The sequence below is a fragment of the Hyperoodon ampullatus genome, assembly GCF_949752795.1.
Source record: "Hyperoodon ampullatus genome assembly, chromosome: 2".
Classification (NCBI taxonomy): domain Eukaryota; kingdom Metazoa; phylum Chordata; class Mammalia; order Artiodactyla; family Ziphiidae; genus Hyperoodon; species Hyperoodon ampullatus.
Window position 1 is genome coordinate 12,100,304 of NC_136915.1, and position 144,179 is coordinate 12,244,482.

The window sequence follows — 144,179 nt, forward strand, 5'->3', positions numbered from 1 at the left end:
CTCAGCAGCTCAAGAGTAGGAGGCAAGGCTGTGGGCGGGTGGCAAGGGCTGCCCCTGTTCATTCACTCATTCGTTCATTCAGGCACTGCTCTAGGTACTGGTGATACAGCAGTGAACAAAAGAGAAAAAAAATCCCTGCCCTCATGGAGCTTAAGTTGGGGGGCAGGGGGGAGTTGGGAGTGGGGAGACTGACAACAAATAAGAGAAGGAAACTAAATAAATAGCATGTTAGAGGAGTGGTAAGATGGAGGGAAGAGCAATAGAGTGAGGTGTTTGTTTTGTTATTCATGTTTTTGGGGGGGTGTTTTTTGTTTTGGTTTGGTTTTTTTGGTGGCATCATGGGGCTTTCAGGATCGACCAGGGATCGAGCCGGGCAGTGAAAGCACCGAGTCCTAAACACTGGACCGCCAGGGAATTCCTAGACCATTTTAAATAGGGTGATATTTGAGTAAAAATCTGAAGGAGCTGAAGGAGATCCCTGGGGGAAGTGCCTGGTAGGGAGAAGAAACAGTAACTGCAAAGGCCCTGAGGCAGAAATGTGCCTGGAGAGTTGAGCCTGACCCTCTCTGTTCCTCTGAAGTTACCACTCAGGGCCCCGGCCTCTGTGGTCACTCCTCATACATTCCTAAGGTCTTTCTGGTCGAATGGAATTAACCCAGGCAGAACCTTCCAGGCTGACTGAGGGCCTGGAAGAGATTTCTAGGGACAAGTGCTGGGAGGGCTCTGCGATTCAACTGCAGGGTTGAATAAGTCCTGAGGTTTTGCCAAGCTTTTAACAAATGCACAAGGAATTTGCAAGAATGCAACAAATTCATTCCTGGACCATGCTCCAGAGCTGCTTAATCAGAATCTCTGAGGTCTGTGCCAGGGAATGTGCATTTCTAAGAGCCTCTAGGCATGTGGGAGCATCTTTACCATATATTCCATCCCATATCGATTTCCATGATTTTTCTCTCTTATATCTTCTTCTAATTGACTAGAGTGGAGTCTGCCATCTTTCATCTTTCTCAGATGAATATTTTGAGTTTGTCTTGGGGCACCTTGTCAGTCATTTCCTGCCAGGGAAATGAGGCATTCTGTAGGTAGTCAGCGGGGCTGTTCTGCTCCCAGACACAAGGGGCTGATCTGAAAAAGGTGACACGGGGTGAGGGGAGATAGTTGGCATTTGCATGTCTTCTCCACACGCTCCATCCCCCCAGCCCCGTGCCCATGGGGAGTGCGGGGGGGTTTCTTAAGGATCTGATCCAGGTCAACACTGGGGCCACCGTCTGACCTTATAGGGACTCAGGTGATGTTTGTAGAAGTAAAGAACACATGAATGAATAAACGCGAGTTTTGACAGGGAAGGACAGCAACAGTAAGGCTCTGGGCTTGTAAATACCCCTTCCCTAGCACGTGGGAGAATCTTCCAGTCTTTCAGAAGTGTTCCTTCCACCGCACCCATCTCCCATCTCCACTCCCACCCCCAGAAGTGATGGTCACTCCAGCTTACTCTGTTTTCTCCTCCACAACAGAGAGAACTAGAGATTCCGTTGGGACGGGGGGTACTAACCTCCAAGCTTCTCGTGGTTCAGCTCCATTACCCTCCCACGCCTGACCACGCCCTCCTCAACGCACCGAGCCTAGAGCTAAGGTCAGTAGGAAGGACTCTTGAGTCTGCTCCTTCCCAGCTGTAAGACTTGGAGCTACTTCTGTGAACACTGAGCCTGTTTCTCCATCCTGGAAACGGGGCTGGGGACCTCTAGGGGGCAGGTCGGGGAGGGGTCGCAGCGCTGCAGCGGGCTGTAATTGGCCGGGTGCTGCCAGCGCACCTCCCCCTCATCCTCGGGCGCCGCGCACGCCACGCCCCTCCCCAGCTCGGCCGTCAGAATGGCGTTGCCGTGGCGACGTTTGTACACAGGCCGGGCGGGCACGCGGGCTGCGAGCCGCCGGCTGGAGACTCCGCGGGAGGGCGGCAGAGCGGAGGTCAGGCGGAGGACGAGGCGTGGGCTTCTTCCTCTGGCCAGGTGAGAGCGGCGCGCGAGGAGGCGGCGGGCGGAAACCTGGGCCGGAGGAGGCCAGTCCTGCGAGGTCAAGGGCGTTGGGGTAGGCAGGGGACCCAGCGCCACCCGAGTCCGAACTCTCTGATCCAGGCTCGGGTCGCCAGGAGCACCCCAAAAAAGATGCCCCAACACCAGCAGTTCCTTCCTAAGTGCAGCCCCTACCTCGCCCCCCAAGGTAGCCGGCACGGGAGCTATAGGCCTCTCCTGGGCGCCAGCTCTTGGATGTCCTGTGGGTATAGCTGGGATTAAGAGAGGATCCCCTGTTTCCCCTGATTTAAGGACAACACCCACCCAATGGTCAGAGACACACACACACACACACACACCCGCCCCTTGTCTGAACTCTCCTTCTTTAAGGAACTTTGAGGCCACTGTAAACCTCAAAAGAAAGTTTGCTCCTATAGCCCAATTCTGAGCCATCCAAAGTGGTCGGGGGAACGCAGATGACTGAAGCCCTTTTGCTCTTTCCTGTGGCTGGTGCTCCATGGCACTGAGTAAGAACGAATTCACAGAGCTCCACACATTCAAATTACTTTGACAGTGTTTTCACGCAAGGAAGTGATGCACAGGGCAAAATGAAGGTGGAGAAATATTGTCCAATCCAAAAGCTAAAGAGATAGAATTTAGGTTTTCCAAGGAGTCATCTAAGCTAGATACTGACAGGAAAAATGAAAGGTCGTTACTATCAAAGCTCCCTAGCCAGCTGGCTGTACTGACTTGCTTTGAGGCGCCCTTTGTATTTTCATTCACTCAGCCAGTGTTTCCCAAGCACCTACTGTGTGTCAGGTTCTGTCCCCCCGCCGCCCCCTACCCTGGAGAAGGGGTAACGCACAGAACTGGCAGGAACTGCAAAGGGTCTGACATTTGACCCTGTTTGAAAGTTAGTAAGTTAGCCTGCCCAGCTTATAGTTCCTGGCAGAAGACAAGAGACTCCTGGGCCAGAAACAAAGAACTTGATTACTCACAGCACAGCCGAGGACATAACAGGCAGCCAGAGCTGCATATGCACATTGGTTCCTGTTGCCCTGAAAGTCCCTCGGGGTGGTACATAGCAGCCAGTGTGGATGCTGTGCGCACAGTGGGTCTGTGTCCCAGGTAAGGAACTCCAGACTTAGGAAACTGCAATCTTTGAAAGGGGCTGCTAGCAAACCTGCCCAACTTTTGCCCCAGAAGCAGCCGTTATCTTTATTAGAAACATTACCTCTATCCTCCCAGGCTGTTTGCCATACAAGCATCCTCGGAAAGTGAGTGCAGGACAAAATCTTTCAATGCCTTTGCTCTGAAGATGGGTACAAACACAACATACCCATGAAGAATCGCTTCTGAACAAAATGAACACAGTTCTGGTTTTCCAGGAACATATATGTTAGTGAAAGAGAAACCAACAGCAAGCATAACTAAAGAAAGGAACAAGAACATGTCAGAGAATGATAAGTACAAGGAAGGAAACACAGCAGGGGAAAACTAGCAGGGGAATAACATGACTGAGGGTGCCTTTAGCCAGAGTGGTCAGGTGGTTGCCCCGAGGGGGGACGTCTGAGCAGAGAGAAGACCCCAGCCTTGGGGACGTCTGGGGTGAGAGCTAAAAAACAAATATGCGCATGATCCAAGTTTAAGTTTTCGATTAGTGGCGTTTCCTGTGGTTTTCCTGCAGAAGAGACATTTCTTGGAAGTTTACATTTGAGATTAATTAGACTTGAATGTGTTGCGTGCTATCATGGGGACACGGGTTCGTGCCCCGGTCTGGGAGGATCCCACATGCCGCGGAGTGGCTGGGGCCGTGAGCCATGGCCTCTGAGCCTGTGCATCCGGAGCCTGTGCTCCGCAACGGGAGAGGCCACAACAGTGAGAGGCCCGCGTACTGCAAAAATAAATAAATAAATAAATAAATAAAAATAAAAGAAATAAAAAACATATATAGGGCTTCCCTGGTGGCGCAGTGGTTGAGAATCTGCCTGCTAATACAGGGGACATGGCTTCGAGCCCTGGTCTGGGAAGATCCCACGTGCCGCGGAGCAACTAGGCCCGCGAGCCACAACTACTGAGCCTGCACATCTGGAGCCTGTGCTCCACAACAAGAGAGGCCGCGATAGTGAGAGGCCCGCGCACTGCGATGAAGAGTGGCCCCCGCTTGCCACAACTAGAGAAAGCCCTCGCACAGAAACGAAGACCCAACACAGCCAAAAATAAATGAATAAATTTTAAAAACATGTATAGGATTTGCTTTGAAATGCATTAAAATATAAAATGTATAGATGGGTAGATATGTGATAAAGCAAATATTGCAAAATGTTGATTGTAGAATCTGGGTGGTGGTTCTATAGAAGTTCACCATCCACTTCTTTCAACTTTTCTGTGTGTTTGACATTTTCATAATAAAATGCCAGCAAAAGATACGTACAGAGTCTTGACCGTACAGCCAAGCTATGATCTTGATATTTTGTCTTTGGAAATCATTTTTTTTTCAACCTAAATATATGAAGGAATGCGGTGACTTAAAAAGAAAGTATCTTCTATTGCCCATTTCCTTGATGACTGCTCTTCCACACTTTAAGAAGCTCTGTAGAAGTTGGGGTTTCTTGAGTCAAAGTTCAGAAGCCCAAGATTAATAACAGTCACAATCACAGTAGGACAAATGGGTGTTTAGTGTAGCAATCACCATTCTAGATGCTTCACATTTAATCCTCACAAAACTCTTTGGGATACAGAGTATTATTAGCCCCATTTTACAGATGAGGAAACAGAGGCCTAGAGAGAGAATAAGTAACTCACCCGGAGTCACAGAGCTAATAATTGGTGGGTTAGTAACACTGATTACTTGATTCTGTCAGATAACTAACCCCAAACTAAGCTTAATGGGAAGTGGAGAGCAGTTATCTGTGGAATTCAGATTTGTTTGGGGTTTTTTTTTTTTTTTTGCTATTGCTTGTTTGTGCTCTGAGTTACATAAAGGATGTCCTCTTGTGATCAGAAGCAAGCTCATCTATGCCGGATATCACTGTTAAAAGGACAGTCTTAAAAATGTGCGGGGGCCTCCCTGGTGGCGCAGTGGTTGGGGGTCCGCCTGCCGGTGCAGGGGATGCGGGTTCGTGCCCCGGTCTGGGAGGATCCCATATGCCGCGGAGCGGCTGGGCCCGTGAGCCGTGGCTGCTGAGCCTGCGCGTCCGGAGCCTGTGCTCCGCGGCGGGAGAGGCCACAACAGTGAGAGGCCCGCGTACCACAAAAAAAAAAAAAAAAAAAAAATGTGCGGAATTATCATTGTGATCATTGTTAAATCCAGCTATCCACTCCTACCTCTGCTGACTTCTCCTGTGGACATTATGGTGTATTCCATTCATTCTAAATATGACATTGAATAATTAGAAGACTGTATTTTTCTAACAAAATTGTTTTCTGAAAACCTTTTATAGGGAAAGCAGAGAATATGAAAGCCTATCTAAAGAGTGCAGAAGGCTATTTTGTCCTGAATAAAAGCACTACGATTGGAAGGCATGAAAATTCAGACCTTGTTTTAGAGGTAAGACCTCTTCCTAGCCAGTCCCCGACCCTCCCTACCCCTCACACCACCAAAAGTCCTTACTGTTCTGTGGACTCCAGTCTCTTGTAAAGCACAGCCTCTGGCTAACAGTCCCAGCCTTCCTCAGTGTGCCACCAATAACAATTCCCCGCATGTGCTGGGTCTCCCTGGCACATGTGGTAAGAATGAGCACAGTGCAAAGTGCGATGGGCCCTGTGTCCTTTGCTGACTGTGTGTGCAGTGTCCCACCCTGATGGCGCGGTTTGGAAGGTGGGCGTAGAGCTGATGCTTGACCTTCACCTGCTCCGCGTCTGGCAGCCACGGCCACCTGAAGTGCCCAGTTTGAGCAATGGCCTCTCGCCCTTTCCAGAGCTTCTGGAGACTCTGGGCCCCTCAGAGCCCTCCCCAGCACCCGTACCTCCAAGTAGTAAATCAGGGTAAGCCCTGGGCGAGGCCTCAGCGCTCTCTCACTTCATTTCATTCCATTCTCTGAATTAGCTGTGGCTTGGTCCACAGTCCCAGCTCATTGACAGCCAAGGAAGTTGGAAGAAATTGTAAGTAAGGAATTACAAAAACAGTGGCTTTGAGCCTTTTAAAATTTTGAAAGGGATTAAAATATTGAAGCAGAAAGAGAAATGCAATGGAATCCCTTTAGGACTGTGAAAGGCAGACCACTCTCAGACTTCACTCAACAGATTTTTTTAAACTTTATTTTGAAATAATTATAGATGCACAAATAGTAGAGAGAATGGCACGAAGCATGTGTGGAGTCCTGTGCCATTTTACCACGTGTGGATTTGGGTGTGGCCATCAGGATATAGGAGTATTCCATCATCAGAGATGTCCCTTGTGATGCTCCTTTTATAGTCACAATTCCTCCTCCCACCATCGTCCCCACGCTCCGAAAACCACTAATCTGTTCTCCGTCTCTATAAATTTCATCATTTATGTATGACCTTTGTGATTGATTTTTTTGTTTTTCTGTCAGTGTAGTGCCCTTGACATCCATTTAGGTTATTAGCTTGTTCTTTTATTGCTGAGTAATAGTCCACGGTATGGACGTATCACCTATGTTTAAACATTCACTTTTTGAAGGACATTTTGTTTCCATTTGGGGCTATTACAAATAAATCTACTATAAACATTTGTGTACAGGTTTTTGTGTGAACATAAGTTTTTATTTCTCTGTGATAAATGCTCAGGAGTATGATTGCATGGATTAACATATGTGTTTATATATATTCGGTTTGTAAAGAAACTGCCAGACTTATCCAGCGTGGCTGTACCATCTTTCATTTCCACCAGCAATGTATGAGACACATCCTCACCAGCAATTAGCATAAACACTGTTTTTCATTGTAGCTGTTTTAGTAAGTGTGTAGTGGTATCTCATCATAGTCTTAACTTGCATTTCCCAAATCGATAGTGATGTTAAATGTCTTTTCATGTACGTGTTTGCCTTCTGCATATCCTCTTCAGTGAAATATCTCTTCATATCTTTTAAGTGTCTCTAATCGAATTGTTTAGTTTTTTACCATTGAGTTTTGAGAATTCTTTATGTATTTTAGATATGAGTCCCTTGTCAGATAGATGGTTTGCAAATATTTTCTCCCATCCGTAGCTTGTCTTTTCATTCTCTTAGCAGAGTATTTCACAGAGCAAAAGCTTTAACTTTTGATGAAGTCCAGGTAGTTATTTTTTCTTTTATAGATCATGCCTTTAGTGTCATGTCTAAGAACATGCCACAAGGTCCCTGACCCTGAGGATTTTCTCTTATGTTTTCTTCTAAGTGTTTTATAGTTTTATGTTTAAATCTATGAACCATTTTGGGTTCACTGTCGTTTATGATGTGAGATTTAGGTCAAAGTTCATTTTTCTTGCATGTGGATATTTAATTGTTCCAGAACCATTTGTTGAAAAGACTATCCTTTCTCCATTGAATGGCTTTTGCAAGTTTGTCAAAAATAATCTGGCCATACTTTCTATGGGGGCTACTTCTTAGTTCCCTATTATGTTTCATGGATCTATTTGTCATAATGGATCTACCATTATGACATAGCCTTGATTACTGTCGCTATGTAAGTCTTAAATCAGGTAGAGTGATTCCTCCCACTTTTCTTTAAAAATTTTTTTAACCTATTCTAGTTCCTTTGCCTTTCCATTTACATTTTAGTGTAAGCCTGTCTGTATATACAAAATATCATGCTGTAATTTTGATTGGAATTGTGTTTTATCCTATATATCAATGTGAGAATAATTGATATACTCCTACATTGTCTTCCAATTCATGAACACGGTATATTTCTCCATTTATTCAGTGTCTCTCATGAGTGTTTTGTAGTTTTCAGCATACGAAACTTCAGCATCCTGTACATGTTTTGTTAGATTTACACTTAAGTATGTCTCTCTTTTCTTTTTTGAGTGATTGTAAATGGTATTATATTTTTAATTTTGGTGTCCACATGTTCATTGACAGTATATAGAAATACAGTTGATTTTTGTATGCTTCTTGGTATCTTGCAACCTTAACTGCACTTTCTTATATAAGGGCTTTTGTAGATTTCTTGGGATTTTATACATAAACAATCATGTCATCTGCAAATAAGAATAATTTTATTTCTCCTTTCAGAAAAGGAGATGTGAATGCCTTTAATCTTCTTCTCCTTGCTTTATTTCCCTGGTTAAGACTTCCAGGACTCTGCTGAACAAGAGCAGTGTATAAATCCTTATATTTGCTTGTTCCTGACCTTAGGGGAAAGCAGTCAGTCTTTCACCGTTAAGTAGGAGGTTAGCTGTAGGGTATTTATACATGTTCTTACGAAGTGAGAAGTTTCCCCCTTTATTCCTAGTTTTCTGAGAATGTTTATTGTAAACGCAACAGATTTAAAGATAACTCCATGAACCTCCCCGTGAGATTCTCCTCCATGATATGGTCTCCCTTCAAGGACACAGAACATCTGTTCAGTGTGCAAAGTGGGAGGAAAAAGAAGAAGAAGAAGAACTGTAGTTTCTTCTTTATCCTAACAAGGCATAGATTTGGGGTAGTTTTATTTCCTGTCTGGCTAAAGTAGAGACAGAGATCTCTGTTTTGAACCTGACTATGATATTAGAAAACTGTAGTAATTTTTAAAAGCACAGGCTTTGGAGATAGACAGACCTGGGTTTGAATCTCATTAGGCTACTTTGTGGCTGAGTGACTTCAAACAAATTACTTAATCACTCTGAGCTCCTTTTCCCTGTCTGTAAACCTCTTACCTCACGGTTATTCTGAGGATTAAGTGAGAAATGCATATAAAGAGCCTGGCATGTGGTGCTCAGTGAATGACACAATGATCATTATTATGGTCTCATAAAACAGTGACTGAGAAGAATCCTCAGAGGTGCACAGGGTTGAGATGAGGATCCACTGACATTAATAAGCCATTTGGAAAAGGGAACTAATGAGGACAGTTAGTAACTAGACAGAAATTGAGTTGCATTCATTGTATAGAAATAATTGACTGCTGACTGCTCCTCGGACGTAGCTTAAGAAATACGTCACTGGGCTTCCCTGGTGGCGAAGTGGTTGAGAGTCCGCCTGCCGATGCAAGGGACACGGGTTCGTGCCCCGGTCCGGGAATATCCCACGTGCCGCGGAGCGGCTGGGCCCATGAGCCATGGCCGCTGAGCCAGCGTGTCCGGAGCCTGAGCTCCGCAACGGGAGAGGCCACAACAGTGAGAGGCCCGTGTACCGCAAAAAAAAAAAAAAATTTCAGGGATTTATATTACTAAAAATCATCCTTGCAATTACCCGGAGGTTACATCTAGCAAATAAAAAAGATTGTTTGTTTTATTGGCCTGGATCAAACCTAAAGAATAGGCAGTCATGCTTCTAAAGATTTCTACTCATCAGCAAGGCTGACATGTTGTTTTGACTATTGGTATCATAGTATTTTGACATCATTTACTCTTTCCGATAATGGAAGGTAGTTACATGCTTCTTGTTTTTAAAAATTGGGAGAAAGGAAAATATAAGGAAGAAAATAAAAGTCACTTGTAATCATTTGGCTCAGGGAAAAATCAATATTGATATTTGCAGGGTTTTACCCTCCAGACTTTTTTCTATATCCTGTAAGGAGTTTGGTTCCCTAAGGCAATAGGAAGCCTGTTTATAGCCAGGCTAGTGAGAACTGTTTATAGTCAACAGTGATAACTGTTGCTATCACTCATTCATTGCACAGTATTTACCCAGAGCCTCAGCACCGAGCCAAGTCTAGGGGTACGGCGATGTCAGAACTGGACATGGTCCCTGCCATCAGGAAGCTGCCAGGAGAGAGAGAAATAAGTCAAATGATCCCACAAAGGTGTGACTAATTCCATTCCAATATTGGGGCTGTAAAGGAAAGGAATATGGAAGACAAGGAGGACTTAACTAGACAAAAGGAGAAGGGAATGGCATGTGCAAAGGCCCTGGGGTGGAAGAGCATATTGTGAGCCCAAGGGACTGAGAGAAAACCAGGGCATCCAGAAGTCAGAGTGGGAAGGAGGAGGGCTAAGGGACAAGTCGGCCTCCTTCATGTCACCCTAAGGGTTTTGGTCTTTATCTGAAAAGCAGTGGGAAGAAGGCTTGAAGCATTGTCAACAAGGGGGAGACCTGCCAGTGCACCTCCCGGCTGCTGTGTGCAGACGAGCCGTCAGGAGCTCTATTCACAATCTCCCCTCTCCCATTTCACACGGCTCAAAAGCCTCAGCCTTGCTCGTTTCACAGCTAAACCTTGCGAGTTATAATTTATATGATTTGATGTGCCTTGTAAACTGTAATTTTTAGAGTTGGATGTGGCTGTTATTTAAACTCTGCTGAGAAAGGGACTCAGTTCTTCCAGAATGAAGAAACACCAAAGCCAGTGGTTGTTGGATTTTCCGTATGTTTAAGAGTGGTTGTTCAACATGAACTCCTAGGCATTCTGACCCCGTGGGTTTGGGGTAAGGCCCAGGAATCTTCACATTTATATGCTCCCCAGGTTCAGGTGGGGGGAATGGAGTCCCCTGGAGTTGGCTCCAGGACCACACTTTGAGAACCCCACCATCAGTGCTCCCTCCCTCTCCCTTCTTGATCAGCAGAGCTCCTGCTTGTGTGTGTGTGTGTGTGTGTGTGTGTGTATTCTTTCAATAAACTTTGTTTTGAGGAAAAGAGAAGCGAAGGTTAAACAATGAAGGGCTGACTGACCCTACCCCCTCCCCAGGGACTCCCCCAGTCCCACCCTGGGGAAGTCCCAGGATCCCTAGAAGACTGAGCTCTAGGACAGCCCAAGTCAGTGCAGGGCTGCAGCTAGAAGGGTGGAGATGGAAGAGAAAAACAAAGAACAGACATGACAGGGGGATGAAATGCTGGTGTCCACCCCTCACCCTCGGTGGTCAGTGTCCTGCCAGGCATCTCCTTTCTCATGGGTTTAGCCATCTCTCCAGGCTCTGTCAGCCCTTCTCGCGTGGGATCTGAGGGTCGTGAAGCCAGACTGATCTCATACACACACCCCAGATCCCATCCAGCCGGATGACTCTCGTCCCTTTTCCTGGCCCCTGCCAGTTCTGGGCTGCCTCTCAGAAAAGAACCAGAGCCTACACCATAATCTTGTTTATTATTATTAAACAAGGCTGCTGGGATTCTCCTATTATTTGCATCATTTCACGGACGTGCAGGTATGTCTGCTCTGTCAAAGGACACACACAGCTGTAACTCGGATGGGCATGGCCAAATTGCCCACCAGAGGTTTCCGGATGTGGTGTCCTGCCAGCAGTGGACGCCCGTCTGCCACTCACTCCCGAGCCTACGGTGCTGACCCCCCATTGGATCTTCACTGATCTACGGGGTGAAGTATGGTACCTGTGTCATTTTAATTCACGTTTCTCTTATTCTAAGCAAACACTTACATTTTGAGACATTAGGTGACAGGTGGGCTCTCTGTGGGGAAATCCACGGAATGACACAGGCCTGGGAGGGTGCACTTGCTGGCTCCCCATCTGCATCGCGCTTGTCCTCCCGCCTGGGTCGTGCTCCCGTCCCCCCCTCCCCCCCACCTCACCCCTGGCTTCTCCCCAGGTGCTCCTCGCTCTGGGGGTTCACCTGTTTGGTCCCGCCAGTCCTCAGGTAATGTTTTGTCCCCTGTTTGGGAACTGGCGGCTGACTTTATTGGTCAGTTCCCACCACAGCAATTGATGGGCCTAGGTTCTCACCAGCAGATGGAGGGCTTCCAAGAGGAAAAAGTTCAGAAGAAAGGGCTAGATCGTGATCTCATTTTTCTCATTTTTTTTATTGTGGTAAAATATGCATAACATAAAATTTACCATCTTAACCACTTTTATTAAGTGTGCATTTCAGTGGCATTAAATATATTCACACTGTTGTACAGCCGTCACCCCCATCCATCTCCAGAACTCTTTGAATCTTGCAGAACTGAAACTGCACCCATGAAACAACAACTCCCCATGCCCCCCCATCCCAGCCCCCAGCAACCACCGTTCTGCTTTCTGTCTCTATGACCTTGGCTACTCAGGGTATCTCATATAAGTAGAATCATAACAGTATTTGTCTTTTCATGACTGGCTTCTTTCACTGAGTATAATGTCCTTTCACTGAGTATAATGTCCATGTTCATCCATGCTGTAGCATGTGTCCAAATTTCCTTCCTTTTTTAAGGCTGAATAATATTCCATTCTGTGGATTCACCACATTTTGTTTATTCATTCATCTACCGATGGACACTTGGGTTGTTTCCACCTTTTGGCTGTTGCAAACAACCCTATGAACATGGGTGTATAAATATCTCTTCAAGCCCCTGCTTTCAGTTCTTTGGGATATATACCCAAAAGTAGACTTGCTGGATCATATGATAATTTTATTTTTAATTGTTTGAGGAACTGCCATGCTGTTTTCCATAGTGGCTGCACCAAGTTACATTCTCACAACAGGGCACAAGGGTTCCACTTTCCCTGCGTCCTCACCAACACTTGTTATTTCCCTTTTTTTTTATAGTAGCCATTCTGATGGATGTGAGATGAAAGAAAGATCATAATCTTTTGAATAGCATACATAATACAAACAGCTACAGCATACATTTATGGACTACTTACTGTATCTCACATGGCTTTCTACATCATCTATGTATGTTCTGTATATATATTTATAGAATTATATCCACAAAACAAATCCTGTGCGGGTGAGAACTACTATTATCATTATTATCCTCATTTGATGACATGGACATGGGACTCAGAAAGGTTAAGGAACTGGCCCAAATCACACAGCTAGACGGGGGAGGTGGGGCTGAGTTTCAGACTGAGCTGACTCAAGCTTCTAAAACCAGAAGCTTCACTCTTTGAGTGTAAATTTAGCTTTGGGAACATCTAATATCTAAATTGGAAATTCTCAGTTAACTGAGATAACAAGATAATTGAGTAAGCTAGGGAAATTCCTCCCTGTGGAATCCAGAATGGGGGTTGTCAGTGAAATGTGAGATCAATGTTCTTGTGATCCTCTTTCATGCAACAGACTGAGGTGGTGCCATCTAGGGGGGGATTTGGGTAAAGAGGAAACGTTGACCTGGTGCTTTCCCAGCAAGAGGAGCATTGGGGCTGTTAAGTGGGGGCCCAGCAAGAAACAGCACTTATCTCTCCAATCCAGCCAGAGTAAGTTCTCTGCTTATAAGGACTGGTGGAGTTCAATTAGTTCCACCTGGATAACCCAGGATAGTCTCCCACTTTTTAAAAAATTTTTTATAAGTTTTTGGCTGGGTGTGGTCTTCGTTGCTGAGCACAGGCTTTCTCTAGTTGCAGCGAGCGAGGGTTACTCTTTGTTGCAGTGCACGGGCTTCTCATTGCAGTGGCTTCTCTTGTTGTGGAGCACGGGCTCTAGGCACTCAGATTGAGTAGTTGTGGCACGTGGGCTCAGTAGTTGTGGCTCGTGGGCTCTGGAGCGCAGGCTCGGTAGTTGTGGCACACGGGCTTCGTTGCTCCATGGCATGTGGGATCTTCCCGGACCAGGGCTTGAACCCGTGTCCCCTGCATTGGCAGGCGGATTCTTAACCACTGCAACACCAGGGAAGTCCTTAGTCTCCCTCTTTTAAGAGCACTGATTAGTAACCTTGACATCGGCACAGTCCCTTTGGCCACCTCATGGAGCATATTCCCAGGTTCTGGGGATCAGGGCATGGGCATCTTTGGGAGACCATTCTGCCCACCACATTAATACTACCACCTGACTGGACCGTTGCTTTGGGACTGGTCTGAGAGCTTTCTGGAAGAATCAGTAGGATCAATGCCACAGGCCACGGAGAAAGATGGCTGGATGAGCTGGAAGGTGATAATACCGTTACCAAGAGGGCAGGAAGCAGGAGTGGTTGAGTGAGCACCTCAACATCCCGGAAGCAGCCAGGCAGTTTGGGGCCTGGAGATGAACCAGGGGTTGGAAATACACACCTGCGAATCGAGGGGGTGGCACAGTGGCCCCAGCACATGGACAGAGTGCAGAGGAAACGGACATCTGAGGGGAGAGGAGCCCGGCGTGGAGACCTGGAAGCAGTGAGAGAGGTGAGGGAGCCAGAGAGCTGCTGCCAGGCTGAGGGTATTCATCACAGAGATAGCTTGCTTTGTGCCAGGTACTGTTCTTTTCACTCTCGAGTGTATTAACTCATTTCATCCTTAGGAGGTTAGTGTTGTTTGCCCCACTTTACAGATGAGGGCATTGAGGCACAGATAGGCTGAGTATCCTGCCTGAGGTCACAGAGGGAGGCTGGGGCACTGGGCACCAGGCTCGGGCAGTCTGATTTCAGGACCAGCCTCTCCTGAGGCCTTGCCGGTCCACAGGGCTCTCCTGGGGAGACCGGGGAGGAAGGATCCAGCTGATGGGGAAGCAGAGAAGCTTCTTCTTTCCTTCCACTCCCAGACTCGTCTCACCAGCGCCTGGCCGTTTCCTCATATCCATATTCTTGAAAACCCCATTTTTTTTTTTACTATTTCTGCACTACATCCCTTTCCTGAGGCAGTGGGGAGATGGGGCTGGGGGATGGGATAGCCTAGAACCAAAAGGTTAAAAGAAATAGATAAAACACACACACACACACACACACACACACACACACACACAAGTTAATTTCAAAAATGTTATCCCACTCCTTTGAACATGTCACCAAGCAGTACCTTTTGTCAATCCTACAAAGCCCAGCTTATCAAACTCATTTTTGCTGCTCAGGGAGCAACCAAAGAGAAGCAAAGAACCATGCCCCAGGCTGCACAGCTGGAAGGTAGCAGAGGTGGGACTTGAACTCAAGGCTTTCTAACTCCAGAGCCCATCCTCTTGCTCATAATAGAGAACATTTCCCATTTGCCCTATGTTCTCTTCTAAGTGCTTTTGTATGTATTATATCATTTATACGTCACCAGTAACTTACAAGACGGTCCTTTTGTTACCTTACAGATGAGGAAGCTGAGGTGTCACTTGCCCAAGGTCACCCTGCTAGGAAGTAGGAGAGCTGGGCTCGAGCCCAGTCTAATAACCACCACGTGGCCCTGCTTCCCCAACCCCTGAACCACCAGGCCACGTGCCTCTCTCTGACAACTGTGTCACATGTCACAGGGAGGCCGAGAGCCCGAGGAGGCCCCCGAGGGCACTGGCAGTGGGTTGAGGACCCAGCGGGAGAGGAACCTCTTGAAGCCATTTGACCATAAAGGAAAGGAAGGGGGAAGGGGCGGCGTTTCCAGGCCGAGGGGGTGGTGAGCACGTTCACAGCTTAGACGGAAGTTACACTGTCAAGGTGAGGATGCAGAAGAGGAGATGGTTGAGGAGAGGGACCAGACCAGGGCGGGATGAAGGCAGGACCACCCGGAGGCCCTTGGCAGCTAAGAGAAGCCTTGAAGTTCCCATCTAAGAGCTTCTCCATGCCTGGGAAGCCCAGGTCCTGGCAGGGAGCTGAAGGCACATTCACAGGGGTGTGGAGTGATGGAGGGGAGTTTCCTGAAGGGACTCCATAGGGAGTGGGCAGGGCTCAGAGAAACCACAAAGGATAGTGCAGGGCCCAGAGCTCGTATGAGTGAGGACTGTTCCCACCCCCAGGGCTGAGGGGTGAGGGGCAGGGGCATTTCCTGGGACCCGGAGACCCCGAGGGCTGGGCAGAGTCCTCTGAGGGAAGCTGTGTGGCCCCACAGAAAGGAAGCCAGGGGAGTAAGTACCCCAAGCTCTCTCCTCCCTGCTCTGATCTCTAACCCCCCCATTGGCCAAACCCAACCAGAAACCAGAGGCAAGGAGCCCATCAGCCCATGGATGTAGCTGCACAGGTGGGCCTGCTGGGCAGAGGGCGCCGTGGAAAGGGATGGAGGAGGGTCGGGAGAAGCAGACGGAGAATACCGGCAGCTGCAGGAGGTGAAGACCTAGGAGGCTGTTGTCAAAGTAGAATGAAAAGCCTGAGAGCAGGGACCTGCTGTCTGGGGGGCCCAAAGGGCACTGGGCCAGCCTCAGGACAGAAGTGTGAGGGTGGCAGGAGGGTTTGGGGGCCGCTTGGACTTGAAGGAGCTGGTGAGCTTGAGCAGGGCCCAGGCTGGGTGAGCGTAGGGCATTACCCATAGGGAGGGAACAGGGAGCAAAGGCTACGTGACTCAAGGAGAGGACGAGACAGAGGATAAGGAAGGCTGGGAGTGGGAGGTTATGGTCTAAGATGGGGCTTCCCAGTTCCAGGTGATGCAAGGTTGAAACCTAGCTCCAAAGGACGGTTCCAGGTACACGTCGAACCTCAGCGACAACGTCAGCGAACCTCAGGGCAACGTCATAACTAAGTCAGCTTCCCGAGGAGGGTTCCTCAAAGCACAGGAGTCATCAGAGCAGATGGGCATTGTTAATAGATGTTTAAACGTCTCAATATTTTATGGACTCACTATATACTTTTTAAAGACTTTTAAAATGCAGGAGCCTTTAAAAAATGCATTTTTTTTCTATATTAGGTCCTGCCTGTCTCCTCTCTCATTATTAAATCCTTCTCTACTCTGAAAATCACAGGGTACAAATCAAAGGTACAGGTTTTGGAATTAGACTTGGGTTCAAACCCTGACATTGCCCTGTGCCAGCATCCTGATGTTGAGTGAGTCCCTTCATCTTAGCCATGTTTTAAATCGTGGTAAAATACATATAAATTTTACTGTCTTCACCACTTTTAAGTGTACAGATCAGTAGTTGTAAGTTATTCACATTGTTGTGCAACCAGCCTCAGAATTTTTCATCTTGCAAAACTGAAACTGTACCCATTAAACAACAACTCCCCGTTTCCCCCTTCCCCGGCCCCTGGCAACCCCCATTCTATTTTGTTTCTATGAGCTTGACTACTCTATGTACCTCACATAAGTGGAATCATACAAAATTTGCCTTTTTGTGACACTTATTTCACATAATGTCCTCACGGTTCATCCATGTTGTAGCATGTGTCAGAATTTCCTTCCTCCTACACTGAATCATATTCCACTGTATGGATGGACCGCATTTTGCTTATCCAATCATCGGTCAGTGGGCACTTGGGTGGCTTCCACCTTTTGGCAATTGTGAATAATGCTACTATAAACATGAGTGTACAAATATCTCTTTAAGTTCCTGCTTTCAATTCTTTGTGGTATATACCCAGAAGTGGACTTGCAGGATCATATAATAATTTTATTCTAAATAAATAATACTGTTTTTCATATCAGCTGCACCATTTTACATTCTCAGCGGTGCATTAGTGTTCCCCTACTCTACATCCTTGCCAACACTTGTTATTTTCTGTTGCTATTTGTGTTTGATAGTAGCCATGCTAATGGGTATGAGGTGGTATCTCACTGTGGTTTTGATATGCATTTCCCTAATGACTAGTAATGATGAGCATCTTTTTATATGCTTGTTGGACATTTGTATATCTTCTTTGGAGAAATGTCTATTCCAGTTCTTTGCCCATATTCGATCAGGTTATTTGGGGTTTTTTGTTGTTGTTGTTGTTGAGTTATAGTTCTCTATATATTCTTCATACTAACCCTTTTTCAGATTTGTGATTTGCAACTATTTTCTCCCATTCTCTAGATGGCCTTTCACCCTGTTTATTGTGTCCTTTGATTCACAGAAGTTTTAAATTTTGATATAGTTGAATTTATCTATTTTTACTTTTGCTGCCTATGCTTTTGGTATCATATCCAAAAAAGCATTGCCCAATCCAATGTCATAAAGCTTTCCTCCTGTGTTTTCCTCTAAAAGTTTTATAGTTTTAGACTACGTTTAAGTTTTTGATCCACTTTGAGTTAATTTTTATACATGGTGTAAGGTAAGAGTTCAACTTAATTCTTTTGCAGTCTTTCCCAGCATCATTTGTTGAAAATACTGTTCTTTCCCCATTGAATAATCTTGGCACCCTTGTCAAAAGTCATTGGACCATATATGCAAAGTTTTATTTCTGTGCTCTCTATTCTATTCTATTGGCCTATGTGCCTGACCTTATGTCAGTATCACACTGTTTTGATTACTGTACCTTTGTATGCAGTAAGTTTTGAAATCAGGAAGTGTGAGACCTCCAGCTTTGCTTTTCTTTTTCAAGATTATTTTGGCTATTTGGGGTCCACTGAAATTCCATATGAATTTTAGGATGGATTTTTCTATTTCTGCCAAAACTGCTGTTGGGATTTTGAATCTGTAGATCCTGCTGTGTAGTAATGACATCTTCACAATATTAAGTCTTCCAACCCATGAATACAGGGTGTCTTTCCATTTATTTGTGTCTTTAATTCCTTTCAGCAGCACTTTGTAGTTTTCAGTGTACACATCTTTTACCACCTTGGTTAAATTTATCCCACAATATGTTATTCTTTTTTATGCTATCATACATGAAATTATTTTCTTAACCTCCTTTTCAGATTGTTCATTGTGAGCATATAGAAACACAACTGATCTTTGTTTTTGATTTTGTATCCTACGATTTTGCTACTGAATGTTGTTTATTAGTTCTAAGAGGGTTGTGGTTTTTCGTGGACTCTTTACGATTTTGTACATGTAAGATCATGTTGCCTGTGAACAGAGATAATTTTACTTCTTCCTTTCAAATTTGGATGCCTTTATTTCTTTTTCTTGCCTAATTGCTCTGGCTAGGACTTCCAGTACTTTGTTGAATAGAAGTGGCAAAAGCAGTTATCCTTATCTTATTCTTGATATTAGACGAAAAGCTTTCAGTCTTTCACCTTTGAGTATGATGCTACCTGTGGGCTTTTCATATTTGACCTTTATTATGTTGAGGTAATTTCCCTCTATCCCCTGTTTGTTGAGTGCTTTTATCATGAAAGAGTGTTGCATTTTGTCAAATGCTTTTTGTACATCAATCGAGATGATCATTTTTTTCCTTCTTTCTGTTAATGTGATGTATTACGTGGATTAATTTTCATATGTTGAACCATCAAGTCTGCATTCCAAGAATAAATCCCACTTGGTCACAGTGTATGATCCTTTTAATGTGCTGTTGAATTCAGTTTCCTCATATTTTGTTGAGGATTGTGGTATCAGTGTTCATAAGAGATATTGGTCTGTAGTTTTCTTGTAGTGTCTTTGTCTGGGTTTGGTATCAAGGTAATGCTGTCCTCTCACTTCAACTTTTGAGTCCAAGCTTCTTCATCTCTAAGATGGAGATAACAATAGAGTCCCTGTTTAGGGCTGTCATGCAGATTAAATGATAAAAATGCACACAAAATGCTTCAGCAGGGCCCAGTTCACAGGAAGCCCTCAAAGTATGTTAAATGATGATAAGGATAATAATAATAATAATAATAATAATAATAATAATAATAATAATAATAAACAACAGTTCATCTCATAGTTGGACAGCTCAGTAGGATGGAGCTTATAGAGTCAGTCTGTATTAGCAGCAGGGCATCTGTCCAATAGCAGCATTTAGCAATTTTCCAAGTAAAGGGAGCGAGTGATATTATAGGGCCGAACTAGGAAGCTGTCTCCTGGCCTAACATGTGGTAGAGGCTCACCCAATTTTGTGGAGTCATTTAAAACTTCCTGCTTGCTTTGATTTCTTAATAATGGCTTGACAGTTTTTGAGGAACTGAAAGTAGTGAAGCCTGGGAAGAGACAAACAAAATGTAACACACAGAATTTCTCTCATTCATGGGTTATCAAAGGTTCAAAGGACACAAAATCAATGGCAATGGTGATGAAGATGATGTGGGTGACATTTTCCAAAGAACTAATGTGTTTTAATTTCTTTTAATACTTTATTTTTTTGAACAGTTTTAGGTTTACAGGAATTTTAGCAGAGAATACAGAGAGTTCCCATATATCTACCCCTCCAATACACACAGTTTCCCCTATTATTAACATCTTGCATTAGTGCGGTACATTTGTTACAACTGATGAACCATTATTGATATGATATTATTAACTAAGTCCATAGTTTACATTAGGGTTCACTCTTTGCGTTGTACGTTCTTTCGTTTTGACAAATGTATAGTGACAAGTATTCACCATTACAGTATCATAAAAAATATTTTCACTGCCCTAAAATGCCCTGTGCCCCTCCTCTTCATCCTGAGCCCCAGAGCCCCTGTGCCCCTGGCAAGCACTGATCTTTTACTCTCCTTATAGTTTTACCTTTTCCAGAATTTCATACAGTTGGAATCATACAGTATGTAACCTTTTCAGACTAGGTTCTTTCACTAAGCAATATGCATTTAAGATTCCTCCATGTCTTTTTTGTTATTTGATAACTCATTTATTTTTATCACTAGTATTTCATTGTATGGATGTACCACAATTTGTTTATCCATTTACCTTTTAAAGGACATCTTGGTTGCTTCCAGTTTTTGGCAGTTATGAATAAAGATGCTGTAAGCATGTATCCAAAATACATGAGTCTTCATGGATATAGAGAACAGACTGTGGTTGCCAAGGAGGAGGGCGTTGAGGGAGAGATGGAGTGGGGGGTTGAGGTTAGCAGATGTGAGCTGTTACATCCAGGATGGATAAACAACAAGGTCCTACTGTATAGCACAGGGAACTATATTCAATATCATGTGATAAACCATAATGGAATAGAATATTTTAAAAAGAATGTATATATATGTATAACTGAATCACTTTGCTGTACAGCAGAAATTAATACAACATTGTAAATCAACTACACGTCACTAAAATAAATAAATAAACAAAATAAATGAGTCTTAAAAGTCAACAAAAAGAAACCAACCAACCCAACTTAAAAACGGGCAAAAGAGCTGAACAGACACCTCACCAAAGAAAATCTACAGATGTCAAATAAGCATATGAAAAGATGTTAAACATCATACATCATTAAGGAATTTCAAATAAACATGAAATATCTCTTCATTTATTTAGACTACTTTGATTTCTTTCATCAACATTTTGTAGTTTTCTTCATATACCTCTTCATATAGCTAAGTATTTTGTTAGATTTATTCCTAAGTACTTCATTTTTTTTTTTTTGGTGCTAACGTAAATGGTGTTGTGTTTTTAATTTCAAATTCCACTTGTTCATTGTTGGTATATAGGAAAGCAATTGACTTTTGTATATTAATCATGTATCCTGCAACCTGGCTATAATTGCTCATTAGTTCCAGGAGGGCTTTTTGTTGGTTCTTTGGGATTTTCTGCATAGACAATCATGCCATCTGCAAAATGGGCAAAAGATCTGAACAAACACCTCACCAAAGATTTTTTTTTTCCTTCCCAATCTGTCTTTTATTCTCTTTCCTTGCCTTGTTGCATTAGCTAGGACATACAGTACAATGTTGAAAATGAGTGGTGAAAGGGGACATCTTCACCTTATTCCTGATCTTAATTGGAAAGTTTCTAGTTTCTCACCATTAAATATGACGTTAGCTTTAGGGTTTTTATAGATGTACTTTATCAGGTTGAGGAAGTTCCCCTCCATCCCTAATTTGCCAAGAGTTGTTTTGGTGGTTTGGTGGTTTGTTAGTTTATCATGCATGGGTGTGTAATTTTGTCAAATGCTCCTTTTGCATCTACTGTTATGATAATGCGATTTCTCTTCTCTACGCTGTTGATGTAATGGATTACATTAATTGATTTCCAAATGTTGAACCGCCTTGCATACCTGGAATAAATCCCACTTGACTGTGGTGTAGAACTCTTTTTATACATCATTGGATTCAATTTGCTAATATTTTGTTGAGGATTTTGCATCTATGTTCATGAGAGGTATTGGTCTGAAATTTTCCTGTTTTGTAATATCTTTATCTGGTTTTGCTATTAGAATAAGTTTGGTCTCACAGAATGAGCTGGGAAGTGTTCTCTCTTCTTCTATTTTCTGGAAGAGATTATTGAGAACTGGTATCATTCTTTCCTTAATATTTGATAGAATTTACCAGTGAACCCATCCAGGCCTGGTGCTTTCCATTTTGGAAGGTTATTCATTATTGATTCAAATTCTTTACTAGATATGAGTCTATTCAGAGTATTTATTTCTCCTTTTCTGAGTTTCAGTAGATTGTGTCTTTCAAGGAAATGGTCCACTTCATTAAGTTATAAAATCTGTGGGCATAGAATTATTCATAATATTCCTTTATTATCCCTTCAGTGTCCATGAGATCAGTAGTGATGCCATCGCTTTCATTTCTGATTTGAGTAATTTGTATCTTCTCTCTTTTTCTTGGTTATCCTGCTAGAGGTTTGTCAATTTTATTGATCTTTACAAAAAAAAAAAAAAAAACAGCTCTTTATTTTGCTGACTTTTCTCTCTTGTTTTCCTGCTTTTTATTTCATTCATTGCTTCTTTTCTTCTGCTTGTGGTAGGCTTATATTGCTCTTCTTTCTCTAGTTTCATAAGGTGGAAGCTTAGATCTTTTCAAATGTATGCCTTCAATGCCATAAACTTCCCTCCATGCACTGCTTTCACTGCATGTTGCAAATTTTCATAGGTTGTATTTTCATTTTCATTTAGCTCAAGATAAATTTTTATTTCCCATGAGACTTCCTCCTTGACCCATCTGTTATTTAGAAGTGTGTTGTTTAAGCTCCAAATATTTGGGGATTTTCCAGCTGTCTTTCTGGTATTGGTTTCTAGCCTAATTCCATTGTGTTCTGAAAACGTACTTTGTATAATTTCTGTTCTTTTACATTTGTTGAGGTATATTTCGTGGCCTGGAATGTGGTCTGCTTGGTGAATGTTCCATGGGAGCTTGAGAAGGATGTGTGTTTTGTTGCTGTGGGATGAAGCTATGTGGTTGCCAGTTAGATCCAGATGATGGTAGTGCTGTTCAGTTCAACTTCATTCTTACTAATTTTCTGCCTGGTGGGTCTGCGCGTCACTGACAGAGGGCTGTTGAGGTCTCCAGCTACCATGATGGATTCATCTGCTTCTCCTTGCAGTTCTATCAGTTTTTGCCTTCCATACTTTGATGCTCTATTCTTGGGTACATACAATGAAGGACTGTTATGTCTGCTTGGAGAATCGACCCCTTTATCACTATGTATCGCCTCTCTTTATCCCTGATAACTCTCCTTCCTCTGAAGTTGGCTCTGCCTGAAATTAATAGAGCTACTCCTGCTTTCTTCTTGTGTTTCAGTATTTTAAGTGCCAAAGTGTTTGGTAGGAATTTGAAAAGTGGGTAAAGGCACAGTCATTTGAATCAGGCAAACCTGGGAACAAGCCAAGCGAGTCAAAGTGGCTGACTGTGGGCACACTTAATCGTTCTATGCCTCAGTTTCCTCATCTAAAAAATGAGTAATTTTCGGACCTACTGTACAGCACAGGGAAGTATATTCAATATCTTGCAGTAACCTGTGATGGAAAAGAATCTGAAAAAGAATAGATATTATATATATGTATAACTGAATCACTTTGCTGTACACCTGAAACTAACACAACATTGTAAATCAACTAGACTTCAATAAAAAATTAATTTTTTTTAAATGAGGAAGTATCCCTTTGAATTATTGTGAAGATGAGATGGGATAATGCAGTAAAGCACTTAGCAAATTTCCTGGCATTTGTTTAATTACACATAATGTGTCATTAATATATTCTACTAATATATGCAGTTATATTATTATCTATTCATATATTATAAGCTATTATTAATATAAGCTATTGGTTATAATTATATTGTGGGACGTTAGGATAGATTTCTAAGTCCAAGTACTCTCTATGAAAGTTGGATGAGGCACTCTGAGAAGAGTGACTTAGAAAATAATTGCAAAGTCTCAGGCTGGAGTGGATGGCTCATAGGCAGTATCCTGAGAAGACAGAGGACTTCGCACATGCCCTGCAGCCCATAGTGCAGGGCGCCGGGGCCAGGGGAGATGTGATATTTCCTCCTTGGTGCCGAATTTTGCTCATTCTTCTTATTAAAGTGGTTACACAGGAGGTTTCTTACCCCACTGACAATTCACTGTCTGGCGTCTCTCTCTTTTGGGGGAAATGTGGTCACACCAGGGCCCCTATTGAAATATAGATCATCTTTGGTTAGATAAATTCTGATTAGCTTTAAGAAGCAACAGTAATAATTAATCACATGGGGAAAACCTTCATTGTACACCAAGGCTTTTAAATGTTAGTTATAAAACTATGTTTTGTGGTGTGAGCTCAATTGTGTTTAAACTTTTTAAAAAGATTGTAAGCATAGAGAAAAGACTGGAAGGATGTGAACCATCGTGTTCTCAGTGCCTGCCTCTGGGGGACGGGAGTCTAAGTGATTTTAATGTCTTCTCTGTGTTTTTCTCTAGTTCTCATTTTCTGCATTACTAGAAAAAACATGTTATTTTTAAAATGAATAGAACAAACAAATGAAAACAACAATTATTACAAAACCTCTCCTTAACTTTAACACTTGCAGTAAATGGACAGTTGTCACTTGCCAACTGACCTTTCTGGTTTGTGTTGGGCCATTTCTGCTGTCTTGCCACTCGGGACAACCAAAAGGATACTTGCATGGGATCAGAGAACTATCAAGTGGCCAATTCCTGGCCAATTCCCCCCGAGTTCCCTCTTGCCTCTGTGTTGCCTGACGCCCTACCCCAAAACTGGGCATCTAGTCTGGGTCTGCTGTCAGGGTCTGGTGACCCTCCACGTACTAGCTGTGTGGCCTTAGGCAAGTCACTTAACCTCTCTGACCCTCAGCATCCTCCTCTTAAAATGAGGATTAGAGTGACCATCTAGCCATATGAAGTGGTTAGCACATTGGGGCCCCCAGTGTCAGTGGCACTAGTTATTCCTTGTTATTCCTGGCTCTGACTGTCCCCCTTCTGCATTTCAGTCTGCAGACGTCGACAACCATCACGCACTCATTGAATATAATGAGGCCGAAAGCAGCTTTGTTCTCCACGACTTCAATTCCTGCAACGGCACGTTCGTCAATGAGTGCCACATTCAGAACGTGGCTGTGAAGCTCCTACCCGGAGACATCCTGAGGTTTGGGTCCGGAGGGCTGACCTATGAACTGGTCATCGAAAACCCAGCCTCGGTGAGTCCACGCCCCTGCGGGGGTGGGGGGGAGGGCGGGGTGCAGAGGTGCCGTGTTGTGTCACCTTCCGTGCAGCCTAGGGCTCGGGTACGGCCACAGGTGGAGGTCGTCTGGAGCGCATCACTCTTGCTTTCGAGATTCTGTGAAGTTCAGACCCATCGCGTGGGTGCCCGGGGAGAGCGAGTCCTCGCGCCCTCTTCTGGGCATTTCATGGAATTACATGCAAGGGTTGCCTAGCGACCAGCCCGGAACAAGAGCGTTTTCCTGTGAAGTGAAGCTTGGCGAGGGGAGGTGGAAAGCAGGTGTGTGCTTTTGAAGATGCAGAGATGGATGCTTCCTTTTTAGGCAGATCAGTGCTCTGCAACTTCCTAGCTTTGCGACCTCGGCCAGGCTTCTCTGCGTGCCTGGGTCTGGGTCTTCTCATCGGTGCAGGGCGTTGAGAGAGTATCTATGTATAAAAAGTCAAAGTCTCTGGCCGGAGTAGACGTTCAAGGCCTGCCAGCTGTTATCACACCGGATCAGAAATGTTCCCGGGATCAGGACCTAAAGTATGGCCCCAGGTTAAGCGGAACGTAAGCCAAAATTCGCCCAGCAAAGCTCAGTCACAAGAAGTATCTGGTTCAGTAGGGAGGCAGGATGGGGACTGGTTAGCAACACAGTCCTGGGTCAGAACCCCAGCTCTGCCACTGGCCTACTCGGTGAGCTCTTGCACAAGCCATTGGACCCCTCGGAACCTCGGTTTCCTCATCTACAAAATGGGGCCAACGACAGCAATGACCTTGCAGGCTTATCTCGAGAGCTAAATGAGATGGTTCTAATTGTAAAACTCCCAGAATAATGCCCATTCGTGGTGAGCACACAATGAATACCTGTCGTGTGTGTCCCAGAGAGACGGCGTGTTAACCTCACTCCCCAGCACCAAGAACGCTGCATGGACTGAGACCTCCGAGGCTTAAAGTCCTTTCTGGGATGAGGCTAGTTATAAATAAATAAAGTTTAGAGAATTTAGACAGAATCCTGGGGTGTGGGTCCCCTAGGCAGCCTTAAATACTCACTCAGAGAAGATCAGCACCGTCCCTCAGGCTGCAGGGCCCGTGACACCACATCCACCACGTTTGGCTTTGAAAATCTGGGGCAGTTTTCTCCTGCTGCTTCTCAGCCCCCTTTTCCTCCTTGGACCAACATTAAAGTGTGCTCACTTGTGGGATGCACTGGGATCCACTGGCCGCCCTGAGGAGGGGCTCCTGACCCAGAAGGTGTTGACTTGATCAGGGGTTCTCAACATGGGTTCTAAGGATCCCCCTCGTCAGAAGCACGTGGGGAGCAGACCAACAGTGCAGATCTGGGCTTCACCCCGGGCCTGAGGACTCATACTTAGGATTCCCAGATGAAATACAGGACACCCAGTTAAGTCTGAATTTCAGATAAGCAACAAATAATTTTTATGTACAGGTGTGGCCCAACTATTGTAAGGAACCACTTATGCTAAAAAAATTATTTGGTGTTTATCTGAAATTCACATTTAATGGACATCCTATAGTTTATTATATATTTAGTTATTCATTTATTTATTTATGCGAAATCTGGCAACCATACACATCCTCCCTGGGAGTAGGGCCTGGGAATATGCATTCTCACAAGCTCCCTGATGATTCTGATGCACCGCCAATAGGAGGGAAACCGAAATTTAGAATCATTTGTATGGAACACTTACAGAATTTTTTTAGGGATCAAAGGAAAGGGGATTTCACACTCCCAAGCCTGGAAATCCAAGTTCATGAAGTTCGATTCAATGTGCCCCAACATGTCTGATTCCAAGAATTTTTCAGGAATGTTCAGTAAAATTACAGGTTCCCAGGCCCCCTCCCTGGGAAATTCTGACTCTGTGGCTTGGCCGTGGGGAGAAGAAGAGGGGGAGCAGCAAACAATATCTGCATTTTTTTCTTCTTTTTCCGACAAAGATATTTATTGAAATATTATTTATAGGGACATAAAATTTGAAACCTATTTCCATCCAAAGGGGGCATTGTTTAATAAATTATATTGTTTAATATATTATAAGGAGTTTAATACATTATAAGGAGTTCGTTTATATATGGAATACTCTTCTGCCTTTTTAAAACACAGCTTTATTAAGATATAATTGACATGCAATAAACAGCACATGTTTAAAGTCTGTAAGTGGATGGGCTTTGACATATGGGTACACCTGTGAAACCATAGCCACAATCAAGACAGTGAACAGCTCCTTCATCCTCCAAAGTTTCCTCTGGATCACAGCATGTGTTTGTTTGCTTGCTTGCTCTTAACAGCTTCACTGAAGTACAATTTACATAACAGAAACTTCACCCATTTTAAGTGATCAATTCAATCAATTTGAATATATTGATGGAGTTGTGCAGCCATCACCACAACCTGCTCTCAGAACATTTTCCTCCATTTCTTTCATACCAAACCTCAGAGAAACCTTGGAAGTATTTCATTTTGGGGTTTGTTTTTAACTTTTAATTTTCAAAATTATGGTAAAATACACATAAAATTTACCATCTTAACCATGTTAAGTGTACAGTTCACAGTGGCATTAAATCTATTCACACTGTTGTGCAGCCATCACCCCCATCCATCTTCAGAACTTTGTTCATCTTCCCAAACTGAAACTCTATGACCATCACATCAAACCCCCTGCTTCCTTCCTCCCCTCCCACCATGCTTTCTGTGTCTGTGAATTGGACTATTCTAGGTTCCTCATATAAGTGGAATCTTACATTGTTTTTCCTTTTGTGACCATCTTATTTCACTTAGTATGATATCCTCATGGTTCATTCCAGTTGAATATTTCATTGTATGGATTCACCACATTTTGTTTACCTGTTCATCCATCCATGGCCACTTGGGTTGCTTCCACCTTGTGGCCATTTTGAGTAAGTTTGTTATGAACACGAGTGTACAACTATGGAATGGGGACTTTATTTTACAAGGTGCTTCTTATATAATTGTGGGAAAAAGTGATGACGACCTCTAACCTTGAGTAGATAAGACGGAAGAAGATGCTTTGTAAGAAGAGAAACCAGGAGAGCAGCAGGAGGAATCACTGACGTGAACAGCACTGTGCTAAGCAATTCACCTGCTCTCCCTTATTTCACGCTCATAGCAACCTATGAGATGGGTTCTCCCGTGATCCCCATTTTACAGACAAGGAATGCGAAACTCAGAGAGGTTAAGTAATTTCCCCAGGGCCACACAGCTAGTCAGTGCAAATTAAACACTATCCCCACTTGCGGAAAAAGGAGGGGAGAAAACCATTTAGTCTGATGCTAGCTGGAGCAGTAGCCTTGACTGGTTTTCACACCGAGGAAAGCATACTCTCACAGTCACTCGAATATACACGGATTTTTTCAATTCTTATTCCTACACGCACTTGCACCTTGCTTCATTCCTCGGTTGACTGCAGGCAGCTGCACAAGTGTTCCCCTGGCCTGTGCCCAGGGCACTTTGCAGGACTCTCCACAGCCCCATCTTCTCAAAAGTACTCTCTGCCGGGGCGTCCCCAGCTTGAGAAGCTTCCATCCATGACGCTCATATTCATGGAGGGGTCCTTTGCAGCGTCCGTGTGAGGGCGGCCTGTGGACTGACTGACACCTTCCTACAAATTCCACTTCCTGATGACCCCAACCTGCTGGCTATTTAAAAGAAGAGAAAGGAAGAGGGGAAAAGGGGAGAGGTATTGAAGAGCATCTCTCATCAAATATTTTGAAGCCCAGTTTTTCTAAAACATTCGTGGCCGTCTTGCTTCCGGCATATTCTTGTTTCCAATTGATTTTGGGGTCCCTGGTGAGGGCGCTGTGTTTCCTCCTTGGATGGAGTTTCCACGGTGGACTGCCCTGATATCATACAGATTAAGGATGATGAGAACTGTTTTTCTCCCAACAAAGAGTTCCCAAATGAAAGCATTTATTTCAGGTTTTGTGGTGACCCTAACCAATAGAGGAGGGTGAGACAGCATTTTATTGGGGGAGGGGGGTGAGGTGCGGGGCGGTTAGGAATCCAGATGTGTTTGCAGATGTCACAGTGGTTAGAGCACGTGCCCTGAGGTCAGGCTGACTCCAGCACCGTCCCAGCCCTGCTCTTGACCGGCTTTTATACTGGACGTGCACAAATCATCTACCTCTCAGGGCCTCGGTCCCCACTCCTGTAACAATAGTTCCTACCACCTTGAGTGACTGTGGTATTAAGTGGGCAAAGTGCGTAAATTGCTTAGTCCCGCGTCTGGCACCTAATAAGCACATGATAACCCTCAGCTTTAGAGTCAAGCAAACCAGCATGGAGCAGCCAAGATGCCTCCTTTGTAAGTGTCCTTTTGGACAGGGAAATCTCCCAAGACCTGCCCCCGCTAGCAGATAAATATATTTGCAGATAAATTACCCATAGAATAACATACAAGATGGAAAAATATAAAGAAAAACTCTTGTTTGACAAAGTGCATTGGCAGCCAGGTTGTGCCCAGGACCATCCTTTTTTTTTTTTTTTTTTTTTTTTTATTGCGGTCGCGGGCCTCTCACTGTTGTGGCCTCTCCCGTTGCAGTGCACAGGCTCCGGACGTGCAGGCTTAGCGGACATGGCTCACAGGCCCAGCCGCTCCGCGGCATGTGGGATCTTCCCGGACCGGGGCACAAACCCGTGTCCCCTGCATCGGCAGGTGGACTCTCAACCACTGCGCCACCAGGGAAGCCCCCAGGACCATACTTTGTAAATTATAGCTCTCTCATCAAAGTATTACCTAGGGCTGCCATATTGCACATCTCCAGGGTCACCATTCACAACATAGTCCATGTGGATGGCGCCCACTGAAACTGTGCAGGACATAACCCGCAGGGCCATCTGCAATGCCCTGAAGCAACCGTTGATTAATCCCATAGAGTCTTGGCACCAGGCGTAGGAAATTGAAGTCCCAGAGTCAGGTGTGCTGACGTGTTGTGGGTTTTGTTGGTTGTTGCCTTTACTCGTGCTTTCTGAGCTCTGGGAAATTAGGTGTGGAAACAAGCTGTGCTAGTCACAGTGGCACCGTTCTTACAAGACATCTGAGTGAGGAAACCCACGTCACCCGTATGTATCAATCATGTCTTTCTCTGTTCGGAAATACGGCAAAACTGATGGAAATGACCAGAATGAAAAAGGAAGCCAGGCGCCAGAAATGACGTGCCGAGTTGTTCCATGAGGGGGTTGACAGCTCCTTGGCGGCAGCCCCCATCCCCATGATTGCCTGTGTCTGGCCTTCCCTGTAGCCTGCTCTGCCCTGTTCCCAGTACAGCCAGGCTCTCCCACGTGGCTCCTGGATACTGTCTTCTGTCCCTGCAATGTCATGACCTCCTGTCTTGCGAGAAGAGCGCCCTCTGTCGGCCAATATTCCTTGCTGCTTTAATGGGGAAGCTCTGCAGAACACAATCGAGAAAGCAAGGGCTTTGGAGTTGGATGGAGCCAAGTTGAAATGCCAGCTGCAACTGACTTTACCTTTCTGAGCTTCAATTTCCAATGTCTGCCAAGGAGCTACTCATTAATCCCAGGTCCCCTTTCCCCCTTCAGTTGTTTTTATAGAGGTCCCTGGGACCACCCCTATCATGGAATAAACTGAGGCTCAGAGAGTTTCAGCGACTTCCCCAAGGTTAGGCATCAGTCCTATAGATCCAGAGAGAGGATTAAAAGCCGGCTCTCCTGAGTCCCTTGGAGCCTTTTCCTAATAGCACGAAGCATTGTGGGGCCGTGAGAGCCCAGGCAGGTCCTTCACTGCCCAGCGGTTAAGGAAGGTCTTGCAATTCCCAGTCCAACCTGCAATTTCACATGCTGACAGGAGATGATTCATTACGTGGGTAAAAACGAAAGCCACTGATAATAGAAGAAAATGCATTTTCAGTTATCTGGCTTCCTTGCTTGTTTGGCTCCACTAACTTTTTTTGTGGCTGCACCAATGCAGGATCTTAGTTCCTCAACCGGGGATCAAACCTGCACCCCCTGCATTGGAAGCGTGGAGTCTTAACCACTGGACGGCCAGGGAAGTCCCTGGCTCCACTAACTTTTATTCTTTAATTATTTTATTTATTTTATTTATTTATTTTTGGCTGCGTTGGATCTTCGTCGATGCGCGCGGGCTTTCTCTAGTTGCGGCGAGCGGGGGCTACCCTTCGTTGCAGTGCGCGGGTTTCTCATTGCGGTGGCTTCTCTTGTTGCGGAGCATGGGCTCTAGGTGCGTGGGTTTCAGTAGTTGTGGCACGCGGGCTCAGTAGTTGTGGCTCGCGGGCTCTAGAGCACAGGCTCAGTAGTTGTGGCCCATGGGATTAGTTGCTCCGCGGCATGTGGGATCTTCCTGGACCAGGGCTCGAATCCCTGTCCCCTGCATTGGCAGTCGGATTCTTAACCACTGTGCACCCAGGGAAGTCCACCCACTAACTCTTTACCAGGGATATTGCTGCCGTTCCTGTAAAATTCAGTTGCCCCCTTTCTTCTTCTGTTTTGACGATGGTGATCACACCTGATGGCTAATGTTTTATGCTCATTTATTATGGACCAGGAAGTGTTCCCAGCATTTCACGTGCACTGTCTCACCCACTTCTCACAGACTAAGAAATGGCTGTTAGTATCCCTATGCCTTACAGACAAGGCACAGAAATAACACGCTCGTCAGGGTCCCAGAGAAGGAGAAGAGCAGGGAGCCGGACCAGAGTCTGTGTGACTCCGGATCCCAAGTTCTTAACCAGAGGTCGGCACAGTATGGCCCAGGGCCAAGGGCGGGCCATCGCCTGCTTTTGTGAAGTTTCCTGGGAACACAGCCATCCCATTCATTTCAGTAGTGCCTGTGTTGTCGGCTACAAGGGCAGAGTAAGCTGGGCAGATCCTATGGCCCACAGGGCTGGAAATGTTTACTGTCTGGCTCTACAGAAAACGTTTACCAGCGTCTGCTTGTAACACTATGCTGTACTGCCTCTTTCATTTGATTTGGTTTCTAAAAGAAGAACTTAAAATAGAGGGGGGAGCTGGGGAGAAAGGACTCACTCAGATTGAGCCTTACTGTGTGCCAGGAAATGTGCTGGTTAATAGCTTAAGTTTACTGAGGAATAAGAAAAAACAGACAAGCTGTAAAAATAAATTTTGAACAGTCTTTTCAATACCTCTTTAAAAAAGAGCTGGAAATATGTGGTTCTAAATATACATACACATATATATGCATTTGCAAATATAGTAATAATATAATTACATTGACATGGATCTGATAAATATACTAGACATTAACATATTATATATACAACAGATGCATATTACAATTTTTGCCTGTTTCTTCAACTGGAAAGTTTTCTTTTAAAACTGTGGACTGTTGGGAATTCCCTGGTGGTCCAGTGGTTAGGACTCAGTGCTCTCACTGCTGAGGGCCTGGGTTCAATTCCTGATCAGGTAACTAACATCCCACAAGTGCATGGCGAGGCCAAAAAACGAAATAAATGAAACTATGGAATGTCTTCCCTGAGTAACTTTTGAAGCAGAAATTTGGGGTTTGTACTCTGAAGCCTGCTGTAGCTAGAGAACTATTTATCTGTCAAAGTTTCTCTAGGCAGCGTTTTACTACTTGTCTTATGATTGGTTCCTTGGTCTTAAATCATTCTTCTCTGGAGATGCTGCTTTACTTTTATAAGTTGAAAGGTAAATTTGGTGCATGATGACAATTTGGTGGGTTTTATTTGAGCATGTCATAACCTTTAAAACAACTTTCACTCTAAGTACATAGTGATGCTTATGCTAAAGTCTCAATAAGCATACTGTCCAGGAAATTTGATTGTTTGCAAGTGTCAGAAAACCAACTAAAACTAGCCTAGGCAAAAAAAAAAAAAAAAAAAAAAGCTCATGGAACTGAAAAGGCCAAAAGCTGCAGCTTAGGCCCAGCTGGATCCAGGCGCCCAAATCATGGTCAGGAATCTGACTCTTTCTTCCCTGTTAGCTTCCCAATCTCAGACAGACTCTTGCCTCACCTGTAGGAAAGTAGCCACCAGCAGCCCCAGCACCCTACAAAGTAGCAGTTCCAGGGAAAGAGCCAGCATCTTCATTGACAGTGGCTTGGATCACGTGGCTTCCCCTGAACCAATCACTGAGGCCAGGGACCAGGAATGCTCTGATTGGCCAGGCCTGGGTTATGGTCTCACCCCTGGGGTGGAAGGGTCAGAGTTCTATGGACTCAGGATTGTCAGGGAAAGGGTGTCTTCCCTGCAAAAAAATTAAGGTGCCCATCCAGAAGATGGAAGAAATGGATGCGGGGGAGGCAAAAACAAAGAAGATGTCCATGACATTAGGAAGCATTCCTATTGCCTAAGTGGAGCCTTCCGAACGGGATTTGCCACTAGGGATCTGGGGGGAGGAAAATGACGAATAATCCACTTTTCCATTGGAAAAGTCCCAGGCCAGTCTCCAAGGAAGCAGAGTTGCTCATTTCTCTCCTGTGGTGAACAGGTGTGATGAGAAGCTCAGAGTCGGGGCCTTAGTTGTCCAGCCTCAAGAAAGGTGGCGTTTCCACATTCCTGGGACCTCTGAATAGGGCCCGTTCTTGAGGAGGATGTGGCTTTACTGTACCGGGGGTTGAGGAGCCGGCAACTGAGTGAATGACCAGAGAGCATGGTGCCCTTTAGAACAAAGCCTCTTTCTGGTCAAGCTTTGTCATCTCTTTCCTGACCTTGTAGGATTTCCTCTACCCTGTGCTCTTACAGGTCCCGTGGGGACCTACTGATGTGATGAGAACTCCTGAGGCTGGGTGTTTTATATCAAAGGCGATTTCCCGAGACCAGTGAAGTGGAGGGCACGGGGCAGCAGACAGCCTCAGGCTCGGCCTCCGCAGCAAAAACTCACACACAAGGACCCCTGAGGCTGTGTTGTCACCAGATATCTACAGGCAATGCAGCTGACATCGGGGGAGGTGGAGACGGGAGCGGGCTGAACCCTTAGCATCCTGCTGAGACAGAACCCGGACCCGGCCAGGAACCGGGCCGCGTCCTGCTTCCTCTGGCAGACCACACCCTTTGTTACCAAACCAGAACAACGTTGCTCCTTCTCTTGACTTAGTTGATGATCATTCATTCATTCAGTCATTCATTCCGTCTCTCTATCTGGCAAGACCGAATTGAAGCAGGCCAAGTCTAGGGGTAGCAAAAGCTATTTGCAAAAATCTGGCTGTTTTCTCATTAGATTCTATTTCCCATTTTATGGACTGACAAGGAAGCTGATTAGAACTTGAAAGGAAAGGAAAATCCATAAGATTGAAGATTTACAAGAAAATGGGAAAATTAGATGGGCCAGATCTCCTTTAACACAGCTGGGAAAAACCCAAATGAATGGCTTTTCTGAACAGCTCAAAGGGGCTTAATTCTTTTAAGTTCCAAAACCTAAAAATAATGTATAACTTGGCGGTTCTGTGTTCTAAATGTATAATCCTGATTTCTCACACTGAAACCCTGTACGTAATTTACCCTTTTCTTGGGGACTTAGAATTATTACCCGTCTCTGAGTTACGGTGACACCCTGGGAGCTGTTGAGATAAAGGCCGTTTGTCCTGGCACCAAGTAGCCCCCTCTCCTGGCTTCTGAGATCTACTGGCCATGTTTTCTAGTCTCCATTCTGTCTTCCGAGGTCCATGGCTCCTCCATGCTGCGGTCAGTGTGCCTGCTCGCCACGATCACCCCTACCCCCCAGGCCCTTCCAGACCGTGGGAATTAAGCTCCACATCTATGTACGTTAAATTCTTCTGTAAGGAAGCCGGTCTCTTCTCCCTCCTTTATGTATTTACTCACTAATGTATCTATGTCAATATGGACCCATGTATACTGATTTTACACTTTGAGTTATAATCCAATACTCATTAACTGGTTCCTCGCTCAAATTCTTCCAGCCTTGGCCACTGGGAGCTCTTTCAGATTGCTTGCTGTGTCCTTGAGCATCTCCCCACCTTTTCATTTTGGGCACTTCCTTACTCTCTGCTGTTACAAGATGCGCCAGGCTTAGCATGTATTTTCCCCATCCCAGCCCCAGAATCAAAGTCCTTTTTATTTACACTTGGTTTGCCAACCGTTCAGCTCAGTCAGCGAACACCTACCATGAGTAGCAGGCACTGTGCTGGGTGCCAGCACAGCCAGCGGTTGGCTGGTAAATATTTAATGACCAGCTCTCTGGGAAAAGTAAAGTACATGGATGCATAGCATAAGGTTTACTGATATAAAGAATGTGTAGCACAGTCTTTCCATGTAACAAGAAATACAGTACTCTTTCTTGTAAATTCTCTATAGCCAGCTGAGTCTCACAGAATGCTTTCATTGACTTTAGCTGAACTCTTGTATCCATAGCCAATTTCTCATTGCAGTTGACTAATGAGAGAGTTCCCAACCTGTGCACTGGTGGGTATTTTTGGGTACTTTGGGTTTATGAATAATACAAGTGAAAAAAGAACGACGTTAGAACTTCACATGTTCATCAGTGACATGAGTGACTTTGTTGCTGCATCAGATAATAATTTTCAAATACTGGAAGAACGTTTCCCCAATTTTTTGCTCTATTCATAACATAATGGCTAAGACTCAACATGCTTTTGTATAATCTGCATTGTTAACATTTTCTCCATTACCGTCTTAAGTCTAGGCAATCAACAAAACAAACAAACAAACAAAATCAAGCTCTACATGAACCACCATTATTAAACCTCTTTATAAAAGTTTTTAAAAATCAAGCCCTCATGTATAACATTTCCTGATTTCTATGGTGTAATACGCCCTCCACGGTCAATTTCAAGCTCCCAATGACACATCCCTGAATACAGAGAAGGAAAGAGGGGTGTGGTAATACATTACTATGTAGCATTTCCCACAGAAACATATAGTAGAGTGAAATAACCTCAAGAGCATAGGTAATAATAAAATAGAGTAAAATAATTAGGAAAGGGTGAGTTTTAAGTTTGTATAACTTTTGTTTCTGATATAATTTAATTGTAAATTTATGTAAGTTAATTCTTATTAATGGCTGTGTTTATCAACCAGTTGGCAAAATTCCTGGACATTTAACAATCGGTTCTCTGGGTGGGTACGAGGTAGCCACAGCACTCCTCTGGTACAGCAGTAAAAATACCACAGGTCTTCCCGGATGGAGGCTGGGGTCCTCTGAGCTGCTTCCAGGGCGTGGCATGTACCAGATGAATAACACTTCCATAAGACAGTTGTCAGTGTTCCTAGAAAATCCCATTTCTCAGTAGCCCATGCGATTTCTTGTGGTTTTTCACACCATCTAATGTTCATTTCCTTTTTTTAAACTTGGAAAATATCCTATCATTCACTAACCAATCATCTAAGATCCATTTGTGAGTATGGAAAACAGGTAATAAATCATGACTTCGAGTAACCTAGAAGTCCTAAGAGCACAGGTATTGGAGTCAAATAGTGTCACCACTTCCTGGATGTGAGACCTTGGGCAAGTCATTTAACCTCTCTGAGCTTCAGTTTCTTAATCCACACAATGAGGGGTAAAATGCCTCCTGCAAGATTATTCTGGAGATCAGATGAGACCACATGCATTAAGTGCCCAGCACAGTCTGTGGCACATCTGTGTCTTCTCTACACAGTGGCTCATAGTCGTTGTATTGTCCACAATTACTTACAAATGGCAGAGCGCGTAACAAGCTCTCCAAGGGCAAGGTCTAAGTTTCCACCTTCTCTGCAGGCTCCAGGGCTTCCTGGCAGAATTCATGTGTACTATAGGCACTCAATGTGCAAACTACCTTGAATTTTTTTTAGGGTGTCCCATTCAACTTACACTCTTTACAGGGTTAGAAGCAGATATTGGAGAAATAACACAAAGAACAAGTAGATAATTTGAAAAAAAATGGATAGTGATTTCTTGAGTAAATCATTGACCTTTGTTTATTAAAGCTAATATAAATTCAACGGTGGATATGGTCATGGTTAATCCACGTGGTTGACAACGTGCTTTTTTTTTTTTTTTTTGCGGTACGCGGGCCTCTCACTGTTGTGGCCTCTCCCATTGCGGAGCTCAGGCTCCGGACGCGCAGGCTCAGCGGCCATGTCTCACGGGCCTAGCCGCTCTGCGGCATGTGGGATCTTCCCAGACTGGGGCATGAACCCATGTCCCCTGCATCGGCAGGCAGACTCTCAACCACTGCACGACCAGGGAAGCCCCAACCTGCTATTTTAAAGGTAGTATGGAAAAGAAATCAGGAGTATAACATATGCTACCTCAAAAACAAAACAAAAAACCCAACCATGGCAACATACCATATGGTCAGAGAACAGACACAAAGAAAGAGAAAAGGCATTAGCGTGTATTTTTAAACTAAAGTTTCTAAAAACAGACTTGAAGACTTCCCTGGTGACACAGTGGATAAGAATCCACCTGCCAGTTCAGGGGACACAGGTTCGAGCCCTGGTCTGGGAAGATCCCACATGTCGCGGAGCAACTAAGCCTGTGCGCCACAACTACTGAGCCTGAGCTCTAGAGCCCATGTGCCACAACTGCTGAGCCCATGTGCCCCAGCTACTGCAGCCCATGCGCCTAGAGCACACACTCCGAAACAAGAGAATCCACCACAAGGAGAAGCCCGTGCACCACAACGAAGAGTAGCCCCCTGCTCGCCGCAACTAAAGAAAACCTGCACGTAGCAACGAAAACCCAACACAGCCAAAAATAAATAGAATTAAATCTAAAATAAATAAATAATAAAAACAGACTTGTTGATAACTGACCTTGACCCCATGCTTCCTGTACAGCCCAGAGCTGGCTTTTAATGGGAGTCTTCTTCTTATGTTTGCTTTTCTCCCTGCCTGTTTCCTTGTAGTTACCAGCAACAATTTCTGAGAAAACCTTGACCTTCCCTCTGATAAAGCAAGCTGGCAAACTAGAGAAAACCAACTTTAACCATCCAACTAAAGCTACCCTCAACCAACACGCTTCAGAGAAGAAAAAAAAAAAACTTTATTTTTTAATTTTTATACCCGAAGAGCTTGGAGTCTCTGCTGCGTTTATACATCTTTGGCTCCTTCCGCCCAGAGGCCCTATCGTTCGAGCTCTGTGTGCTGCAAGCAACAGAAACCAGCTCTAGCCGGCCTCAGGGATGGAGCACTTCAGGGTAGCACCCCAGCCAGGGCTCAAAACCAGCTTCCTTATTTCCCCACCATGTTCACAGCAGCATAGTTATAATAGCCAAGAGGTAGAAACCACCCAAGTGCCCATGACACTTAATGGATAAACAAAATACACTCTAAACTGTATGATGGAATATTATTTAGCCTTAAAAATGAAGGAAGGGCTTCCCTGGTGGCGCAGTGGTTGAGAGTCCGCCTGCCGATGCAGGGGACACGGGTTCGTGCCCTGGTCTGGGAGGATCCCACATGCCGTGGAGCAGCTGGGCCCGTGACCCATGGCCGCTGAGCCTGCGTGTCCGGAGCCTGTGCTCCACAACGGGAGAGGCCACAGCAGTGAGAGGCCCGCCTACCACACAAAAAAAAGAAGGAAATTCTGACATGTTACAACATGGATGAACCTTGAGGGCATTGTGCTAAGTGAAATACGCCAGTCACAAAAAGACAAGTACCATGTGATTTCACTTATTTGAGGTACTTGGTACTTAGAGTAGTGCAATTCATAGACACAGAATGTTGGACACCACGGGCTGGGTGGCGGAGGGAATGGGGAGTTGTTGTCTAATGGTTAATAGAGTTTACGTTTTGCAAGACGAAAAAGTTCTGGAGATCCATCTCACAGAAATGTGACTATACTTAACACCACTGAACTGTATACTTTAAAATGGCTAAGATGATAAATTTTATGTTGCAGGTTATTTACCACAATTTGAAAAATAAATAAACAGCTTCCCTCTCTCCATGTCTGGGCTCCACTCCCTCATGCTGGCTGCATTCTGAAGTCCCACCAGGTCACTCCAGATCCTGGTGTCCAGCCAAGTCTTCTTGGGTCTCCTTGGCTCTGATTGGATCACTTGCCCCACCACTGAACCAATCAGTATGTCCAGGGAGTGTGATTGGTTGATTGCTTAGCCCCACCCACAGCAATGGGCCGACAGATTGGGAGGGAGATTCCTGGAATTTCCAGAAGAGGCAGGTGGGTTGCTGCCTGTCCACTACGGCAGTGAACCACTTGAGGCATGAGATATGACCACTCCCTTTAGCACCCTGGCAGTTAGTGGGCAGTGAGGCACATCTACCTGAGCATCCCAGCACAAAAGGGAATTCCTCCACACTACCTGTGGTCTCTAGATTTGTTTTCTATCAGGCGGGGGTAAAACATATTCAAATTTCCCCCTTCCCACCTGCAGCCCTTTCATTCGATAAATCTTTATTAAATCGATGAGGAAAGGTTGTAGGAATGATTGAGGCAAGACAGCCCCAGAGGAGAGGACGGGAAGGGATAGGATGGATGGAGAAGTGAGTGCAAGGCAGGAGCAGGACACCTCAGCTTCTGAAAGGAGAGAAAGGAAGAAAGCTTAGGTGGAGACCGAGGTGCCCACAGTGGAGAGAAATTCGGATCTTCACATAAGGTAACAGAGTTCTGGAACACTGCCAAGTCCGTTCCCGAAACAGGTTTCATCGGGGCCAGTGTCATCATAAATGCTGGGCCAGGTGTCGCCAGGCAATTGGAGTTTGATTTTCCCGAACAGTGTTCTCCCTGACTCCAAAAAAGTCTTCAGGGGAATTCACCGGATTCTTGACTTGGCTGGGAAAGACTGTAGCTAAAAGACTGGTTTGGGAACCTGAGTGAGTGGAGAACCTTCCTCTTGAATACAATGCAGCTGGAGCTATAGGAAGTTCTGTCTGCCAGTGCTCCTATTTCGGAAGCATTCTGTCCTGTTTCTCATTATGTGTCTGCAGTCTGCAGAAAGAGAAACGTGACCGCCACAGGCGGCAAACCTTTGAACTTAGCTCCTTACTTGAAAAGTGTGTTTTTTTCTGCCAAGAGACTGGGGGCGGGGCAGAGAAGGGAGAGGGAGACAGAGAGGGAAAGAGCTTTCCAGAACCCCAGTCCCACCATCCTCTCCACCACCACCTGAGCTTGGTGAAGTCCTTAACCTCTCCAAGGCTCATTTGTAAGCTAGGAATAAGGAGAGCTCCTCCCCTTCAGGGCTATGGTGAGAAATCTGTGAGTAATTACAGTAAATGGTAGCATTCACGATGTCACGGTTTAAGCACTAGGCACAGGGAGGGACGGCCACAACAGCATTAACCAAGACAAAGCCAGGTGTCAGCACCTCTCAGCATTTGCTTCTCCCGGTGTAGATGGATTTTGATGTGCTCTCTAATGAAAGTAGCTACAGACATCTTGTGCTGGGTCAGATGAAAAAAGGTTCCCTAGATAGATATTTACGGAGCGTCTGCCAAGAATCAGATGTGGCAGATGTTGAGGATCACAGGTTAATGAGCCAGTTGGGGTGCGAGCCAGTTGGGGTGCCTGCCACCCCAGAGCTCTCGGCTTCAGAGAACAGGTGGAATGGGAGTGCCAGGGAGACACACAGTGTGGATGTGTGTATCCTGGAGAGCTGGGCTTGAATCTCGGAGATGTGTTCATTCATTCTTTCAACCAGTTTTAAAGACCTACTCTGTATGTGCCAAGGGTTTATTCTAGGAGCTGAGGATACGGTGCTGAGCAAGGTAGACAAAAAGCTGTCAGCCTCTCAGAGCTCAGAGGTGGCGTTGTACCAGCTCAGACGCTCACTGCCAAATCTGTGATCCTGGGAAAGTCACTAGGTCTTGCTCAGCCTCGGGCTCGTCACAGAGCATCAGGGGTATTAAATGAGGTAATGCATGTGAATCTCTTGACTGGGTGCCTGGCACGAAGGCTGCACCCAATAAATGATGGTGCGATAGTGTGCAAGGTGACCCATGGTGGGGACCGCCATCCCAAATTTGGGGAGAGTCTGGGAGGGCTTCCTGGGAGAAGTGACTTATACGCCGAAATCTAGGGCAGCAATTATGTCGCCGGGACAGAAAGGTGAAGACCACCCCAGCTGCTCGTAACCTCCCCTGACCCTCTTGTCTTCCCCTGCAGGTCTCCTTCCCATGGCTGCGGGGCCCAGCACCTTGGCCAAGGCCACAGCCACCTTGGGCCACCCAGCAACTGAACCAGTCACCCTCACCACCACAGACCCCCTTCTACCCGGGCATCTGGCCAGCGCCAGTGCAGAGGAGCTGGTCGCAGGGGTCCGCCGAGCCCCCAATGGTCCCACCAGCCTCCCACAGGCGGCCCGTGAGTGCCAGCGAGAAGATGTTCTCCTTCGAGGTGGACAGAGCCGCCCACAGCGTTCCCATCATCAGGCAAGGTACTCATGGGCGCTTCCTTGGCGGCTTAGGGGAGGGTCTTTGGCTAGGAGGATGGGTCTCAGTTTCTGCTTTCCCTTTTTTTTTTTTAATTTTTATTGAGGTGCAGTTGATTTACAGTGTTGTGTTAGTTTCAGGTATGCAGCACACTGAATCTGTTCAACATATACATGTATCCACTCTTTTTTAGATTCTTTTCCCATATACACCATTACAGAGTATTGAGGAGAGTTCCCTGTGCTATCCAGTAGGTCCTTCTTAGTTATCTCCTTTATGTATAGTATTGTGTATGTCAATCCCTCTCTTCCAATTTATCCCTCCCCCCTCTTATTCCCGGTAACCATAAGTTTATTTTCTACATCTGTAACTCTATCTCTGTTTTGTAGATAAGTTCATTTGTACCTTTTTTTGATTCCACATATAAGCAATATGGTATGATATTTGTCTTTCTCTGGCTTTTGCTTATGTTCTCTGGTTCTGAAGTAGAACATAATCAAATGTGAAAAAATTGGGATAAGCAGAAAGTTAGAAAACAGTAAAAGATAAGCTGTCACCCTTATCACCAGAATTCTCCCTGTTGACTTTTTGGTACAAACTCCTCCAAGACTGTGCTCTGCCTATCTGCACACGTCAGTACCTCTGTGGTGAGTGTGTTTGTGTGTGTGTGTTTGTACGTGTATATGAATATATATGAATGTGTATCAGAATCTAAACTTATACACTTCGACTCAGATGTACAGACATATTGGTAACTGAAATCCCTCTTGCCTTAGGAGGTTTTTAAATATTTTATTACCATTTTACAGGTAAGAGGAGACTGAGGCTTATGGAGAAAATTACTTCTCCAGAGGTGATATTTTCAATCTAATCTAATCTAACGCTTTTCAGTCAAATTTAAGGCTGGGTATCTCAGTGACTGTCACTCACAGCCTGGTCACTTCGGGGACACACAGCCATCAGGGTGTCCTTCTCCCCCCCTCCCCCGCAGAAGGCCTCATGGCATTTGGGGAGGAGACTTCCTGTCTGTCACCATCCTCTCGGCCTTGCCAGCCTTGCAGGCAGAGTAGCTGGGTCGACTTAGTCCCTGGCATGATTCCCAGGTTTCTTCTGTGGCCACTGGTATGAAGGTCCCATTCTCTGTTTTCTGCGTCCCAGCCCCAGACCCCTCTGAGTCCCCAGGTCTCTCGATGCCTCCACACCCTTCCCTGGTCTCACTCAGGACCGCTCACCTAGTCACTTCCCTCAGCCATTCAAATAATAGTTATTATTCTGAAATATACAGACTAAGGAATAAATGAAAGGTATCTCTGCAGTTTACATCATCATCATCATCATCTAAGGAATGCTCATGTACCAACCACCCAAGTTAAGAAATTACTCAGCCATTTCCCCCCAGCATTTTAATGTGAAAACTTTCAAACATACAGCAAAGCAAAAAGAATTTTACAGAGACAGCTCTCCTCCTAATTCTACCGCTAACACTTTGCTGTACTCTTTATTACATTTCTGTCTACCCATCCTTCTTGTCCTGCATTAATCCATCTTATTTTTTGGATGCATTTCAAAATAAATAGCACACATCTGTAGTCCTCCCCATAAATGCTTTAGCACATATACCATTAACTAGAATTCAACATGTTTTGTCTCTTTCATGTAAAATGAACACACAGTGTGTATTAGTTATCATGATTGCATAACGAATTCTCCCCAAACGTAGCAGCCTAAAGCAAAAATCAAACATGTGTTATCATCTATACGGTTTCTGTGGGTCAGGAATTTGGCAGCAGCTTAGCAGGACGGCTGTGGCTCAGGGTCCCTCGTAAAGCTGCAGTCATCTGAAGGCTTGACCTGGGCCGGATGATCCACTTCCAAGACGGCGAGCTCACATGGCTGTCAGCAGGAGGCCCCGGCTCCTCACCACATGGGCCTCCCCAGAGAGTGGCTCGAGCGTTCTCAGGACACGGCAGCTGCTCCTCCTGAGCAAGTGATCCTGGAGGACAAGATGGAAATGGCAACATCTCTTATGACTAAGCCTCAGAAGTCATGCTCTGTCATTGCTGCAATATCCTGCTGGTTACACAGGGTGTCACCCTCCAGTGTGGGAGAAGACTACACACGGGCCTGAAGACCAGGAGGCGGGGATTATCAGCAGTCATCTTGGAGGCTGGCTACCACAGCCTGCCCTCGGGTCCTCAATGATTCACACTCCTCCTCCTCTCTCCCGAGGCCCCCCAAAATCTCACCCCAGTAAGAGCATCGGCTCAAATTCAAGAATCTCGTCTAAATCAAGTCCAGGTACAGATGGGGCTCATGGGTGTAGTACCTTAAGTTCAGCTCATCAAGTACTACTTCCAAGAATCTGAAGACCTCTGAACAAAGTGTCTGTCCCTCACACACCCAGCACATATTGGTGGGACAGACATAGCATAACTGCTACCTACACTCCTCTTCTTCCAAAAGAAGAAAAACAGGAAACACACAGGAGTCACTGGCACAAAGCACTTCTGAAGTCCAGCTGGGAAAATATCGGCAGTTCCTTGACTGGGCTTCAGTCCAACTCTTGGCCAGAAATGACTTTCCAGGGCTCTTGGCTCTGCCCGCTGGTCCCTGAGTTCCGCCTTCTGAGTCGTCCTCCCTTTCCTAGGAAAGGTGTCCCATGGATGTGGCTGCATAGTTTTATAGCCTGCTTCCTGCCTGTAGAAGCTTGGGGGTCCAGACGCTTCTTTGACTTTTGTGGGTCTCTGTCAGTCTGAGTTGGCAGTGCTTCTTATTGGGGTTCATCCTATTAGGCAAAACCCACGCCCACAGATATTTTTGTCACAAGCCCTTCCACCATGGGCTTCTGCAAAGACTGACAAAGGACCGAAGCTTCTTAGAAGCCCAGTTCTTTGACCAAAGGGTTCTCTTGGACACTGCCCTGGATGTGTATTCTTAACAAAGCATTTTACAACCACACCCTCAGCTTCTTCTCTAGACTGTGTTTTCTTGAGAGCGCCCTTGATTTGATCTTTGCCCAGAACCTGTTTCTTACATTTCATTTGCCGCCTGGAGAGGCAGGGAATTTTCAAGCCCAGAGCATTGCCCTGGTTTAACAGCCCTTCCTTTAACTGTCTCTCCCCCTCACATTTCACTATAAGTAGCAAGAAGTAACCAGGCAGCACCTTCCAAGACTCTGTCTGGGACTCTCTTTAGCTTGACCACTCAGCCTCATCACAAACATTTTCTACCTTCCTCATGACCACAGGCAACGTGTTAGGAAACCTTCTGCCACCACCTAACAAGGATCCCTTAACCCCAGTAACATTTTCCTCACTTTCCTGGAACCCTTCCCTCACGGCCTCCTCAAAGGCCATCGGGCTTCTACTAAGACTATTCAGGCTTTCTCAAAGACTCTTGGCCAAAGTCCTCCAGCTTCTGGCCACTGTTCCATCCCAAACCACTCCACATTGTAGGGTTTTTGTTAAATTTTCCACCACTCCTGGTGCCCAAACCTGTATTTGCTACTTATTGTTGCATAACAAATTACTGCAGGATGTAATGGCCTAAAACAACAGTAAACATTTATTATCTCATAGTTTCTCTGAGTCAGGAATTTGGAAATGGCTTAGCTGGGTGATTCTTGCTCAGGATTTTTCATGAGGTTGCAGTAATGGTGTTGGCTGGGGCTGTGGTCCTCTGGAGGCTTGTCTGGGGCTGGAGGACCCATCTCTACGATGGTTCACTCACATGGCTTTTGGTAAGAGGCCTCAGTTCTTCACTAAGTGGACCTCTCCATACGTTGCTTGAGTATCCTCAAGCTGCCAGCTCCTCCAGACAAGTGGTCCTAGAGAGTGAGGCAGAAGCTGCAATGTCTTTTATGATCTAACCTCAGGAATCAAACTGTGTCATTTCTGCAATATCCTTGGTTACATAGAGAAGCTTTGTTACGGACTGAATTGCATTCCCCCAAAATTCATATGCTGAGGCCACAATCCCAATATCACAGAATGTGACCATATTTGGAGATAGTGTATTTAAATAGATGAGTAAGTTAAAATGAGATGATTGGGTGGGCCCTAATCCAAGGGCTGGTGTCCTTGTAAGAAGAGAGAGAGAGACGCCAGGGATGCACGTGCACAGAGAAAAGGGCATGTGAGGACACAGCAGGAAGGTGGCCGTCTGCAAGCCAAGGAGAGAGGCCTAACCCTGCCCACACCTTGATCTTGGACTTCCAGCCTCCAGAACTGTGAGAAAATGAATTTCTTTTGTTAAGACCTCCTGTGGTGTTTTGTTATGGCAGCCCCAGCTAACTAATATAAAGTCCATCCAGTATTGGAGAGGATGATGCAAGGGTCTGAATACCAGGAGACAAGAATCAGTGGGGCCATCTTGGAGACTGGCTACCACACCATGAAAGGTGTAGATCTTGAGTGTGCTCATTGAGTTTTGATGGTCGTGTACACCTATGTAACCCAAACTCCTATCAAGATATGGAACATTACCATCACCCCAGAAAGTTCCCTCATGTCCCTCCCCAGTCAATTCCCAGCCCCAGGCCCCAGAGGCACCCACTCTTCTGAACTCTTTTCCCGCCAGGGATTAGATATTCCTGTTCTAGAATCTCAAGTACACAGAAGCATGTAGTACATGTTCCTTTGTGGAAGGCTTTTTTCACTCAGCATAGTATTTCTGAGATTCATTCATTTTGTTGTATGGATCATGTTCTGTTTTATGAACATATATACAGGGTTTTGGGGGTTGTTTTTTAATGCGTCCTTTGGACACATGGCACATGGGCTGTTTCTTTTCTTTTTTTCACTCCGCCATTTAAATTTTTCCACTGTAATCACCGGTTTCTCCAGTGCCATGTTGAACTTGGGGCTTCTCTAAAGGACTTGCATCCCCCCTGGAGAAATGAAGGATGAGTCGTATGGCTTAGAGTCCCTCACATCTACCTGGGCTCTATCTCCTCAGCCTCTCAGCCAGGTCTCATGTTTCCAAACATTTGCCCTCGTTCCCCTGACTCTCTCCCCGTCCTCAGAAAAGGACTTTCTTCCCGTGTCATGGGGAGTTCCTTTGTGTCTGGGCCTCTCTACTCCACGCTTTAGAGAAAACTCTGTGCTCCAGTCCTCCATGCTGTCTCTTGACAGAAAACACCTCTTTTTAACGGTTCCGAGAAAGCTCTTTCCTCTCTTAGCAAAGCTGGGCTCTTCCAATTAAATTGGTTTACTGTTAGACTGTCACCTTGCTTTAGACTTGAAAAATTCTATTTGAAAACCCAAAGCCAAGGATTTATTTACTGCAGATCAGGTCAGGGTTTCTCAATCTTGGCACAGTGACATGTGGGTCGCATAACTCCTTGTTGTAGGATCTGTCCTGTCCACTGTAGAATGTTTAGCAGCATCCCTGACTCCTACCCACCAGAGATACCAGTAGCAACACCACCACCACCACCACCCCTAACTGTGGTACTCAAAAATGTCTCCAGACATTGTCAAAAATCAAAACATCATTTTGCCTGGGGGAAAAATCACCCTGTTCTAGTTAATACTCATCCTTCCTTTACCACAAGGCAATAAAACGTCAGCTCCAAGGCCAAATGTTAATGGCAAAAGCTCATGGGAGGTGGGGAAGAATTACTGAGAAAAGAAAATATGTGGAGTGATTTATTAAAATAGCATCTTGATTCATATATATATATATATATATATATATATATATATATATATATATATTTTCCCAATAATGGGATCATATGAACCTAACATAGGTAACCTTCTTTTTTTTTCTTTTTTTGGCCGTGCCGCTCAGCTTGCAGGATCTTTGTTCCCCAGCCAGGGATGGAACCTGTGCCCCCTGCAGTGGAAGCACAGAATCCTAACCACTGAACTGCCAAGGAATTCCCTACCTGATTTTTAAAATTCAATAATATGTCATAAACATGTTCCCACTTCAATACATTGACTGCACAGTGGTTAAAAGCATAGGCTCTGAATCCAACAAACTTAGGTTCATCCCTTGACTCTACCACTTACCAGCTGTGTGTCCTTGAGCAGGTGACTTGATGTCTCTGTGCCTCATATCTCTCACATATAAAATGGAGATGGGAATAATAATGCCTATGTCACTGGGTTGTTATGAAGACGAAATCGTATCCTGCCTGTAAGTGCTGAGCACAGTGCCTAGTGCATAGCAAACATTCAGTAAATATTAAATTATTTAAAATTTTAATATTTAAAATTTAAATTTTAATAATTTAAAATTTTAACATTTAAAATTTAAATTTTAATAATTTAAAATTTTAATATTAAAATTTTAAATTATTAAAATTTAAGTTATTACCTAACCATGATTGTTATTTAACTTTTATTTACAACTTACAATGTCTGAAAGACACAGTCCAGGTGCACACATACTGCCCCTGCTGCAGACTGGTGATTATTGGAGTGCACCAGGACAGCTGGGGGTTGTTAAAATATTAAAGTAACTCCCCTGCCATTTGGCCAACAGATCATGCACGAAAATTCTTAAAGTGCCTGCATCCCCATATCCGCCGTCCCACCGCCCCAGCCCTCCCGACCCTCCCTGGGGCTTCTCCCCACTGGGACCGCCGAAGGATCCAGCAGCTAGAGTTAAGCCAGTTTCTTCATACATGGCCCTTAGGTTCTTTCTGATAAATAACAGTAGCCGGTAAAGAAGTTTGGGGCGGGTGAGGGGTACCTGCTCCAGCACCTCCCTTCCTGGGTGTAAGGAAAGCGAGTCTCAGAGCAAATTCTAGACCCACAAAGACTTTGAGTAAACACACCTTCCCCAGTAAAGGAACCCCATCGATCAGCCTGTTCTGTAAGTTTGATGAAGTCCCCCCTCCGGCCATCATCTTGCAGGGAAGCGTCCCTCAAGACAGCCACGACAGGGTCGCAGAGGCAGCCGGAGTCACCCCTAGAGATGGCATCAGACGCCAGAGCTCTAAGCTGAGACTGGACAGGGGCCCAGTTAGGGTCAGACCCCGAGGCCCTCCCTGGGGACACAGGCAAGGCAGTACCTTCCTCCAGTGGGAGCCGATTTCTTGAGGAATCTGAAAACAGATCAAGTCTTCCTCCTGAAAATTCAGTTTCCAAATTGAGATGCACAATCAGTGTAAAATAAACCCCAGATTTCAAAGGCTTCATGCCTCGAAGAAAAAGAATATAAAATATCTCCATATTTTTTGTCGGTTACGTGTTGAAATGATGTTTTTTTAATGTATTGGGTTAAATAAAATTGATCATTAAAATATTCATCTCTTCTTTTTACCTTTTTAACGTGACTACTAGAAAATTGAAAATTGCATTCTGTAGCTCCCCTTATTTCTCTATCAGGCACTGCTGCTGTAGTCAGTTAGGACTTAGCTGCTCAGGATCCAAGAGAGTCAGATGGGGGCAGTGAGCTTCAAATAAAAGTTTTCTAATCATGGACCTAGTTGCGGAGGTGGAGGGAGAGAAAGTGGGCAGCTGCTGAAGTTCCAGGCCCTTGTGTTCCTCGCGCCCCAGGAAACACTGTGGCCAGGGCTGCTCATTCAACACGCAAGGCTGTGCATTCTCCGGGCACCACAGGCCATCAGCTCTGTCCACTAGAGGTTCTGGGGTCCACAAACAGGTTTGAGACCTGGCTGGGGGGCAGGAATCTTTGACTCTAAAATGCATAAATAAAAAATGCAGAAGCAAAATGAATAAATGATGAATGTCCACAAACATGACAGTGCGTGCTTCATTCATCATTAATGTTAATACTCATTAAAGTTTCATCACCACTGAAAACAATTTGTTCAGTTTCTCACTTCACAAGAAGATAAGAATGTGCATTGACTGTCCAGAAACTATAGTCACTTGGAAATTTAAAATACGCTGCTTGGGCCCAAGTGATCTCACAAGTAGAATTATAGAAATCTTTACAAACGTTTCTACACCAATAAAAAACAATGGATTCAGTGTTGATGTGAGTGAATTGCGAGATGTCTGATGTGATACAGAGTGGGACCCCCAAACACAATGCCATACTCCCGAAAAGTCATATAAACAGGCCTTGTAATATTGGGGTAAATAAGAAAAAAATTAGGAAAGCTTATATGTCTATCAAGTGGATCCTAGTTAAACACGTTTGGCACACTTGTACAGTGGACCACAATGCTACTCTTGAAAAGACCCCAGTACAGCCTCAAATACTGACATGGGAAGATGTTTTTGATATTGTTAGCTGAAAAGTAAGCTGGATAAGAATCTCTGTCATGTAAATGCACTTTTGTTTTTTGAAAAGATATGATTGCAATAAAAAATATATAGCTAACGTTTAGTGCTAAATGCTCTACATGAGGGGTCAGCAAACTTTTCCTGTAAAGAGCCAGATAGTAAATACTTTAGGATTTGTGGGTCACATGGTCTCTGCTGCAACTACTCAGCTCTGCCTTTGTAGCTGGGAAGCAGCCATAAATAATATGTACATGAATCACTGTGTCTGTGTTGCAATAAAACTTTATTTACAAAAATAGGCAGAAGGCCAGATTTGGCCGCAGGGCCATAGTTTGCCTACCCCTGCTCTATATCATTATTCTATTTAATCTCCAGATAGCCCTTTATAGCAGAGACTATCAGTGATCCTAAATTATGTATGTGGAAACGAAGGCTTAGAGAGAGCAAAAGACTTGCCCAAGGTCCTCAGCTCTTTTGCGGCATAGAAAAAAGTCTGGAAAGAGACACACCACAGTGCATCAGTGCAGTTAATGCTGGGGAAGAGAAATGAGGCAGCTCTTACCCTTTCCCGTCCTCCTGCAATGCTTTCAGTGCATAAGTCTCATGAATGTGAAGGTTAATCTGAAAATATTCTTTAAGTCTTTGGGGAAACTCACAGTCTCCTCTGCATTCTCTGTTGATCTTGTGTGTTAGTGTGGACCAACGCGGCGGAACTGTCGGAACAATCAGTGGCCGAGGAAATTCCTGGGGCAGAGCCCTACAGAGAAATTTTTCTGGACCAGGACCTGGCTCAGTACGATAAGGTGAGGGGTCTCGGGGAAGCACAGAGCTACAGCAGCAAGAGGGACCATGGAGAGATTGCCACTGCCTCTTGTTCTCTGTGTCTCAAGGACTGTCCCTTTTTCCTACTTCCAAGAAACCACCTCTTCCTCCCAAGACATTCAGCCAGGTTTGGCCACTGCTCATTTTATCCCAAATAACATCTACAACTACAAGTACTGAGCACCTACTGTGTGCTGGGCCATGTCCTGTGCACTTGACATTTATTAGCTCGTTAATCTTCACCATCTTCAAAATAGATTTTATCACCCTCACTTTGCAGATGAGGAAACCGAAGCTCAGAGAGGTTCAGTAATGTGTTCAAGGCTGTCCAATGCAAGGAGCAGTGTTAGGATTCAAACCCAGGTCTGGTTAGCTTCTCAGCGGGTACTTCTAACTCCCACACAGTAATCACTTGATCAACCTTCAGTGATGGAACAGTGATGCAAAAACACGTTCCTAGCAGGAGGAAGTGAGCCCTGAAGTCAGGGAGGCCTGGGCCAAGAGACTCGTTAAAGAGCCAGAGAGTTTTAAAGCAGGGATGCGAGCAGAACAGGTGGATTCAAGCCATCCTGGGAAGGGCCCAGGTCAATTTCTCCCCACTTAGACACGACCTGAAAGTTACTCTAAAAGAAGCAGTCTATAATATCTCGCTTTCCTTCAGGGCCAGGGCCTGCTCCTGCAGCAATTCTCAGAGTTTGTGAGGAGCAGACCTACCTGGGGTTCTTGTCAGACACGGAAATCCAAACCTTCAGGAGGCAGGGGGTTCCAACCCAGGCATCCTGGGACCAGACTCTGAAAAATGTTGCAGAAAGGCGAGAAGCCACGCACAGATTCTGTATTTATCGCTGTGTAACAAGCCACCCCAAAACTTAGCGGCTTCAAACAGCAATTCGTTATTCCGCAGAATCTATGGGTTGACCTGGAAGGTTCCTTTGCTCGCGTCCCCTGGCCTCACTCATGCGGCCTCAGTCAGCCGCTGGCTTGGCCAGTCTGGTGGTCAGTCTCCATCGGCCTCCTTCCCACATCTAGGGCCTTAGCCAGGACGCCTGGACTGGTGGGCTCCTTTCAGCATGTGGCTTTTCATAAGAGCACGGTGGTCTCAGGGTTCCCAGGGTGCCAGAGCAGAAGCTGCACAGCCTGTAAGAACTTGCCTGGAGATCATGCAGCATCACTTCCACTCCATTCCGTTGGTTAAAGCAAGTCACGGGGCCAGCCCAGACTAGAGGGTGGGGAAATAGACCAAATGGCAAAACTGCAAAGTATTTGTAGCCATTTTTCAACCTGCCTCAATTTTAACTTGGAAATATAGTGGAACCACTGTAATTTTTTCTATTTATAGAAAATTTTTATAAGCCATTTATATTTTTTTCTATTTATAATAGAAATAATTCTTTCTATTTATAAGCCGTTTCTACCCTGACTTGCCAGGACTCCTTCAAGTGACAATAAACAAATTAGCTTGAGGGAGAGCATTGATTAGCTCATCTTATTGGAAAATTGAAAGGGCCACTAGCTTCAGGTATGGCTAGATCCAGGAGCTTGAATAATGTCATCAGAACACCTCCCCACTACCAACCTCTCCCCTCTGTTTCCCTCAGAGTCTGGCTTTCTACATAAGGCTGGCTTTGTGTGTTAGAAAAGACAAACTCAGGCCAACAAGCCTACATATTTAAAGTTTATGATCCAAAAGAAGGCAAGATCCTCTCCCTCTGAAATCGATGTGTGAAATCTCTGATTGACCAGCTTGGGCCACATGCACACGGGGAGGTGGGACAGGAAGGAGCGGGGCGCATGGATGACAGTCCTACCCAGACCCCATGGAAGGAGGAGCGCTCCCTCCAGAAGGGCAACGGGACCCTCGCCAGGAAAGCAGAACCCACAGCTGTCCACTGCCCTCTGCAAACTTCTTATATTCCAGCACTGGCACAGGGCCTGGCACTTAGTTGCTGCCCGATGAATGTTTGTTGCACGAAAAATGAATAAGCACCTGGCTGGTCATAACAGGGTGAAACAGGGGAAACTGCCCAGGAGTAGGGAATATGTCTGATGCTCTCTCTTGAAGTTTTGCCACCAACTTTCACAAGGACCCAAAGGAAGGCCCCTGGCAGCAGCTGGCAATGTCAGACAGGCTTTCTCATGAGCGAGACCCTGTCCTTCCCCAGGTCACGGAGCTAGTAGGTCGTGAGGCTGACTGGACAGCTCTCCTGGAAATGAGCTGGCCCAGAAATGGCCCGTTTACCTCCTCCTGTGACTGCTTTGGAAAAGGCCTCTGGGGAATTTTTTCTTCTTCTTCTTCTTCAGTTTTTCTGACATTTTATTGATAACGTCTGGTGAGAAGTTTGGGGGATTTTTTTTTCCTTTTTTGGAAAACCTAGCCAATTCTTTGGCTGCAGAGCTTTTTCACTGGAGAGATGGAGGACAGGGTTAATTATACCTGTGGGTAAAGTCTACCAGCAATTTTGTTTTTCCAGCCGAAAGTTGACATGAGCCCATGCAAATAAATCACTCTTCCTGTCTCATTTACTTTTCAGATTGAGTTACCTGGAAAAAATTCATACATGAATAGCCAAAAGAGGCAGGAAATATTAGAAGAGAGGAAAGGGAAAACAAATATTTCAGAATGTTTTAAGTTAAAAAAAATAACCCTCATTATAGGCAGAATGTGGTCAAACAGAATGTTGTATTCCTAACTACCTTTCCTAGGTCCCCAGTTTGCTAGGCTGAATATTATAAATGAAAACATTCTAAGTAAACTTTCTAGCAACAAAAGCTCCCAAGTGGAATGGTTGTTCTTAATATGAAAGTCTAATTCTCGGGGAAAGGAAAGTTTCCGTACCTGTGAGGTACAGACATCCATTACAGGAGTCTATATACAAGTACATCATTTTAACCCAATTCTTGTCTCTATGAGATTTTCCAAGTGACAGAGATAGCCTTGAAAGTCTGCTTTTTCCCTCCCTGCCTGCCCTCACCTTCCCAAAGAATGATACCCTATTTTTCCTGTCTTTCTTTAAATGGGCTCAGCCTTACACCCAGACCCACACCTAGTAAATTTCCCATCTGGCCTCCACCCAGGATGAAATAATTCTGCTGCTGGGAAAAGAAGTCAGCCGTCTCTCCGATTTTGAACTTGAATCTAAATACAAAGACACCGTGATAGCAAGCCTGCAGAACCAAGTGGCCAACCTGAGGCAGAAGCTGTTGGAAACAGCCGCCTCCAGGCAGAAGGAGAGGGTGATCCCGCCCAAGTTTCAGGTTCTGCATGAAGAGGACGATGCCCAACAGAGAGAGATCCAGAGCTTGAAAAACCAGGTAGGGCTCAGAGACAAGTGGGTCGGGGCCTTGGGGTCACAACACAGGGTGACAGCTCTCAGGTAGAGCCTGGGGGAGCCACCCGGGTAGTTAGAAATGGGCAGTGAGCACAGCATGGTGAAGAGTGCAGATCCAGGGAGTGGAGGGTTGGCAAGTTTCTAGCCTTGTAAGAACAATATTAGATTTGATTAAGTGCCTACCATGTTCAGGCCCCAGTGCAGGTGCTTTGGGTGCATTAACTTATTTATTTATTTATTTATTTATTTATTTATTTATTTATTTATTTATTTAGTTTATTTCTTTATGGCTGCATTGGGTCTTCGTTGCTGTGCACGGGCTTTCTCTACTTGCAGTGAGCAGGGGCTACTCTTCACTATGGTGAGTGGGCTTCTCATTGCAGTGGCTTCTCTTGCTGCAGAGCATGGGCTTCAGTAGTTGCAGCATGAGGGCTTCAGTAGCTGTGGCTCGCGGACTCTAGAGTGCAGGCTCAGTAGTTGTGGCCCACAGGCTTAGTTTCTCCACGGTATGTGGGATCTTCCTGGACCAGGGCTCGAACTCGTGTCCCCAGTATTGGCAGGCAGATTCTTAACCACTGCACCATGAGGGAAGTTCCCTCATTAGCTATTTAAACCTCAGTTTTCTGACAGATGCCATTCTACAGATGAGGAGACTGAGGCACGCTCAGAGATGCCCAGGGGCTTGGTACAGCTTGCACAGCAAGTGAGAGGCAGTGATGTGATTTGGGCTCAGCTCTGCCACCTTGTACACCTCATGCTTTCACACCCACTTTGCATTTCCACCCAACTCCTGTCGCTTCAGTGACCACTTCTCACACCCACCCGGACCCAGCCAGAAAGAGCTGGAGATGGGGATAAGGAACCCCACAGTGTTCCAAACACTGAGGCCTTTATCAAACCCTGAAGGCAGCTGCTGGTTCACTTATAGGGAATTTCACCAAAAATTCTCCACCCAGAATGTCTGGATTTACCAGTCAACTTCCTTCCTCCTGAAACTAAATCCAAAAAAGAAAAAAAAAATTTTTTAAGTTTTAAAGAACTACTTTAAAATTGGCCACTGATCTTGTACATGAATTATATCTCAACAAAGTTGATAAAAAAGCAATTGGTCATTGATGAATTTTGGCCTCAGTGCATAATTCTGCTTAAAACTGTAGTCAGATTTGGTTCAACATGACAGAATAGAAGGACATGCTCTCACTCCCTCTTTCGAGAACACTGGAATCACAACTAACTGCAGAAAATCGACAGGAAGACACTGGAACTCACCAAAAAAGATACCCCACATGCAAAGACAAAGGAGAAGGCACAATGAGACAGTAGGAGGGGCGCAATCCAAATAAAATCAAATCCCATAACTGCTGGGTGGGTGACTCACAAACTGGAGAACACTTATACCACAGAAGTCCACCCACTGGAGTGAAGGTTCTGAGCCCCACGTCGGGCTTCCCAACCTGGGGGTCTGGCAATGGGAGGAGGAATTCCTAGAGACTCAGACTTTGAAGGCTAGTGGGATTTGATTGCAGGACTTTGGCAGGACTGGGGGAAAGAGAGATTCCACTCTTGGAGGGCACACACAAAGTAGTGTGTGCATTGGGACCCAGGGGAAGGAGCAGTGACCCCCATAGGAGACTGAACCAGATCTACCTGCTAGTGTTGGAAGGTCTCCTGCAGAGGCGGGGGGCAGCTGTGGCTCACCAAGGGACAAGGACACTGGCAGCAGAAGTTCTGGGAAGTATTCCTTGGCATGAGCCCTCCCAGAGTCTGCCATTAGCCCCACCAAAGAGCCTGGGTAGGCTCCAGTGTTGGGTGGCTTCAGGCCAAACAACTAACAGGGAGGGAACCCAGACCCGCCCATCAGCAGACAAGCAGATTAAAGTTTTACTGAGCTCTGCCCACCAATGCCACAGCCAGCTCTACCCACCACCAGTCCCTCCTATCAGGAAACTTCCACAAGCCTCTTAGATAGCCTCATCCACCAGAGGGCAGACAGCAGCAGCAAGAAGAACTACAATCCTGCAGCCTGTGGAACAAAAACCATATTCACAGAAAGACAGACAACATGAAAAGGCAGAGGGCTATGTACCAGATGAAGGAACAAGATAAAATCCCAGAAAAACAACTAAATGAAATGGAGATAGGCAACCTTCCAGAAAAAGAATTCAGAATAATGATAGTGAAGATGATCCTGGACATCAGAAAAAGAATGGAGGCAAAGATCGAGAAGATGCAAGAAATATTTAACAGAGATCTAGAAGAATTCAAGAACAAGCAAACAGAGATGAACAATACAATAACTGAAAAAAAAAACACACTAGAAGGAATCAATAGAATAACTGAGGCAAAAGAACGGATAAGTGACCTGGAAGACAGAATGGTGGAATTCACTGCTGCGGAACAGAATAAAGACAAAAGAATGAAAAGAAATGAAGACAGCTTAAGAGACCTCTGGGACAACATTAAACACAACAACGTTCACATTATACAGGTCCCAGAAGGAGAAGAGAGAGAGAAAGGACCCGAGAAGATATTGAAGAGATTATAGTCCAAAACTTCCCTAACATCGGAAAGGAAATAGCCACCCAAGTCCAGGAAGCACAGAGAGTCCCATACAGGAGAAACCCAAGGAGAAACACACCGAGACACATAGTAATCAAATTGGCAAAAATTAAAGAAAAATTATTGACAGCAGCAAGGGAAAAATGACAAATAACATACAAGGGAACTCCCATAAGTTTAACAGATGATTTCTCAGCAGAAACTCTACCAACCAGAAGGGAGTGGCATGATATACTTAAAGTGATGAAAGGGAAGAACCTACAACCAAGATTACTCTACCCAGCAAGGATCTCATTGAGATTCGATGGAGAAATCAAAAGCTTGACAGACAAGCAAAAGCTAAGAGAATTCAGCACCACCAAACCAGCTCTACAACAAATGTTAAAGGAACTTCTCTAAGTGGGAAACACAAGAGAAGAAAAGGACCTACAAAAACAAACCCAAAACAATTAAGAAAATGGTCATAGGAACACACATATCGATAATTACCTTAAAAGTGAATGGATTAAATGCTCCAACCAAAAGACACAGGGTTGCTGAAAGGATACAGAAACAAGACCCATCTATATGCTATCTACAGGAGACCCACTTCAGACCTAGGGACACATACAGACTGAAAGTGAGGGGATGGAAAAAGATATTCCATGCAAATGGAAATCAAAGGAAAGCTGGAGTAGCAATACTCATATCAGATAAAATAGACTTTAAAATAAAGAATGTTACAAGAGACAAGGAAGGACACTACGTAATGATCAAGGGATCAATCCAAGAAGAAGATATAACAATTATAAATATATATGCACCCAACATAGGAGAACCTCAATACAAAAGGCAACTGCTAACAGCTCTAAAAGAGGAAATCAACAGTAACACAGTAATAGTGGGGGACTTGAACACCTCACTTACACCAATGGATAGATCATCCAAAGAGAAAATTAATAAGGAAACACAAGCTTTAAATGACACAATAGACCAGATAGATTTAATTGATATTTGTAGGACATTCCATCCTAAAACAGCAGATTACACTTTCTTCTCAAGTGTGCACGGAACATTTTCTAGGATAGATCACATCTTGGGTCACAAATCAAGCCTCAGGAAATTTAAGAAAATTAAAATCATATCAAGCATCTTTTCTGACCACAGTGCTATGAGATTAGAAATGAATTACAGGGAAAAACCTGTAAAAAACACAAACACATGGAGGCTAAACAGTACGTTACTAAATAACCAAGAGATCACTGAAAAAATCAAAGAGGAAATCAAAACATACCTAAGACAAATGACAATGAAAACACGACGATCCAAAAAAAAAAAAGAAAACACGACGATCCAAAACCTATGGGATGCCGCAAAAGCATCCCACTGTTCTAAGAGGGAAGTTCATAGCTATACAAGCCTACCTCAAGAAACAAAAAAATCTCAAATAAACAATCTAACGTTACACCTAAAGGAACTAGAGAAAGAAGAACAAACAAAACCCAAAGTTAGCAGAAGGAAAGAAATCATAAAGATCAGAGCAGAAATAAATGAAATAGAAACAAAGAAAACAATCGCAAAGATCAATAAAACTAAAAGCTGGTTCTTTGAGAAGTTAAACAAAATTGATAAAGCATTAGCCAGACTCATCAAGAAAAAGAGGGAGAGGACTCAAATCAATAATATTAGAAAGGAAAAAGAAGTTACAACAGACACCGCAGAAATACAAAGCATCCTAAGAGACAACTACAAGCAACTCTATGCCAATAAAATGGACAACCTGGAAGACACGAACAAATTCTTAGAAAGTTATAACCTTTCAAGTCTGAACCAGGAAGAAATAGAAAATATGAACAGACCAATCACAAGTAATGAAATTGAAAGTGTGATTAAAAATCTTCCAACAAACAGAAGTCCAGGACCAGAAGGCTTCACAGGTGAATTCTATCAAACATTTAGAGACGAGCTAACACCCATCCTTCTCAAACTCTTCCAAAAAATTGCAGAGGAAGGAACACTCCCAAACTCATTCTCTGAGGCCACCATCACCCTGATACCAAAACCAGACAAAGATACTACAAAAAAAGAAAATTACAGACCAATATCACTGATGAATATAGATGCAAAAATCCTCAACAAAATACTAGCAAACAGACTCCAACAACACATGAAAAGGATCATACACCATGATCAAGTGGGATTTATCCCAGAGAGGCAAGGATTCTTCAATATATGCAAATCAATCAATGTGATACACCATATAAACAAATTGAAAAAGAAAAACCATATGATCATCTCAATGGATGCAGAAAAAGCTTTTGACAAAATTCAACACTGATTTATGATAAAACTCTCCAGAAAGTGGGCATAGAGGGAACCTACTTCAACAGAGTAAAGGCCATATATGACAAAGCCACAGCAAACATCATTCTCAATGGTGAAAAACTCAAAGCATTTCCTCTAAGATCAGGAAGAAGACAAGGATGTCCACTCTCACTACTATTCTTCAACATAGTTTTGGAAGTCCTAGCCACAGCAATCAGTGAAGAAAAAGCAATAAAACGAATACAAGTTGAAAAAGAAGTGAGACTGCCACTGTTTGCAGATGACAGGATACTCTACAGAGAGAATCCTAAAGATGCCACCAGAAATCTACTAGAGCTAATCAATGAACTTGGTAAAGTTGCAGGACACAAAATGAATGCACAGAAATCTCTTGCATTCCTATACACTAGTGATGAAAAATCTGAAAGAGAAATTAAGGAAACACTCCCATGTACCACTGCAACCAAAAAATAAAATACCTAGGAATAAACCTACCTAGGGAGACAAAGACCTGTATGCAGAAAACTGTAAGACACTGATGAAAGCAATTAAAAATGATAGCAACAGATGGAGAGATATACCATGTTCTTGGATTGGAAGCATCAATATTGTGAAAATGACTCTACTACCCAAAGCAATCTACAGATTCAGTGCAATCCCTATCAAATTACCAATGGCATTTTTTAGAGTACTAGAACAAAAAAGCTTAAAATTTGTGTGGAGACACAAAAGACCCCGAATAGCCAAAGCAGTCTTGAGGGAAAAAAACGGAGCTGGAGGAATCAGACTCCCTAACTTCAGCCTATACTACAAAGCCACAGTAATCAAGACAATATGGTACTGGCACAAAAACAGAAATATAGGTCAATGGAACAGAATAGAAAGCCCAGAGATAAACCCACACACCTATGGTCAACTAATCTATGACAAAGGAGGCAAGGATATACAGTGGAGAAAAGACAGTCTCTTCAATAAGTGGTGCTGGGAAAACTGGACAGCTACATGTAAAAGAATGAAATTAGAACACTCCCTAACGCCATACACAAAAATAAACTCAAAACGGATTAGAGACCTAAATGTAAGACCAGACACTCTAAAATTCTTAGAGGAAAACATAGGAAGAACATTCTTTGACATAAATCACAGCAAGATATTTTTTGATCCACTTCCTAGAGTAATGGAAATAAATACCAAAATAAACAAATGGGACCTAATGAAACTTCAAAGCTTTTGCACAGCAAAGGAAACCATAAACAAGATGAAAAGACAACCCTCAGAATGGGGGAAAATATTTGCAAAGGAAGCAACTGACAAATGATTAATATCCAAAATATATAAAGAGCTCATGCAGCTCAATATTAAAAAAACAAACAACCGAATCCAAAAATGTGCAGAATACCTAAATAGACGTGTCTCCAAAGAAGATATACTGCTGGCCAAGAAGCACATGAAAAGCTGCTCAACATCATTAATTATCAGAGAAATGCAAATCAAAACTGCAATGAGGTATCACCTCACACCAGTTAGAATGGGCATCATCAGAAAATCTACAAACAACAAATGCTGGAGAAGGTGTGGAGAAAAGGGGACCGTCTTGCACTGTTGGTGGGAATGTAAATTGATAGAGCCACTATGGAGAACAGTATGGAGGTTCCTTAAAAAACTAAAAATAGAATGACCATAGGACCCAGAAATCCCACTACTGGGCATATACCCAGAGAAAACCATAATTCAAAAAGCCACATGCACCCCAATGTTCATTGCAGTACTATTTACAATAGCCAGATCATGGAAGCAACCTAAATGCCCATCGACAGACGAATGGTTAAAGAGGAAGTGGTACATATATACAATGGAATATTACTCAGCCATAAAAAGGAACAAAATTGGGTCATTTGTAGAGACGTGGATGCATCTAGAGACTGCCATACAGAGTGAAGTAAGTCAGAAAGAGAAGAACAAATATCCTATATTAACGCATATATGTGGACCCTAGAAAAATGGTAAAGATGAACCAGTTTGCAGAGCAGAAATGGAGACACACATGTAGAGAACAAACGTATGGACACCAAGGGGGGAAAGCGGCAGGGGGTGGGGGTGGTGGTATGATGAATTGAGAGATTGGGATTTACATGTATACACTGATGTATAAATAAATAAAATATAAAATATATAAATATATAAAATATATAAATAAATAAATAAACATTTTCAAAAAGGAGAGAGGAAAAAAAAAAAACGTAGTCAATACTTGGGGGCCTTTGTTCTCTTGTTCTCTGTTTACTGTCTTTCCCTCTGTAACCGATTCTAGGTACACAGTTTCAATCCTAGAAATGGTGCTCTAGAAAGGACACAGATTGTGTATGGTGAACCTAGGAGATTCTAGCAGGAAACTGTTAGCTCCATGAAGGCAAAGGTTGGGCACAGTAACCTTCTAGAACTCTGTTAGGACCGTGTCTGTTTGTTTGTTCTGTATTCATCCATCCATCCATCCGTCCATTAATCCAAATAAATATTTTGGGGGGCCTATCCCATGCCATGCCCTCTTCCAGGCTCTGAGAATTCAGCAGAGAACAAGACAGACATGATCCTTCCCCCTGTTATGCTCTAGTGAGGGAGACAGAATAAACAAGTCAACAAATACATGCTCTAATATTTAAATGAACTAATGACTCTCCTTCAAACCTGGTTTTGAAAAAACAAGGAAAGTAACAGGTCCTATAGGAATTATTAGTGCAAACAGCTACCTTGACATGTAGCTGACACATTAATGAGCATCTTTTTCTTGAACTGAACCCAATTTTGCTGAAATATTCCTTTCAGATATTCTCCCATTTCAGAGCTTTCCTGAGAAAATGACATGTCTTTTTCAGGTACATGGATGAGGCTGAATTATTCCCACATACCTTTTTTTTTTTTGGCTGGCCATACAACGCAGCTTGCAGGATCTTATTTCCCTGACCAGAGATCAAACCCAGGCCTCCAGCAGTGGAAGCACAGAGTCCTAACCACTGGACTGCCAGGGAATTCCCCACATACCTTTTTTTAAATAATTGAAATATATTTGACATAGAATATTATATAATTTCCACATATCTTTGAATATCAGGCGGTCCCAATTTGAGTTTTATTTAAAGTGGCTGCCGATATCTGGGGGAAAAACTGTTTTTTTACAAAGAAATTATCTAGAAATAATTACACTGATGCATCATGCTGTTGCCTCCCCTAGCACTGGAGCTTCACTTATAACTGAAGAAGAATATTTTATAGCAAGGCATATATGAACCAGAGGCTCCATCGGTTTGAACTCAAATCGAGTTTCATCCACTGACATTTTAGTTTCTTAACTATTCTACTGCCTGCAGAGCATTCCACCAGAAGTGTAAGCCACATGGCAGGTTGATTTATGGTTCTGATTACTTATGTGTTTTCCCTGGTCCCCGAATGTGTGTGCATAATGATTTGCTCTCAGAGATCTTCGATCTGCTACAGTATCACTAGAAAATTCTTACCTCCATGTGCTCTTACACGCCTGTGCTAATTAGAAGCCAAATTATCATCCTGAAACAATCACTCCTCCTAGCACTCTTAACTTTCTTATGACTCAGTGCCCATTTTATTACACAGCTTAACAGACATTAAACATCTTGGAATTTATGCCATTACAAACAATATGGATATTTATTTTGATAGTAAAAGTATCAAAGAGGTTTGAAGACTCTTTGGAGTTTTCCAGCAATCCGAAATCCTAAAACCCTGACACTCAGATTGAAATATTTTCAATCTGCCAAAACCACTGGAGTCTTAGAGGGGAACGTATGTTTTCCCTTCTGGAAGTTTGTCTCTGGGTGTTCTATCTCTGGTATCATGCAAATAAAAGCATTAAGCTGAGAAGAGCTTACAAACAGTTTCAGGGTTCCAAGGACCTTTTATGGGAAAGTTGTGTTTCCCCCCAACAGAGAAAAGTAAAATGTGAAAGAAGTTTTTTACTCAAAGTTTCCAAAGCACAAACATGCAAAAGTATAGCCTTGGGGAGAGTGGGGGTCAGAGTGGCCTGTGTCCCCGCAACTTCCAGCATAGACCCTCCCCAATAATGTCTCAGGTGCTCCAGGGAAAAAGTAAGTGTAACTGCCCCAAATGTCATAGACTCTGAACCATGATGGTGCATGAAACGAGTCAGAAATCTTGTGAGACCTTGACGCTTCTGTTAATTCTACCAGAGTAATAATGACAAGATTTCCAAGGACACAAACCAAGACCAAAGGCTGTGAGCGCCATCCGGTGGCCATATCAGCACGCCCGAACTCCATTACCTGGGCATGCCCACCACCTCCCCCCAATCTTTTTTTTTTTTTTTTTTTTTAGTGTGATGCCCACAACCTGGTCTGATGGTAAACAGGGAAATTCCTGTATTTCTTCTTTTGGAGGGATTATTTTTATTTAAGATACTGAGTCTCTATTTACTCTTATAACAGTTATTTTTAATTTAATGCACGTTTTTAAGTTTAAAAAGGGAGCTGCTTCTACGAAAAATGCTAAGAAATTATAGTGGGGCTAGCCAAGAGACATGGGAAAAATAGTGAAGGTGGTATATGAATGACTGGAGTTTAGGAACTCTCTTCGGGTGGGGTTGCCAGATAAAGTAAGGACACCCAGTTAAATTTGAATTTTAGAATTTCGTTTTAGTGTGTGTCCCAAATATTGCATGGGACACACTTGCACTAAAATATTATTCATTATCTGAAATCCTATTTTAAGTGAACATCCTTTTTTCCCCCCCTAAATCTGGCAAACTTACCTTAGGAGAACAAAGAAATTGCACCCAGGAGTTCCCTGGTGGCACAGTGGTTAGGAATCCGCCTGCCAGTGCAGGGGACATGGGATCGAGCCCTGGTCCGGGAAGATCCCACATGCCGTGGAGCATCTAAGCCTGTGCACCACAACTACTGAGCCCTCGTGCCACAACTACTGAAGCCCGTGTGCTTAGAGCCCAGGCTCTGCAACAAGAGAAGGCGCTGCAATAAGCCTATGCACTGCAACAAAGACCCAACGCAGCCAAAAATAAATAAATAAATAAATAAACTTTATTTTTAAAAAAAGAAAAGAAATTGCATCCTTCTCCTTGTCACTTCCGTTTTGATCTATCAAAACAAGCTATTGGGGCTTCCCTGGTGGTGCAGTGGTTGACAGTCCGCCTGCCGATGCAGGGGACGCAGGTTCGTGCCCTGGTCTGGGAAGATCCCACATGCTGCGGAGCGGCTGGGCCCGTGGGCCATGGCCACTGAGCCTGCACGTCCGGAGCCTGTGCTCCACAACGGGAGAGGCCACAACAGTGAGAAGCCCGCGTACAGCAAAAAAAAAAAAAAAAAAAAAAAAACAAGCTAGCTCTTGTCCTGTCTACGGATTGCGTGGCATTTATGCCCCAATAAACGTGTCCCTGTGGGAGTACTGAGGCCTGACATCTGAAAAATCACAGGGCAAAGGCCCACAGTGCACCTTGAGGTGGGAATGTCCGGGCCACTCAGAACAAGCAGTCTGGCCACATCAGACCGAGAGGGAGGGGGTTCCTGGCCCAGCTCTCTTTCCCAGCCTCTCGGGTACCTGTTCTGTGGAGGCCGAGGCCTGGCAGCTACTTTCGGGCCCTTACCAGCGTTGCATTTGATGGAGAGCCTTCCACACCCCACATGTAGACCTAGACCCCTGGAGGGGGGCCCACCATGAGGGGGCTCTGAGCCATGGACTTAGAGGGTGCTCACAGCAGCCATAGATAGAGCTGGCCTGTGGTGCTCCCACCCACGATTCCTGTATTTCCTGTTTTTTTTTTTTTTTGTGGTACACATGCCTCTCACTGTTGTGGCCTCTCCCATTGCGGAGCACAGGCTCCGGACGCACAGGCTCAGCGGCCATGGCCCACAGACCCAACCGCTCCGCGGCATGTGGGATCTTCCCGGACTGGGGCACGAACCCGCATCCCCTGCATCGGCAGGCGGACTCTCACCCACCTCGTCACCAGGGAAGCCCCTGTATTTCATCTTAATAACAACCACACTGGCGTTTAAGTGAGCCTGGCAAGGCTTACAAATGCACACATAAAGAATACCAACTACCTTCCCCAGAGACGGACGAGGGAAGCTGAAGCTAAAACACCCCGTGAGGGCTTCCCTGGTGGCGCAGTGGTTGAGAGTCCGCCTGCCGATGCAGGGGAAACGGGTTCGTGCCCCGATCCGGGAAGATCCCACATGCTGCAGAGTGGCTGGGCCCCTGAGCCATGGTCGCTGAGCCTGCGCGACCGGAGCCTGTGCTCCGCAATGGGAGAGGCCACAACAGTGAGAGGCCCGGGTACCGCAAAAAAAAAAAAACCAAAATAAACCCAAAACAAAAGAAAAAAAACACCCCGTGGGTAGTCAGAGGAGAGGACCGTCATAGCTCATCCCCCTGTGCCGTGTGCCAGGCTTGATCTGAGCACTTGTACACATGCTAACTTATTAAAATACTTCTAACAATCCTATCAGGTTGGGACTACCATCACCCCACGTACAGACTGAAGAAAAGGAAACAGAAAATGGTGTCCTCCTTGTGTTCACAAAGCCCGTTAACTGGCAGAGACAGGACTTGAAGGCCACAGTCCAGCTCCCGAGTCCATGCCATGCTTTGCAGCCTCCAACTTCTCCCGCTCATTCCTAGAGCCACCTGGGAAGGAGGAACCAGGCAACTAAAGACTGGGTTTGAATCAGACTCCATGTCTGACCAGCTGCGTGATCCCGAGCAGGGGGCCTCGCCTCTCTGAGTCTCAACCTGGCTCCCTTGCAAAATGGGCATATTAATGGGAACGTCAGCCTTCAGCAACGCTGTGACAAGTATCAGTGTAGCATGTGTGAACGGGCTTTGTAAACTCTGGAGTGTTCTGTGAGGTATAAACTACCCTCTCTTCTCATTAGAGGGAATTCATTTCATAACCTGCTCCCGGCTCTTGAACTTTGCTGTGCATCCAGTCAGTGCTGGATGATCTGGAACCAAGAGCTGGTCTATTTATGGCTGAAAACCCACAGGTCATAGGAAGACAGCAGCACCCGAGCCCCTGGGTGGCCACAAAGATAAGGTCCGTGTCTCGAGGACTGATGACATGGTGGTCACTGAAGGAACAGGCCCCTCCTGCCCCTTCCACTAGTGACAACTGAGAACCTTGGTTTCCCCAACACCCCGATCCAAGATCAGCCCAACTCTTTGCCCAACGTTGGAGAAGTACCAGCGTGTCCTGCAGGCCTGGCTGGCCCCCTCTGACTGTGTGTTGCCTCCTTCCACAGATCAGTGCCCTTCAGCAAGGCTACAACCAGGTGATGTGCCAGACCCTGGAAATCACCTCCCTGAAGCACGAGGCCGAGAACTTAAGGAGGGACGCCGCTATCACGTCAGGTGAGGCCCTTCTGCATTCAGGCCCCAGAGCTTCTGCCCTCCCCCTGCAGACATCACCAGTCAACCAGCACACCTGTGCCCGTGACCTGGGTGCAGCCTCAGGGATCACCCGTGTCGGTGCATTAGAGTTCTCCCTCAGTGGAGGTTTCTTGCCGCCCAGTTCCGAGGGCAGGGCCAGGTAAATATTTGAGAGAATGGTATCTCTTGGCTACAAGGTCTCCTGAGCACTGGCCCCACCAGGGAGAACACAGGTCGCCCTGTGGCTTGGGTGGTTCCACAAAGCAGCCTGAGTGCAAACTAGAGCATGGACAAAATGGGGTCACTCCTTTAAGGCACCCATGGTCTCACCCATTTCAGCCGAGTGCACTTGGGCCCAAGGGAAACCATTTTCTAATTTGATCCGAGGTGGTTGCCTGATAAAGGGCTTGGGCTGGGGGAGGGGCAGCCAGCGCACAGCTGTGGCTGAGCTTTGATTCCCTGGATTCCTTCATTGCTTCCACATGTTTCTTGAGCTCCTACTAGGTGTCAGGCCCCGTTCCAGGCTCCGGGGAGGGAGAGCCAAGCAAGACAGTCAGATTCCTGTGCTCACAGATTCGGGAGGGGGTGACAGACAATAAAAGTAAACGGATGAATAAACAAGCCCACTTCAGAGAGCAGTGCTGCTGTGGAGAAAATAAACTGTGTGTCGTGGTGGCCAGCGCTTCAAGGGGGGAGGCCAAGGGGGGCCAGCTTAGTGGGTGTGCAACTATGGAACTCAGGTGGGACTTGAACCCGTGGGCTGGGACTCGAACCCAGTCAGAACCCACTATCTTTTAATCGAGATCACGCATCTGGTCTCGGGACTTAATAAAGCTCAGGTTCTTTGTGTCTCATCGCAGAAAGAATTCAGTGAGAGACAAAGTAAGAAGTGGATTTCTTTAGAGAGAAACACACTCCACAGACAGAGTGTGGGCCATTTCAGAAGGCTAGAGGCCCCCAAATATGGGGCAGTTAGTTTTTATGGGCTGGGTAACTTTATAGGCTAATGAGTGGGAGGATTGGGACAACTCTAATATTTTGGGGAAGGGGCGGGGATTTCCAGGAATTGGGCCAACAACCACTTTTTTTTTTTTTTTTTCTGTACGCGGGCCTCTCGCTGTTGTGGCCTCTCCCGTTGCGGAGCACAGGCTCCAGACGCGCAGGCTCAGCGGCCATGGCTCACGGGCCCAGCCGCTCCTCGGCATGTGGGATCTTCCCGGACCGGGGCACGAACCCGTGTCCCCTGTATCGGCAGGCGGACTCTCAACCACCGCGCAACCAGGGAAGCCCCACCACCCACTTTTTGACCTCTATGGTCAGCCTGGGAACTGTCCTGGTGCTGGTGGGTGTGTCATTTCGCTCATGTATTACAATGAGCCTGTAATGAGGCTCCAGTTCCCCTGGAAGTCGAATCTTACGCACCCTTGGACCTGGCCGATTCTAACCAGTCCATGTTGTATCCTCCACGGCTGTGTCCTTCTTTTAGAGAGGACCTGTTTCAGGAGGGCAAGGACAAGCTAAGGGCAAGAGAGGCTGCGTGGAGTGAACAGGGATTGTGGGGCTGGGCAGGGTCGGGGGGTCTGGGTTTTTATTCCAAGGGTGTTGGGAATCCAGTGGAGGTTTTTAAGCAGAAACTGACATGCCTAGAGACCTGAAGAGGATGGGACCACTCACAGAGGAGGGGAGGGAGAGAAGCAGGTGACAGGGAGGAGGCAGTGAGCCTCAGAGGGGCACATCACTCTGAAAGCAGCCAGCGCGTAGCAGGAAACATGCACACAGCTGTGGAAGCCAGGCATAGCATTGAGTCGCACGTGAATCCCCATCTCTGTATGAATCTGTGCTTTTCTTCTGCCTCACTCTGCAACTTAATCACACCCAGCCCCACCCCCTGCTGCCCCTAGGTCTCTGCTTATGCTCCTCCCTCACTTGGGATGTCCTCAGATATTTTCTGAGCACCTCCCCCAGGCTAGGTGCTGTTCTGGGCACCAGGAATGTAAGGATGAACTCGCTGGTCCTCACCTTCCTCCCGTATGTCGGCCAGTGAAACCTCATCCAAGCATCAAGCCTGTCTCAGATCCCACCTTCTCCGATCAGGGAGTCGGACAGACCTGGGTTGGGATAACGCTTGAGATGGGCTGGACCCACTCAAAGTGTGGCAAGCCCCAGAGGGATTTCCAAGTAACTGAACTGTGTCCTGGAGGCAAAGCTCATTTTCAAAATGAAATTCTGGAGCATTTTGTGCTTTATTTCATGTACATTCTTGATTGATACCTACCATTAAAACTGGGCCTGATGTTCTTTCAGGAAAGGAACCGTAGGCGATAACCCAATACCACTGCATTTATGCACCCTTCTTGCCACTTTTATTCAAAATGATACTACAATGCAAGAGGGAAGAGATATGGGGAGATATGTATATGCATAACTGATTCACTTGGTTATAAAGCAGAAACTAACACACCATTGTAAAGCAATTATACTCCAATAAAGATGTTTAAAAAAATGATACTACAGTAATGGAGTAGTTATCTATTGCAGCATAACAAGTTACCCCAAAATGAAATGGATAAAACCCCAACCAATATTTATCATCTCCCCCAGTATCTGTAGTTCAGGTATTTGAGTGGGGGGTGACTTAGTTCTCATGAGTTGCAGTCAAGATATCGCTGGGGTATCAGTCATGTCATCTAAAGCCTCGGGGGGAGCCGGAGGATCCCCCTTCAGAATGGCTGCTCATGTGGCTATTGGCTGGAGGCCTTAGTCCCTCAGCACACATGCTTCTCTCTAGGGCTGCTTGAGTGTCCTCACGACACAGCAGTTGGCTTCCCCCGGAGTGAGTGATTCGAGAGAGAGCAAAGAGGAGGCCACAGTGTCTTTTATGACCCAGCCTGGGAGGAAACATTCCGTCATTTCCACAGTATCATATTGGTTACCCATGGCAGCCCTATTCAGGGTGGGAGGGGCTGCACAGGGCATGAATTCTAGGCGGCAGGGATCATTGGGGACATTTTGGAAGCTGGCTGCCGAGAAAAATAATAGGCGCCATGGAACAAACAGAATTTAGCCACTTTGTGTTCTTGGGACATACCGTCTCATTTGAGCCTTACAATAACTCTGTGTGGGACAGACAGTGGGAGGTGAAATAGCTTGTCCAAGACCACCAAGCTAATAAGTGGTAGAGAGGGGTCCAAACTCAGAGGACTGTGAAACCAACCACCCCATCCATAGCGTCCAGCAGTGCCCTCTGCCACACGCCCGTCTCCTGGCATCTGGAGAAGAATTCCTGGACCTTCCCTGTGCTGGGCCTTTGTTCCCCAGGCCCATGATGTGGCCTCTCCTCCCAGCTTTGCCTGGCCTGTGCCCACAAGGGGCTCCCAAAGGCTTCTCCTCTCGCTGGTGCTGACTGCGCCTCATTCTCACTGAAGCCTCAAACCCTGTTCTGTGGACTTTGCTCTCATTCCCATTCCTGTCTGGGACCCTTGGAAAAAGCCTCCCCAGTTCTAGGAGGGCACCGGTGGTGGCCCGGGCTTGGAAAGTTTTGTCCAAACGTTGGCTGACAGCCATGGTGTTGCCAATAATCCTTCCTGCCTCTTTGACCTCCATGAGTCTTTTGTTTTGGTTTGCTTTGGTTCTTTTACAGAGATGGTGTCATCTTTGCAAAGTGACGTGTTAGTAAAGGATGGTCAAGTTCAACAACTACAACAGGAGGTGAATCAACTGAAAAGTGAGAAGAAAGAAAAGGATCACCAGCTCGAAGCCCTCAGCTCCAGAGTGAGTGTCGGGTCATCAGCAAATTGTAGCTGCGAAAAGCAGACACAGTGGAGTCACATGACACACGGTGGTGAGATGAGGCCAGTGCCCAAGGACACAGGGAGGGTAGCTGCTGGGCAGGTGGCCAACTTCTCTGAAGCCTTTCAAAGGACAGCGTGTATGTGGCTCAGAATAAGCATAATAGATTTTCAAATCCAGCAAATATTTTCTAACCCCTATTATAAATGAGTTTCTTTAATCCCAGCAACAAACACACCTATGAGCATATACGGCCAGTACAAAGTTTAACATTAAACAGAATACGATCTCTCTGTGAGCAAAGATGACCACACGGCTGCATCATGGTCCCAGCACCACTGGTTCTCATAATTGTCTTCAAAGCAGAATGTCTGAAGATCCAGATGCAAACACGCAGACTCTCATTTCTTTCTTAGACTTTAGTGTGTAGAATGTCTCTATGGAAGATGAACGTGGTAGGCAAGCAAAGAGCTTTTTACATGTAACTTTGACTATTTGCAAATCTTGCCTTCAATGCTAACTTTAGAATCCTGACTCTATAGGATAAGATTTCTCAGTATTTGCATGATGTGCCTGTTTCTGTGAGTCAAGGTAAAACCTCAAAGCTTTCATCTCAGGTGGCAACTCAGAGATTCCCAGAGGCTACCCGATAGCTAGGTCTGCATGGGGGTGGGGTGAGAACAGATCTTGAGGTTCCATGGAAAAAGCACAGTAAGTAATACCTGGTACGTAGTACCATACCCAGTTTGGAGCTGGTGAAAGGCACTGCACGAGCTTTGGGATCAGACAGACCAGGGTCCAATTCCAGAGCTTTCTTTCATTGTAACTTACTTGGCCTCCATTTCCCCATCTGTGAAATGGGGATGACAAAATCGTTTTCCGAGAAGTGGGAGGCTGGTTTTAGTTGTGCTCTTCTGCCTCTGCCCCGGGTCAGCTGCCTGGCCAAGCCCTCTGCATTCGTTTCTCCCAAGCAGAGTGTCTTCCCAGGCATGTGCTATAGCTGTTTAATGTGGGGTGTGTGTGTGTGTGTGTGTGTGTGTGTGTGTGTGTGTGTGTTGGGGACGGGAAGGGGATGCAGAGCTGGTGCTAAGTAGAAGGAATCTGCAAAGACAGCACCTGCTTGGCTCTTCTACCTCCTGAAGTGCATTTGGATGATTTATGTCCCCGTTTCCCCTTCCTCGTTGACCTCGGAATGAGGTCCCTTCTCCTCTAGACTGTGCTGGCCAATAGCACAAGGGCTCGTCACCACCAAGGGTACTGCTCTTGTGAACATTTGAGATGCCTTTTTTTTTTACTGACATACATCATGTGTGTTAATTTTAGAAAAATAAGTCGATGACATTGAGAAGAAAAAATAAAAAAAGAGGAGAGGAAATGCTACCTTGAGAAATCAGTGTTAATATTTTCATGTATGTTCTTCCAGTCTTATTTGTATATATTGCCTAGAAATCAATCAATCAATCATTTTATAGTGAATTTATACTATGCACATTTAAAAAATTTTTAAATACTTACTATTTTCCCCTGCTAATAAATCAACGCTCTTATCATTCGTCTTAAAAGCTACATACTTTCTCCTGGATGTACCCAGTGTTATAAAGTGGTCTGCTGTTCTAAACAACACTTGGGTGGTTTCCTCTGTTTTTTTTTTTTTTCTTCCACTGTTACGGACAACTCTGTGAAGAGCATCCTTGAAACTACAGATTTACTTATTTCTCCAGTCATTGTCCTTAAGGTACATTCCTAAAGTGGGAATTGCTGGGTCAAAAGAAGGCACATCCATCCTTATGCCCTTAGTGCCTGTTGCCATGCCACCCTCGGGCAAGACAGCTCCGTTTACCCCTCCACACCAGTCTGGGCAGTTGTGTCTATGTGATGCAACCTGCACAAAAGCCCTAAGATGGACCCAAGTTCACTGGCTCAGCCCCCTCCACCCTCACCGGTCACAGCGTGAAAACATCCCAATTCCTGCACCCTAAGTGTCCAGACTCTCCAAAGCTGGATTTCCCCTGCGGTGAAGATTGCTGGCTTTTGAAGAGGAATTTAGATGCTCTATTCCTCAGAACTCATGAGAGGGGTGAACTGGGAATGACTGCAGGATCCCGTGCTCCCATCACACAAATGGTCTCGCCTCTCAGAATTCAGAGGTGTGATTGGGTTATACAGCAGGAAACACTCCTGGGCGTGAACACAGGTACTTGGAACCCCCAGCCAAGCCCCTATGGCCTTGTCCTTTTTCTCCACAGTGCTCAGTGCTGAAAGAAGAGTTACAGAAGGAAGATGCCCAGAAGGAGAAGTGGGAAGCCCAAGAGAAAGAGTTAAAACTCTGCAAAACCGTGCGTTGAACCTCCTGACCCCTAGGTGTCGACTGAAAGCCTAGATTGTGGCCTTGAGGGTTTTGGAGGGGTTCCTTGGCCCATTAGCTAGCACAAGCTCTGGGGCTTTCTGGGTGTTTGTCTGTTAATGTAGTCTCCTAATTCTTTGATTTGCTAGCCTCAAAGAGTTGGGTGAAAAGACCATGGAAAACACACTCTCCCCAGATTTTCTGGGCAGTTGGCTCAAGGCCCCTCATCAGGTTTCCCCTGGGGAAAAGGATGGGAGGTGGCCACCGTATGCTGCTAGAAATTCATTGTGGTCCCTACCCCTGGACTTGTGATGCCCAGACTTTCATGATCCACTGTCACAAGTTTTATCACAGCCCTGAGCACTGTTATTAACACAACTCTTCTTGAAGTATTTTTACTTAAATACATTCAATTTTACAACAATTCATAAAAACAAAATAAAAAGCAAATGTATCACTGGCCTTGTATGGAAGGTGAACATAAAAATAAATACAATGAAAAGATGACCACTCAATGTAAATGTTCAACCCCTGTACCTGCCCGAACCCTCATGCACATCACCAGGCATATGTTTTCCATCCATTGGGAAGGACGGTGCCTGGGACGGGGGCAGGAGACGTGTGTTCTTCTCTCTGTCAGGAGCACACTTCTCCGCCTCAAATGAGAAAAAAGAAAAATGTCATTTTCTTTTCTTCCAAACTGTGCCCATTGTGTCTTCCAAACAGCCCTTATTTAGATTGAACTCAAAAATATACCCCAAGGAAAGAGACTCTAATGAGTGGATAGGTATCTTGTACTGTTTAATCCAGGATCCATGCTGATCTTCAAAAGAAACTCAAATTTTCACTGACCCAGCCCTTTCATTGCATCCGTTGAAAGAAAGTCTACTTTGCCTCAAAGATGTGGAATTGTCCCCCAAGGGAAGGAGTTAAGCGAATCCCAGACTAGGTTTCTGCCTTAATGAACCGGATGAAATGAGTTGTGAAGTTGACTTCCCTGTTGCTGGAACTCTTTCAGCAAATCCATGACATGGAAGAAGAAATGAGGAAGCTCAGGGTGGAGCTGAAGAGGAGCAGAACCGAGCAAAGCCTGCTCTCTATGACGCTGCGGGAAAAGAGCAAGGTATGGCCAGGACAGGTCGGCCTGGGAACCACTCTGGGGCAGGCACTCCACCTGCATCATCTCTGTTCATCCTCACAATGACCCCATGCGGTCTCTACTGGTATTAACCCCACTTTACAGTCGGGAAAACTGAGGCTCACAGAGGTGAAGGAAGTTATCCAAGTTCACTTGCATAAAGTAGTTGTGGCAGAACTTGAATCCAGGTCTGCCTGACTCCAAAGCTCCTGTGTGTAACCACAACCCTAGACTGCCTTCAGATCTTAATTGTGAAATTATCTAAGAAAGAATTGATCCATTAAATCAAGTTTGCCAATGATGTTGTTCCAACTTAAATTCTCATATTGAATTTTTTGTCTTTTTGTTCCATCATTGAGAATGTTTTTAAAAATCTCAACATGTTTGTCATTTGTGTGTTTCTTCTTTTAATATGAACGATGTTTGCTTTATATATTTTGAGGCTGTGTTACTAGGTGCATATAAATTTAGAATCCTAATACTTCCTGTAGAGCAAAACTTTAGATCATCATGAAATGTCCCTTTTCATCTCTAGTAGTGTTTCTCCCTTAACGTCTCCTTTGTCATTAAGCTTCATCACTGGCTTTCTGTTAGTTAGAGTTTTCATACCATCTTTTTCATATGTTCTCTGTCAATTTTTGTCTTAAGGTTTAGACATATGCCTTCAAATAGCGTATGATTTTTACAAAATCCAGTTTGACAATCTTTGACTTTTAGTCCATTTATATGATGTAATTACTCGTGTACTGGGGTTTCAATCTACCTTCTTGCTCAATACCAGTTGTACCATCTGTGCTATGTTCCTTTTTCTCTCCTTTCTTGCCTCCTTCTGAGTGGATGGTTTTCTCTTATTCCACTTTCCCCCTGTATTAGCTTGGAAATATTTCACTTTTTTACTATTCTTTTAGTAATAGTAAGACAATAGCATTCATCCTTGACTCACCAAAATCACACATTAATTAAGTTTTTCACTCTTCTACTATTCTCTTAGTAGTCATCCTGAAGACTACAATGTGCATTCTTTTTTTTTTTTTTTTTTTTTTTTTTTTGCGGTACGCGGGCCTCTCACTGTTATGGCCTCTCCCGTTGCGGAGCACAGGCTCCGGACGCACAGGCTCAGCGGCCATGGCTCATGGGCCCAGCCACTCCGCGGCATGTGGGATCCTCCCGGACCGGGACATGAACCCATGTCCCCTGCATCGGCAGGCGGACTCCCAACCACTGCGCCACCAGGGAAGCCCTGCATTCTTAACTTACCAAGAGGCAATAGTAGTTGATAATTATGCCCTTCTCCTTGACAGTGCAATGAGTTTCAAACACCTTAACTTCACTTACCCCCTCCAGATTTATAAGCCATTGGTGTCATTTTCTAAACTCCTCTTGATACTTAAAACCCCACAAGACATTATTAGTGTTTTTCTATAGTCAGTATCATATCCACACATTACCCTTACTGTTGCTTGTCTTTTCTGCATCTTTGATCACCCACCTGGGTTCATTTTTCTTGTGTCTGAAGAATAGCCTTTAATGTTTTCCCTCATTGTGGCTCTGCTGATGACAAATTCTCAGATGTGCCCCTGTGTCTTTCTGGAGATGTATATTTAACCTTCATTCTTAAAACACATTTCACTGCGTATTGAATTCTACAATGGCAATTCTTTTCTTTCAGCACATTAGATATAGAATTAGATATGTCACTATTGTCTTCTGGCTCCTATTATTTCTATTTAGAAGTCATCTGTAAGCCTAGCTGTTGTACCTTTGCATAATCTGTCTTTTTCTCCGGTTGCTTTTAAGATTGTCTTTTCCCTTGATTTCCAGAAGTTTTATTATGGTTTATCTAGGTGTGGATTCAGTTTTATTTACCTCATTCAGAGTTCGTAGGGGCTTCTTGAATCCCTGGCTTGGTGTTTTGCCTTAGTTCAGGCGCTTGGGCTCTGTACCACACAGGCAGTGGGGAGCTCCTAAGGCTTCTGAACAAGTGACTGATGCAATGACATTCATGGACAGTAATCAGGGTGAAAATGATAGTTACAATTTCTCATGTACTAGGCGTTACCCTCAACTTTTCATCTCTTCATCTTCACAATAGCGCTGTGATCTAGAAATCATCCTCTCCATTTTACAGATGAGAAAGTCAAGGCTACTAGTTACTAGTAAATTAACTAGCCCAATGGCACAGTCGGTTTTGTCTGACTCCAGGTTCATCTGACTTCAGTGACCCTGGCGTAGCAAACAGCCACATGCTACTGTTTACACTGAAATTAATCAAAATTAACTAAAATTTTTAGTTCAGTTCCTCCGTCACACCAGCCCCATTTCGAGTGCTCGATCCCCAGGTGTGGCTGGTGGCTGCCGTATTAGACAACACAGCCTCGCTCAGAGTACCTGTACCGTTGCAGAAAGTTCTGTTGGACAGAGCTGCCTTACAGCTGGGTAACTCTCACAGTACCGTTAAGATTGCACTGGAAGAAACTAAACTCGAGGCGAGGAGGCCACTTGTCACAGTCCAGCTTGCATGTGAGAGGGACTGGAGGACAGGCATGAGACCCCCGAGTGTGAGAGAGGGAGCAGGGCGGCCGCTGAAGGTGACTCTGAGGCTTGGGGACGGGAACGGGGGCTGTTCATGCAGAACACAAACAGGGGCAGAGTCCAAGGCTGGACTTGGCTTTTGCAGCACATGAAAAAGGCTTCTGAGATAGAAGTCAGAGCATGTTTAGACCTGGGAGAAAACTAAGGCCCAGAGAGCTTAGATGACTTTTCCAAGGTAACGGAGCTGGGTAGAGGCTCTTCCACTGGACCACACTACTCAGAAGAAAGCTCTTAAGGGCTTTTCTGGGTCTTTTATTACATCCCTGTGATCCCCCTCTTCAGATCCCTAAAAAAACAGCCTGTGAATTTGTTTCAGCACAAAAACTTTCCATTTATTTACGAGAGTTTGCCTCATTTCCTGTTAGTGCCAGAGCCATGGGCTCAGCAGGTGCATCCAAGAATTGAGCAGCTGCAGGGCCTACACTGGCCAGCCAAGGGTAGCATGGAGCACTCCCAAGCTTACCGTGCATTGACTGTTACCCAAGCAAGGGGGGGAAAGTAGGCAAGCTTCTCCACTTTAAATGCCTTCCTTTGCAGGCTGCAATTCTTAATAGACATTGCTTTAGCAAGCCTCCAGTGAGGTTACCACCAGTGAGTGTGCTCAAAGTGGTAACGACAGTTATGATAATAAACCCAATCATAACATTTCCAAGTACCCATCACGAGTTATTAGAACGAGACTGTACGGCGGACATTCCCGTCCACCTTTCATAGGTTACAACAGTACTTAACACACTCACAGAGCCCTTAAGCACTATTCCAAACATTGAATCCCCACAATAACTCTATGCAGTGATACTAGTATCATCATCCCCATTTGACAGATGAGGACACTGAGTCACGGAGCAGTGAAATAAATTTCCGAGTGTCGTACAGCTTGTTAGGGACCGAGCTGGGATGGGAGTGGGCGGTAGAACATAGTTGAGCCCCGGGTGCAGAGCTCGGCCCTTTCCCGTAGGGGGCAACTCCCTGTGAGTTTGCCTCCACCCTGTGCATGCCTGTGACCCCTGCTGCTGGGCTGCAGCTGTCCCTACCCCTCAGGGACTCCCCCACTGCCATTAGCACCCCCCCAGAAGAGTTTCCCCAGAGGGCATGATGATCACATTAGCAGCAAGCCCACGCTTTCATCATCCTTTCAGGTGGAAGAGAGGCTTCGGGAGGATTCCAGAAGGAAACTGCTTCTGCTGAAAGAAATGAGGAACAGAGAACACCTCATTAAAGCCAACTTGGAAAGGGCAGTAGGTCAGGTAGGCGTGCTGCAGAGCCCCTTCCTGGGCCCGTGCTCTCCACGGAATCCCGCACCCAAGCGCCCGGCAGGGATGAATGAGGAATAAGACGGCCTGGCTTAGTTCACCCGCTTATCTCAGGGGCACGGCTTTGTGCGGCTTCCGCGTCCCCGTGGATTTCACTAAAGAGGCTTTTCCTTCTGGGAAGCTGCCCACTCCAGTGTTTGCTGTTGCCTGAGACCCTGACCAAGCAGCCAGTCCCAGCTCAAGGCCCACCCCAGTGAACCAGCTGTGCGGTTCCCTCTTGGGAAGGGTTTGAGCTCTTGACCCCGGTGGTGTTTCTAGCACTTTCTCCTTCACATTTTTTGTCCTGACATTTACAGCGATCTTTCTTCCTCTGGGCCCCTAAACAGATGCTACAGTCAGTGTCCCCAGGGAAATGCCACATTTCTGTTTGTTTGTTTGTTTTCTTTGGCCGAACCGCGTGGCTTGCAGGATTTTAGTTCCCCAACCAGGGATGGAACCCGTGCCCCCTGCAGTGGCTGCGTGGAGTCCTAACCACTGGAGCGCCAGGGAAGTCCTGCCACTTTTCTTCATAAAGTAAAACCCAGAATACCACAGCTTATGCCAGGTGGAGGTGGGCAGGGTGGGGAGAGGTCCATTTCCCAGGGCTCTGACCCCAGATGGCCCAGTGGCGCTTCCTCTGACACGTGGCACAGACATGAGGGCCAGAACATGCAAACGAGCCTTCACCAAAGGCTAAGGGAGAGCAAAGGAGAACCCAAGACGGGGCACTGGCCCTCCAGAACACAGCCCACCGAGGGCAGCCCATCTTGGAGCCCCTCCACAAGGCATCCTCTCCTGGCAGCCACGGCTCCAGGGGGACCAAGAACGTTTTGCGTGTATGTGTTTGTGCTTTTCTTTTTCTGGGAGAGTGAGTCCACCTCGTCACTCATTGGATGCTCAGAAGGATCTGTAAACCACCAAAAAAGGTTAAGAACCACAATCCTCAAAGGAGCCCTCCGTCCCACCCAGCCCAGTTCCCAAAGCCCTTGCGTTTGGTAGCATCCAAGCCTGAACCATCAGTGTGACCGGAATGTGTCCCACGCGCTGAACTTCAGAGGCACCCACAAGTTAAATGACGATGCTGACCCTCAGGCAGGTTTGAAAGCCTCTTCAACCAACTTCCACACCATCACCCCCGGTGTCCTTTCTCCTGCAGGGTGCCGACCCCTTAGCAAGGCAGAGAGCCCGCCAGCCTGGGCTTCCCTCCGTGCACCTGGGCTACCCCTCACCTTGCTGGCACTCTGCACCCACGGCGCACACCCGCCTTGAGGGCATGATCTGCGCCACTTGCCGAGCGCCTGGTCATGGGTCTGGCCAGGGGTCATCCAGGAAGACCCTCAGAGACACTGAGATTCCTCCAGGTCTAGACTCGAGAGAGAAAGGACGAACGAGGCTTCTCTGCACTGCCTGGGCCTTCCTGCTTCACCCCCTTGTCTCCACAGCCCGCTCCCGGCCTGAGGTCCTGCCCTTCCCCAGGCCAGTGACCACAGGACTCAGCCCATCGTCCAGCAGGACCTGTCCCTCCCCACCCCCACCCCCCACCCAGCAGTCCCGTAGGGTGCCTCTGGTGATAACGCGGGCCATTGCCCACAGGGCCCTCTCTACAAAACCTCTTCCTTGGGCGAGCTAGGATCCTCCCTTGGCCATGAAACCAGCAGACGACCCAGAGTCCCTCCAATCACCCGGTTGGTTTCCGGCAGGATGACTGCAGAGGTGTCCTTAGGAGAGTCATAATTCCTCTACTTGGCTTCCCAGAGCTCCCTGGTGTGCAGCAGACTCCTGTGTCTTGGGACCTGTTCACGTTCTCATTGATTCCGTGGCCCTTGTGGTCCTTCAGGGCTCTGTTTTATAGCCTTTCATGACCACATTTTGCCAGTGAGCCAAAAACCCAGGCCAAGGGCCATCACGTTGGTAAATTTCCAGAGAAACTTGGGCTTCTTTGCCGTTCAAGTCTCATGAGCCTGGGGCATCATGACCTCGTCATTCTAGAAACCCTGATTTAATTTAACTGCGTTGTTTCATCATCCGTAATATGAAGACACCAGCATCAGGGAGGCACTCAGTAAAAACTGGCTGAACTGAAGGAGAGGACTTTGCACATCTGACTTGACAGGTGTTTCTGTTATAAGCATTCGATGAACGTTTATTGAGTGCCTGCTGTGTGCCAGGCACAGCACCAGGCTCCGGGGACCTGGAGAGGAATACAGGAGATGTCGTCTTCAGGACACAAGGTCTAAGGCACAAAACGACAGCAGGCAGCTCCTCCTTCTCTCCCCAGGCGCCCTTGCTGATGACACGAGTTACCCGGGCTGGCAGCCTCAGTGTTTATCTCACAGCCTGGTGCCAACGTAGCAATTACGGATGAGCGCTCCTGGCCCTGGACTTCCCACTGGATAATTGGCAGCAAGTGGCTCTTCCGAGAGCCCGAGACGTGTGTGTGCTGACTGTGTGCGTCGGCTAGGTTAGGCGGGCACACCTGAAAAGTCATTAAAACCTGCTGTCCCCCTCTCTTGTGTGGGCACTGCCCCTTCCTGTGAGAGGTGAAGGTGTTAATTACCCATAATGACCACTAAAGGCGTGCAGAGCCTTCTCACCGATTTCTCACTGACCCAGCGATGGAGGCGCCTCCCCCTGCCTTGCAGCTGCAGCTGTGCCACTCACCTCATCTCCTTCCCTTTCTTTGTGCTGCAGCTGGAGCTTTTCAGAAATCAGGTACTCAGGCCACTTGCGGACACGTGAAACCGTTCCAGGACAAACCTGTCTCCAATCAGCAGGCTCGTCTCTCTTCCCCACTTTCTCCTTCAGGGACCTGGGGCTCCAGACACTGGGAGCATATGTTCCTGTTTTTTGTTGGTGGCACATATTTTTCACACTGTTGCTACACCATAAAGATTTGTTTTGATTTTCTGGGATTTCCTGGCTTTTCAAGTAAAAGCCAGTTAAACTCCCTTGCAGTGTTTCTGTGAAAATCAAATTAAACCACCCAGGACTGTGTCTGGTCGGCAGACCCGCACGGTGAACCTCCCTTAGCCCCGCGAGGAAAGGGGCGGCCTCAGCATGGACGGTGCGTCCTCGCTCGCTCGTTCCTCCTGAAGTGGCAGATGGCAGTGAGGGTGGGCCTCTGTCTGTAACGATGCCTTATTATCCTTCCGTTTATCCTCTCCAACCCTGGGTGTCAGCACGCGGCTCACAAGATCACACCACGGGCTTCTCTCGGACGACCTCCTTTTTAGCAGCCCACAGCATCAGGCTCAGCGTGATGAATCCCTCCCAGAATGCAGAAGAATCTAGAACACACTCGTGGCCACATGACAGTCCTTTGGCTCTTAAAAAAACATCTCTGATCCTGGGAAACATGCCCCGGTGACAGAGCCAATATCCACCCTCCAGAGCCATCCCCAAAACACGCCAGGACCTCCCTCCTCCGAGCTTAAGCTGAAGCCCTCCAGGTCCCCTCCCCCCAGAGCCACCCTGCATTTTAATTAATTAATTTATTTATTTTTGCTGGGTTGGGTCTTCGTTTCTGTGCGAGGGCTTTCTCCAGTTGCGGCGAGCAGGGGCCACCCTTCATCACGGTGCGCGGTCCTCTCACTATCGCGGCCTCTCTTGTTGCGGAGCACAGGCTCCAGACGCGCAGGCTCAGTAGTTGTGGCTCACAGGCCCAGTTGCTCCGCGGCATGTGGGATCTTCCCCGACCAGGGCTTGAACCCGCATCCCCTGCATCGGCAGGCAGACTCCCAACCACCGCGCCACCAGGGAAGCCCCACACTGCATTTTAAAACTTTTTTTTTTTCTTTTTCTCACCAGTTACTAGAGAAGAGCAACAGGGTCACAGAGGACAATATCAACGTTTGGCAGAAAAAGCGGACCCTGCAGAAGGAGACCCAGCTCAGCAGCTGCAAAGAGGAGGAAATCACCCAGAACATCAAGAAGCTGAAGACATCCTTAGACAGTTGCCAGGTGCCCCCTTCTCCATTCCTCAAATGTCCCCTGTGTCTCATTTTTGTGCTCCTTGTTCAGGAAATTGTCCAGCTCTGCTTTTAGTCCACCTTTTCCCTTGTTGGAGAAATCTGTTTGAGATCAGAAAACAAAGGACCTCCAGAAATGCCTCCCAGGTGAACTTGGTGTGGCCAAGGAGAAGCTGCCCGACACACTCCAAGTACTGCCTTTGGGAGGCCCCAGACCCTGGGGAAAAAAAGACAGCCCCGTGTTATTTCCAGAGAAACCAAAGAAACATTCTGCTCTTTATTTGCAGTTTTCTTTTCTGTCCCAGCAGTGGAAGGCTGCTCTTACCCTTATTGGACCAGAGGGTCTGGCAGAGCCCCCACTTCATGGCCCCCATGCAGGGATCCAGCTTATCACATCAGGCAGCTGCTTCTGCTTTCTCTGGAAATATGCAGCTACTATTTGGGGAGTCTGGGCAAATGTTGGCTTGTCAGCACTCTTTCAAATCAGGAAACCGCACTTTATGACCAGCTTGTGTGTTGATCTCAGCAGGAATTCTGTAACCAAATTTGCTTCCCCTTTCAGCCAAATCGTCCTTGGCAATTTGGCTTTGGAATTGCCTATACCTAAACAAAGGGTCTCTTTGACCATCCAGAGTCCCAATTAGAGTGCACGTGAAATAAAAGCTGCCTCCTTCCTTCCGCCCCCCAAAAAAGGGAAGTAGAGCTGGGCCGTCACAGGGCGGCCAACATACGGCTCTGCCTGCTTCACGGGCCCGTCAAGAACACTGCTCTGTGCGGGTCACAACCATCAGGTGCTATTTCTGGCGATGGTGCCCGGGCTCCTCACGACCTCATCTCTTTCCAGGCGTGCATGACAATGTCTTGCTCTAGCAATGACCTGAAGAAGGAGGTCGACCTCCTGCAGCACCTGCAGGTCAGCCCACCTGTCTCAGGGCTCCAGAAGGTGGTGCTGGACATCTTGCGCCTGTCACTGTCCTGGCTGGAGGAAACAGAGCATCTCCTCCACGAGGTGGGGATCCAGTTCTCCAGCTCCGACAAAGGTGATTGAAACTCTTTTCTCACATAGTTACATGACTGAAATATTGCGTTGAATCTGATCACGATGGGACATCTGTTGAGGGAGGCTTCTTAGGTATGTGGCCAAGTGTTCCCTTCTCCAGACTTCACTTTGCTTCACCACTTGAGAAGCAGTGTTCCTGGAAAAAAGTACACAAGTGAGACGTGATTACTGGAGAAAAATGAGACGTGACAGTGGCAAAAGGAAAAATCGAAATTATGCTAAATCTTCTCTCTCAGAAGTAACCATATATATACAATATATAGAGAGAGTAGAGACGTTTTTTAGAGCAGTTTTATGTTCATGGCAAAATTGAGAGGATGATACAGAGATTTCCCAGGTACCCCCTGTCCCCACTCATACACAGCCTCCCCCATTTATCAGCATCAGCACCAGAGAGGTACAGTTGTCAGGACTGATGAACCTACATTGACACATCCTAATCACCCAAAGTCCATGGTTTATATTAGGGTTCACTCTTTTTCATTTTAATTTTATTGGAGTGTAGTTGATTTACAGTGCTGTGTAGGGGTCACTCTTGGTGTTGTGCATCCTATGGGTTTGGGCTTGGACAAATGTGTGATGACATGTATCCACCATTATAATATCATACAGAATCGTTTCACTGCCCTGGCCTTTCTCGCCTTCTGAGATGGCCCACGCTCTGTCTGTGGAGTGTGTTTCTCTCTAAATAAGTCCACGTCTTACCTATCACTTTGTCTCTCACTGAATTCTTTCTGCGATGAGACATCAACAACCTGAGCTTCATTAAGTCCTGAGACCAGCAGGTCCACCAATAATGAGGCCCACCCCGGGGAGGACCCAGAGGCCCTGTAAATCACGATGCTCCACCGGGAAGATGGTCCAGTCCTGAAGGTGCCTTTGATCCCAAATCTACTGCCCTAAGCAGAAGCCAGGGAGCACGGCGGGGGATGTGGTTCAGATCAGGCCATCTCTGAGCAGATTGGTGGATTCTGTGCACAAAGCCCTGGTATTAGGTCAACTCGATTTATGAGTTTCACTTCTCAGGTCACTCTGTAACTACATAGTAACAGAAAGTACAGAGAATTCATTAAAAGCCACCTGTGGAGTCCATAGAGGGGAAGTGGGGTGGGTGAAGTTACAGATCAGGGACGTGGTAATAAAGCAAAATGATGATAACCCATAAACCCAAATATCTAGAAACTGATATTCTAGAAATTGAGGAAAGTAAAGCTACAAGTTTAACAAAATAAAAAGAAGCAAAGGAGAAGCCAACTTCAAAGCCAGCCTGTGCAATTCCTCCATGGCAGCGCACGTTTGTCTGATTGAAGCCTGGCCCTGCTGTTCTTCAGTGCCTTCGTATTAGTGCCTTAAGTAATCAACATCTCCAGTAATCCCTCTGCAGTGTTCAGGAATTCCACTCGACATGGGGAAACCTGTGGTTTGAGGACTTATGTTTTTAAGAAAACTTCTTTTCTTTTCAAAACTGGATATTTTTATTCCAAATAAAAGAACCTATCCCCCCCAAAAAAAGAATAGTTTCACAGCCCTGAAAATCCTCTGTGCTCCCTCCCAGCACCCCCGCAGCCCCTGGCAACAACAGATCTTTTTACCGTCGCCATAGTTTTTGCCTTTTCCAGGATATCACGTAGTTGGAATCATACAACTTTTCAGATTAGTTTCTTTTATTTAGTAATATGCATTTTCGTTTCCTCCAAGTCTTTTCATAGCTTGATAGCTCTTTTTTTCTTTTTTAGTGCCCAACAATATTCCATTATCCATTCACCTACTGAAGGACATCCTGGTGGCTTCCAAGTTTTGGCAGTTATGAATAAAGCTGCCATAAACGTCCACGTGCAGGGTTTTGTGTGGACATGTTTTCAACTCCTTTGAGTAAATACCAAGGGCGCGGTTGCTGAATCGTGTGGTTAGAGTACATTTAGTTTTTTTTTTAAATTAATTTATTTTATTTTATTTATTTTTGGCTGCGTTGGGTTTTCATTGCTGCGCACGGGCTTTCTCTAGTTGCCGCAAGCGGGGGCTACTCTTCCTTGTGGTGCACGGGCTTCTCATTGCAGTGGCTTCTCTTGTTGCGTTGCATGGGCTCTAGGTGCGCAGGCTTCAGTAGTTGTGGCACGCGGGCTCAGTAGTTGTGGCTCACGGGCTCTAGAGCACAGGCTCAGTAGTTGTGGCACACAGGCTTAGTTGCTCCACGGCATGTGGGATCTTCCCAGACCAGGGCTTGAACCTGTGTCCCTTGCATTGGCAGGCGGATTCTTAACCACTACGCCACCAGGGAAGTCCGTAGAGTACGTTTAGTTTTTAAGAAAACCACAAAACTCTTTTCCAAAGTGGCTGTTTTGCGTTCCCGCCAACAATGAATGAGAGTTCCTGTTGCTTCACATCCTCGCTAGCGTTTGGTATCGCCACTACTATCATATTTTGTGTGGAACTTCCAGGGCATTTTCCCATGGAAAGAGCTGTGTGATTCTAGGCAAGTTACTTCCCCTCTCTGTGCCTGTTTCTTTACCTGTAAAATGGGGATAATAAGGAATACTCACCCCTTAGGATTTTTGTGAGGATTAAAATGCATTGATATATGTAAAGTACTTAGAATAGTACCTGGCATAAAATAGGCACTACCTATACACATGTATTGATTTTTTAACTTTACAAAAGAATAATGTCATATTATACCCAATTTCCTTTAGTTTCATTCCTAAGAGTACTTCTGGAGCACCCTTCAATGTCAGTACACACAGATCTACATCATCGCTGTCACTGATGGCAAGGAACCCCATTCTGAAGGATGTACCGTAATTTATTTAGCCAGTCCTCTATCATGGGCATTTAAGTTGCTTCCAGTTTTTCACACTTAATAGATGAGGCTGACGTAAATATTATTCACACATACCTGTTCATCTTATCTTTATCATCCTAGATGTGGAAGGATATGAACCACTTTCATTCAACAAAGATTTATCGCAGGCCTCCTAGATACCAGGCACAGTGCAGGATGGAAATATAATGGGGTCAGAAACAAGTAGAATCCAGGTTATGGGGTATATGGATGTTGGCTGTAAAATTCCTCCCTCTTCGCTGTACATTTGAAATCTTTCATAATAAAATATTGGGGAGCTAACAGGCACTCTCCCTGCGCTTGTAGATCTTAGGGTCTCAGGGAGGAATAGGGTGGGGCATTAACTGAAAAATCACTCATATGTAACACTTGAATCATGGCAGTTGCTTTGAAGAAGTGCAGGGCTCTGACCTGGTCAGGGACGGCAGGGCAACTGCAGGGTGCATAGGAGTTATTTGCCAAAGAGGGGAGGGGAGGGCATTCTGGGTGGAGGGAGCAGCGTGGTGGGATCGCAGGAAGCATGGAGAACTCAAGGGGCTTAAAGAAATGGAGGCGGAGGGCAGGGACTGGTGAAGGAGGTCCACAGGGGCTGTATCATGCTGTGGCCGGGGGCTTGCAGAGCCCTGGTAAGAAGCTCTGCTTTAACCTGAGAGCAGAGAGAAGCCCACGAAAGGTTTAAAGTAAGGATCTGATGGAACAGGCTTGCATTTGGAGACAGTCATCTTGGCCACGAGTGGAAAATGTACAGGAAGGTGGCCAGCACAGAAGCCCGGGAGAGCAGTTAGGAGGCTGTCACAAGACACGATGGTGGCCCTCACTGTGGCAATGGAGGGGACGGAGCAAGAGAGAAGATTCCAGGGGCATTTAAGAGATGAATCAACAGGCCTCAGTGATGGAGTTAGATATGGCTAGAAGGGCAGTGATGGAGAGAAAGGGGGCTACAGATCTCCAGGTTTCTGGCTTGTGTTAAAAGTACAGATGCGGTTCCTTCACTAAAATTCAGAGTAAGGAATGCCACAGGAGGACCAGGTTTGAGAGGGAAGATGAGTGTGAGGTGCCTGTAGACATCCAAAGTGAGGTGCCAAGGATGCAGCTGTCACCCTGGATATCCAACCATATCAGTGATGTGGCCCTGGAACCCAGAAGAACATGTGCCCCATAGCGGGTGCTTAGTCAGATGGGATGGATGGACGGGTGGATGGATGGATGGTGATTAAAGCCATACGTGTGAATGGTATCACTAGGAAGAAAGTATTGAATGAGAAGGGAGAGCCCAGGGCCCCACCTGGGAAACTCCATTTATCGTTGATCCTTCTTGCCAAAGCGCTCTCCAGAGAGGCTGCACAAACTTGACATTCTTGCAATAATGAATGAGAATAGAGGAGTGATTTTCAACTCTGGTGATTAAACAACCCCAGCCAGGATAGCTCTAAGGTAATCCAGAAGGTGGTGTGAATTTCTTTTAAACGTGTTCAAAAAGAAAGGCAAGGCTTCCCTGGTGGCACGGTGGTTGGGAGTCTGCCTACTAATGCAGGGACTTCCTGTGTCTGCTTCTTGTAAGAACCCATGCGCCTATATTGGGTCCACCCAGCTAATCCAGGATAAGCCCGCATCTCAAGATCCTTACCTTCATCACATCTGCAAAGGTCCTTCTGCCCTGTTAGGTAATGTTCATAGGCTCTAAGAATTAGGACCCAGACATCTTTCGGGGGGGAGGCATCATTCACCCAACCACATCTTCCATTCTGACACGCCATCCCCTCCAACTCTGCATGCCCACGCGTGCCCACGCCCAGTGGGGCCTCAGCCATGCAGTGATCACTCCAGGTGAATGATGGCGCCTCCCCTGGGACCCTCACACATCCCCACTCCTCCAGCCATCATTTCCACGCCACCTGGAGTCCCTGCCTGTTTCCTCCCAGGCACTTAGACCTTGTGTGTCACACTGAATGGCTTCATATCATCCCCTGCTCAGCTCACAGTGCTGCACACAGGAGACACTTAGTCGATAGGAGCTCTGTAGATGGTTTTTATTGTCCACCCACAAAAAGAAACTTGGATTTGAGCCCAACCGAAGCTGATCAACAATTTTAAAAACACAAGGTGGATGGCAACTCCCGTTTCCTTGATGGGAGGGCAGCGTCACCCTCACCCACCTGTCGGCCAGCTCTGTGAAGACATTATTCAGAGAGCAAAGGAAGTGAATTGAATTGATACTTACCTTCTTCTTGCTTCTCTCTTTAAGGATTGTCTTTGTATCTGAAATACCTTCTGGAACATTATAAAAAAATTACAAGCCGGACCCAGGAACTTCAGGTAATCTTTGAACTTCAAAAGTTCATTTCAGCTCCTCCTTAGAATTTACCTAGCCCTAAGCATTTGAACTCTGTTTCTCCTCTGTTAGGTAGTCAGCACACATCCTCCAGAAGGTGAAATGATACCTCCATTTGCACACGAAATGCTTCACACAGGGTGGCTGAGATCTCCCAGGAGGGCAAGGAGGCTTGTTTTCCTCTGTCAAAAACCAGAAAAAATGAAATGCCATCAGATCTTTACAATTGTTTATTAAATGCAGTGGAAGAAGTATAGCTAGCCACAGTATAGGCAGCAGAATTACCAAAAGTTACATAATGTCAACATTTTAGAGGCAAAATTATCCTTAGGGATTGTATCTCTCTGGTAGCTATTGCCGTATTAATACTGTATAATAAAAAAACATAACACTTTTAGCAGTGTTCCACAGTTATTGTCTACTGATCACACATCTGGGGCCAGCCGCTAGGTGGGTCCGCTGGTCTTGGATGGGCTTGCTCACGTGCCTGGGTGTTGGCTGGACCTTGGTCGATATAGGCTGGCCTCAGCTGGAGCAGCTGTGCTCTGTTCCACGTGTTCCACGTGTCTCTGATCCTCCAGCAGGGTGGCCTGGGCACGTTCTCATGGTGCTAGCAGAGGAAGCAGAAATCGGGAAGAGAAAGCAGGCCCAATCATGGAGTGCTTTTCAATCCCCTGCTTGTGTTATGTCAGCCAACATCCCATTGGCCAGAGCAAGTCACATGACTGAGTTCAGTGTCAGGGGGCAGGATATGGGTGGGCACTGCAAGTTACAGAGCCAAAGATATGAAGAGAGGAAGGGTGAAATATTGGGACCACCATTACGATCAACCCCAAAGACCATCTAGTCCAGGGGTCAGCAAACTTCTTCTGTAAAGGGCCAGATGGTAAATATTTTAGGCTTTGCAGGACATACAGCCTCTGCCACACTTATCTGACCAGCTGTTGTAGAGCAAAGGCAGCCATAGACATACGTAAATGAATGGGCGTGACAGGCATGCACTGTTCCAATAAAATTTTATTTATAAACATGGGCAGTGGCCCATATTTGGCCTGCAGACAGTAGTTTGCCAACCCGTGATCTCGTCCATTCTCCTTATTTTACAGAGATGGACAATGACATTCAGAAGCTAGGTGACTGTTTCAACGTCACACAGCTAGTTGGTGGAAGCATCAAGACAAAAGCTCAGGCCTTCTAGCCCTAGCTCACTGCTTTTTCTCTTACACTCAGCAAATAATAACAAATAAGTCTAACTACCATTTACTGAGCACCTACTATGTGCTAAACACTGTGCTAAAAGCTTTCCATCATTATCTCATTCTTACAACTCTAAGAGGTAGATACTAGGATTAACCTCATTTTCTATACGAAGAAGTGTCTAGAAAGAACTAGAGCTGAGATTCCATCTAGATCTGGAGTCTGAGCTCTTAACCACGATGCTCTACTACTTCGCTATTAGTTACTAAGCTAAGCATCATTTTTCTGTGTTTTGAAGAAAGCTTCGTGAACCTTTTTCCCGCCCCCAATGGTAGTGGAAATGACTCCTGCGTTAGTCCTGTCCCCCATCAGCTGCAGTTCCCCTTCCCCTCATTTCAGATGAAGATCAACAGTTCTCGGGAAACTCAGCAGTATTTGCTGCAAGAAGAGTTACGGCAGCATCTGGCAGAGAAAGAGAAGCTGACCGAGGAAAGGCTACAGCAAGAGGAGAAGCTGAAAGCCAGAGTCAAGTGGCTAATGGAAGAGAAATCGTTAAGGCGGTCCCCGTCCTTCTCTTTACTACTGGAAACTGATGAAATGGGCTTTGCTATGAGAAACAGAGGGTGCATACTTAGATGGAGAAATCTCAGCAACTCCTTGTTGGGAACTAAATTAATGAAAGAGGGTGAATGATGTAGGAGGAATTAACATGAAGCTTGAATCCTAAAACTCAGAGATCAACTTGAAGATCAACTTGAAGAGGCAAGGTTATTGAAATGTCTAGAAATGGTACTTTGTTTATATACCGCAGCTGATTTTATTGATACAAATCCCAGTCGTTACTGCGGGTCCTGGTTGTGTCTAAGTGTGTGCAAGACCAACCAATAGTATTTCAGTCTTTTGCTTTCTCTTCATGCATATCAGGGGAAACACATGGCCAAAACTGCTACTTACTTTTCCAGAAACCAGCCAATTAGAAGATAGTTTACAGTGGCGCCTCTCAACTCAAAGGTGTCCACGGATCATATGGGGATGTTGTTGAAATGCAGATTCTGACTCAGCAGGTCTCGGGTGGGGGGAGCCTGGAATTCTGCATTTCTGACCAGCTCCCAGCTGGTACCGATAGCACAGCTCTGCAGACTACATTTTCAGCCACAAATTCTTAGAAGAATGTTTTCCCCAAGTTGGCCGATAAGAACCACTTGGGGCTTCCCTTGTGGCGCAGTGGTTGAGAGTCCGCCTGCCGACGAAGGGGACACCGGTTCATGCCCCGGTCCGGGAGTATCCAACATGCCACGGAGCGGCTGGGCCCGTGAGCCATGGCCGCTGAGCCTGCGCGTCCAGAGCCTGTGCTCCGCAAGGGGAGAGGCCACAAGAGTGAGAGGCCCGCGTACCACAAAAAAAAAACAAAAAAAATGCCCCTCCAGGGACTTCCCTGCGTTCCAGTGGTTAAGACTCTGGGCTTCCGCTGCAGGGGGCGCGGTTTCGATCCCCGGTCAGGGAACTAAGGCCCCGCATGCTGCATGGTGCAGGCCAAAAAATAAAAAGCCCTTCCAGGAGCAAATTTGATGTGATTGTTCAGAGATGACACCAGAATGACAAGTGGAAACCCAAGCTTAGAAGAAGATTAGAAGAAAAAAAGAAATAAAACATGGGGAGGGAACATAGGGGGGATCTCTTATTTATAGTGATGCTAAGTAGGTAGGAAAGTTGGAAATCTTCCTAGATGTGACTTTGTATTCGAAATGAAATTTTTAAATTCCTTCTCTGCTGAAGCCCTGTAATGATATTTTCCAAGGTACTAAGTAAGTGACAGGGTTTCTGCTAATCCATGATTTGTTCATGTTTCTTCAAATACAAGAGAGGGAGATTGTGATCACTGATAAAGCTGCTGTCCTCACCATTCTGACCACAGGAGCAGTCCTTCAGTGATCTAGGGGCCAAGTGCAAAGGGTCCCGACATGAGGAAGTCATTCAGCATCAGAAAAAGGCCTTATCTGAGCTTCGTGTGCGAATTAAAGAACTTGAGAAGGCCTGCTTGTCAAGTAAGTTTCCTCCTGCCTACTCAGCCCCTCTGTGCTGAGAACCGTGGACCCCAGAATTGAGGGTTCACTTTAGGGACTAACCAATTTGCCAGGACCACCATCTTCTATCCCCATCATTTCATAACTAAAAAACATAGTTATAAAAAAAAGATGGGCAGGAAAAAAAATAGATGGGTAAGCATGAGCTCAGAGTCAAAGCAGACCTTGATATTAAATAAACAGGATTTCATGAAAAACTCAGAACCTTGTCCTTCTTTTTCTTATTTCACTGTGGCCCAGTGGAAACTTTTTCATAGACGGATGCTGTGCAAGGACCACCCTTGGGGAACTTCCCAGGATAAATACCCTGTTTAGAGGGAATAGGGCTTTCAAGAAACCAAGCTTGCTGCTGGGTGGAGCACTGGGCTAGGACACAGAAGCCTGGCTTCAAGTCCATCCACATACCTGTGGCTGAAGTTTCGCCTTCAGTGCTCCAGCCCTGTGAGGCTGCCGCCTCATATTAGCTGTGTGGCCTTGGACAAGTCATTTCACCTCTCTGGGCCTTGATGCCTCACCTGCCAAGGGAAGATGGTGAGGTAATTAGTACTGGCCTGTGGTAAGTGTCCAGTAAATAGCAGCTGTGATTTTTACATGCAGTAACTTCTTCCTGAGCCTTAGAGTGTAAACTTTTTCTTTTATAGATCATAAGGACCACATGGATCGATCATTTCTAGACTTAAAGACCCTCGGGATGGAAAATCATGTTCAGAAAATATTGGATGTAAAACCTGACTTGCCAACTTTTTCAAGAGTAGAGATCCGTACGGTAACCAAAGAAACTTTGTCTCTGCACTGACTGACACGTGGGGAGGGTGGGCATGAGGACAGACACTAGCTGTGTGCCCTGGCACCACTGTATACATCATTGGTTCGAGGCCAGGTCCTCCCTGATGGGCTAACACTTGTGTGGACTGGTCGGTGCCTGGCCGTACCAGCGATCCAATGTTTGAATAGAAAGGCAGCTTCCCATCATGTACAGCATGATATAGCATTGCACTGATGCTGGCCAGGTCAATCTCTGGGCCCTCCTTTTCACATCACATGTTATATTCTGCAGAAAATATTCAACAAGCTGATGTACAACATTATGTCAAGAGCTTGCCTAACATTTGCTTTTTGCTATAAACTGAAAAACATGAACACATAAAGGGCAGCAGAAGGGAGCCATGATGATTAAGAAGACACAAGTTCTAGAATCAGAGACCTGTGTCCTAATCCCAGCTCTGCAAGCTCTGTGACCTTGGGCAGGCTCCTAAACTTTCTGGGACTTCATTTCCCAGCTGTAAAATGAGGATGGAAAAATTAAAGGAGATCATTATGTAAAGTGCTTATCCCTGTGCCTAGCTCATAGCGAGCACTTTAATAGATGATAGTTATTATTATTAAACAGTATTTAAATAGTATTATCCAAGACAACCTTCCTTTCTTAGGGAGCATACTTTGTATTTGCCAGGATTTTCAGAAGTAATTTGATTGTTAGGTTGAAGGTGCCCTGTATCCTAAATGGATGTTTGATCGGGTGTTTGACTGACACATGACAATGGACAGCTCTGTTCAGCGTGGCTTGCTGCGGCAGCTGGTCTAAACCAGCTTTTGGAAAAAATAATAAAGCCATCCTATCTGTACCAGCATTTTCTCCTACAATTTTTCAAGACATGTGCTCACACGTCTAGAGATGTGAGTCTTCAGAAACGTGTTGGTCTTCCTGATAAAATCGAACCTTCCTTCTCTGAGGTTGGGTGTAGAGGGCCCATCTCCAGGTGGGGAGCTCAGCTGGATCTCACATCCTCATGGTCCTGCTTCCAAGACCTTCTCCTTGGCAACAAGCCCTCATCCCACCACTGACACCACAGAGCAGGAAACCTCCCAACTCTCAATCCTCCAAGGTTGGCAGTAATTAAACGAAAGAGCAGGAGGAAGAATAGCTGACATCTGTGAACTGCTTACTGTGTGCCAGGTGTTGAGCTCAGCCGGCTCCATGCCTTATCTCATTTAACCATCATAGCAGCCTTGTGTCATAGTTACAATTATTGTCCCCGTTTAACAGATAAGAAAAATTAAGGCTTCAGGAGGTCAAGTACCTCACCCAAGGTCACAGAATAATGATTGAAGACACACCAGGGGTGTGTCCCTGGTGGTGTGTCTGCTAGCCTGCAGAGACTGGGTGGGGACTGTGTGCTTGGATCCTGCAGCCCAGGCTCTTCCTCAGTGACCCTCCCCTCAGGAAAAGAGGGGGCGTCTGGAGAGGTACAGAGGATGCAGCTCAGGGTAGCTGAAGACACTGAGCAGCATCTCAGGTTCTTTTTGCAGCAGATCTGCCTGGTTTATTGTCATCTTCAGATACCCTCTTTTATTCTCATCTCCATAGATACATAGACAAATATGTCCACTCTTGTCTATCACAGTCACTTTGGGGGCCTTTATATTTTTGTAGTTGTTTTTTTTTAAATCTCAGAGGTTTTCAGGGTAGTGCCAACAAATGCTAGGGCTAAGAGATGCTCATGGCAAGCCTTAAAAGCCCATTTATTTCTTAAGGAGGCTTATTATGGTTATTTGTAGTCGTTCAGATCAGGTCCCCTATTCAGTCTGGTGGCCTTTCCATGCAGTCAGTTGGGCTACCAGCAGCCAGCTGGCTGGTTGAGGTCTTAGGGAGATGCAGCTGCAAACACTATCTGCATTGTCTCTGGAAAGGGTCTGAAGTGATGCCCACCCACCAGGTTCCAGAGCTAGGAGAAGGTTGGGCCAAATTTTGTGAGGGTATGGTTTCTGCTGCACAGAAATGAGATTCCTTTAATAAAAAGGAGGGAGGCTATTTTCCACTTAACCTTCATTCGTTCATTCAACAAACATGCCCACTATGCACCACTCGGTGCCAGGTGCCATGCTGGGCACAAGGAGGGAGATAGTGAGCAAAAGCCGCATGGTCCCCATTTTTCTGGAGCTTGTCTTCTCAACATCAGCGGTACTGATTTTTTGAGCCAGGTAACTCTTTGTTTGGGAGACTGCCCTATGCATCGTGGGGTGTTTAGCAGCATCCTTGTCCTCTACCCACTAGACGCCAGCAGCAATTATGACAACCACAAATGTGTCCAGGCATTGCTAAATGTCCTGGAGGGGGTAGGGTGGACAGAGTCACCCCCGGTCGAGAACCACTGGCCTAAAGGGAAGATAGACGAGACGGTAGCCAAAGAACGGCACAAGTGATGCATCATTTCAAAGGCAGTCGTGCTCTGAAGGGGTAGGAACACAGTCCTAAAGAAAGCAGTTCACAGAGTCAGACTGGATTTAAAACCAACTCTCTTGGCATGGACATATATACACACACACGCTACCAAAGGTAAAATAGATAGCTAGTGGGAAGCAGCTGCATCGCACAGGGAGAGCAGGTCGGTGCTGTGTGTCTACCTAGAGGGGTGGGATAGGGAGGGTGGGAGGGAGACGCAAGAGGCAGGGGATATGGGGATATATGGATACGTATAGCTGATTCACTTTTTGATACAGCAGAAACTAACATACCATTGTATAGCAATTATACTCCAATAAAGATGTTAAAAAAAATCAACTCTCTCAAATTATTCTTTGCAGTTCTTCCATTATTCTTTGGGTTATTCTTCTGGATGTAGAAAATCATAATGGAATGCCAAGTGAGTTTTTTTCTTTTGTTTTATTTCAGCCTCAAAATGGCCTTTCCAGCCCAGGGTCCATCATGGCCACTGAGAAGTTAGGGAAAACGGATGTGGCTGAGGCTTTAGATCTGAGTGAAAAGCTGGTAGGTATACCCAGCATCAGTCCCCTCCTGTCCAAACCTGTGTGCCCTGCAGATAGATTAAAACCAACGCCACATACATGTTTAGTTGTTACAGTAGCTCCACGAGACCCATCTCCTATCCCAGCATGGGCTGGAAATTGCAGAGCCCAATTCCCTGGAAGACTGGGTAGTAAGAATGAATGTTTATGTCTGTTGTCATTCCCCCTCCCCCCCTCCCGCCAATTCTCAAAAAGGCACAGTGTAAATGGATGCGGGGGAAAATGAAAGTCCTACTAAAAGCCCCAAATGCACTTATTTGCAAAGCATGTGTTTCTTCTCTGCAACTGCAGAAAATGAATGAAACACAATTAGACGTTTGCCTCCTCAAAGTGGCCACCAGCGGTCTTGGGCCAGGCCTCTTACCTGTGAAACGCTTTCTCGTAGTACTTGGATATGAGCAAAACCCTCGGGACTATGATGAACATCAAAGATATGTCAGGCCACGTGTCCATGAAACACCTCTCCCCAAAAGAGAGGGAGAGAGTCCACCAGCTTCGACAAAGAGACCTCTACCTGGTGTTTGATAAGATCACCCTACTCAAGAACCAGCTGCAGAGAAAAGAAGAGCTTTTGAGACGATACGAGAAGGACATTGAACAGCTCAAGTATGGCCCGTGTCCCCGGCAAAAGGCCCAGGCCTCCATTCTCCAGGCTAAACCTCGGTGCAGCTGCAGACCTGTAGGGACCAGGACAAGAGGACAGAGGCCTGGGTGTGGAGGGGGGAGGCGGGACGGTGACTCAGGGCCTGATGGACCCAAGTCTCTGGGCAAGAAAGCAGCAGTTAAAGTACCCTACTGTTAAGGAATAAGGTGCACCTTTTATAAATGTGTCTGATGTTTCACCATGTGTGTGCTTTTCATAATTCCATCCTATTTTCAGTGGTATCCGTTCCCCCACCCTCTCTGGGAAATTGGGAGGGGCTGGTAGCATAACCTGTGCCCCCTTCATGCTGCACGTCCACAGCCAATGGGCTATTTATTCTGCCCTCTAGTCCCCACATCTTCAGCCTTCCCCCCACTTGTAAGGAAACCGCGAAGCCGGGCATATATGGAAGTGTTCTGAGGATCTCCCAGGTCGGGAGCCTTGGTGGTGAGTGAGAAAGATGAGGAGAAAAGAGACTTTGTCTCTCCTGTGTGCTCAGGCAGAGCAAAGTGTCGGTTCAGATGTACCAGTCACAGGTGGCAAAGCTGAAGGACATCTCCAAAGAGGCCGAAGAAAAGGGGCTGCTGAAGGAGGCCCTGGCGCACATGGAAGAGCGGCTGCACCAGGAGAAGAGGGTCAGCAGGGCGATCAGGCAGCAGAAGGTGAGAGGTCCCTGCTCGGAGCAGAGCCTCTGAGGCTGCCCCTCAGCTCCCTTTAGAAACAGCCAACTGAGGTCCCAGTGGGATCCAGGCAGCACAGAATGCATTCGCTCATTGCAAAGGAAGGTGGCAGAATAGCTTTAGCGTTAGGCAGACTTAGGTTTAGACTCTTGTTCTGCCATTTACTGTGTGACTTCAGGCAGCTTTTTTTTTTTTAACATCTTTATTGGAGTATAATTGCTTTACAGTGTTGTGTTCGTTTCTGCTGTATAACAAAGTGAATCAGCTATATGCATACGTATATCCTCACATCCCTCCCTCTTGTGTCTCCCTCCCACCCTCCTTATCCCACCCCTCTAGATGGTCGCAAAGCACTGAGCTGATCTCCCTGTGCCATGCGGCTGCTTCCCACTAGCTATCTGTTTTACATTTGGTAGTGTATATATGTCCATGCCACTCTCTCACTTCGTCCCAGCTTACCCTTCCCCCTCCCCATGTCCTCATGTCCATTCTCTACGTCTGTGTCTTTATTCCAAGCTGGGCCTAGATTCATCAGAACCTTCTTTTTTTTTTTTTTTAGATTCCATATATATGTGTTAGCTTAACCTCTCCGAGACTCATAGTCTAGCTTGCCTCTATTTTTTTTAACTTTCTTTTTTTTAATTTAATTTTTATTTTATATTGGAGTATAGTTGATTTACAGAGTTGTGTTAGTTTCAGGTGTACAGCAAAGTGATTCAGTTATACATATACATATATCTATTCTTTTTCAGATTCTTTTCCCATATAAGTTATTACAGAATATTGAGTAGAGTTCCCTGTGCTATACAGTAGGTCCTTGTTGATTACATATTTTATATATAATAGTGTGTATATGTTAAACCCAAACTCCTAATTTATCCCTCCCCACCACATTTCCACTTTGGTAACCATAAGTTTGTTTTCAAAGTCTGTGAGTCTGTTTCTGTTTTGTAAATAAGCTCATTTGTATCATTTTTTTTTAGATTCCACATATAAGTGATATAATATGTTATTTGTCTTTCTCTGACTTACTTCACATAGTATGATAGTCTCTAGGTCCATCCATATTGCTGCAAATGGCATTGCTTCATTATTTTTTATGGCTGAGTAGTATTCCACTGTATATTTGTACCACATCTTCTTTATCCACTCCTCCATCGACATTTAGGCTGCTTCCATGTCCTGGCTGTTGTGAACAGTGCTTTCTGAGACTCATAGTCTAGCTCGTCTGTATTTTTTTAACTTTTGATAATTCGTGTATTTTATCTTGTTCTTTCTATCCAGATAACTATTTTTTCTACCAGTTTTATTGAGACATAATTGACACACAGCACTGTACTGAGCTTAAGGGTGTCCAGCATCATGATCTGACTTCCCTGCCTCCTGCAATGATGACAGCAATCAGTTGAGTGAACAGCCCGAGTGTTTTTAAAGGCGGCGCTTTTGATTTTCATTGTTCTGCCAGGTGCCAGGGATACACCGAGGAATAAGCTCTCTGAGAATAAAGATTTGGGTTTGCTCTTCTGAGTAGCCAGAATAGTACTCCAGTCTTTCTGACTTGGGGCTGTGTATTTGTACACGCATGCTTGCGTGTATGTGTGTACATGTGAGTATGTGCTGTGTGTTGGCATGTGTGTGTATTTGTATGTGTGTGTTTGTTGCCTGCATGAGCTCTAAGGAGGCCAAGGTCATAGAAGGGTGCCCTTCTCCTCAACCAGGAGGTGATGGTCAGATAGTTCCTTGCAGAAAGCCTGCCCTCCATCCTGCGAACCTTCCAGGCAATAGGTTTCCAGACAGCAGGCTCTCTGGCTTAGAGCCCCAGAAATGAAAAGTGGCTGTCCTGCTCTGAGGGAGCCTGGATGCGGTGTTTCCAGTGCTCACTGCTGTGAATTCAACATCACAGGCCTTAGTATGCATGTGTCATGGGGCTGCCTCAGGCAGAGGACAGTTTCCTTTCACACCAAGCAATGCCAGGGAGAGCTGGGCCAGTGACAGAGTTGTGACCTTCCCTTTGATGTGCCCTCTGGAGAGCTCACCCCTCCCCGAAATGCCCCACCGCCCGCCCCCAGGGCTTGGCAGACTAGGCCCCAAAGCAGAGACACAAGACCACAGAATGGGACAGTGAAGGGCCCCAAAAAAGCCATTGTCATGTACTGAAAACCTGAGGATTTACATAATCAGGCTTCACATGCATTATTCATGGGCTGCCTCATTCATACACAATGCAAGGGACATGCCAGCCTGTTTGTCAGGAAGAAAACAATAATACATTTTAAAGTTTTGCTGGATCCTAAAGCGCACTTGTATTCATCTGTCTTGGCATCCGTTCCTTCCAGGGAGTATATCTTCGTTGTCCTTAAGCAGAAATTAACAGAAAGTAGAATTCCTCTTTTCTAAGTTTTACACTTAGTATTTTCACAAGGAGCCTTAGTTTTTTAGCCTTCTGTATAAAACTTTGAAACTCTTCACCAGTTCACAGAGGTGGCAGGGTTGAAGCACTGAGATGAAATTACACATCTTAACCTTCAGAATTGCCTCCCCCAAAAAAATGGAGTTTGTAGTTTTAATGTTGGACCATCTCTTCACCAAGCAGAGCTTTCAAGAATCAAAAGTCATATTTCCACACTAACATCTCTGGCTGTGAAAATGAGACTTGGTATAAGATGCTGGGCCTTCACAGCGAACTGGGCCTGTGGCTCTGTCCATGTGGCAGAGGGACGGGAACCGCGGCCCAGGCCGTGCTCACTCGAATCCACTTCCCACATCACTCGAGAAGCCGGCAGTGTCTCTCAGAGTTCAGAGGACAGATTTGGAGTCAAAGAAATAGGGGTCAAGCCCCACCGCTGCCCCGAATGAACCTGATAAGTGGCTTGACCTCTGTATCGCAGGTTCCTCAACAAAAGCAACCAAAACTGTTAGCGAGGGGCCTACTGCGTGGGGCAGCGGGAGGGTTAAATGGCAAAATGCCTGCAGTGCCTGGCACATCGCAAGCCCCGTTTCTAAGGGGGAAGAATAGGCAGCTCATGGATGGGTGGGGATTCCTCTATTTCTTTCAGGGAGCTTCCTGCCAGCTGACGCCTTCCCCGGTCCTCCCAAAGCCACCAGCTCTTATGGGACGCGCTCTTCTCTTTGGTGAATATGACTAGGGCCACGGCCAAGAAAGGACCCAGATACCTTTTGTGAATGGGCTAAGGCTGGGATTTTCAAGAGGAAATTTTTAAATGCACAGAAGTTCCCACTTGGGAAGCACGCAAGCCCTTTCTCAGGGCTTGAAGTGGAAGAAAGGCTGAAGGGCACCGGCTGCTTCTGGCAGGAGAAGCCGCTCAGCTCTCCTGCCAATCAAATCTCCAGCCAATCAAGTCCTGGCTGGGGGGCGTGACCACCGCTTTGCCTTGTGGTCTCAGCCAGGAAAACCTACCCTAACCTTCCCTCTGCTTAATTAGCTCAGATCCCTCTTCTTTAAGATGAGAATAAAAATGGCACCTAGCTCGTAGCCTTCCCAATGGGAGCTTGTATACAAAAGCCTTAGCACATAGGACCCCAAAGCATACACGCTCTCCTACCATCATCATTATCCTCACTATTCTCTTTAACTCACTATCTTCCAAGATTTCCGTGGGCCCAGGTATTCTCAAGATTCTGGCTTCGTCCGTGCCACTTGTGTGTTTTGTTTGTTTGTTTGTTTGTTTGTTTTTGCGGTATGCAGGCCTCTCACTGTTGTGGCCTCTCCCGTTGCGGAGCACAGGCTCCGGACGCGCAGGCTCAGCGGCCATGGCTCACAGGCCCAGCCGCTCTCGCGTCATGTGGGATCCTCCCGGACCGGGACACGAACCCGTGTCCCCTGCATCGGCAGGCGGACTCTCAACCACTGCGCCACCAGGGAAGCCCCATAATTGGTAGATGTTGTGTAGGAGGAGCGTGGGATGGGAGGGGCTTGGGGTGGTGCTCTTCCGCCCACAATGATGAAGTAGAACCATGTGGTCAGGCCTATGCAGCATATGGATAGAAGAAGGCTAAAGAAAAAGACCCTCCCCCACCCCCTTCATCACATCCCAGTGTGTTCAGTAAAGTTCAGGAAAAGCAGGTGCACAGGGGCCAGGCTCTGCCCTTCAGTGCCCAGCTGCCCACTGATGGAACTTAATCCAGGACGGAATTTTGCAGCAATGTTCAAACTGGGGTTCCCTGGAGCCTTTGGGTGCCACGGAAAGGTGTGACTCTCAAAGCACACACACCTTTCTCCCGCCAGAGAAGCTCTCCATTATCTTATACCCCAAGTTCCTCATGGGATTTTGCTTGGATAAACGGTTCTGCAAACAAAAAGGGGGGGGATGGGGTGGGAGAGAAGAAGGCTGTTGGTTTAAAACTAACCCCTGCTTTATAATATCTGGGAATTTGGATAGTGATTGTCTCAACTGAGTTTGTGATAAATACTGAGTGGCTGCAGCCTCGAGGCCTTCTCCACGGAAAATGCCTGGAGGGCAACTGTCAGTTCAATACGGGCCCATCAGCCTTCACGGACAGTCCTCTGAGGGTAGAGTTAGCATCCTTCTGGGAGAATGGGAGAGTCTTGTAAGCACCTATGCCCTGTCCCAAAAGACAGCCTTATTTCCTCCCTGAGTTTTGTGACTACCCGGTAGGGTTGCCAGATTTAGGGGAAAACAAACAAACCAAAAACACGATGCCCAGTTAAATTTTAATTTCAGATAAACAACAAAAGCTATTCATTATAAATGTCCTAAATATTACACGGGGCATATTCACACTAACAAATTTGTTGGCTTCTTTCTGAAATTCAGATTTAACTGGGCATCCTGTATTTTATCTGGCAACCCCTCCAACGTTTACTGAGCACCAACTAGACACCAAGCAGGGAGGTTCTGAACCAGGTGTCGCAAGATGGCAGCCCACAGATATATTCCATTTGGCTCATGGGATTTTTTTTTAAGTTACATTTCAAAATAGGGCAGTTTCCTGGAATACTCTGGATTTCCAGCTTCTCTGGGAAACTTGGATGATCTGGCGACCCTAGGCCTACAGACCCACAAGCCACCATCACAAGCCTCCATCTTCCAGGCCCCTTAGAAAGACGCTGGGCTCGTGTGTTTGCTGCTGCCCACCACCACCCCAGCTCACTTCACCTACGTCTTTTACTTTCCTGGCCACTGTAGGAATCAGATTGGCGACCTCAGTGGATGCTCAGGGCTCTAGGAGAACGTCTCCTTCCTGACACCACTGCACATTCACCTGCGGAGTGTCAGTCTGCAAGGGAGACCCCAGTTCCCTCTCACTTTTGTGTCTCCAGTGCCTAGGGGATGCTCTTTCTTTGATGAGCTGCCCCTGAGGTGCAGGGTCTTGAGCAGATCAGGGCCAGCAATAGTAATCAAACCCCAGGGGAGCGGCAAGCTCCAGGTTTTCAGTGATGCTGGCCTCCCAACAGGCCCCTGTAGTCCCTGCCAGGGAGGTTAGCCACTGGGGCTTTCAACATTTCCACTGGGTGGAAAGCCACTGGACATCTACAGCCTCTTCCACTGATCTAGGAGGCTCTGCTTCCAGCTAAAGCAGATCAGTCCTCCAAGAAGAATACAGTATCCTTCATAGCCTTCTTGGCTGAGCACCTCCTTCTCTGCTGGAATCTGGAACAGAGATTCCCTAAAAGGTGCAGCAGGACAGTGTAGCGTTACCCCAAAGCCACACCCCCTTCTGCAGACCTCTATCCTCACCTCCTCACCTAGGAAGGCTCAACATTCCATCCAAATGGGTAGCATCTGAAAGTTGAGAAAAATCCATTTTTCTCTGATGCAAAAGGCAAAGAAGAACATAAGCTAAATTTTGTCAATATTCTTTCTGTGTTAAAGAGACGAATGTTTGTAGAGCTGATGAAGAACTCAAAGATGCAGAACTCACATTTCCAGGTGAGCCAGAAGAGAGAAGAGAGAAAACCCTAGAACGTCAGCAGGAAGCCCAGTTGACACTTATCCCACATCTATTATGTATTGCGCATTTGGCATGTGCCAGGCACAGAGCCAAACACTCGACGTACAGTATCTCTTTTAAGCTTCACAACAACCCTATGGGGTGGGTGTTGTTATTATACCCAATTTACAGATGAGGTGTCTGAGGCTCAGAGACTTTCTTTGTCCAGAGCCACACAGCTCAGTAGGAGAGCTGGGAATCAGTGCAGATCTGACACCCAGGTGAGTGCTAGCTTTTCCTCCTTTAGGTTATAAACCTCCAGGTAATAAACCTGATACATTTCCAGTGGCATTTCTCTTAAATTTCAAGGAAGCATCCTCTAGAATTCTCTTCAAAGTTGAGAATTAAGACTATGAAATCTTGAACATGTTGAAACATTGCCATTGACTAATCAGCCCTGGAACTGGAATTAAGCCAGTCCACGTTCCCACTTTGCAGACAGTAGAGGCGAGCTCTCAGGAAGCTAGAAAGCCAAACACATATTGGTTGAATATGAGAGAGGAGACATTCAAGTTTGATAAAAGGCCACAGTCATGCTGAGGCAACCATATTATCATGGGAAGAAACGAAGATATTCTAGGTGAGGGATATATTTGGAAATTATAAGCTTCTCAACCAGCATCCTTGTGCTAAGACCAGAAGGTGGTTACTCCCCAGAGCAGGATGTTAAGAGGATAGAGAGCATCCTGAGGGCCCCACTTGATCTGAGACGTTTGCCACCCTGCAAAGTGGAAACGACTGGAAGTTTGTTACTTATTCACTCACATATATGACTGAGCTGGGAGGAGGCAGAAACTGCCCTACATCTAGGTTTTGTCTGAGGACCACCTGGGGATGTGAAATGGCAGAGGAGATATTGGGATGGGTCCCGGATGTTGTGGGAACATTGTGCTTCTCTGAGATGTGAGACCCCCTGGAACTTCACGCTGCCTCTGGCTTTAACAGAAGCAGGGCAGATGGTGCTTCGGCTAAGAGCAAAGAGCCAGCTTCCCATTCTCCCTGCCCTCCATCCTGAGCTTAGAAGTTTGGTGTCTAGGATCTCCTCAGTACAGAAAGGTTTCCTCCAGGTTCCTTGCCAAGTGTAACTTGGGCGACTCCTTCCCCAAGAGTGGGCCTTGGGCTTCCCTAGTGGCGCAGTGGTTGAGAGCCCGCCTGCCGATGCAGGGGACATGGGTTTGTGCCCCAGTCTGGGGAGATCCCACATGCCGCGGAGCGGCTGGGGCTGTGAGCCGTGGCCGCTGAGCCTGCGCGTCCGGAGCCTGTGCTCTGCAGCGGGAGAGGCCACAACACTGAGAGGCCCGCGTACAACAAAAAAAAAAAAAACGAGGGGGAGGGGGCTTTTTTAAGCATATAGGGGTGAGTGCCTCATAAAAACTGGGAGCTGAAAGAGAGCCTGGCCTCAAAATAGAACTGGTAAGCCATCAGATCTCAGGCATCATCTCTTTTACACACACACAAGCATGCGCACACGCACACACAGGCCGTATCTCCTCTCTGTGTCTCTGTGTGGCTCCCCTGATCTCTGCTCTCTCCAGTCATGTGACAGGAAGGAATGACCTCACGGTCCCCCAGTTCAAAGGACCAGCCCAGGAAGCAAGTAGCATCTTAGAGCCCATAACCCCAAATCCTGGGAGTGACCATCTTAAAAGCCCAGCCCGTGCCAAGTGCCCGATCAGCTATGACCAGGGACAGAGTCACACACATGGCTGCCTGGATCCAGGAGTAGTGCTCAGAAAAGGGTTAGACAGACCCCCTAGAGTATGCTGCATTTTACCCTCCTAAGACATCAGAGACATAAGGCATTCAGTTCAGTAACAGCTTTTCGAGAGAAAGTCCATCCCAATGAAATTGCCTATAATCAGAAACTCCTGGTTCAAAAAAAGATCCAAAAGTCAGAAGAAAACATTATCTGTGTATCTGGAAGAGTGTACACCAAAATGTGAATAAGGTTACCTGTGGGTAGTGTGATAATGGTGGATCATTTTACCTTCGTTTTGCTCACGTCTATGTGTGTATATAAATATTTTTTACAACAAAGATTTTATTTTGTGTAAAAAAAAATGCCATTTGAGAACTATTTGGGGATCTCCCTACAATTATAGAGTTTGGGCATTTGTTGCTCTTGCTTGTTGTAGGTTGGAGCCAGAAAAGGCACCCCAAAGATGGACCAAGGAAGGGAGATGCTGAAGAGAAAAATGTCCAGCAAATCCAGCCAGAGCCTTCTGTTTTCTAAACCTGGTGGAAGGAACTAGAAACCTTGTCCCGCTGGGCCTCGCGTGATCCTCCGTGAGTCAGTGTAACTCTTCTGCGTCAAACTACTAAGATGCTTTTTTAGGACATTAATGGTTGCTACCCTAGTGTGTTGCTTCCTAGACTGGTATTTTGCACAATACTGTATTTTGGAGTGTGTGAGGTGAGGGGTTCTTTTCACAGATATTATGAATGTAAACATACGCAGGCGTATGAAGAATAAGTTTGAAATTCAGACTCCTAGGCCTGGTAGATGCAATTATGTGTTTGGGTAGTGACAAACCCAAATGTCACACCTCCAAGGAGCTCTGAGAAGCCCGCAGTTGAGAAAACCCAGGGCGTGTACTGGGGCCACAGGACAGAATGGTAACCTCAGGGCTGTTGGGGCCATGGTAGAGTGCATTTATATCTGAATTTATTAGAATCAATGTGAACAGCAACCCGTTTTATCGCTTCCATAACAGTGAGTCATGTTTATATGGCGCTCTGCGGTGTTCAAAACACTTCTCGTCTAATCCTCTCTCAAGCCCTGGGAGGTAAATAGCATTATGTTCCCCATTTTACAAATGAGGAAGCTGAGGCCCAGAGAGGTTAAATGGCACGTCTGAAGTCACACAGCTAGTAAATTCAAGAATTGGGTCTGGAACCCAGGTTTCTAACTCCATCTCACGCTGCCCATTCTGCCACACCAAGACAGCCCAGTAGGTCAAGACCCAGGCCATCAGGACAGACCAAGGACCCAGTCATCAAAGAACACACACTGCCCAGGTGGACACACCCCTTTCCCGTGGTGTTTGAAGAGACCCTCATTTTTGCCTTCTCTCCAGCCATCTGTTCTCTCCCTGCCTTTCTTGTACGGCCAGAGACCACCAAACCAAACAGGAGGAAGAGCCAGAAGCCATGAATATCATTTATTGTTTATTTTTAAAAAGCCACAATAAAAGTATTTTGATATTTTAAAACCAAATGCATTCTTTCTACTGATTAAAACTAGAAGGAAATGGGAAAAATGATTTGCATGATCTTCCACTAAAGGTACTTCTTCCACAGTGAGAAGGGTGAGCATCACCCGACCTTAAAAATAATCTTGAAAATCCCAGCAGTTTTCCATAAAGAACATATTCCTTATACCGTACCATATCCCCAAAATCCAAAACAGCAATCTCCAGCACCAGAAAAGATCACTTGGTCAGGCAGTAGTTAAGTAGCTGGCTCATGTTTGGAAGCCAAATTGTGTGGGAAAAAAATACTTTGGTTGAATACAAATATTTGAATTTGCATAAGTTAAATGTAATGCCTATGTGACTCCACTGTATTTGAGGTCTTTCAAAGGACGTGTTAATCTTTATCGTATCAACATTGCAACCCACAATGGCAATGTCCTTTCTTCACTCCTTGAACTAGATGGTTCTTTAGGTGTCTCCTCAGCCACACACCCCTTTCTCTGAGAAGGCACATTCCCCAACCAGGTTTACCCTACCTACTGCTGCTCTCTTGGCCACACCTGACTGGCCGATCAGTAGATATGCTACCCAAGCCAGACCAATCAGGTTTCTCTTCTAACCCAAGCTGGGCCAATCAGCACCTGTGCCCTTGATATTTGGAAGTGGGACACGGAGTTACCACACAGGTCATTAATGGCCCGGAGCTGAAAGTCTTGATGCAGTTCCCAGCTGGGGTGGCCATTTCTCCCACTGTGTTTGGAGAAACAAAGCCAGTCTTAGAAAGAGATGGCCAGGATAGATAAGCAACAGGTAGAGACAAGAAACCAAGACCCAGGGAATTCCCTGGCGGTCCACCCTGCGCTTTCACTGCCAAGGGCCCGGACTCAATCCCTGATCAGGGAGCTAGGATCCCATAAGCCACACCGTGTGGCAAAAAAAAAAAAAAAAAAAAGAAGAAGAAGAAACCAAGACGACCCCCAGAGAGTGCAGCAGACACTACAAGCCCCTTAGTCATTGCCTCCCTCTACTGTATAAGCAACACGCGAAATGCCCTCATTTCCCAGCCTCCCTTGCAGCTAGACCTGGCTGTGTTGTTCAGTTCTGGCCAGTGACATGCAGGTGAAGGCCCTGGGCAGTTCTTCCCTTCTGGAATTAAAGGCAAGGCTTTGCTAGGAGAAAGTTTTTCTCTTTGTCCCTTGGCCTTGTCTCCTTTTCCTCTCCTGGAGCTCGGACTTGGAGCTGGAACAGCCACGTTGGGGATCACCAGGTAACGAGCAAGAGACCAAAGCCCACCTCAAAGGACAGTGGAGTGGAAAGACATGAAAAGCCTGGGTGGGAGCCTATTGGCATCACTGTGCTCTGCACTGTACCTGAACTGCCTACCTCTGTACATCCTGTTGTATAAATAAATCAATCCTATCAGTTTCAGCCACTGTAGTCAGATGTAACTGTTTGTGCTGTGGAGCAAACTGCTCAAAAGTTAGTGACTTAAAATGGCAACTGTTATTTCTCATGATTCCATGCGTCAAGCTGGCCACTTGTACTGGTCTGGTTGGTTTGGCTGGGGCTAGTTTAGGGTGGCTTCGTGTACAAGCCTGCCTGGTCATTGTCAGGCAAGCTGGGTTAGGACAGTGGTTCTCAACTGGGGGCGATTTTGCCACCCAGGGGGCATTTGGCAATGTCTGGACACACTTTGGTTGTTAAACTGGGGTGGGGGTGATACTGTCATCTAGGGGTAGAGGCCAGGGATGCTGCTAAACATCCTGCAGTGCACAGAACAGCTGCCCACAACCAAGACTTATTTGATGCAATATGTCAATAGTACCGAGAATGAGAAACCCTGGTCTAGAAAGGCCTCAGCTGGGACGTCTGATTCTGCCTGGTGTGGTCCCTCATCACCCAGCAGGCCAGACCAGGCCACGTGTGGTGGGTACAGGTTTCCAAGAGCAACAGGAGAGAGAAAGCCGCAAAGCACACTTTTCAAGTCTCCACCTGCCATGTGTTTGCCCACATCTCATCAGACAAAGCAAGCCACATGGCTAGAGTTCATTTGGGAGGGGCTCCAAAGTTTGACCATCTACCCACATCCAGGTTTCTGTTATTTAAAGCTGAAGGCAGCGCGCGCCCTTAACAGGCGGGGGCGGGGGTGTGGACTTGGGAGGTCAACTGGGCCTCCTGGTGGCCTCCCTGAGTTCAACCAATCCAGTGAGGAGAAGCCGTGGGCGGGGCGAGCTCCGCTGCCAGAGCGGCGTGAAAAATTTCCCAAGGCAGAGCGAAAACCTTTCCAGAGCGACTGAGCATGCCCGCTGGTGAAAGGTCCAGCGAACTATCACCACATCCCAGACTCCAGAGGGACTTTTCTGAAACCCAGAGAATTGACCATGTCCTCGAACAGCTTAAAAATCTTCCATGGCTCCCCCATGCCTCCTCAGGAAAAAAAGATCACACTTCAGTGGGTTTTTTATGCTTCATCCTCAACCGATTTCTTCAGCCACGTCTCCCACTACTTTTGCAAGAACTCTTTTGCTCCACGGATGTTGAAAACTTGCAGCTTCTCATACATACCATGTTCTCTGTGCACACAGGTTCACCTACCTGCGATTCTCTGCCCAGGCCCTCTCTACCAGGATAATTGCATCTGTGCTTTCTAGGTCTATGAAGACAGTCATGCTTCATCCCTCTGGCATAGCTCTTGTTTTTTTTTTTTTGTTTTTTTTTTTGCATCTTTGTTGGAGTGTAGTTGCTTTACAATGGTGTGTCGGTTTCTTCTTTGTGGCAGGGTGAATCAGTTATGCATGTGCATGTGTTCCCATCTCTCTTCCCTCTTGTATCTCCCTCCCTCCCGCCCTTCCTGTCCCACCCATCTAGCTGGTCTCGGGGCGCCGAGCTGATCTCCCTGTGCTGTGCGGCTGCTTCCCACTAGCTATCTATTTTATGTTTGCTGGTGTATATGTGTCCATGGCATAGCTGTTCTTATTCTGTGTTGTGAATATACTCTATGTGCTCACATGTCTTATCTTCACTAGAATGTGAGCTACTTGAGGGCAGGGTTCTTGGCATATTTTATACCTGTATGGAACTCTAAGACCTACCAGGGTGCCTGGCACAGGATAGATACTCAATAATTGCTTATTGAAAAAATGAATGGATTATGAGCTCCATGAAGGAAAAAAAGAAAAAAAAGCTGAAGGCATTCCAACTGATGCAGAAAGTTGCCCTGATTCCTGATGACTTTCTGGTTCCTGGTTTCTTTCCTTGGAAAGGCCCATTCCGATGCCTGCCCTTGGGTTCCACTAGGACTTTTTGTATCACTCAAGATTCTCTGGTTGCAACCAACAGAAATCTCCTGGGGCTAACTTAAACAGAAAAGGAGTTTACTGAAAGGAAATGCGGAAGGTTAGAGAATCAAAGGGCAAGCAAAGCTGAGGAGTCTGGACAGGCAGGAGCCATCTTTTCTTCCCCGTAGATGTCCCCTTTTTTGCTTCAGCCGGTTTGAGTTTCTGTTATTTGCAACCAAAATGGCATTTACTAAGACGCTCTGCACAGCCCCAACTGGTAGCTCTGAGAAGCTACCAGCGACCTTTCTTTCCCCTGACGTTGTACCAAGGGACAGCAAGGTACCTGCAGTCCCCCCCAGAACTCCCAATCTTCTGATCCCCCAAGAAGCTAAGCCAAACAACTTCGTTCCACCCTTGCCAATGGGGGCCCATTTGGATTTGTGACTTTGCAGATAAGGTGCCCTTCTCCAGCAACTTGACAGAGCCAGCAGTGCCTGCTCTTGTGGAAACCGGGGTCATGAAGTGTCTACGGAAGAAAACAGCTTCCCCTGGATCCGTGTTGCAAAGTGTGTTCCTGGTAAGTGGAGTGGTTTCCAATTTTTTAGGGTCTTAGGAATGAAAGCAATACACTAACGATGAGAGGAAAGCCAAAATCTGCTAATGCATTTATTTTATTATTATTATTATTATTTTTTTAATTTATGGCTGCACTGGGTCTTCGTTGCTGCGCCCGGGCTTTCTCTAGTTGTGGCGAGCAGGGGCTACTCTTTGTTGTGTTGCGCGGGCTTCTCATTCCATGGCCTTCTCTTGTTGCGGAGCACAGGCTCTAGGCATGGAGGCTTCAGTAGTTGTGGCTCACAGGTCAAGAACGCAGGCTCAGTAGTTGTGGCGCACGGGCTTAGTTGCTCTGCGGCATGTGGGATCTTCCTGGACCAGGGCTCGAGCCTGTGTCCCCTGCATTGGCAGGCGGATTCTTAACCACTGCACCACCAGGGAAGCCCCTCATTTACTCTTAATGCTTCCCCCTGTTGAGGACAAACAGGAGGAAAAAAGAAAGGGCAGGGCTTCCTTGGTGGCTCAGTGGTTGAGAGTCCGCCTGCCAGTGCAGGGGACACGGGTGCGTGCTCCGGTCCGGGAGGATCCCGCATGCCACCGAGCGGCTGGGCCCGTGAGCCATGGCTGCTGAGCCTGTGTGTCCAGAGCCTGTGCTCCGCAGCGGTAGAGGCCGCAACAGTGAGAGACCCACGTACCGAAAAGAAAAGAAAAAGAATAAAACGGCAATAGCAAGGTTCCCAATGAGCTGAGAAATGACCTTCTAAAAGGGCTCTCAATCTGGCCTCTGGTAGATGTCTGTCGGGGTTTCTGCCCAGCCTAGACCTTCCTCAGGAGAGAAGACGTTTAGGGCTTACAGTGGGCTTCCTGGTGGCCCCAAATATCTCAGGCTCTAATCCCTGGGACCTGAGAATGTTACCTTACAAGGTAAAGTTTTGCAGATATAAGGATTTTGAGTTGAGACTATCCTCGCCCTAAGTGCCATCTGTAAGTGTACTTATAAGTGAGAGACAGGAGGAGATTATATACAAAGAAGAGGCGGAGGCAGTGAGCACAGAGGCAGGACTAGAGTGCTGCACCTACAAGTCAAGGGATGCCAGCAGCTTCTGTGGTTAGAGTCTTTTGAACTCCTTGGCTTTTCAGCTCCTAGGCTGTAAGATTTGAATCAGCAAATGCCCCAAGGAGAAAAGCTGCACCAAATGTCAAGCTTGCGTCTGTGTTTCCCTTCTCTCCAGAACTTGGCCCACATGTCTTGGTGTCTCTCTAATATTCAGATGCCAGCGAACAGATGTTTTCTTACTTTATACAGGTTTTCTAAAATTTCTTTAGACTTCACCTGATCTTATGTTATTATTGAGCTACCATCTCAATTACCCCTAGGAAGAAAATTTACAATTTTTAGAGAAAATGGAACCCTGGTACAGTGTTGGTAGGAATGTAAACTGGCACAGCCACTGTGGAAAACAGTATGGAGGGTTCTCAGAAAACTAAAAATAGAACTACCATATGACCTCGAAACTCAACTCCTGGGTATAAATCTGAAAAACACAAAAATACGTGTTTTCAAAAACATGTATTTGAAAAGATACATGCACCCCAATGTTCAGAGCATCATTATTTACAATTACCAAGATATGGAAGCAACCTAAGTGTCATCAAGAGATGAATGGATAGGGGCTTCCCTGGTGGCGCAGTGGTTGGGAGTCCGCCTGCTGATGCAGGGCACACGGGTTTGTGCCCCGGTCCAGGAAGATCACACATGCTGCGATGCAGCTGGGCCCGTGAGCCATGGCCATTGAGCCTGTGCATCTGGAGCCTGTGCTCTGCAACGGGGGTGGCCACAACAGTGAGAGGCCTGTGTACCGCAAAAAAAAAAAAAAAAAAAATTTAAAAGAGATGAATGGATAAAGAAGATGTGGTACATATAACCAATGGAATACTACTCAGCCTTAAAAAAGAACGAAATTTTGCCATTTGCAGCAACATGGGTGGACTTGGAGGGCATTGTGGTAAGTGAAATAAGTCAATCAAAAACAAATACTGTAGGATATCACCTATATATGGAATGTAAAAAATACAACAAACTACCGAATATACCAAAAAAGAAGGAGAGTCACAGATATAGAGAACAAACTAATTGCCAGCACGGAGGGGGAGGAGGGTACAATGCAGGGTGGGGAGGTGAGAGATGTAAACTTCTGGGTGTACGATAGGCTCAAGGATGTATTGTACAACACAGGGAATATAGCCAATATTTTGTAATAACTGTAAATGTAAAGTAACCTTGAAAAAGTATATAAAAATTTTTTTAAAAGAAATCATATTGAAAATTGGAAACAATTTAAATGTCCACCAACAGGAAAATGCACATATAAATTATTGTATTTCCCTAGATGGGAATTCTACATAGCGAGAAAAAAAAAAAAAAGAAAAAACGGATGCCAGCAGCCACCAGAGCTGGAAGAGGCAAGGGATGGACTCCTCCCTAGAGCATCCAAGGGAGTTTGGTCCTTCTGAAAAACCTTGATTGCAGCCCAGCTGATGCTGATTTGGGGCTTCCAGCCCCCAGACCCATGAGAGAATACGTTTGTTGTTTTAGGCCACTTAGCTTGTGGGAATTCATCACTGTGTTTAGCAAACCAACACGGGGCTCAATCTTCAACTCATTAGAGACCAGCCCCCCACTTTGATCTGAACACTTCTGGACTCTTCCTATACGGCAGGAGTGCTGTGGGAATTGCACAAAGGACCTTAGTTGTATTGTATGTGTGGAAACTATCAAGTAGAAAATTATTCACGTTGTTCAGAGAATAGCTCATGGATGTTTAGTACGTAAAATATGGAGCATGGATGCACCTCCGTCTAAAAGGAAGGCAGGGAGAATGTTAGCTGGGAATGGTAGCAATAGGCTGGAGCCCTGAATAGTGCCTAGGAAGACAAGGAAGTTATCTGCAAGAGTAAATTCAAACCAAAGCAGGAGGTCACCTTCACCTCAAAATTCCCGAAGGCACACTCGTCCTGCTTGTTCACTGGTTCAGACTTCTCAGAGCTCTCTATCTTTTCACTACAGAAAAAGCTAAAAAGGTAAAAACCAGAAGAAAGACCCTGGCCCTTCCTTTCCTCTCCGCCGTGTTTTTGTTCTTAGACTAAATATAAGAAAGGCAGAGACAGGGGAGAAAAATCAAAAGCCACCCACCTCACCTGTTCTTGGGCCCTAACTCGCCCCAGGGCTATGAAAGAGCAAAGAAAATTCCCCCCAGCACTCCCACCCCACCCAAAAGGAGGAATCTCAGCAGCCATATTGGTGCCATGTGACCTCCACCCTCTCAAGTCACAGCTGATAGGTATGTGTTCACCTGACCCAGGAGAACCAATCAGAAGCTGGGCTGGGCTAGGCTCATCTCTCCCAGGTCCTGGGTTGGGCAATGTGGTATCAGGGATTAAGGGGCCACAGGGGAGTGAAGCAGGGGACGTACCTCAGCACAGAGAGAAGCTGACTGCTGAAAGAGGCTGACATGAGGATGAGACCTCAGACATAGCTGTGTCCTGATGACTTTCTGGTCTTTGGTCCTGATGCCTTGGAAAGCCCAGCTGTACTTCTGCCCCTGGGTTCTACAAGAAATGCTGTGTCCTCCCAATAAATTCCCCTTTTAAGGTCGGATCCTAAATATAGTCCATGTCCTTGAAGGCGGGCCCTGCCTTTGCATCATATCAGGCAGTGCTGGGCCCACAGTGGATACTCCACCTGGTCTCAATTTTGATTTTCACTTTTCTCAGACCAGTTACAGTTCTGAAAAGGGGAGCCACAAGCAGATGATTGAGATAAAAGATCGTGTTGGAGCACAACTGTGACTGCAGTGCAGAGCGCTGCCTGGTGTGTGTGTGCAGCTAAGTCAGCTGCATCCACCCACAGATAAGTATGGAGCTCCACAGATATGTGCCAGGGTACTGTTCTGGGTTCTGGGGATAAAGCATGAAGCCCAGCTCTCCATGGGAAGGGTCCTTGCTTGAACAGTGTTTCCCAAAGTGGGTCCCGTGGCCTTGGGTGACAATGACCATGGTCATTTTGGACTGGCTACTTGCACTGGATCTAATAAACTTGAAAGCCACCAGGGAGCCACGTGCACAGAGAAAGCTGGTCTGCAAGACTCATGAAGCAGAGGTTCACGGAGAAAACAGTCCTTCAGAGAAAGAGATAGTTCTGGGCTCTCCTTAGCCTGGCCTCACTCACTGTCCTATAGGATGCCCCAGGCTACTTTCAATAAAGTCCTATCTTATGCTTAAACGAGTTGCAGTGGGTTTCTGTTGCTTGATGCCAAATGTTCTGAGACGCCTTGGCTCTGGATGAACACGTGTGAGATGGGAAATCTAAACTAAACCCACAACTGTGGAGCAAAACTGAAAATGGGACACAGCTTTATCCCTGGAAATGAATGGATCCATCAAAGCACAGGCCATAAATGGGCAGTACACAAAGAGCCCTTCTGAGGATTACTGGTCTCATTTGTTGCCTTAAGGGCCCTGGCCAGGCCCATTTAGCTCCTAGGACAAATTGTGCTGAGTATTTAACTGTGGAGGTACAAAAGGACTGCCCCTGTTCTGTATGCAAGCACAGAGGGCGAGAGATGGGCTTTCAACTGGGGAGGACTTTGTTTTAATCCAAGCACTGCTGCTTCCTAGAAGGATGATCGTGAGCAAATAATTGGATCCCTCTGAGCCTTCCTCTCTACACCAGCAAAATGGAGTTTCCTAATTTTTTTTTTTTTTTTTTTTTGGTGGTACGCGGGCCTCTCACTGTTGTGGTCTCTCCCATTGTGGAGCACAGGCTCCAGATGCGCAGGTCCAGCAGCCATGGCTCATGGGCCCAGCAGCTCCGTGGCATGTGGGATCCTCCCGGACCGGGGCACGAACCCGCGTCCCCTTCATCGGCAGGCGGACTCCCAACCACTGCGCCACCAGGGAAGCCCTGGAGTCTCCTAATTTTGAGCACCTGAGGAAACCACAGGCAAAGTGCCAAAGCTACACCTGACACAGAGTGGAGGCGGGGGTGCGGGGGGGAGTTGCCACGTGGTGGCTGTGACTAGACCACAGTCTCCTGATGGAGAACTTGAAGATTCAAACACTTCTCCAAGTGTGAGCCTCACACTCATTTCTGAAAACGTGTTTTGGGAAAATTCAACAGGCGCCACCAATAGTTTGCAAGGAATCTTCATATAAAGCCATCTCAGGAAAACGGCAGCAGGGCCACGTAGGTAAGACCAGTTGAGGCAGCCCTGGGGTCAGCCTTGCACAAGGCTTGGTTCCTCAAGGCACGTGATGGCAACTCTCATGACGTCCGTTTTGTTTGTTTTCAGTCTAACGCCGAGTTGTCTGTGTACTCAGAACTAAGTGGCTGGTACTAGGAACCACGGCCATCAGGATTTTAGCCACCCTCTTCCTGGTGAGTCCCCAAGCACATTTCCCAGGATTTTAATGGGAAAACGTCCCTGATTAGCTACATTTGGGAATCTCCAAGTTAAACAGTCTATTCATGCAACACATTTTTATTGAGCACCTACTATGGGTCACATGCTAGGGATAATCTGCAACAAATGGATCAAGTCCCTGCTGACACAGAGGGCACATCTTGGGTGGAGGGGGGACATAAAATAAACCAATAAATGAAAATATGATGCAATGTCAGAAAATGAGAAGTGCTGTGAAGAAAAATGAGGCAGGGTAAAGGATAGATGAGAAGGGATCACAGATCTGGGTGATCAGGAAAAGTCTCGAGGGAAATAACATTGCAGAAAAGTGACGAGTGAGCCACATGGATATCTGGGTGCAGAGAATTCCAGAAAATCTCTCAAATGTTTGTGCACATTATGAATCTCCAAACAGATGCTGTATGACGTCACATTTCCCAAACCCATTTGGCCACAAAACTCTTTTTCCCCACAGAGCATCTTCCAGGGTCAGCTTTCACAGAACACCCTGCAGGGAATGGTGATGGAGCCACATCTGATATTCTGCAGGGGGAGAAACGGGCCCAGAGCAGACAAGGGTTGCCCATAGTCCTACAGCTCATTGATGAAGTCGTCCATCAGCTTTCTCGCTAGGTGGCATTCAGATCGCAGATCACTAGTAAGGGCAAGCCACTAAGATCGCCCAGCAGCACCTGGCAGTGGTGGCCGTGGGCAGCGGGGTAGAATCAAGTTCATGGGTGCAGGATGAGCCAGGCACAGGCGCCTGGAACCTCCAGCTCAGACCCCCCTGTGTCCACTCCCCGACAGGGAAGCGTGTGCCTCTGATGGGAAGACTGCACCCCCTCATGACAGCCTCATGGCAGAGGGGTGGATGCTTTCCAAAGTTCTTGCCACCTGTGTGGGTGGTGGTTCGCAAGGCACCGTCAGACCATTAAGAAGCACCTTTCATGCTGAGCCGACAGGAGAAAGCCATTCCCCGGTTTCTTTGGAGCAATGCAGCTGGCCTAGGAAGCGATGTCCCAGAGTGCCTGAAGATGGGATGGTACGTGACAGCGAGCCACAGCACATCAGGCTCAGATCCTCCAATAACTGAAGGAGAGTAGTGGTCAGGAAACCTGCTCTCCTTGGACATTGTGAAGCAAGCTGACCCAGAGAGGGAGGGAAAGATAGGGAAATACGAGCACACAATACACACATGCAAATTTCTCCAGAAAAGCCACTCGAGAGAACATGTATACACGTGCACCAGACATCTTTAAAACGTAGCCCTGGCAACAGGAGTTTCCTTGGGACCAACCCACCTGACTGCCATGTGTCTCATCAGACCCCTGGAACTCTGCACTTTCCAGGAAGGCAGTTAGGTGGATGACATGCTGATACAAGCCGACCAGCTCCCAGATGCAACATGTGACAAAACGTTCTCAGCTTGCATTGACACTGTTAAGGATTCAAGCCAACGCCAGAACTGAATGTTCTCACCTCAGATCAGTGGTTCTCAAGCAGGATTTGGTTTGCCCCCCAGTGGACATTTGGCAAAGTCACAGTAGCCAGAGGGGGAGCTGCTGCTGGCATCTAGGAGAGCAGGGATTCTGCTAAACACCCACCAATGCATAGGACAGTCCCCACAACAAAGAACTGTTCTACCCCACAGTCAATGGGGCCCAGTTTGAAAAACGCTGCCCTGAACAAAGGAAAATCCATTCTCTTGGGCAGTGAGGATTCCCAGCAGAGAGCCTGGCCACCCGGTGTCAGTTCCATAAGAAAGAAGCAGGAAACAATCATCCTTGGAGACCAGTCTGAGTGTGGTACTTACCATTTTCCTTTAAAGAAACAGTCTTTTACAAAGACTGTTTTCCTATCCCTCCCCAGTCCAGAACTATAAATCAAATTCTCCATGGCATGATATAAACAGACTTCTCTTCCCTTTCTCCTTTTCTCTATCTCCAGTCCCAACTCTGTGCATTAAAACCTGGCATTTAATTGTAATATAAAAAATGTGGGAAAGAAAAGAGTCAGTAGTAGTTACAAACTCAAATTGATTTGGAGAAATTTTAGATTATTTAAAAGCATACTTGGAACTAATGGAGGGTGAATAACCACAAGAAAACCAACTAGAATACAATTTGGGAAGCAAAAGTTATGGCAAAAAGCCTTCTGGGCTATAGGTCTTCCTTATCAGAAAAAAGAACCAATGTCAAACAATACAGCATGCATCTCAGAGATAACCTAGGCTCAATACTGTATAAAATTGGAGAGGTGCATGGGAACTTTAAATGCAAGAAAATGTCCTTAGTGTTTATCATCAAGATGACTTATTTCAGAAAGCATCCTTGATGATATGTCCAGTCAAGAAAAATCATCAGCATCTACTTTAACAAAACACAAAAGAGAGAAAAATCATATAATAATGGGATAGCAAGCTTTTTCCTTCACTTTTTGGGTAAAACTTGACAAGCTGTGAATATATGTGTTGGTAAGAGAAATTGTGTGAATACTTGATATAAACAAGTGAATAAATGTACCTGCCTGGACTTCCCTGGTGGCACAGTGGTTAAGAATCTGCCTGCCAATGCAGGGGGCTTGGGTTCGAGCCCTGGTCTGGGAAGATCTCACATGCCGCGGAGCAACTAAGCCCATGTGCGACAACGACCGAGCCTGTGCTCTAGAGTCCGTGAGCCACAACTACTGAGCCCGCGTGCCACAGCTACTGAAGCCCATGTGCCTAGAGCCCGTGCTTTGCAACAAGAGAAGCCACTGCAATGAGAAGCCCGCGCACCGCAACGAAGAGTAGCCCCCGCTCGCCGCAACTAGAGAAAGCCAGTGCGCAGCAAAAAAGACCCAACGCAGCCAAAAATAAAAATAAATGTACCTGCCTTATCTAAATGCTGCCTCTTTCAAAGCTGAACAACAACCACAAAAAAGATAAAAGCTGCATTTTTTTTTTGTTTCTGACAAATTAGTTGTCTGTTTTGAACATCAGATTCAAAGTATGAGCCCACAAATTGACTTTTTGATTAGGAAAGGACACACCATTCTAGCAGTTGCCAATGAAAAATTCATTTTAGCACCAAGTGGGTTCTTTTAAATCAGCACAAAAGCATGAGAGAGAAGGATTCAGGAATACACATCTCACAGGAGATGCTGTGAGCAGAAGAGAGCAATAATTTGAAAGGTAATGCTAAGTTTATTGAAAATATCCACTCAATGAATTAAAATGGCAAAGAGGAATTGGGACCAAAAATATCTAACTGCTATTTACGATAAAAGTTGATTTTGATGTTTATTTCCCGAGTCTAAAAAAAAAAATTTAAGACCTAAGATTTTTCCATTGACCTGAAAGCAGTAAAAATTGTCCATTAACCTTCCCTCAGGCCAATAATAGAAAGGTCTCAAGGGGTAGAATAGGAGCCAGAAATAAGATTGAAGGGGAAACAGTAAGGAGATGCACATCAAATGACTAAATTCTATGGGTAGGTTAAAAACAGACGATCTCATTGTCCTACGTCATGTATAGCTGAATTCTCAGATGTGTACATTTTTATATGTACTTCCTTTCACTGAAACATATAAGTAAGAGGAATATGAGTTTATCTCTATGGATTTCTTCAAGTCAGGGTTTCTCAGCTTTGGCACTCATGATATTTGGTGCCGGAGAGCATTTATGTGAGGGGGGGCCGTCCTGTGCACTGTAGGATGTTTAGCAGCATCCCTGGCCTCTACCTACTGGATACCAGTAGCTCCTCCCTGGTGTGACAATCAAACATGTCTCTAGACATTGTCAAAAGTCCCCTGGGAGGCAAAATGTCCCTAACTGAGAGGTACAGCTTTCAGTCTACTGGGGGAAAATGCAGTATGGAGAAGTAGAATAAAAACAGTATCAGCAGGGTGGCAATTTTCATGTTTCTGAAAGGAAGGGGTTGGTAACTGCATTCAGTCACAGGACTGGAAGAATGAAATGACTAAACCATAATGTTCTATGTAATGAAAATGCTACAGAAGGGAGAGTTTTGAACAGGAATGGTGCCAGAGCTCATGTTGTCCAACTTCCTTGTACAGCGAAGGAAAACGGAGAGGCAGAGTTGTCTGTCTAAAGACCAACCAACGCGATACAGACACAGGGGGTTACAAGTAAGCACTGTGCAGTTTCCACCTGGAAAAACAGAAACACGGGAGCCAACCTGCATGAACCCCTGAGGTGGCATAGTACGAGCCTCAAACCACACAATGAGTTCAGTGGATTAAAACACATCTACACTGTTTAAATCAAAGACTCCTAATGATATTTTTTAAAACTCACTGGTCACTTTGGCAGTTGCTTCTTTGAATAATGACACATAGGAGGAAAGAACCAATCTCTTATTCTGCCTTCCCTGAACCAACTGTAGTTTATGATAAACAAATAAACAAATGGTTGATGAAGGATTCTAGCTAATAATTACCAAAGGAGTAGCAATCAGAAAAAAATCACAAATCTGTGACCCCACAAGAAATACGGATCCAGGGAATGATCCTCAAAGGACGCTAAAACTATTAGGTAAAAAGTTGATGGATGAGCTCCAGTGCCCATTTACAAATGAATGGATAAAACAAGGTATATACACACAAGGAAATATTATTCAGCCTTAAAAAGGAAGGACATTCTGACACATGCTACAACATGGATGAACCTTGAGGATATTATGCTAAGTGAAAGAAGCCGGTCACTAAAAAGACAAATACCGTATGATTCCACTTATATGAGGTCCCTAGCGAAGCCAGATTCATAGAAGTAGAAAATAGATGGGTGGTTGCCAGGGGCTGGGGTAAGGGGAAAATGGAGTGTAGTTGTTTAAGGGGTACACAGTTTCGGTTTTACATGATGGAAAGTTTTTGGAGGTTGGTTAAGCAACAATGTGAATATCCTTAACATTAGTGAACTGTATATGTTTAAATGGTTAAGATGGTAAATGTTATGTTATGTATATTTTACCATAATGAAAAATTAAAAATGTTAATTATGGGGGAAAAAAAGCCGTTGGGGACTTTGTAATGGATGGCTCAGTCTGTTAGCATTGGACCTACCATTCAATCTCAATATCGTTAAAAACAGGATGACCAGACATTATGGGCTCACTGTGTGATGCAGGATGGATCACACAGTACCGCCTAGGAAGGCGTCTGGACAACAAAAAGACTTTGATCTCCTCAGTCCTCTAGATCTAACTATTAGTTTACAGGAAACATGGGGAAAAGAGGAACAACTTAACTGAAACCAAGAAGAAGTGATCAGCCAAATCCAGGATGTGAATATTCTACAGGACACAAGACCCAGTTTCTCCAACAAATCAGTGGCTGGGGGATAAAAAAGGTCAGGGGCAGGGAGTTGCTGTTACAGAATTAAAGACATGTCAGAGACATAACAACCAAGTGTAATGTGTGGACATTGTCTGGATCCTGATTCTAACAAACCAACAGTAAAAAAGATATTTCTGAGAGAATCAAGGAAATGTGAGCATGGACTGAATATTAGATGATATTCAGGAATGATTATAAGTATTTTTAGCTGTGATAATGTCCAGGCGGGGATAATGTAAAGGAACAAAAAGTCCTTTCAGTTAGGATGTCTTTATGGGTGAAATGACACAACTTGCTTTAAATTAACCTAGAAAAAAACTCAAAAAGGAAGAAAAAAGAATGAAAGAACACTGGGAAAATGTTGAAGCTGGATGATGAATACATGGAGTTAATCGCAGGCTTCTCTAGTTTTGTGTGTGTTTCCAAAATCCCATAATAAAAAACAATTTTTATGTAGGCAATCTCAAAGGAACATACAGACACACAACACAAACAGAGTGAGCTACAACCAAGCGTAAGCAAATGAGGAAGCCATTTGCATTTAATAAGTGCAGGAAGCGGGAGATTAAGCCTTGGGCCTTGCAAAGTGAGCTAACCAAGTCTAAGATGCCTGTATTAAGCTGGCACCCTCAAAGATGCTCCACACCCTGGCAAGAGGAGGGCTTAAAAATTTCTTTTTTTCTGGTCTTTCAGAAAGGGGAGCCTATGAAAACCTGTAGTTTTCAATGTGGTTCTGGAGGGGAAAACTAATAATGGCCACAATACTGATGATGATGATGATCACCCTGAAGGTTTGTAACCATGTGGGTCTGGGGCTCAAGTTTACACTCCATGTATTCAGTGGGAAAACTCCAAGTTGAGGAAATAAATGTCAGTGTTCAGAGGTTATTAGCATCCCCGACATCCAGCTGAAACAAACAAAAAAGACTTCCCAGAGAAAAGCAGCCAGGAATCAGACCCCTCAGGATTCCCACAGATTAAGTTCAATCAAGAATGAGATCACAGTCAAATTACTAAACATCCAAGCAATAAGTCAGTATGAGCCAGAGTAAGCAGAAACAACAAACAAGACTTTGAGACACCACCCCCCCGCCACTCCCACCCAAAGACTTCAGATGTTGGAATTATCAGAGAACAGATTCTAAAATCACTATGTATTCAATATTTTTTTTAAAGAAGGCTTTTAAAATGAGCAAGGAATGAGACTATCAAAAATGGCCAGGCATTTGTCCTCAGGAGTTTGTGGGAGCACAGGAGAGCTATTTGACCCCTGTACATTTGGCTCTTCCATTCTAGTGGGAAAAACAGATTTCTTTACAGAATCAAATTATGCTGGCAATAAAAATTCAAGTGCTTCCAGGAGCCAGAGAGGAAATATGAGCAGTGCATTGGGCAGGCAGAACATAGGCTGTATCTAAAGAGGGAGCCTCTTCTCAGCCCCAGCAGATTGTTGATCTATATACAAGAAGAAAGTCCAGGTATTGCCAGATATTCCCATTTTCCCAAAAAAAGGCATAAATCCAGATGTCAATGATCTGTACATGTTGGCTACTGTGGTAGACATCTGGTTTTTGTCACCTAATAACAATTCACCTCTCTTCTAAAATATTATGGTGTTATGATCCCCCTTTGGGGACAACACCTTTCTCCTAGTCTCAGTCCAGTTTCTCAGAGATGGTGTTGATTCCACCTCTGGCTGCAGGGATGGGCATGTTGGCTCAAGCTCAGCCAATCAGAGCAGTCTCCTGGGCCACAATAATTGGCTCAGGAATGGCCTTCTGACCCACCCAGAGAAAATGAGAAGCAGTGAGGCCATTGAGGGAAGCTTAGGAAAAAGACTCTTATCCTTCGCTATGGAATTCAAAGCTGAGAATATGTAAGGGCTGGAGCTTCGGCCACCTTTTTGTGACCATTATAGAGAGATTCTGTCTAAGGTTGGATCCACATGGTTCAAAGAATCCCTGAGAGCTGGAGAGAGGCCAAGGCCTCATGAAATCATCTGAGCCTGAACCCAGAGGTTCCCTCTAGACTTTTCATTTTTGGTAACCAGTGAATTTGCATTCATGCTAAAGACAATTTGAATAGGTTTCTCTGTCACTCCACAGAAAGAGGCCTATTCCTTCAGCAACTAATTAAAAGTCTTTTAACACACTGGGAAAGCCAGACAAACATATCTGAGGGCTGACCATGGACCTTCAGCTTGTGGTCTCAGCACCTGGCCACCCCTCTCCTTCTGTACTACTGTACCTAGCTTCTCTGATTGCTCATCTTCTAGCCTCCATTCCCACTGCTCCTTCCTTAGACTATCCTCTTCTCTCCCTGCTCTGCCTCCTGAAATCCTACTCATCCTTCAGAATTCAAGTCAAATGGTTCCTTTTTTCTTAGCGTTTTCCTGACAACCCCACCCTAAGCCCTACCCGAGGCAGAAGAAGATACCTCTCGCTCCATCCCCAGGCCCCTCTGACCACCCCGCCACCGATGAACACTCAGCCCTTCTGCTGAGGATCCTAATTACCCAGCCACGTTCCTGTCTCGCCTGCTTCTTGACCGTGATCCAAATTCAGACGCAGATTAGAAGGGATGATATTTGAGGCTTAAGTTTCAAAAAACAATCAGTTCTTAGGAGAAGTCAGAAAACATGGTGAAAGATGAGGAGTTGGGTAAGGGATTCGAAAGAAAAGAACAGTTGTTCCGGGGAAGAGAGAGGGTCTATGTGGAGTGCAGTGAGGAAGGAGGAAACACTGGACATATTTAGACCAAACGAAATGATTCAGAGGAAACCTGAGAAGAAATGTCTAGAGAGGCATGAGGTTGATCTGACTGGAAAGGAATACAAAAAATGTGTGACGGGAATTACCCAAAACAACAATGACAAAATGCCCAAAATAGGTACACTGTTCACATGAGAAAAGAATGCAGACAGCAGCAAGACGCTGAGAAACCTCCAGAAAACAAGAGAGAAGGTGACAAAGGATGAGGTCATCTCAAACCAGATAAACTGGGAGGCTTTCTATTGATTGAAAGGGGTTTTTCAAAAGCTAGGGCTCATGTTGGCTTGCCGCTGATGGAAACTCAGGGCACCGAGGCCTTCTGGAATTTTCTGTTCAACAGACAGACACCGAGAGGATACCAGGAGGCCAGGCAGTGGCTAGATGTACCAAAAGAGCTACCATGGGTCAAAGGTCAAATCAAGCAAGGTCTCAGTTTATGAGCCACCCCAGGAAAGCGCTGTCTCGCTTTTTACTTCTAAGGACCATGGGACCTTGTCCACAGTTCCCATGCCTCCTACCCCGGGACCAGTTCTTTCTTCATGTGATAAAATACCTAAGCCGGACAGTAGCCAATCACAGCGGGCTTTAACCTTTGTTGGGGACATACCTGGTTGAGGCTCTGAGCCCTCTTCCCAGAAGAATGCACACAGCCTCAGACACAACAGAGTTTCCTTCCCATTTAAGCAGCTTATACCCACCCTGGGGCTCATCTCTTGAACAATATTTCCTAAACTCATTCACTTAATCAAAAAAACATTTATTGAGTGCCAGCTACCTGGTACTTGACAGGTACTGCTGCCAGGTACTGCTCCGGGCACCAAGGATACAGGGATCCTCGCCTCATGGAGTGGACCCTCCAGTTTGTATCTGAGCCCTGAAATGATCAGAATGTCTGGCGAAGCGGCCCGGGAATTCAGTGATTCGGACATGGGGCTAGAATTAGGACCTGTCGTCCCAAAGAGCCCCAGCTCAAACACCCCTTCTGTAAGGAGAGAGGGGAGGAGTGTATTGAAAGCATGTGCTCTAACTGGGAAGCTCATAGCCTGCTGAGGGAGTGTAGAGGGTACCTGCACTTTGGAAAAATGTTTGGCAGAATCTCGTAAAGCCAGACGTATGTGTGACCCAGAAATTCTACTCCTAGATATATACCCAAGAGATACGTGCACATGTGCATACCAAAAGGCATACACAACGGCCCCCAATTATCCCTGGTGTTCACACCTCTGTGTCCCCTCCACTTGAGAGTAGGCAGGACTGTACCTTATTTCTAATCAGTAGATGCTGCAAAGGTGATGGGCATGTCATTTCTGTGATTATGTTACAGAAGATTGTAACTTCCATCTTGCCTGGAGACTCTCTCTATGGACTCTCACTGGCTTTGATGAAGCAAGCCACCTTATGGAGAGGCCCACATGGCAAGAAACAGTGCAGGATCTCTGGCTAACAGCCAGCAAGGAGGTGAGGCCCTCAGACTAACTAACAACCCTCAGGAAACTGTATCCTGCCAACCACCACATGAACTGGAAAGAGGATCCTTCCTCAGCTGAGTCTCAGATGAGACCCCAGCCCTGGCCACCTCCCTGATTGCAGCCTGGGAGAGACCCTGAGCAGAGAACCCAGCTAAGCAGTGCCCGGATTCCTGACCCACACAAACTGTGACATAAGTGTGTATTTTGGATCCGTTAAGTTTGCCATAATTTGTTCTGCAGGAATAGATAACAGAGTGTAATGCAATGCAGCAGTGAGAATGAATGAACCACAGCTACATCAGACAACGTGGTCGAACCTCACATAGTTGAGTGAAAGAAACCAGGCAACAAATGGAAGATTCCATTTCCATGAACTTCAAAACCAAGCAGAACTAATCTATGATTGGAAGTCAGACAAGCGGGAGGGGGTAACCAGAAGTGAGCACAGGGAGTCTTCTCGGAGGGGCGGGGGCTGGTGGTGATGTTCTGCTTCTTGTTCTGGGTTCTGGTTAGGGTGGGTGCATACACTTTGTGAAAATTCTTCAAGCGTACACTTATCAGTTGTGCTCTTTTCGAGATGTATATTATGTTTTGAAAACAAAAGTTTACAAAAAAGACAATATGCTGGAGTCAAACAGCTAGGGTTCGAATCTTGGACCTATCACTTACAAGATTTGTAACTGGGCAAGTTACTTGACTTTTCTGAGCCCGCTTCTGTAAAATGGGTTGGGCTAAGAATTAAATAAAACAGTGCATGGCATAGCGGCTGGTACCTAACAAGCCTCAATAAATATTAGCTAGTTTGGTTCACCTCATTCATAATGGTTCATTGTTAATCTCAAAAAAAAGAAGTAGTGGAGGTTGATTTGCCTGGATGCCTGGAAGTCGAATTTATGGAGTTGTCCTGCAGGTGCCACCCCACAGAGACCAGCTGGATTCTCAGAATCCCTCTAGCAGCGATCAGGGGAGCTCAGCCTGCCTCTGACACCCACACCCAGAAAGGTCCCTGGGCAACAAGCAAGATGATATGCGAGTGTTCAGAGGTCAACTTTGCTCTGGGTTGGGACTGAGACGATGCAAATCAAAGCTCTCCCCAGGATGGCTGTGATCGGGTTGAGATGGTGCTGTCCTCCCACATCATCAAGAAAACAACAAAAACAAGCAAACAGACAGACAGCAACGCGGACATTCACAGAAGGAGTCTGTGGTATCGGGCACAGTTTACTACTTCACACATATTAACCCATTTGGTCTTTACAGTCAATGCTGCTACTACGTCCATTTTGCAGGTGAGAGAAATGAGGTACAGACAGAATAAAACAAACAAACAAAGGAAACCAGGCCGATCAGAGGTGGGATCAGCACCCTTCATCTGCAGTTTTCAAACAGAACATACAGACTGACCTCCCTGGCAAAGCTTTTTTTCTGTTTTTTTTTTTTTAGAGACAGTGGTTTTTTGTTTTTGTTTTAATTTTTTTAATTAATTAATTTATTTAATTTTGGCTGTGTTGAGTCTTCGTTTCTGTGCGAGGGCTTTCTCCAGGTGTGGCAAGCGGGGGTCACTCTTCATCGCGGTGCACCGGCCTCTCACTATCGTGGCCTCTCTTGTTGCAGAGCACAAGCTCCAGACGCGCAGGCTCAGTAGTTGTGGCTCACGGGCCTTGTTGCTCCACGGCATGTGGGATCCTCCCAGAGAAGGGCTCGAACCCACGTCCCCTGTATTGGCAGGCAGATTCTCAACCACTGCACCACCAGGGAAGCCCCCTGGCAAAGCTCTGATTTGCAAGAGGTGAATGTCCCAACCAGCCTTGTCTCTATCTGAGAAATCACCTGGGTGAATTCTCATTTTCTGACAGGGGAAGGGGGTGAGCACGGCCGCAGAAGGCCTCAGTGACCAGCTGTGATTTTGTGGTTTGAATTTATTTTTGTGAACCTGTGTGTGTGTGTGTGTGTATAAAAACCTGCATTTCCTTAGCCCATCGCATCAGGTTCGTAATGGACTGTGGAGCCTCCAGTGGCCCTTTGCTCTCCCATCTGTCACCTACTCAACAGCTTAGCTACTTCCTGATCTTCGAGCACTCTCTCTCTCTTTTACTCTCCCTTTCTCCTGTTCCAGCTCTTTCCCTGGCTCTCTCTTACCCCTTAAAGGCTGGGAAAGCTCCCTACCTCTTCCAGGCGGGAGGCCAGCATTCATTTCTTGTTGGAATGCAGGTGACAACAAGCAGATCTGGGGTGGGGGCACAGTGCATGGGCTCTCCCAGTCAAGGACAGCCCAGGGAAGGTAACTGTGGCTGAATGAGATTTTATGGGGCAGAGGTCCTGCAGGAAAGAAGCCCAGTGGGTGGCAGGAGAGGTCCCTGGCAAGCCCCAGCTACCCCCTCCTGGCCTCAGCTCCCTCCCCCTCTTGCTGCAGGCACTGTCAAAACTTCAGGACAGCAGGAAGCCCAGATTGTTCAGGGCTGAGGGAAAGCAGGTGGTGAGCATGAGTGTCTCGTGGCTGTGACACCTGTCACCTGTGGTCCCCGGGGAAAATACCATCCCATCACAGTAATCTAGATTCAAATCCTTTTCTGGCTGTGTCACCTTGGTCACATACCTCCATGTCTCTTGAGCCTTATTTTCCTGTTCAAGTGGGAGTGATGTGATAGAAATAATACCCATCACAACATTTTTGAGCGCTTCTCTGCAGAGCTCCCTGTTCCAGGTGTTTCACACACACCTACTGCCCCAGGTTATGGTGAGGATTAAATGAGATGATCCACAGGAAAGACTGGGACAGTGCCCTGCGGGTGGAAAGCCCGGAGTTAACATCACTCGCTCCAGTATTTTGAGGACAGCTGGGAATGACAAAGCTGGGACCTGGACCCAGGCCTTTCAGACACCAGCATCCTGATGTTGATGGAGATACAGTACAGCCTTGGTAGCCACCCAGAGCTCAATAAGACTGATTGATTACAGGCATCACCAAGGAGCCCATATAAGCTAGAAACCTCTTTTTTTTTTGGCCATGCCATGTGGCTTGCGGGATCTTAATTTCCCCACCAGGGATTGAACCCGGGCCATGGCAGTGAAAGCACCAAGTCCTAACCAGTGGACCGCCAGGGAATTCCCCAGGTGCAGTATTTTGAACACCCCATCATCGCAAAGTACAACTCTCACTCAGCCCAGGACATGCTATGAGAAAGCCATGAGTTATTGGGGTATTTTAGTTTCTGTTTTTGAAATTTAAGTGGATGACATGGAACTGGGTTTTAAGACTTTCACACACCCTTTGAGATGCCTGTGGCATCCTGTGGGGAGCGGCAGGATCCAATCAAGTTTTGGCTATTTCTACTCCAGTGAGCTTGAATATCAGCTTTGTTCTCCGTTTAGTATTTCCTCATCGAGAGATGGACTAATGGCAACATATGCTCTCCCAAGCCTATCAGGGGGCCAAGGGCGGCTCCGGCTCCAGGCTGGCCTGGATGGGCTCCGTAGGGTCTGGCTGGCAGTGAGCAGGGTTGCGTTCTGTGTTCATCTTGATGACACTGAAGACAAGCATGGAGATGGGGGTGGGGCTGGGGAGGGCCAAGGCTACAGAAGCCTAGGTCCTGGGGTAAGGACAGTTCAGCTCAGCAGCTCAAGAGTAGGAGGCAAGGCTGTGGGCGGGTGGCAAGGGCTGCCCCTGTTCATTCACTCATTCGTTCATTCAGGCACTGTTCTAGGTACTGGTGATACAGCAGTGAACAAAAGGGAAAAAAAATCCCTGCCCTCATGGAGCTTAAGTTGGGGGGCAGGGGGGAGTTGGGAGTGGGGAGACTGACAACAAATAAGAGAAGGAAACTAAATAAATAGCATGTTAGAGGAGTGGTAAGATGGAGGGAAGAGCAATAGAGTGAGGTGTTTGTTTTGTTATTCATGTTTTTGGGGGGGTGTTTTTTGTTTTGTTTTGTTTTGTTGGGTGGCATCATGGGGCTTGCAGGATCGACCAGGGATCGAACCGGGCAGTGAAAGCACCGAGTCCTAAACACTGGCCCGCCAGGGAATTCCAAGACCATTTTAAATAGGGTGATATTTGAGTAAAAATCTGAAGGAGCTGAAGGAGATCCCTGGGGGAAGTGCCTGGTAGGGAGAAGAAACAGTAACTGAAAAGGCCCTGAGGCAGAAATGTGCCTGGAGAGTTGAGCCTGAGCCTCTCTGTTCCTCTGAAGTTACCACTCAGGGCCCCGGCCTCTGTGGTCCCTCCTCATACATTCCTAAGGTCTTTCTGGTCCAAGGGAACTAACCCAGGCAGAACCTTCCAGGCTGACTGAGGGCCTGGAAGAGATTTCTAGGGACAAGTGCTGGGAGGGCTCTGCGATTCAACTGCAGGGTTGAATAAGTCCTGAGGTTTTGCCAAGCTTTTAACAAATGCACAAGGAATTTGCAAGAATGCAACAAATTCATTCCTGGACCATGCTCCAGAGCTGCTTAATCAGAATCTCTGAGGTCTGTGCCAGGGAATGTGCATTTCTAAGAGCCTCTAGGCATGTGGGAGCATCTTTACCATATATTCCATCCCATATCGATTTCCATGATTTTTCTCTCTTATATCTTCTTCTAATTGACTAGAGTGGAGTCTGCCATCTTTCATCTTTCTCAGATGAATATTTTGAGTTTGTCTTGGGGCACCTTGTCAGTCATTTCCTGCCAGGGAAATGAGGCATTCTGTAGGTAGTCAGCGGGGCTGTTCTGCTCCCAGACACAAGGGGTTGATCTGAAAAAGGTGACATGGGGTGAGGGGAGATAGTTGGCATTTGCATGTCTTCTCCACATGCTCCATCCACCCAGCCCCGTGCCCATGGGGAGTGTGGGGGGTTTCTTAAGGATCTGATCCAGGTCAACACTGGGGCCACCGTCTGACTTTGTAGGGACTCAGGTGATGTTTGTAGAAGTAAAGAACACATGAATGAATAAATGCGAGGTTTGACAGGGAAGGACAGCAACAGTAAGGCTCTGGGCTTGTAAATACCCCTTCCCTAGCACGTGGGAGAATCTTTCATTTTTTCAGAAGTGTTCCTTCCACCAGACCCATCTGCCATCTCCACACCCACCCCCAGAAGTGATGGTCCCACCAGCTTACTCTGTTTTCTCCTCCACAACAGACAGAACTAGAGATTCGGGTGGTACGGGGGGTACTAACCTCCAGGCTTCTCGTGGCTCAGCTCCATTACCCTCCCACGCCTGACCACCCCCTCCTCAACGCACCTAGCCTAGAGCTAAGGTCAGTAGGAAGGATTCTGGAGTCTGTTCCTTCCCTGCTGTAAGACTTGGAGCTACTTCAGTGAACACTGAGCCTGTTTCTCCATCCTAGAAACGGGGCTGGGGACCTCTAGGGGGCAGGTCGGGGAGGGCTCGCAGCGCTGCAGCGGGCTGTAATTGGCCGGGTGCTGCCAGCGCACCTCCCCCTCATCCTCGGGCGCCGCGCACGCCACGCCCCTCCCCAGCTTTGCCGTCAGAATAGCGTTGCCGTGGCGACGTTCCTACACAAGCCGGGCGGGCACGCGGGCTGCGAGCCGCCGGCTGGAGACTCCGCGGGAGGGCGGCAGAGCGGAGGTCAGGGCTCTTGGCGGAGGACGAGGCGTGGGCTTCTTCCTCTGGCCAGGTGAGAGCGGCGCACGATGAGGCGGCGGGCGGAAACCTGGGCCGGAGGAGGCCAGTCCTGCGAGGTCAACGGCGTTGGGGTAGGCACGGGACCCGGCGCCACCCGAGTCCGAACTCTCTGATCCAGACTCGGGTCGCCAGGAGCACCCCAGAAAAGATGCCCCAACACCAGCCGTTCCTTCCTAAGTGCAGCCCCTACCTCGCCCCCCAAGGGAGGCGGCATGGGAGCTATAGGCCTCTCCTGGGCACCAGCTCTTGGATGTCCTGTGGGTATAGCTGGGATTAAGAGAGGAACCCCTGTTTCCCCTGATTTATGGACAACACCCACCCAATGGTCAGACACACACACACACACACACCCGCCCCTTACCTGAACTCCCCTTCTTTAAGGGAGTTTGAGGCCACTGTAAACCTCAAAAGAAAGTTTGCTCCTATAGCCCAATTCTGAGCCATCCAAAGTGGTCGGGGGAACGCAGATGACTGAAGCCCTTTTGCTCTTTCCTGTGGCTGGTGCTCCATGGCACTGAGTAAGAACGAATTCACAGAGCTCCACACATTCAAATTACTTTGACAGTGTTTTCACGCAAGGAAGTGATGCACAGGGCAAAATGAAGGTGGAGAAATATTGTCCAATCCAAATGCTAAAGAGATAGAATTTAGGTTTTCCAAGGAGTCATCTAAGCTAGATACTGACAGGAAAAATGAAAGGTAGTTACTATCAAAGCTCCCTAGCCAGCTGGCTGTACTGACTTGCTTTGAGGCGCCCTTTGTATTTTCATTCACTCAGCCAGTGTTTCCCAAGCACCTACTGTGTGTCAGGTTCTGTCCCCCCGCCGCCCCCTACCCTGGAGAAGGGGTAACGCACAGAACTGGCGGGAACTGCAAAGGGTCTGACATTTGACCCTGTTTGAAAGTTAGTAAGTTAGCCTGCCCAGCTTATAGTTCCTGGCAGAAGACAAGAGACTCCTGGGCCAGAAACAAAGCACTTGATTACTCACAGCACAGGCGAGGACATAACAGGCAGCCAGAGCTGCATATGCACATTGGTTCCTGTTGCCCTGAAAGTCCCTCGGCGTGGTGCAGAGCAGCCAGTGTGGATGCTGTGCGCACAGTGGGTCTGTGTCCCAGGTAAGGAACTCCAGACTTAGGAAACTGCAATCTTTGGAAGGGGCTGCTAGCAAACCTGCCCAACTTTTGCCCCAGAAGGAGCCGTTATCTTTATTAGAAACATTACCTCTATCCTCCCAAGTTGTTTGCCATACAAGCATCCTCGGAAAGTGAGTGCAGGACAAAATCTTTCAATGCCTTTGCTCTGAAGATGGGTACAAACACAACCCATGAAGAATCGCTTCTGAACAAAATGAACACAGTTCTGGTTTTCCAGGCACATATATGTTAGTGAAAGAGAAACCAACAGCAAGCATAACTAAAGAAAGGAACAAGAACATGTCAGAGAATGATAAGTACAAGGAAGGAAACACAGCAGGGGAAAACTAGCAGGGGAATAACATGACTGAGGGTGCCTTTAGCCAGAGTGGTCAGGTGGTTGCCCCGAGGGGGGACATCTGAGCAGAGAGAAGACCCCAGCCTTGGGGACGTCTGGGGTGAGAGCTAAAAAACAAATATGCGCATGATCCAAGTTTAAGTTTTCGATTAGTGGCGTTTCCTGTGGTTTTCCTGCAGAAGAGACATTTCTTGGAAGTTTACATTTGAGATTAATTAGACTTGAATGTGTTGCGTGCTATCATGGGGACACGGGTTCGTGCCCCGGTCTGGGAGGATCCCACATGCCGCGGAGTGGCTGGGCCCGTGAGCCATGGCCTCTGAGCCTGTGCATCCGGAGCCTGTGCTCCGCAACGGGAGAGGCCACAACAGTGAGAGGCCCGCGTACTGCAAAAATAAATAAATAAATAAATAAATAAAAATAAAAGAAATAAAAAACATGTATAGGGCTTCCCTGGTGGCGCAGTGGTTGAGAATCTGCCTGCTAATACAGGGGACATGGCTTCGAGCCCTGGTCTGGGAAGATCCCACGTGCCGCGGAGCAACTAGGCCCGCGAGCCACAACTACTGAGCCTGCACATCTGGAGCCTGTGCTCCACAACAAGAGAGGCCGCGATAGTGAGAGGCCCGCGCACTGCGATGAAGAGTGGCCCCCGCTTGCCACATCTAGAGAAAGCCCTCGCACAGAAACGAAGACCCAACACAGCCAAAAATAAATGAATAAATTTTAAAAACATGTATAGGATTTGCTTTGAAATGCATTAAAATATAAAATGTATAGATGGGTAGATATGTGATAAAGCAAATATTGCAACATGTTGATTGTAGAATCTGGGTGGTGGTTCTATAGAAGTTCACCATCCACTTCTTTCAACTTTTCTGTGTGTTTGACATTTTCATAATAAAATGCCAGCAAAAGATACGTACAGAGTCTTGACCGTACAGCCAAGCTATGATCTTGATATTTTGTCTTTGGAAATCATTTTTTTTCAACCTAAATATATGAAGGAATGCGGTGACTTAAAAAGAAAGTATCTTCTACTGCCCATTTCCTTGATGACTGCTCTTCCACACTTTAAGAAGCTCTGTAGAAGTTGGGGTTTCTTGAGTCAAAGTTCAGAAACCCAAGATTAATAACAGTCACAATCACAGTAGGACAAATGGGTGTTTAGTGTAGCAATCACCATTCTAGATGCTTCACATTTAATCCTCACAAAACTCTTTGGGATACAGAGTATTATTAGCCCCATTTTACAGATGAGGAAACAGAGGCCTAGAGAGAGAATAAGTAACTCACCCGGAGTCACAGAGCTAATAATTGGTGGGTTAGTAACACTGATTACTTGATTCTGTCAGATAACTAACCCCAAACTAAGCTTAATGGGAAGTGGAGAGCGGTTATCTGTGGAATTCAGATTTGTTTGGGTTTTTTTTTTTTTTTTTGCTATTGCTTGTTTGTGCTCTGAGTTACATAAAGGATGTCCTCTTGTGATCAGAAGCAAGCTCATCTATGCCGGATATCACTGTTAAAAGGACAGTCTTAAAAATGTGCGGAATTATCATTGTGATCATTGTTAAATCCAGCTATCCACTCCTACCTCTGCTGACTTCTCCTGTGGACATTATGGTGTATTCCATTCATTCTAAATATGACATTGAATAATTAGAGGACTGTATTTTTCTAACAAAATTGTTTTCTGAAAACCTTTTATAGGGAAAGCAGAGAATATGAAAGCCTATCTAAAGAGTGCAGAAGGCTATTTTGTCCTGAATAAAAGCACTACGATTGGAAGGCATGAAAATTCAGACCTTGTTTTAGAGGTAAGACCTCTTGCTAGCCAGTCCCCGACCCTCCCTACCCCTCACACCACCAAAAGTCCTTACTGTTCTGTGGACTCCAGTCTCTTGTAAAGCACAGCCTCTGGCTAACAGTCCCAGGCTTCCTCAGTGTGCCACCAATAACCATTCCCCGCATGTGCTGGGTCTCCCTGGCACATGTGGTAAGAATGAGCACAGTGCAAAGTGCGATGGGCCCTGTGTCCTTTGCTGACTGTGTGTGCAGTGTCCCACCCTGATGGCGCGGTTTGGAAGGTGGGCGTAGAGCTGATGCTTGACCTTCACCTGCTCCGCGTCTGGCAGCCACGGCCACCTGAAGTGCCCAGCTTGAGCAATGGCCTCTCGCCCTTTCCAGAGCTTCTGGAGACTCTGGGCCCCTCAGAGCCCTCCCCAGCACCCGTACCTCCAAGTAGTAAATCAGGGTAAGCCCTGGGCGAGGCCTCAGCGCTCTCTCACTTCATTTCATTCCATTCTCTGAATTAGCTGTGGCTTGGTCCACAGTCCCAGCTCATTGACAGCCAAGGAAGTTGGAAGAAATTGTAAGTAAGGAATTACAAAAACAGTGGCTTTGAGCCTTTTAAAATTTTGAAAGGGATTAAAATATTGAAGCAGAAAGAGAAATGCAATGGAATCCCTTTATGACTGTGAAAGGCAGACCACTCTCAGGCTTCACTCAACAGATTTTTTTAAACTTTATTTTGAAATAATTATAGATGCACAAATAGTAGAGAGAATGGCACGAAGCATGTGTGGAGTCCTGTGCCATTTTACCACGTGTGGATTTGGGTGTGGCCATCAGGATATAGGAGTATTCCATCATCAGAGATGTCCCTTGTGATGCTCCTTTTATAGTCACAATTCCTCCTCCCACCATCGTCCCCACGCTCCGAAAACCGCTAATCTGTTCTCCGTCTCTATAAATTTCATCATTTATGTATGACCTTTGTGATTGATTTTTTTTTTTTTTCTGTCAGTGTAGTGCCCTTGACATCCATTTAGGTTATTAGCTTGTTCTTTTATTGCTGAGTAATAGTCCACGGTATGGACGTATCACCTATGTTTAAACATTCACTTTTTGAAGGACATTTTGTTTCCATTTGGGGCTATTACAAATAAATCTACTATAAACATTTGTGTACAGGTTTTTGTGTGAACATAAGTTTTTATTTCTCTGTGATAAATGCTCAGGAGTATGATTGCATGGATTAACATATGTGTTTATATATATTCGGTTTGTAAAGAAACTGCCAGACTTATCCAGCGTGGCTGTACCATCTTTCATTTCCACCAGCAATGTATGAGACACATCCTCACCAGCAATTAGCATAAACACTGTTTTTCATTGTAGCTGTTTTAGTAAGTGTGTAGTGGTATCTCATCATAGTCTTAACTTGCATTTCCCAAATCGATAGTGATGTTAAATGTCTTTTCATGTACGTGTTTGCCTTCTGCATATCCTCTTCAGTGAAATATCTCTTCATATCTTTTAAGTGTCTCTAATCGAATTGTTTAGTTTTTTACCATTGAGTTTTGAGAATTCTTTATGTATTTTAGATATGAGTCCCTTGTCAGATAGATGGTTTGCAAATATTTTCTCCCATCCGTAGCTTGTCTTTTCATTCTCTTAGCAGAGTATTTCACAGAGCAAAAGCTTTAAATTTTGATGAAGTCCAGGTAGTTATTTTTTCTTTTATAGATCATGCCTTTAGTGTCATGTCTAAGAACATGCCACAAGGTCCCTGACCCTGAGGATTTTCTCTTATGTTTTCTTCTAAGTGTTTTATAGTTTTATGTTTAAATCTATGAACCATTTTGGGTTCACTGTCGTTTATGATGTGAGATTTAGGTCAAAGTTCATTTTTCTTGCATGTGGATATTTAATTGTTCCAGAACCATTTGTTGAAAAGACTATCCTTTCTCCATTGAATGGCTTTTGCAAGTTTGTCAAAAATAATCTGGCCATACTTTCTATGGGGGCTACTTCTTAGTTCCCTATTATGTTTCATGGATCTATTTGTCATAATGGATCTACCATTATGACATAGCCTTGATTACTGTCGCTATGTAAGTCTTAAATCAGGTAGAGTGATTCCTCCCACTTTTCTTTAAAAATTTTTTTAACCTATTCTAGTTCCTTTGCCTTTCCATTTACATTTTAGTGTAAGCCTGTCTGTATATACAAAATATCATGCTGTAATTTTGATTGGAATTGTGTTTTATCCTATATCAATGTGAGAATAATTGATATACTCCTACATTGTCTTCCAATTCATGAACACGGTATATTTCTCCATTTATTCAGTGTCTCTCATGAGTGTTTTGTAGTTTTCAGCATACGAAACTTCAGCATCCTGTACATGTTTTGTTAGATTTACACTTAAGTATGTCTCTCTTTTCTTTTTTGAGTGATTGTAAATGGTATTATATTTTTAATTTTGGTGTCCACATGTTCATTGACAGTATATAGAAATACAGTTGATTTTTGTATGCTTCTTGGTATCTTGCAACCTTAACTGCACTTTCTTATATAAGGGCTTTTGTAGATTTCTTGGGATTTTATACATAAACAATCATGTCATCTGCAAATAAGAATAATTTTATTTCTCCTTTCAGAAAAGGAGATGTGAATGCCTTTAATCTTCTTCTCCTTGCTTTATTTCCCTGGTTAAGACTCCCAGGACTCTGCTGAACAAGAGCAGTGTATAAATCCTTATATTTGCTTGTTCCTGACCTTAGGGGAAAGCAGTCAGTCTTTCACCGTTAAGTAGGAGGTTAGCTGTAGGGTTTTTATACATGTTCTTACGAAGTGAGAAATTTCCCCCTTTATTCCTAGTTTTCTGAGAATGTTTATTGTAAACGCAACAGATTTAAAGATAACTCCATGAACCTCCCCGTGAGATTCTCCTCCATGATATGGTCTCCCTTCAAGGACACAGAACATCTGTTCAGTGTGCAAAGTGGGAGGAAAAAGAAGAAGAAGAAGAACTGTAGTTTCTTCTTTATCCTAACAAGGCATAGATTTGGGGTAGTTTTATTTCCTGTCTGGCTAAAGTAGAGACAGAGATCTCTGTTTTGAACCTGACTATGATATTAGAAAACTGTAGTAATTTTTAAAAGCACAGGCTTTGGAGATAGACAGACCTGGGTTTGAATCTCATTAGGCTACTTTGTGGCTGAGTGACTTCAAACAAATTACTTAATCACTCTGAGCTCCTTTTCCCTGTCTGTAAACCTCTTACCTCACGGTTATTCTGAGGATTAAGTGAGAAATGCATATAAAGAGCCTGGCATGTGGTGCTCAGTGAATGACACAATGATCATTATTATGGTCTCATAAAACAGTGACTGAGAAGAATCCTCAGAGGTGCACAGGGTTGAGATGAGGATCCACTGACATTAATAAGCCATTTGGAAAAGGGAACTAATGAGGACAGTTAGTAACTAGACAGAAATTGAGTTGCATTCATTGTATAGAAATAATTGACTGCTGACTGCTCCTCGGACGTAGCTTAAGAAATACGTCACTGGGCTTCCCTGGTGGCGAAGTGGTTGAGAGTCCGCCTGCCGATGCAAGGGACACGGGTTCGTGCCCCGGTCCGGGAATATCCCACATGCCGCGGAGCGGCTGGGCCCACGAGCCATGGCCGCTGAGCCAGCGTGTCCGGAGCCTGAGCTCCGCAACGGGAGAGGCCACAACAGTGAGAGGCCCGTGTACCGCAAAAAAAAAAAAAAATTTCAGGGATTTATATTACTAATAATCATCCTTGCAATTACCCAGAGGTTACATCTAGCAAATAAAAAAGATTGTTTGTTTTATTGGCCTGGATCAAACCTAAAGAATAGGCAGTCATGCTTCTAAAGATTTCTACTCATCAGCAAGGCTGACATGTTGTTTTGACTATTGGTATCATAGTATTTTGACATCATTTACTCTTTCCGATAATGGAAGGTAGTTACATGCTTCTTGTTTTTAAAAATTGGGAGAAAGGAAAATATAAGGAAGAAAATAAAAGTCACTTGTAATCATTTGGCTCAGGGAAAAATCAATATTGATATTTGCAGGGTTTTACCCTCCAGACTTTTTTCTATATCCTGTAAGGAGTTTGGTTCCCTAAGGCAATAGGAAGCCTGTTTATAGCCAGGCTAGTGAGAACTGTTTATAGTCAACAGTGATAACTGTTGCTATCACTCATTCATTGCACAGTATTTACCCAGAGCCTCAGCACCGAGCCAAGTCTAGGGGTACAGCGATGTCAGAACTGGACATGGTCCCTGCCATCAGGAAGCTGCCAGGAGAGAGAGAAATAAGTCAAATGATCCCACAAAGGTGTGACTAATTCCATTCCAATATTGGGGCTGTAAAGGAAAGGAATATGGAAGACAAGGAGGACTTAACTAGACAAAAGGAGAAGGGAATGGCATGTGCAAAGGCCCTGGGGTGGAAGAGCATATTGTGAGCCCAAGGGACTGAGAGAAAACCAGGGCATCCAGAAGTCAGAGTGGGAAGGAGGAGGGCTAAGGGACAAGTCGGCCTCCTTCATGTCACCCTAAGGGTTTTGGTCTTTATCTGAAAAGCAGTGGGAAGAAGGCTTGAAGCATTGTCAACAAGGGGGAGACCTGCCAGTGCACCTCCCGGCTGCTGTGTGCAGACGAGCCGTCAGGAGCTCTATTCACAATCTCCCCTCTCCCATTTCACACGGCTCAAAAGCCTCAGCCTTGCTCGTTTCACAGCTAAACCTTGCGAGTTATAATTTATATGATTTGATGTGCCTTGTAAACTGTAATTTTTAGAGTTGGATGTGGCTGTTATTTAAACTCTGCTGAGAAAGGGACTCAGTTCTTCCAGAATGAAGAAACACCAAAGCCAGTGGTTGTTGGATTTTCCGTATGTTTAAGAGTGGTTGTTCAACATGAACTCCTAGGCATTCTGACCCAATGGGTTTGGGGTAAGGCCCAGCAATCTTCACATTTATATGCTCCCCAGGTTCAGGTGGGGGGAATGGAGTCCCCTGGAGTTGGCTCCAGGACCACACTTTGAGAACCCCACCATCAGTGCTCCCTCCCTCTCCCTTCTTGATCAGCAGAGCTCCTGCTTGTGTGTGTGTGTGTGTGTGTGTGTGTGTGTGTGTATTCTTTCAATAAACTTTGTTTTGAGGAAAAGAGAAGCGAAGGGTAAACAATGAAGGGCTGACTGACCCTACCCCCTCCCCAGGGACTCCCGCAGTCCCACCCTGGGGAAGTCCCAGGATCCCTAGAAGACTGAGCTCTAGGACAGCCCAAGTCAGTGCAGGGCTGCAGCTAGAAGGGTGGAGATGGAAGAGAAAAACAAAGAACAGACATGACAGGGGGATGAAATGCTGGTGTCCACCCCTCACCCTCGGTGGTCAGTGTCCTGCCAGGCATCTCCTTTCTCATGGGTTTAGCCATCTCTCCAGGCTCTGTCAGCCCTTCTCGCGTGGGATCTGAGGGTCGTGAAGCCAGACTGATCTCATACACACACCCCAGATCCCATCCAGCCGGATGACTCTCGTCCCTTTTCCTGGCCCCTGCCAGTTCTGGGCTGCCTCTCAGGAAAGTACCAGAGCCTACACCATAATCTTGTTTATTATTAGTAAACAAGGCTGCTGGGATTCTCCTATTATTTGCATCATTTCACGGACGTGCAGGTATGTCTGCTCTGTCAAAGGACACACACAGCTGTAACTCTGATGGGCATGGCCAAATTGCCCACCAGAGGTTTCCGGATGTGGTGTCCTGCCAGCAGTGGACGCCCGTCTGCCACTCCCTCCCCAGCCTAGGGTGCTGACCCCCCATTGGATCTTCACTGATCTACGGGGTGAAGTATGGTACCTGTGTCATTTTAATTCACATTTCTCTTATTCTAAGCGAACACCTGCATTTTGAGACATAAGGTGACAGGTGGGCTCTCTGTGGGGAAATCCACGGAATGACACAGGCCTGGGAGGGTGCACTTGCTGGCTCCCCATCTGCATCGCGCTTGTCCTCCCGCCTGGGTCGTGCTCCCGTCCCCCCCTCCCCCCCACCTCACCCCTGGCTTCTCCCCAAGTGCTCCTCGCTCTGGGGGTTCACTTGTTTGGTCTCGCCAGTCCTCAGGGAATGTTTTGTCCCCTGTTTGGGAACTGGCGGCTGATTTCATTGGTCAGTTCCCACCACAGCAATTGATGGGTGTAGTTTCTCAACGGCAGATGGAGGGCTTCCAAGAGGAAAAAGTTCAAAGGAAAGGGCTAGATCGTGATCTCATTTTTCTCATTGTTTTATTGTGGTAAAATATGCATAACATAAAATTTACCATCTTAACCACTTTTATTAAGTGTGCAGTTCAGTGGCATTAAATATATTCACACTGTTGTGCAGCCGTCACCCCCATCCATCTCCAGAACTCTTTGAATCTTGCAGAACTGAAACTGCACCCATGAAAGAACAACTCCCCATGCCCCCCCCGGCCCAACCCCTGGCAACCACCGTTCTGCTTTCTCTCTATGACCTTGACTACTCTGGGTATCTCATATAAGTAGAATCATACCAGTATTTGTCTTTTCGTGACTGGCTTCTTTCACTGAGTATAATGTCCATGTTCATCCATGCTGTAGCATGTGTCCAAATTTCCTTCCTTTTTTAAGGCTGAATAATATTCCATTGTGTGGATTCACCACATTTTGTTTATTCATTCATCTACCAATGGACACTTGGGTTGTTTCCACCTTTTGGCTGTTGCAAACAACCCTATGAACATGGGTGTATAAATATCTCTTCAAGCCCCTGCTTTCAGTTCTTTGTGATATATACCCAAAAGTAGACTTGCTGGATTATATGATAGTTTTATTTTTAATTGTTTGAGGAACTGCCATGCTGTTTTCCATAGTGGCTGGAACAATTTACATTCTCACAACAGTGCACAAGGGTTCCACTTGCCCTGCGTCCTCACCAACACTTGTTATTTCCATTTTTTTTTTTTTTTTTTTTTTTTTGCAGTACGCGGGCCTCTCACTGTTGTGGCCTCTCCCGTTGCAGAGCCCAGGCTCCGGACGCGCAGGCTCAGCGGACATGGCTCACGGGCCCAGACGCTCCGCAGCATGTGGGATCCTCCCAGACCGGGGCACGAACCCGTGTCCCCTGCATCGGCAGGCAGACTCCCAACCACTGCACCACCAGGGAAGCCCTTCCCTTTTTTTTTTTTTTTATAGTAGCCATTCTGATGGATGTGAGATGAAAGAAATTTTCGATCATAATCTTTTGAATAGCATACATAATACAAATAGCTACAGCATACATTTATGGACTACTTACTGTATCTCACATGGCTTTATACATCATCTATGTATGTTCTGTATATATATTTACAGAATTATATCCTCAAAACAAATCCTGTGCAGGTGAGAACTACTATTATCATTATTATCCTCATTTGATGACATGGAAATGGGACTCAGAAAGGTTAAGAAACTGGCCCAAATCACACAGCTAGTCAGGGGAGGTGAGACTGAGGTCAGACTGAGCTGACTCAAGTTTCTAAAAAGAGAAGCTTCACTTTTTGAGTGTATTTAGCTTTGGGAACATCTGATATCTAAATTGGAAATTCTCAGTTAACTGAGATAACAAGATAATTGAGTAAGCTAGGGAAATTCCACCCTGTGGAATCGAGAAAGGGGTTTGTCAGTAAAATGTGAGATCAATGTTCTCCTGATCCTCATTCATGCAACAGACTGAGGTGGCGCCATCTAGGGGGCGATTTGGGTAAAGAGGAAACATTGACCTGGTGCTTTCCCAGGAAGAGGAGCATTGGGGCTGTTAAGTGGGGGCCCAGCAAGAAACAGCACTTATCTCTCCAATCAAGCCAGAGTAAGTACTCTGCTTATAAGGACTGGTGGAGTTCAATTAGTCCCACCTGGATAACCCAGGATAGTCTCCCAATTTTTAAAAACTTTTTAAAAAGTTTTTGGCTGCGTTTGGTCTTTGTTGCTGAGCACAGGCTTTCTCTAGTTGCAGCGAGCGAAGGCTACTCTTTGTTTTGGTGCACGGGTTTCTCATTGCAGTGGCTTCTCTTGTTGCAGAGGACGGGCTCTAGGCGCGCAGACTCAGTAGTTGTGGCACGTGGGCTCAGTAGTTGTGGCTCATGGGCTCTGGAGTGTAGGCTTGGTAGTTGTGGCACACGGGCTTCGTTGCTCCATGGCATGTGGGATCTTCCAGGACCAGGGCTCAAACCCGTGTCCCCTGCATTGGCAGGCAGATTCTTAACCCCTGTGCCACCAGGGAAGTTCCTAGTCTCCCTCTTTTAAGAGCACTGATTAGTAACCTTGACATCGGCACAGTCCCTTTGGCCACCTCATGGAGCATATTCCCAGGTTCTGGGGATCACGGCATGGGCATCCTTGGGAGACCATTCTGCCCAGCACATTAATACTACCACCTGACTGGACCGTTGCTTTGGGACTGGTCTGAGAGCTTTCTGGCAGAATCAGTAGGATCAATGCCACAGGCCACGGAGAAAGATGGTTGGATGAGCTGGAAGGTGATAATACCGTTACCAAGAGGGCAGGAAGCAAGACTGGTTGAGTGAGCAGCTCAACATCCCGGAAGCAGCCAGGCAGTTTGGGGCCTGGAGATGAACCAGGGGTTGGAAATACACACCTGCAAATCAAGGGGGTGGTACAGTGGCCCCAGCCCATGGACAGAGTGCAGAGGAAATGGACATCTGAAGGGAGAGGAGCCCAGCGTGGAGACCTGGAAGCAGTCAGAGAGGTGAGGGAGCCAGAGAGCTGTTGCCAGGCTGAGGTTATTCATCACAGAGACAGCTTGCTTTGTGCCAGGTACTGTTCTGGGCACTTTCGAGTGTATTAACTGATTTCATCCTTAGGAGGTTAGTGTTGTTTGCCCCACTTTACAGATGAGGGCGTTGAGGCACAGATAGGCTGAGTATCCTGCCTGGGGTCACAGAGGGAGGCTGGGACACTGGGCACCACGCTCGGGCAGTCTGATTTCAGGATCAGCCTCTCCTTAGGTCTTGCCGGTCCACAGGGCTCTCCCGGGGAGACCGGGGCGGAAGGATCCAGCTGACGGGGAAGCAGAGAAGCTTCTTCTTTCCTTCCACTCCCAGACTCGTCGTCTCACCAGCGCCTGGCCGTTTCCTCATATCCTTATTCTTTTGAAAACCCCATTTTTTTGTTTTTTTTACTATTTCTGCACTACATCCCTTTCCTGAGGAAGTGGGGGGATGGGGCTGGGGGATCGGATAGCCTAGAACCAAAAGGTTAAAAGAAATAGATAAAACACACACACACACACACACACACACACACACACACACACGAGTTAATTTCAAAAATGTTATCCCACTCCTTTGAACATTTCACCAAGCAGTACCTTTTGTCAATCCTACGAAGCCCAGCTTATCAAACTCATTTTTGCTGCTCAGGGAGCAACCAAAGAGAAGCAAAGAACCATGCCCCAGGCTGCACAGTTGGAAGGTAGCAGATGTGGGACTTGAACTCAAGGCTTTCTAACTCCAGAGCCCATCCTCTTGCTCATAATAGAGAACATTTCCCATTTGCCCTATGTTCTCTTCTAAGTGCTTTTGTATGTATTATATCATTTATACGTCACCAGTAACTTACAAGACTGTCCTTTTGTTACCTTACAGATGAGGAAGCTGAGGTATCACTTGCCCAAGGTCACCCTGCTAGGAAGTAGGAGAGCTGGGCTCGAGCCCAGTCTAATAACCACCACGTGGCCCTGCTTCCCCAACCCCTGAACCACCAGGCCACGTGCCTCTCTCTGACAACTGTGTCACATGTCACAGGGAGGCCGAGAGCCCGAGGAGGCCCCCGAGGGCAATGGCAGTGGGTTGAGGACCCAGCGGGAGAGGAACCTCTTGAAGCCATTTGACCATAAAGGAAAGGAAGGGGGAACGGGCAGCGTTTCCAGGCCGAGGGGGTGGTGAGCACGTTCACAGGTTAGACGGAAGTTACACTGTCAAGGTGAGGATGCAGAAGAGGAGATGGTTGAGGAGAGGGACCAGACCAGGGTGGGATGAAGGCAGGACCACCCGGAGGCCCTTGGCAGCTACGAGAAGCCTTGAAGTTCCCATCTAAGAGCTTCTCCATGCCTGGGAAGTCCAGGTCCTGGCAGGGAGCTGAAGGCACATTCACAGGGGTGTGGAGTGATGGAGGGGAGTTTCCTGAAGGTACTCCATAGGGAGTGGGCAGGGCTCAGAGAAACCACAAAGAATAGTGCAGGGCCCAGAGCTCGTATGAGTGAGGACTGTTCCCACCCCCAGAGCTGAGGGGTGAGGGGCAGGGGCATTTCCTGGGACCCGGAGACCCCGAGGGCTGGGCAGAGTCCTCTGAGGGAAGCTGTGTGGCCCCACAGAAAGGAAGCCAGGGGAGTAAGTACCCCAAGCTCTCTCCTCCCTGCTCTGATCTCTAACTCCCCATTGGCCAAACCCAACCAGAAACCAGAGGCAAGGAGCCCATCAGCCCATGGATATAGCTGCACAGGTGGGCCTGCTGGGCAGAGGGCGCCGTGGAAAGGGATGGAGGAGGGTCGGGAGAAGCAGACGGAGAATACCGGCAGGTGCAGGAGGTGAAGACCTAGGAGGCTCTTGTCAAAGTAGAATGAAAAGCCTGAGAGCAGGGACCTGCTGGCTGGGGGCCCCAAAGTGCACTGGGCCAGCCTCAGGACAGAAGTGTGAGGGTGGCAGGAGCGTTTTGGGGCCAGGATGGACTTGAAGGAGCTGGTGAGCTTGAGCAGGGCCCAGCCTGGGTGAGCATAGGGCATTACCCATAGGGAGCAAACAGGGAGCAAAAGGTACGTGACTCAAGGAGAGGATGAGACAGAGGATAAGGAAGGCCAGGAGTGGGAGTTTATGGTCTGAGGTGGGGCTTCCCAGTTCCAGGTGATGCAAGGTTGAAACCTAGCTCCAAAGGACGGTTCCAGGTACACGTCGAACCTCAGTGACAATGTCAGCGAACCTCAGGGCAACGTCATAACTAAGTCAGCTTCCCGAGGAGGCTTCCTTAAAGCACAGGGGTCATTAGAGCAGATGGTCATTGTTAATAGAAGTTTTAACGTCTCAATATATTAAGGACTCACTATATACTTTTTAAAGACATTTTAAATGCAGGAGCCTTAAAAAATGCACTTGTTTTCTATATTAGGTCCTGCCTGTCTCCTCTCTCATTATTAAATCACTCTCTACTCTGAAAATCACAGGTTACAAATCAAAGGTACAAGTTTTGGAATTACACTTGGGTTCAAACCCTGACATTGCCCTGGGCCAGCATCCTGATGTTGAGTGAGTCCCTTCATCTTAGCCATTTTTTAAATCGTGGTAAAATACCTATAAATTTTACCATCTTAACCACTTT

At 46.1% G+C, this 144,179-nt stretch overlaps 1 protein-coding gene across 1 annotated transcript; it reads left to right on the plus strand.

Annotated features, from left to right (window-relative positions):
- Nucleotides 1–5,466: 5,466 nt before the first annotated feature.
- On the plus strand, nt 5,467–104,023 carry LOC307063669 (forkhead-associated domain-containing protein 1-like; the record flags this gene model as incomplete). The annotated part of the gene is given in 23 exon segments (XM_079719909.1): nt 5,467–5,559; nt 24,826–25,032; nt 41,116–41,386; nt 50,282–50,391; nt 53,486–53,722; nt 65,907–66,015; nt 69,674–69,804; nt 72,069–72,158; nt 73,185–73,289; nt 77,036–77,143; nt 79,880–79,904; nt 79,907–79,962; nt 80,996–81,148; nt 82,001–82,196; nt 87,301–87,371; nt 88,984–89,135; nt 89,691–89,700; nt 90,500–90,629; nt 91,310–91,434; nt 94,342–94,437; nt 94,861–95,081; nt 95,618–95,780; nt 103,907–104,023. Coding segments are annotated over 23 exon segments (2,976 nt in total).
- Nucleotides 104,024–144,179: the final 40,156 nt, after the last annotated feature.